General features: G+C 40.1%; 3 protein-coding genes across 3 annotated transcripts; all 3 read left to right on the forward strand.

Moving 5' to 3' along the window:
• Positions 1–632: 632 nt before the first annotated feature.
• LOC102914180 (C-X-C motif chemokine 2-like) lies at positions 633–2,820 on the forward strand. The gene is made up of 4 exons (XM_006993515.4): positions 633–959; positions 1,046–1,169; positions 1,286–1,369; positions 2,133–2,820. Exons 1-4 carry the CDS (start codon positions 878–880, stop codon positions 2,146–2,148), a joined length of 306 nt encoding a protein of 101 aa, XP_006993577.1. The 5' UTR covers positions 633–877; the 3' UTR covers positions 2,149–2,820.
• An 11,633-nt stretch (positions 2,821–14,453) lies between these two features.
• Positions 14,454–120,858, forward strand: Mthfd2l (methylenetetrahydrofolate dehydrogenase (NADP+ dependent) 2 like). Its single transcript, XM_042257620.2, has 8 exons — positions 14,454–14,810; positions 29,308–29,492; positions 30,046–30,168; positions 38,758–38,910; positions 39,992–40,099; positions 55,379–55,471; positions 93,948–94,073; positions 119,534–120,858. Exons 1-8 carry the CDS (start codon positions 14,695–14,697, stop codon positions 119,644–119,646), a joined length of 1,017 nt encoding a protein of 338 aa, XP_042113554.1. The 5' UTR covers positions 14,454–14,694; the 3' UTR covers positions 119,647–120,858.
• Positions 120,859–130,304: 9,446 nt separating this feature from the next.
• On the forward strand, positions 130,305–139,959 carry Epgn (epithelial mitogen). The gene is made up of 5 exons (XM_006993510.4): positions 130,305–130,592; positions 131,081–131,173; positions 134,752–134,872; positions 135,860–136,012; positions 137,666–139,959. Exons 1-5 carry the CDS (start codon positions 130,463–130,465, stop codon positions 137,718–137,720), a joined length of 552 nt encoding a protein of 183 aa, XP_006993572.2. The 5' UTR covers positions 130,305–130,462; the 3' UTR covers positions 137,721–139,959.
• The last annotated feature ends 4,220 nt before the right edge of the window (positions 139,960–144,179 follow it).

Here is a 144,179-nt window from a genome sequence, read left to right on the forward strand (position 1 = left end):
GACTTTGGAGACTTCACTGTGTACTTGAGAGTCCTCAGAGCACTGCCCGCCCCAGATGCTCCAGGAAACCACCAGGTCTTTAATTTCCTGAATTCACGGAGATCTCTTACACCCGATGTGGTTGGTGCTCATGGGCACACTCAAGCCTCGGAAGTTCCAGCATTTCACAGGGGAAGTGTCTCGGAGATTACAACACTGTGTCCTCGGTTAAGCATGAGTTAAGCTTTTGACACATCTTTTTCCCCAACCCCCGTGGAAGGATATGACACAAATCTAATTTATTCGGGCTTGTTACACATCAGGAACAAACTACTCTAATGTGTAGCTTGAGATGACTATATATTTCAAGAGTGTACTTATGCAGATGTAGGTAAAATCTTCATTTATTCTAGAAATATCCATGAATAGGCAACGAACAGAGAAGCCCCCCCCCCTCCTTAATTCCTCCAGTCCTAATGACTAAAGTTCCCCACAGCTATTATGTCTCCACTGACTGATGACATCATCCCTGTGAGAAGTCACTGGGTGACCACTATCTCTATCAGGTGGTCACTGCAGCTCAGAGGTCACTTCCTTCCTCTTGAGGGTTTGGGGAGGGACATCCCAGGGTCCCTCAGGGAAGGGCATTAGGATGAGGCACGCAGCACGCGCTTGCGGGTGTCCTCAACCCACTCAGCTGAGGGGCGGGGCGCTGTCCTTCTTCCTGATGCAGAGACCCTAAGCTCCGGGAATTTCCCCAGCCCGGGGGTTCGGTTCGGGCTTTTCCAGCCACCGTGCATAAAAAGGGCTCGCGGGGCTCCAAAACCTCAGATCGCACCACTGAGTCTCCAGGCAGCTCCTGCACTCCAGACTCCAACCACACTCCTTTCTCAGCGCCATGGCCCCAGCCACCCGTCCACTCCTCCTCTGCGCCACTCTGATGCTGCTGCTGCTCCTGGCCACCAGCCGCCAGGCTACAGGTGGGACCCGCGGCTGCCATCCCTGGAGGAGCCTCAGGTGGGCGCAGCCGCCCACAGTTCCGCTGACCCAGTGTCTTTTCCCACAGGAGCGGTTTTGGCCACTGAGCTGCGCTGTCAGTGCCCCAGGACCATATCAAGGATCGATTTCAAGACCATTCAGAGCTTGAAGGTGACGCCCCCAGGACCCCACTGCACCCAGACGGAAGTCATGTGAGTGTCTCCCCAGGCAACCTCTGCCGCTGCCAGAGTCGCCCAGACCCCCTTACAACCCCATGCTCATTCAGCGGAACCTCAGGTCTTATAAGGGTCCTCCTTTCTCTCTGCAGAGCCACTCTCAAGGATGGTCAGGAAGTTTGCCTCGACCCTGAAGCCCCCTTGGTTCGGAAGATCATCCAAAAGATACTGAACAAGTGAGTCCTGAGTTGTGCTTCCACTTGACTGGAGTCTTGGTCGTAGTACTGGGGTCTGATTCCTGAAAATTTATCAGGGGAAAATCAAGGTTAACTACAGACCAGATACCTGGATTATTATTTTTATAGTTAACTCTGCCTCGTAATCATCAGTTTGCTCTAGCGTGAGAAAGATACGACCTGCTTCTACCATCTACACACTCAAAAGCCCTACTCTAATGGATGGTTGATGTGTGGACCCCTAAGAATTAAGTAGAATTGACTAGTGGCATTGCCAAGCCTCTTGTCTACTAAGATACAGTACTTATCCCTGACTTTTCCATGTCTTTGAGCTGTAAAGTGTAACTCCTGGTTTGGGTCACCGTGTTCCTTTGAGGCTTCTTGATGAACAACAGAGGTTTTGCAGTGAGACCATTTTTGAAGCTCAAGTGTAGACTCTCCCTCTTGTCCTGTCTTAAACGAAACAATAACGGGCGCTAGTCGTGTTTACTCTACATGGAAAGCCATGTCTTTATAGTTTTATTCTTCATCTCATTCGGACGGTGTGAAGCTAGTACCATCGGAAGCCCAACTCTCCTACTGTAGTTTCAAAGCATCCAGAATGTTTATTGCTAGACAGGCTTAGGTAACAATCTCTTGGGGGGAGATGAGAAGTGACTGCACTGGGAGAATCAGACAAGGTCCAGATGAAGAAGGTGAAAGAAGTGAGCTCTGCCACCAGTCTTTCGAATACCTACTAACAGCACGCATTTTCTCATCACAGAGGCAAGGCCAACTGACCTGGGGAGAATCGGAGTATGGGCTGCTGTACCTGAAGGAGAAGAAAGAAAACGCACAGCAACCGGGAAGCCTGGATTGTTCCTGATGTGTCTCCCTGCTTAATTATTTATTTATATATGTATTTATTTATTTATTTTTCAATTCTCAGATAATGTTATGTTTGTTGTGATATCTAAAGATATCAATGTGTTTGGCAATTCACTGTGATATTTTAAAAGGTCATTTTAATGTGCTAAGTCAAAGTTGTTTAATTTACGTAGTTGGAAGATGGTGGATTTTTAAATCTTTTCACTCATTACTGTCTAAGCGAGTGAGTTAGGTGCCAGCTACATCATGCCTCTCCTATGATAGAGGCTGGGGACAAATGGGGGGGACACAGACATGCAGTCAGATCACTTTCAAGGTAGGATTGTGCATGTACACATCAATTTTGTAAGTATTGAGAAGAATAGAATAGCTGTTATTTATTTTTCAGTTTTTTTTTACACTATGTGAGCAGTATTTCTGATGTTGACTTTTTAATAACTGTAATGTGAATATCTCTTGGACATTTTATGTCTTCTTTGTAAGGCACAGTGCCTTGGCTAGCAATTATTTTGTCTTGATTTCTCATGTCTTGAAGTAGAGACATTTATTTATTCCTGTACTTTTACAAATAATGAGAAAATAAAATTTTAAATTAAAAAATTCCATGCTTATGTTTGTTTTATACATCTCAGTCTTCTGTTCCCCGTTGTACCCAAGGTGTCAGCGATGCATAACAAATCATTGCTCCTACAAGGACAGCTACTAGCTGACGCCTCCCTTGTTTTTCTCAAGAAGGCATATTTGATGCCTTTCAAAGTCTATGTAGGATACTTTTTCCCACTAGAACCAACTGGAGGTTCAACACTAGTACAATAGTTTTTGAAATTTTAACAAGTGTTTTTTAAAGCTCTCATTTAAATTGTTTTCCTAAGCCTTTAATTATTTATGTTTTTTATAAACATGCCTTGCTTTCCTTCATCATGAAGTTGAGTCTGAACTGCAGTGGTGTGGCAGGTCCTTCCTTGGATCTCGACTTGGGCAATGAAGATAAAACTTACAAAAAGTGGGAGGCTGAGTGCTTAATCAGTGTAAAAACCACAATGAGGGAGAGAGATGGTTTAATGTCCTGACATGTAATGCTGTCCTAATGTTACCAGGTTTAAATGCTCTCTAAGCCAGTCAGTTTTAACTTAAACTTCCCAGACAGATAGGAGCACACTGAACCTCCAGAATAGAAATAACGACTGTCATGTGAGGTAGGGAAAGCTGAGCCCAAGAAAATACCCTCCAGGCCTGGATAGGAAGAAAGGGTGTGTATGTGGGAACTGGAGAGAGAGAGAGAGAGAGAGAGAGAGAGAGAGAGAGAGAGAGAGAGAGAGAGAGAGAGACAGAGAGAGAGAGAGAGAGAGAGAGACAGAGAGACAGAGAGACAGAGAGACAGAGAGAGACAGAGACAGAGAGACAGAGAGAGGAGGGAAGGAGAAAGGGAGAGAGACAGAGACACAGACACACAGAGAGATGTGATTCTCTGGGACCTGTCCCTGGCCCGTCAATCCTTGGGTACACCATGAGGTGTGCCATGGGGGTCAGGACTTGCCTCGTGGTCCGGCGCTCATTAATACTATGATTCTTTATGACTTTTCCAGACATTCTTACTATTATTTTACCCTCCCCTCTCATTCTTCTGCATTTGTATTCCTTGCCCCTCCCTAATTAAAAAATCCACATTTCTTCCCATTGCCTCCTGTCAGATCACTTGTACCAGACTAAATTAATCTCTTTTGGTAAAACTCAATGGTATTTCTCCTTGTTGGGTAAATGAGATATTTTGATTTTTGAGACTATTAAGTGACATGATAATCCCAATTCTATTAATTTTTCACTTCAAGAGTTTGATTTGCTGATGCAGACAGAAAGTATGTTAAATATGGCCTGACTGAGGCGCCGAACGAGACAGTGGAATTGGAACTCATAATTTATTTTTAGTAATTCGGTTTTAAGTACACGGACATAGCATATAACTCCTGACCAAATATGAATTGCTGATTTATTGTGAATTCCACTGTCCTGATAGCTTACACATAGAGGGTGGATTTCAGTAGATCTTGATATGGTTATGGAAAAGGACATAAAAAGACAGACTATTGTGACATGCTGAGACTCGCTTTGTGCCCTCATGGGCCATTCTCACAGAAGAAAACCTTCTCCAGGACTAGGGAGATGGTTCAGCCAGCAATGTGTCTGCAGAGGGCCTGCCACACGAGCGTGAGAACCTGCATCTGGATTCCCCGCCCCCACATCAAAGCTGGACATGGTGATGGCCTCTGTCCTCCACATGCATTCACACACATGTACACACATCCACACAAAACAAACATACATAGTATACACACACACTTGTACATATTCACATAAAACACACATACACAGTACATAGTATACACACACACACACACACACACACACACACACACACACACGCACACTTTCTCATTACAGCATCTTTTAAATTAACTGCAGATGTCACTGGATCCTGTAAAACTGCATAGTTCCTCCTCCAGAAAAGGTCATGACTTTATTAAGAGTTTTATTGCATCCCAGACTTCCTTTCCCTCTTGAACAACACAAACTGTAAAGAAATCTACTTCCTTATCGGCTGATGTCTAGTGTCTTTTTCCTTCCTTTTTCAATAAGGAGAGACAAGACAACAAATCGCTCTGGAGAATGTGGTGCCTGAATCCATCAGAGCTGCCCGCGGAGAGTTTGCAAATATTCTCTGTTGTCTGCTCTGACACAGTTCATCCTATATTTGGTCTGTTGGGACACTTACAAAGACAAAGCCTAGCTGGAGAGAGTTCTTGTTTCTTTTGCTTTGAGATATGGCCTCTTTGGAGACCCAGGCTGGTCCTAACTCTTGATCCTCCTACCTCAGTCTCCGAAAGCCTAAGTTTACAGATTTGAGCTGCCATACCCAGAACTGGCTTTTGGCTTTAAGTGAAACAGAAACTGTGAGATACGAATGGAGGGCATTCAGGCTAGTTATCAAGTACCAAAATCCATGTAAGAGTGAAAAATTCTAATTACTCAGAAATTCTGACTGCAAAGATCAGTATTTCTCTTACTAGGGGTGGTGGTGGTAATATTCTTACAGTTCAATCTACACTGTTTAGTAAATGGAATTATTATATTCAACTGAGCTCTCATGTCTAGTTATCATATTTATAGTTTCACTGGACTGAAGAAGCAGTTTTGCTTCTGCTGTTTGCTTCTCTATGTATGCCTGTCTGGAACTTCTGTGTAGATCCTGCTGGCCTTGAACTCTCAGAGATCCACCTGCCTCTGCCGGAAGCAGCTCTTGTATACTTACATAGGTTGTTTTCTTGGTGATATCACAAAACTCAGGTATGCCCTACAGCATTCCATAGTTGCTTCTCACTAAATGCATACTGATTATTATATTAGCAAATAATTGCACTTCTGCCACTTCTCCACGATTATTTCTCTCAACACTGAGTTGTCAGTTCAACACTGGGGTCTGTTACGCTGATTTTAAATATTCACTAGTGTTAGACAATGTGGGCGTCGTTAGCTTCACTCAGAGTTTTATTACACTTGTCTTACACAGCTGATACTTGGAAGAGTGAGTTTCAGTGTCCGTATATTGAAGCATCAGTCTTTTTTTTTTTTTTATCCCAAGTTTATTGAAAATGTTCTGTTGACACTTGAAAGTTCTTACCATAACTGAAAAGAAACAAAAGACTAGGAAACACCAGGCTAACGCAAGGGCTTCCGGCAGTGTTTTCTGAACAGGAATGCTTGCAAACTTCACCTGAACAGGAAGGAATACAGCAGGCCAATGGAGAGCGAGAAAAGTGTCTGGTAGGGGAGCATTAGCAAGGTGTGAATTAGGAAGCACAGGTTTAATTTGAGGTGAATGAACATCCAGGATGCACATGTTAGCTTCTTATTTGGGTGATAACATACCTGACGAAAGCAAGTGGGAGTTTATTCTGTCCTCCAGTTCAAGCTGGCCATGCCATGGCAGCAGGAGCTTGGGGCAGCTGCCCGTACTTTATCCACAGTCAGACATCGCAGAGTGGTTAATGCTGCTAGTCCACTTACCGTCTCCTTCCCCAAACCCCTTTTCATATATTGCTCCCATAGAATGTTGCTGCCCACGCTTGGGGTGGGTTTCTCTGTCAAGCCTTTCTGTAAGACAAGCCTCTCTGTAAAACACTGTCATAGATACAGCAGGAGGTTTGTTTCCATGGTGATTCTAATTTCCATCAAGTTGATAATGAAGATTAACAATTACATTTAATAAGCACATGCATACAGAAAGCAATAAGGTTATGTGGATGATTTTATAGATTGTTTCTAAATTTGCCGTGCACGTGAATAGAGAATATTTAAAAGATGCAGTATGTTTTTCCAGATTTGTTTTTCGTTATTTTATTTCCTTATACTTTCACACTCATTTATTCCTGTGTATGTTTCTGCGTGGGGGCATGCTCATGCTATGGAGTGCATGTGGAGCTCAGTGGACTGTAGCCGGTAGTTTTCTCTGGTCCCGTCCAGCCCCATGGTCCCACAGAGGCTTAATATTTACAAACTATATGACCTATGGCAAGCTTCTTGCCAGCTAGCTCTTATAGCTTAACCCAACCCATAACTATTTAGCTATGTATTGCCACATGCTGTTCCTTGGATAGCCATTTGGCTCTCCCTTGCCTCTGCCTTTCTTCTACCTCTCTCTCTTTGGATTTCCTGCCTGGCTATAACCTGACTCACCATAGGCCAGAGCAGCTTCTTTATTTACCATCATTTACATATTCACATTGTACAGAAAGACATCCCACAGCAGTGGACAGCCTTTGGGAGTTAGTTCTCTCCTATTGTGTGGATCCCTGGGATCAAAATCAGGCCATCAGACTGTCTGGAAGCTGCTTTACCCGCTGAACCATCTCGCTGTCCCATTTACAAACTTTGTAGTTGCATGATATTATGGATGCAAAAAATGTATAAAATACAGATCATAGGAAAATCTACTTTTAAATTTATAATACTAAAGATTCTATAAAATATCAATGTATATGTATGCATGTCATATTCATGCATATATAATATATATACAGTTCTAGGAATAGTAACAAAATGCACAACCATACACATTCCCAGCACGAAGTTACAGAACTTTACCAGGATTCCCACTCCACTCTGTACCCCCCCCCCCCCAGGCTCAGCCCTCTGTCTGTCACACTTCCTCAGCCTCAGCTTTCTTGAATTCAGTTGTCTCACACAGGCCTCTAGATTTAACCTATCATTGGATTTTTCAAACAGTTCTCCAGTTTTAAGTTAACCTTTAGACACATGAGATAATGATGCTTTATAGACAAGATTCTACTCAACATTCAGCAACATGTATGTGCACTTCATACAAGGCCAACTCATTTTGTAGAATTTTATAATAGCATTTATTTGATTCTCCAAGGGCTAGAAATGTGAGTTGCTTTTGGTTTTCCTATTATAAATAGTACAAAATTAATAATCTTAGTATTAGTTTCCAGCTAGGTATATTATAGATACCCAAGACTACACATAGATAGAGACATAAAAATGGAATTACTGGCTATGAGATACTGATTATTAACTTATCTCCAAGTACAGCAAGTTGCATCAAAAACTATTTTCAAAATGGTTGTGATGTATTTGGCCCAAAAGCAATTCATGGGCGTTCCTCGTCTGCCACCTGCTGGCCAATGTCTGACTCAACATGGTCAGACTGTTGTCCACGTGACAGAATAATGGTAGGTAGTGGTCTCTGCTTTTTCTTTCCTTATTACAAATGCAGTTTGTAACAAGGATAGGCGAATATTGTTTTACATCATTACGGAAATTTTGGTATGACAATTTAGAACTAGATCATATTTAATTTATAGCTTATTTTGAGGAGAAATAGTTGGTGGATCTTTAAAATAGTAAATCATTTTATAATCTGCATACAGCCTGTGAATTAAGATCTCCAAATCTTTAAATAACATTTAAAAGATTTTCTTCTTGCATATTTCCTCTCAAACTTGTCCCTAGAAACTTTTGTGGCTTTTATTTGGATATTGTAAGCAGTGTCTTTCAGATTGCATTTTCTGATGTTTGAAGTGGAAGTTTTTATATTCACCGGTATTCTAATGATGTATCTGTATGCCCCTTTTAATTTTCTTTGTAGAAAATTATAGCATATGTTGCCAATTGCAGTTTCATTTCTTCGTTGACTGTCATTTGTACCTTTTTCTAGCATTACTGTACTGGTGAGACATTCCAGTGTGTACTTGAATGGAGGTGACAAGTACTGCTGTTTGCTTCCCAACAAACCTCTTCAACATTTTGCCGGTAAGTCCATCATTGTGTTTTATAACCTTAATGAAGTTAGAAAATTATTTGCCTTTAGTGTATTGTTTTCTTTTAGATTATGAATTAATATCAAATTGCATTGTTCTCATTGTCATTTATTGCTATTCTTATTATTAACCATCTATAAGAAAGCGGACTGAGCAAGCCAGGGAAAGCAAGCCAGTACGCATCGCTCCTCCATGGCCCCTGCATCAGCTCCTGCCTCCAGGATCCTGTCTTGTTTGAGTTCCTGTTCCTGACTTCCTTTGGTAATGAACAGCAACATGGAAATGTAAACCAAAAAAAAAAAAACATTTCCTCCCCAACTTGATTTTTGGTTATGGTGTTTCATCACAGCAATAGAAACTCTAAGACACACACCATGTGTCTCACCCAGTAAACCATCAGCGCACAGAAGGCAATTTGTCAGAAATAAATTCAATCTCCTATGGGTCAGTGTTCTAGACAAGAGAAATCAACGTAGTTTTGTTAATCTCTAGACCAGTGGTTCTCAACCTTCTTAATACCATGACCCTTTAGTATGGCTCCTCATGTTGTGGTGACCCCCAACCATAAAATTTTTGTTGCTACTTCATAACTGTAATTCTGCTACATTATGCATCATAATATAAGTATCTGTGTTTTCCAATGGTCTTGGCAACCCCAAGGGGGTCACGAGTTAGTTGAGAACTAACTGAATTGATCTGGATATCTGGAGTTCCTTTGTAAGGCAATTGCAACTGGCTTGGATTTTCAAGCATATTTCAAACTAATGAGTAGTAAACACGCTTACAGTAGAGAAGTGTTCACAACAATTTGTTTTGTGTTAATCACAATCTGTGTTTTGAAATGGTTTCTCTATCAATTGAGGAATCTGCTAAAAACAACCATTAACAGTTTACCCACTAATTTAACTGAATTAATTTGTCTTCCTCAGTTTTGTAGTCTCACTTTGCATGCCTAATAACTCCCGATCTAACGTTTTCTCTAGATTTTTTCAGAGACTATTTTCTACATGATTCCCAAAACCAGTGAAAAACACTGTGCCTGCTCTTACATTTGGTAATGGTCTCCTATCAGTAGGATGCTGTAGACAGGCTGCACAGAATTAAGAATTGAATGGTGAGCTGGGTGGTGGTGCACGCCTTTAATAACAGCACTCAGGAGGTAGAGACAGGCGATCTCTGTGAGTTCAAGGCCAGCCTGGGCTACAGAGTGAGTTTCAGGAAAGGCACAAAGCTACACAGAGAAACCCTGTCTTGAAAAAACAAAAAACAAAACAAAAAAAAAGAAAAAAAAAGAATTCAATGGTATTGAATGGTGGATCAAACATGATCAGCTCATAGACTGCTTGATGGCTCGATGACCTTAAGGAAGTTAATAACTGCTTATAACTTATGTTTTCTGGTTTCTTATCTACAGCACACTATGCTCTAGCTAAAGAAAGTCCTATTTTGGTCCTCTGAAATTACTATTCGCTGTTTGGGATCAGAGCTTTCCAGATACACTTCCCTCCAATGGAAACGTCTCTCATCTCATCCTTTATCTGTTTTTTTTTTTTTTCTTACTCTTCAACTCTTAGTTTACAAACTATTTCCCCCAAGAGGCTTTTCTGGAGCTCTACAAATATTTTTTAAATATTTTTATTTTATAATTAATTTAATTTTACATATCAGCCATGGATTCCCCTGTCTTCCCTCCTCTCACCCCCCAGAATTCCCCCCCCCCCAATCCACTCCCCATTCCCACCTCCTCCAAGGCAAAGTCTCCCATGGGAAGTCAGCCCAGGCTGGTAGATTCAGTTGAGGCAGGTTCAGTCCCCTTCTCCCTACATCAAGGCTGAGCACTACAAATATTTTGCTTTCGAAGTGTCATGACAACCACCGGGTCATATTTACTATGATTTGTTAATGAAGGGAAATGTACAAAGTGAAATGAATTGACTAGCCAAAGGTTATAAAACCTGCTAGACGTCAGAGCCAAGGCATAGTGCCAGGAGTGTTATCTACATTTTCATCCATTATTCCCACCTGAGAAAAGCAGTACTCAACCCCACCCTCATGATGCACAGCCTCAGTCTATGCCTAGGTAAGATACGTGTCTTCTCCACATCACCCTAAGCTGCAGGAGATGAAGAAGCCCTAAAGGCTCCTTGTCAGCTCTTTCAGCCTCCTCAGAGGAACATCAAGTACTAGGGTGTAGTGGAATATTATTTTAAGGTGTGTTACTTTTGTTTATGTTGCGTTTGTTTAACTCTGTGAAGCTGTGTTACTGTGCCTGTTAAAACACCCGATGGTCCAATATAGTACTGAATGGCCAATAGCAAGGCAGGAGAAAGGATAGGCAGAGCTGGCAGGTAGAGAATATATAGAGGAGGAAATCCGGGGAGATAAAAAAAAGAGATGGAGGAGTGAAAAGATTTAGCAGCTAGAGAAGGAGGAGGACTCCAGGGGCCAACCCCCCAGCTGCACAGCCAGCAAGCCACGGAGTAAGAGTAAGATTTACAGAAGCAAGAGAATGGGAAAAGCCCAGGGGCAAAAGGTAGATGGGATAATTTAAGTTAAGGAAAGCTGGCTAGAAACTAAGACAAGAAAAGGGTAGGTGTTTATAACTAAGAACAAGCCTCCACAAGTAATTATTTGGGAGCTGGGTGGTGGACCCCCAAAAGAGTAAAAACAACCAAAACACTATGGTCTTAATCTGAGCCATTGCCTCTTTGTCCTGTTTTCTTCTTATTGCCATTGATAATGGACCACAGTTATTTACTTAGATCTTATCATGCAAAACCCATTGTTCCCCTCTTTTTCCACTTGGCTTTATAAATTATTCCTCTAGCTATAAATTATTCCTCTAATTCAGAGACCTAGGTTTCACCATGGACTGAGCCCAGTTGAAGCAGAGGTACCAGCCTTTTGGAGATGTCAGTACCATAGGATGACCACTAAGAAGAGCAGTAGCTGTGGAATGGAGCCATCTTGAAGCTATGAGAAGTTACGTGTGCTGTGCATGGCAGAGTCAGAGAAACGCCACTGCCTAAGCCCTTTGGAGCCCAGGAAACCATGAGAGAATCCCAGATGTTGGACACAGCTTTTCACTGTTGGACTTTGGTTTTGCTTTGATCTGATTGCAACTGGGCCTTGTCTCTTCCTTTTATAAATTACTATTTTTTATTTTACAGAAGCCCGGAGATGAGAGACTTTGAACTTCTACAGAAACTTTGGAATTTTAGAGAAGCTTTGGATATTTTAGGGAGGCCTTGAACTTTTGAAGTGTTTGAACTTGTAAAGACTGTAGGAATTTTAAAAGTTGGAATGTTTTATATTGTCATATTAACAAGACATCTTGGGGACAACAAGAAAGTCAGAATTGCATTGACATCAAAGACACCATCAAAAAGTAAACTATAGATCATTATTTTGATGAGCAAAACACAAATATTCTAAACAGAACACTTGCAAACAGAATTTAGTAGCTCACTCTAAAAAACAAGCAAAACCAAAAAACAAAAAGTATGTATCATAATCAAGCTGGTGTCATTCCAGGGATACAAGGATGATTTGACATATTCAGATCAGTAGAGTAATTCAGCACATAAATAGAATGAAGGACAAAGGTCACAGGAACATCTTAATAGGAACAGAAAAGGCATGTGACAAAATTTATCATCCCTTCCTGATGAAAACCCTAAAGAAAATGGTTTTAGAAAGATAATACCTCAGTGCAATAAAGGCTGTTCATACAGCGATATGGTAAACAGCATTTTGAATGGGGAAAAAACTGAACAAGACTGAAAAAAATGAGGATTTTCACTCTAATCATTCTTTTTGCTTTTTTGAGACAGGTTTTCTCTGTGTAGTTTTGTGCTTTTCCTGGAACTCACTTTGTAGAACAGGCTGGCCTCGAACTCACAGAGATACACCTGCCTCTGCCTCCCGAGTGCTGGGATTAAAGGCGTGCGCCACCACCGCCCGGCTCACTCTCATTATTCTTATTCAATATAATATCTGAATGTTTAGAGCAATAATGCAAAAGCAAATAAAAAGCATTAACACAGGGAAGGAAGAAGTCAAACTTTCCTGTGTGCAGATTATGTATTCCATACTTAGAAGACTAACAGTCTCCACTAAGAGACTTAGAACTCATTGCTTTCTTACAAATCAGTGGGACACAGAAATAAATTGTCCTTTTTTTTTTAAAGAAAAGTTTTTCTTTTTATTTTTAAAAGAATTTCGCTTGAATTCTGTATTTACATCATTTCTCCTTTAGTTATAATTACACACACATACACACACACAGAGACACAAATGAACACATGTATATATAAACACAGCCTGTGGAATCCATTTGATGTTGCTTGTATGTGTATATGTTTAGACCTGGCTGCTTGGGCAGCAGTCTTTTAAAATAACCAATAACATACCTGCTGAAAAAGAGACAAAACAATCCCACCCGCAGTGCCCTAAACATAGTAAAATGCTTTAGAATAAACCTAATGGAAGAGAAGGAAGATCTCTACAACGAAAGTATAAAACTCAGGAAAAAGAAAGTAAAGGAGACATGGGAAGGCAGAAGGACATCCCATGCTCATGTAACAAAAATGAACCTTATTAAAATGGCCATTTTATGCAGTTCCTGTCAAGGGTAACCGTTATAGAACTTGAAGAGACGGTCCTAAACTTCATGTGAAAGTATAAATTGCTCAGAAGTGCTAAAACAATGCTGAGCAAATAAATAAATAAATAAATTTAAAAAGCAATTCCAGAGGGATCACAATGCCCGATTTCAGATTTTATTACCTAGTCATTGTACCAAAATCAGCATTGTACTGGCACACACACACACACACACACTACATATCAACAGAATAGAACAGAAGGTCCGGAAATAAGCCCACACAGTGGCAGTCATCTAATTCTTGACAAAAAAAAAAAAATGCTAACAATATGTGGGAGAAAAAGACAACATCTATAACAAACGATGCTTGGAAAACTGGATATTCGTATGTTGAAGAATAAACTCACCACACACTTATCTTAGCTCTTTGTAAAAACTCAACTCAAAAGGGATCAAAGACCTAATGTACAAAACAAGCCTGGGTAGATAGTCAGGTGTTTGCTGTGTAAGCGTGGGACCCGAGTTCCGAGACCCCAGGACCCATTTAAAGTTGGAGATGGTCATGGTCTTTGTATATTTGGGTGCAAGGTCACAATAAATATTTTGGAAACACCCCCACCCCATCCCATCCCAGTTTTCTCCTTGGCTTTTCATTCTCTTAACAGATTTTTTTTTTCCACAGCAGCAATTTATTTATTTATTTTTTTTAACACAGTATGATTGTTATATCTAAGGTCTCAATGCCAAGATTTTCTTCCATGTCTTCTTCTGGGTGCTTCTTTGTGTCTAACTGACTTCTATGCCGCATTGTTTTTGACAGGATTTTTACAGAACAAGCTCTCTAACATCTGGGACTTTTCGATTATAACTTCCCTCAGCAGGCAGAGAACAGCTCTGGAAGGGATCATACTCCTCACAGCTGCAGCTTGACCTTGGGTGAAATATTTCCTGTTAGCTTTGTGGCCGGTTTGACCTGGATTGTTATTTTATTTAATTATTTATTTTAAACTGGCTTTTTAGCTTTCTCATGACAACCTTGCTTTGCTTCAAAGGAACCACAAACTCTGGGGATGCAATGGATCCTTTAGAAATGTCAAGGACACCGCAGTTGTAGAAATCCTAAGGTCCTCTTTGTCTCTTCCTCTTCTTGATTTTTCTTTCTCAAAGCATCATCCTAAGGGCACTCAGGGAGTGAAAAGCCAAGACCTGAAGCAACTTTCCTGCTCCACCGCGTTGCGCGTAACCATGGAGACCACAGGCAGGAGCTGGGCCTTGGGGACCCGGAAGGCTTGGAGCCTGCAGTGAATGGCGGAGGCCCTCCCTGCGCTCTCGCGGTGACCGCGCAGGGGTCGGAGCCGAGTCGCCCGCCACCCCGCGGCCACCAGCCGCACCTCCGCTTCTCCGGGCTCCGCCCCGCCGCGCGCCCCGGAACCCTGCTGAGGGCCCCGGGAGCGCGTGCTGCAGGCCGGGCGAGCAGAGCTGGCGGCGGCGGGACCCTCGGAGGCGGGCCGCGAAGCATGGCGACGCGGGCCCGAGGCTTCTTGCTGCTCCGGGGTGGTCTGGGCCGAGGGCCTGCGAGGGTCCCGGGAGTCGCGGAGCGCGCGCGCCGGGGCTTCGGGAGTAGCGGCGTGAGGTAGGAGCCGCGGGAAGGGACCGCGCGTGGGGCGGAGCGCGCGTGCGAGCGGGCGGCGGGGCCTGCGGAGGCCGGAGCATGGAGAGCCTGTGCACCCGGACCGGGGCCCGCGCACCGGGGCTGGGGCTCCGCGTCCTGCTGCAGCCGCGGCGGGTAAGGCGCTCAGGACGGAGGGCGGCGAGCGTGGGCAGCGCGCTTGGACCCTGCCTTTCTTTGTTCGGGTTGTTAGGGTGCCAGCCAGAGCAGGCGTTGTGTAGACAGTTAAGGAGCGTTTCAGTTTCTCTGTGTCTTTGTCACCGGCTTGGCTGAAGTCCTTCCCACATCTGAACGTCTTCATGCTTTCACAAAACTGCCTGGTGAGGCTGGCCTCTCCGCCTTTCCCTGGCTGGCTCTTGCCAACCGTCCGCACGTTGGCCGTCTTTTTGCTTTCGTTGATCTCTTTGGGTTTGGCTGCTGGTGAGGACAATGCAAGGACACGGTGGTGCCCGGGAACACGCCATCCTGCCTCATCTTCCCTGGTCTGTTGGAGAATCCAACCTATGGAACAACAGTTCATAGAGTCTTATCCAGAGCCAGTGAGGTCGGAAAAACTCATTTGTCCACTCTCAGGGATCCCAGTGATGTACTTTCACTACTCTGCTTGGAGACTCACTTGTCCTATATTCACTTTGCGTCCTCCAGGTCCAGCGTAACCCTTGGAGGAAAGTGAGCCATGATGCCATGCTTATCGATGCTGTTTTTAGTTTAACGCCTCATCATCATATGCATTTGGGTCTTAGTCTTGAGTCACTGAAATTTAAAGTATTTCCTGTAGGTTTTACCTCGAAGATGGCTTACAGTGACTAGGTCTATAAAGGATTATAGATGTGAAATGTGTGAAAATGACAGTGGGTCGGATTTCTATTGTTGTACGTTGTCGCTGTGCTGGAATTTGCTGTTTCGCTCTATAGTGCCAGTCTGCTCTGCCCCTGGTAAGGACAGATTATGTAGGGTTCTGTTTGTATTACAGAATCAAAGGAGTTATCTGCTAACGACATTCTAGTTAAATCATTATCCTTGGAATTTTTAGCGCTTCCCTCTAGTAAGGATAATCTTTTTGGTAAGGGTACAAGTTGATTAATGTCTTCATCAGCTCAGTGTCTCTATCGCCCCGTTTGCGCCATGCCCAGTGCCTACCGAATGGGTCACAAACAATAGTCAGAATCCCGATATCGGGTTGTGCTTCATACACAAAAAATCACATAGACATCACCCATCCACTTAGGGAGATTCCCATCTTGTAACTTGTATTTGGGTCTGGTGGGAGGCCCTGGGTTTGAACTCCGATATCACACACACAGAGAAGACATTTAATGGCCTCCTAATAATTAAAAGTAGCCAGTACAGTGGATTTCGGAAGGATGTTTTTCAAAACGTGGTGATTAAAGATATTTCGTTGAGCCTGCCTGTTTTCCATTCTGTTTGGCGTAGATTACAATTAAGTGAAAAGAAATATGAGTTGTAATGGTTTTATTTTTAAGATAGCACTCAACAAGTTAGGATAAGGTGGTATTTTTTGACATTTCTTTTGGCACTGAACACCATATCTGAAGGTGAGGTTGGCTGTAAGCATGAGAAACACCCGTAGACGGGTGGTGTATCTCGGGTGGGGAGGAAAAATTCGGACAGTGTGTTGATGCTTATTGGTGTCTCTTTTCTCTTCTAGGACCAGCAGAGAGAAGAGATTCCATCTTCCAGAGGTCGCCACTGTCTGCCTCCCCACTCAGTCAACTTTTTTAGTGACACCTTCTTTGTCAGGTCCCTCACAGTGATTGTCACAAATTAACATCATTCCTATTGATGTGAAATTTGAACCAGGCTATATTTTTTTATTGAAAATTACCCTTGAGTGTGATAAACTCCCCAATGATATTCACTGTTTTAAATTAACAAATTGTTCACCCTTTTGAGCCTTTATATCCTTAAATGAAAAAAAAAGAATTTTTAAATTTTTTTATATTTCTTGTCAAAGTAGACACCTATAACAATGGAACTTAACTAAATATTCTTTACATGGAGGGTTATTTTTATAAGTTGAATTTCAAGAAATAATATTTTGTAGAATTTGGAAGCTCTATGATCTCATAATATGTACCATTTACCTTACAATGATTTTTCCCTTTAAAGTTCATCTTGAGTTATTTTTGTTTATGCGTGAAAAATTAGAGCTTAATAATTGAGGAAAATTAATGTCAGTACATAGGCCTTTTTAATTTTGAAGCTTCTCTTGTGAAATGAACTACTCACGTGCTCAAAAAGTTAGAAAAGTTAGAAAAAGTTCTTTGTGCTTAAATTATTCCCTCTTTGTACCACTGTGGGACTTCACAAATCAGAAAGGACTTGGATTAAAACAGTGCCTAAATTCTCTCTTTTTTTGAGGGTTTTCTCTGAAGGCTCCTTGTAAGCCCTCCTTCCCATCACCCTGTCCAGGGGGCTTCCCCTCTTGCTTTTTTATCCCTTCCAGGTTGTAAAGGAAAGCCTCTTGTCCCTTTAAAGACCCATTTGTATTGTCTCTCATGTTCTATACTCTCCTGTCTATATATATATATGTATATATATATATATATATATATATATATATATATAGAGAGAGAGAGAGAGAGAGAGAGAGAGAGATCTATATATATCTCATATATATGCATGCGTGTATATATACTTTTTTCTAAAGTAATATTTGTTTGTTTGTGGCCTTGGAAATGCTATGTAAGTGCAAGAACTAGAGAAACCCTCAGTTTACAAAACATACTTATTTCTCTGAGACATGTGTCACAATGTCGCCCTGGCTGGCCTGAAGCTTTCTGTATGGGCTGGCCTCAAACTTGCAGAGATGTGACTGCCTGTGCCTCCTGAGTATGGGCATTAAAGACATGTACCACTATGCCCGGCCAAAATATACGTTCTTAAACTCTAAGTATAACCAGGTTTATACCTATTTTCTCCGATTCCCTTAATGGAGCATATCTTAATGTAGGATCCCATAGCTAGAACTGAGGGAATCCATGAACCTGGGAGGGAGGTCACTAACATCTGATCAGTTCAACATTTTTTTCCTTGTAAATGTCGGCAACAAATGACACTAATATTATCATCAGTCAGTACTTGTGAGGTTACTAATACACAGAAATCGGTAAGCTACCACAAAACATCATCTATACTCATTACTTTGCTGTTATGGTACTTACTGTAAGACTTACCCCTATGTTTTCTCAATAAAACTGGCTTCCGTGGTAACTGTGTATTCGCATTTGAAACCATTCTTCTGAGAACGTCTCCAAAGATTTCTGCAGATGAACCAGGGGTTCTCATGTATCAAATTCATTTCTGGAAAAGTTGGTACATAAAACTACATGGGTTTTTTTTTTGGTCATTACTAATCCTTTGATTTGACTTTAGGGTTCTAAATTAACAAGCTACAAAATTGACTTTGGAATGAATCATACATGATAGACCTTGCTTTGCTTTATTTTTAAATTTTTATTGATTTATAAATACGTGATTTTTGGTAAAATTGCTTCAAGGTTTGAGTGAAGTACTTAAGGGGGGAAATGAAATGCCTATAAGAAGGTTGTAAACTTAACTTTCATTACTATTCATTTACTTCAAACATACCCCACAAAAGGTCCTATACTATTGTGTTATTACTTTATTAGATTTATTCCATATCTGACTTTGCCATGGTTCCCTTGGATATTTTTAACACAAGCTTCAAATACCCATGTTGTGCCTCAAGGCACACAGTGATTAAGCTGAACTCGCGGAGACCTTAGAACTGTTTATGGTGGTGGTAGGCTTTTTCATCTTTAGAGATCCTAAAGCAGTTCACTGATGCTCCAATTATAGTTATAATTAAACTTGAGTTTGAAATAAGGATTAAGAGCTTGTCAAGTGTCCAAATTAAATGCTCCATTGATCATGACTAAGGTCTATTTTCTGGTACTTATGGAGGAATATGTTGATATACAAAAAGTTGGTTTTCTTGTTTATTGTTCTGCTCTGGTTTATTATATATTATAGACAGTATTTGTTTATAGTAACCATAGTTTAAGAAAGTTAAATTTTTTTAAATGTAAGACAAATAAGCTCATAGAAATATGGCTAACTCTAGATGACTGTCTTCTCATATTGCTCCAGGTTATGTGAGTGTGTCTCCATTATTTAAAAGAGCTAGGAAGTAGAAACATTTTCATAAACTAGCCAGTCAACCCTTCGTCTTACTGTGTAAGGTCAAAGGAGAGCATTCTCATTATATCCATGAGCCAAGTCTGTGTCTTTGGAAGCAATTAAGTGGTTTGCCTAACCTCATTATGGCTCCCACTGTGAGCCAGGCTCACATCCAAGCCTTCTGGTTTCAGCTGAGTAGTTTTTATTGCACAGTGCTGCTCTAACACACACCCTGCTTTCTGCAGTGACTTACTGCTTACTGATAAAGTCTCCCTTAGTGGCTAGCCCAGCAACAGGGAAGAGAGGCTGTGGGGAGAGCGCCTTCCTTGGGAACTGATCCAGATATTCCCGTCATTTCAGGAAGTAGCATGCAAATAAGCAGTCTAAGGGGTGAAGTTGAGTATACTTTTGATGTGGATCAATGACCACTAAAATTTTGACCAAATTGACATATTTCCGAGAATAAAAAGGATTTTAAAATGATAAAAATTATACATTTAAGTTATAGTGGTTCTCAACCAGTGGGTCATGACCGCTTGACAGTCTTGTATCAGATATTTACATTATGATTCATAACAACAAAATTACAGCTACAAAGTACTAATGCAATAGTTTTATGGTTGGGGGTCACCACAACATGAGGAACTGCATTAAAGGGTTGCAGCATTAGGAAAGTTGAGAACCACTGATTTAGAAAATTTATTGTCTTAGAAACATATTATAGAACCTATGAAACAGAATATTTTCAGTGGTATTTTGAAAGTTTATATCCTTATACATTAAAACAAAATTTTCCTATCAGTTTTTAGAGTATTAAATTTTAGTAAGACTAAGTAATTACTCAGTATTTATGACAAATTTGAATCACTTTCTTAATCACACCTTTTAAAATACTGATGATAGATTTTTCTGGGAAAAGTTAAGGCATATACTTAATTTTAAAAGGAAATTTCTTGGCAGTAGTCTTACAAGTTTCAATTTGAACTATTTTCTTTTGACAAAGTAGTAATTTTTGTTTTAAAATTATTTCATCTAAGATGCTAAAGCACTGTTAAGCTTAGCTCAAACTACTAAATGGAAGAGTCTCAATCTTTATTTCATATTGAAATAAAAAAATATTGTTGTTTACATAATTCACAGATGCCTTCTGTGTTAGTTGGGGTTTCTATTGCTGGGAAGAGCCACAGCAACTCTTGGAAAGGAAGACATTTAATTGTGGTAACTCACTTGCAGTTCAGAGTTTATTCCATTATTGTTATGGTGGGACGCAAAGCAGGATGCAGGCAGACATGGTGCTAGAGAAGGAGCTGAGAGTTCTTGCATCTTGACTCACAGGCAGCAGGAAGTGGTCTGAAGCACTGAGAGGTATCTTGAGCACATATGAGACCTCAAAGCTTACCTTCACAGTGACATTCATCCTCCAACAAGGCCACACTTCCTAATAGTGCCACTTCCTTTGGGGACCATTTTCTTTCAAGTCACTACAATGTCTGTCTTCTTTTGCAGTGTCCTTGCTCCACAGTGATGATATAAAGTCATCATCAAAGAGGAGGTGGAGAGGAACTGGGAGGAGTAGAGGGAGGGGAAACTTTATTCAGATTATATTGAATGAGAAAAGAATCTATGTTTAATAAAAGGGAAAAAAGAAACAACAAAAAAAGTCATCACATAAGTTGTTGGATTTTAAAACAACTATCATATTTAGATGTAGTAAAATTATTTTCTCAAATTCATTTTCATGTATTACAAAGTATAAACTAAATGAAAAACTTGAGCTCACGCATTCAATTTTTTTTCTCATAAATTGGAGCATATAAATTGGGATTGCAGAAGGCTCCATTTATCCATAGCTTCACTTTGCATGACTTCAGTTACCTGAAAGTATTCCAGAAATAAGCATGTTTTAAATTAGCATGCCATTTTAAATAGTATGACGTAACAGTGCACCATCTTTGTTTATCCCATTCTAGATGGAAGCTTTTTGTTCTTAGCGTTCATACAGTGTATGAACCGTTTGTTCTTAGCGTTCATACAGTGTATGCTACCCACACATTGTTTGTTGAGAAGCTGGCTAGGCTATCAGTTGTGCTACAGCAGTACTTTTTTTTTTTTTTCACATATATACAGAGTTTGGGGCCTTTGTGGTTTCAGAACCTGTTGGGAAGATGGGCTATTGTGTAGGTATACACATTTACTAAGGTTTCCATAAATGAAATTAAACTATAGGAATCTGTCCTTAGCACTCCCATAAACCAGAAGTCTGATACGAAGTTAAGGTGGTGCCGTGCACCGGGTTTGCTAGCATCCCTGGGCATTCTTGAGGCTGCGTCTGCGCTACTCCAGTCTTTCCCTCTGTCATCATGTGGCTGTCTTCCTCCAGTGTTTCACCTGATATCCTGTGTGTCTATTGAAAGACCAGCAGTCATACTGGACTAAAGATCTTCTCTGTTCTGAGAAGGGGTTACATCCTAGACACACAAGCAAAGACACACACACAAAACGATCGTACTTCCAAATACAGTCATATCCACAGGGACTAGAATCAAGGAGTTAGCATATTTTTTCAGGGTGGTCTGAGCTTCATTAGCACAGGAAACAAAGCTAGGTGTCTCCCACCAGCTTGTCTCCTAAACTCATCAGGGCAGTTAGTAACTTAGTAGGTTCAGCAAGTCGGGGGAGCTGAACTGTTTACCAATTGGTCTGGGTATGCAAGGATTTCATAGCAGAAGACAGCTGGAATATTAAAGGCTGGGTAACACCAAATATTCATAATAAATGGCTTTGCCTTTTGACAGACCCTTGGCAGGTCAAAATTTAGCTTTAAGACACACCTGAATCTCTATGATATATCCTTGTGGCCCGCAAGACTTCTCTGAAACATCTTGAACCAGGACCCCATAGTTCATCAAATCATACTCAGTGCGACTGTCTTCCATGCTCCTACTAGTATGGCCCATTAAGGAGTACTTAGAGCATTCAACTACTTTTCTAATCCACAGTCCCAAGGTCCATATTCCTTCAAACGAAAGCATGGTCAGGCCCATCACAGCAATATCCCACTTCTGGTACCAACTTCTGTCTTAGTTAGGATTTCTGTTGCCATAAAGAGACAACATGACAATGGCAACTCTTATAAAGGAAAAACATTTAATTGGGGTGGCCTACATTTTCAGAGGCTCAGTCCATTGCCATCATGGCAGATCATGGCAGCATGCAGGGAAACATGGTGCTGGAGCAGGATGGGAGTTGATACATCTTAACTTGCAGGTAACAGGGAGTAGTCTGAATTAGGCATGCTTGAGCATAGAAGACCTCAAAGCGCGCCCCCCCACAGTGACACACTCTCTCCAAGGCCAAACCTACTTCAACAAGGCCACATCTAATAGTGCCACTGCCTATGAGCTTATGGGGCCCAGTTACATTCAAACTATTACACCTGCCTTATAATAAAAGCTGGTGTGAAGCAAATGCTGGTAGTCACACTCTGAGCCAGTCCCAATTGACACAGTCCGCATGCTTGCTCTTTATTTCATCCCAGCAACAGAATTCAAAATAGCTTAAGCTCAGCAAGCTACAGAAAAGCACACATGAAAGAAAACTAAGTGGAATCAGAAACATGAAAATAAAAACCAGAAACTTAACAATGAGAAAATTTTAAAAAATACTAATCATAAATGGTGAAGTTTTCTGAATGATCCAAACATTTCCACAGAAATTTGCAATAGTGTGATCAATCAGGAGAAACAAGCAATGAACTCAAGGACAGGATATCTGAATTTTCTCACTAGAGACACACAAGAAAAGATAAAGAAGAAAGTGTTTCAATCTTATGAGACTTAACAGGACACCTCCAAGTGAACCAAAATGCAAAATGTGGAAATCCCAGAACATAAAAATGAAAGGAACAGGAACCTAAAAGAAATGAAAGAAAACTTCTTAAATGTGGAAAGAAATCCTCTAAGTCCAAAGTCCCACATGTAGATTTTCTAAAGTAAAAGTCTTTGAAAGCAAGAGAGCAACAACTCATTCCATCCAAAGGGACAAATGAAGCTCTCAGCAAAGGTGAGTCAGAGAGGAAGAAACGCCTGAGAGTCTATGCACAACCAGAAAACCAGGCAGCACGATGGCAGTCAGTCCTTTTTTATTTACTGTCAGTACAAATGAATAAAAAGGCATGAGTGCCTGCCTGGATAAACAAAAATGAGCTCCATTTCATTCTGTCTTTAAGAGACTTATCTTAATTATAAGGATAACACATGGGCTGAAAGTGAGTAGGAAAAAAGATTCTGGGTGGTGGAAACAAGGTTTTATGAAAATAGACTTTAAGTAAAAAACTATTAAAGAGACAAAGAAGGTCATCACACAATAATTATGTCAATTTATCAAGAAGATAAAATATATGTATCCAACATTGAAGCAGTGCTAGAGACCAATCTCTAAGGGACTTCAGTACTGTACTTTGAACAATACATCCTCCAAATAGAAAATGAAAGGAAACTAGTTTGGATAATACCTTAAACTAAATTAACTTAATAGCATATAAAATGCTTCCTATGTCAGCAGCGGAATACTTCTCAAATGCGCAGACTATATCCTAAATATTTCCCAAAAAACCAAAAAAAAAATTAGTCTTTATAAAATTTTATTGTCTTGTTGATGTTATTAGTTTGTTAAAACTAAGTCTCAATAATTGGGTGAAATTGAAAAATTTCACAAATAAATAAAATATAAAATTGTAATTAAAATAGAAATACTACACAGGAAGGATGTTAAGAGATTCCTGTGAGTTGTTACATGGTAACAGATCACATAATTGAGAAAAAAAATGAAATTTTTCTAGGAACATAAATCGCAATGGAAGAAATACAAAATATAAACAATTTGATGAATAAAGAATTTGAGTAATCAGTTTTTTTAATAGCAACAAATGATTCTAGGACCTGATTGGCTTCACTGATGACCATTATTAAACTTTTTAAGAAGTAATACCATATTTCCTTAATGCTTCCAAAAATTAGAAAAGGAAGAAGAAATGCTTTCACATTCACTTTATAAAACCAGCATTACTCTGATACCGCAGCCAGGCAACACCACCACAGGAAAACAACCAGTGCCCGTGATGAACACACATGTAAAAATACAATTCAACTACACATTAAAATAATGATCATGCCCTTTTCCTCTTCCCCCTCCTTGGGAAATAGCAAAATATCTTCATTTATAAAGCACAAAAATTTAACATAGGAGATGAAAGACCCAGACGTTGAAAACTTAAAACACCAATGAAAGGGTTTGAAGAAAAACAAGGTGGAAAATATCTCATGTGCATCAACCAGCGAATGATATTCAAATGCCCACACTATCTGTAATTATCTACAGTCAACACAAGTCCCGCTAAAATTCTAAACTTATGTCCATGATCTGAAAAATTAATACTAAAACACGCATGCTATCTGCAATTATCTACAGAATCAGCACAAGTCCTGTCAAAATTCTAAAGGCAGTTTTCCTGGAAGTAGAAATTCCTAAAATTTAAGTAGGACCATAAAAGACCTTTCTTGAATAGCCAAAACAGCTTTGACCTCAAAATCAAACATGGAAGTATAAGACTACCTAATCTTGATACATAATACTAATCTGTAGTAATCAAAATTGAAATGTAATAATATAAGTAGATATGTAGATCAATTGATGGAATATGGTGCTTGGAAATAAACCAATACAATTATAGTCATAGAATGCACAGCTTGCTAGAATATTTGGGATAGAGCAAAAGCCAATGTAAGGAGAAATTCATAACTGTGAATGCTTCAATTAAAACATTGAGACTACCTCAAATAAGTAATCTGATGATGCACCTCAATATCTTAGAAAAACAACAATCCAAACGAGCAGTAGATGCCAAGAAATAATAATAAAATGGAAACTAAATGAATGATATGTGGAATCAAATGAAAAACCCATAGCCAAACTAACAAAAAGAAAGCAAGACAGAAGATCCAACAAATAAAACTGGAGATGAAAGTGATTACTATAGATTATAATAATATCTCAAGAATCATTGGGGTATACTTTCAAAATTTATATTCCAAACAACTGGATAATGTAGAAGAAATTGATGAATTCCTACATATGTGACCTACCAAAATTAAATCAAGGAGAAGCAAACATATTAAACAGAACCATAAGGAACTCATTAGATTGAAGCAGACAAAGACACAAAATTTCTCAATAAAATAGGTAAAATGAATTCAAGAACATATTAAGATGACATAAAAAATGAGCTGGTTTCAACAAAAGCAAGTTGGGTTCAATATATGCACATTTATATATATATATAATATTATGTGTAAGATTGTATTCATATCTTTAAGAAGGGAAATCACATTATTACTTTAATGCAGAAAAATCCTTTTATACGTTTCAATTTCCCTTCATGATAAAGCCATGAATGAAATAGAGATGGAAAGAACCTATCTTACCATAGCAAAGATTATACATGAATAAACCATTTAGTAACACATCGAATATGGAAGAGACCTTTAGTCTTCTAAAATATGTAATGAAACTAGAGTGTCTACTTTCTCAACTCTCACTCAATATAGTGTTCAGAATTTTAGCTAGGGTTATAATACCAGGAGATAAAAGGGATATAAATAGGGAAGGAAGAAATCAAATTATCCCTATTTGCAAATATTATTTTATACTTAAAAGACCCTAAAGGTTCCCCCAGAAACTATTAGAACTGATTAAATATTTCTAACTAACTAAGAGAGTACAAAATCAATTTTGAAAAACAGTAGCTTTTCAATGTAACAGTAGCAAACTTGAGAAAAACAGAAATCAAAAAAACCACATTCATAATAGCTTTTAATAAACTTTATAAATAAACTTAACCAAAGACGTATAAGATCTCCAAATGAAAAGCTGAAACATTGAAGAAAGAATTTGAGGACATTGGAAGATGGAAAACTCTCCCAGGCTCATGGATTAGTAGAATTAATCCCGTAAAACAGTTATATTAGCCAAAATCAAAAAGCCCTTCAATATCCTAATGACAGTCTTCATTGAACTATAAAACCCTTATGGAACTGTAAAATCCACATGGAAGCAGAAGACCCTGAATCACAAAAGCAATTTTTATGCAGAAGAGCAATATTGAAGGCATCACAATATTATCTCAAATTATGTTACTGAGCCTTACTAACAAAAACCATGTAGCATAGGCACAAAAGTATCTACATAGACCAGTTGAATAAAACTGAAGAACATAAGCCCACATAAATACTGTCATCTCATATTTTGAGAAAGGTACCAAAAACAAACACTGGAGAAGAAATACCATCTTTAACAAAGGGTACTGGGAAAACCAAGTTTCCCCCTGTAGATGAACTTTAAAAAAAAAAATGATCAAAAACAGTGTGAGATCAGAGACCTTGGGAACTTCTAGAGGAAAACACATGTGAAACTTTAAGAGGCAGAGATAGGAGGCTCCCAGGTAAGTTCCAGCTCAATTCCTCCAAGTCCTGTGTCTAAAGTAAATGATGTCTTCAGCAATAGGGTCTTTGTAGCTGAAGTTTTCTCTGGTCCTGCTCCTCTCCCATGGCCCTGCGGCCACTTGAACCCAAGTAAACACACAGAGGCTTTTATTAATCAAAACTGCTTGGCCATTAGCTCAGGCTTATTAATGACTAGCTCTTACACTTCAATTAACCCATAATTCTTATTTATGTTTAGCCATATGGCTTGGTACATTTTCTCAGAGCTGCCTTCACATCTTGCTTCCTCTGCGTCTGGCTGGCCACTCCTGACTCAGCCTTTCTATTCCCCGAATTCTCCTCTCTGCTTAGCCCTCCTATACTATACTTCCTGCCTGTCTACTGGCCAATCAGTGTTTTTATTTATCTGCCAAATCAGAGCAACACACATTCACAGCATACAGAAAGACATCCCCAGTAGGTCTTAGCTTCAAGTTCTAAGAGACAACAATGGGCAGAAATAGCTTGTATTGGTTTTGATGTCTCTTGAACTCCCCTGATCAACAACAGCATGCCAGGTACTAGGGTTTTTCATGGACAGTGTGTGGCCTTGGGGACCTTATCACTCCAAGTAGTGTAACCTACTTTAAATTATTTATATGTGCATACACATACACACATATTTTTTAAGTAAACAGAAAATAATCATCTTTAATGCCCCTTATACCTCTTCCTCTCTTCCCTCTGTTTTGTCTTCTTTTTCACTCCCTAGCTAAGAGCCCTCTTGTTTTTCTAATGTTCCCCAGCAGAGAACCTGTACCATACTGTGCCCCTCATCACAGGTCCTCTCACTGTGATCCTTTTTATTCTGTTTCTGTGGCAATACACATCACCTCAATAAGGCGTGCACAATGACAACCATAGTTGACATGTTAACGTGAATGGGGGAACCTCATAAGGCCTCAGCTCTAGATGAAGTCAGTTAATTAATGGCTGCTAAGAGAAGGAGAATCAGTTTTCTCCAGGGATGATCCCCATGATAGGTTACCCAATCTCAAGTAATCAGTCAGTCCTAAATGTGTAACACTAAACAGACTCAGTAGGTTGTACTTATATATGCTTATATATAAGTGTATGAATAATAATTAAAGAAGAGGTTATGAATTTGAGAGAGTGGAGAAGCACGGGAAGAGTTGGAGTAGGGAGAGAGTGGGGTAGAAATGATGTAAATACAGTACTTATATATGAAATTCTCAAAAAAATATATTAAAAAAAGTACTTAAAAGCCCAGAATGCTCCAGAAAGGCTCCAAGGGCAGTGGAAATAATTCCCAAAACTGAAAAGTGGGATTCTATGAAATTGAAAAACTTCTACATAGCCAAGGAAGGAACAACCAGAGTGAAGAGAGAGCTTACAGAATGGGAAAATGAAGCTGTACTTCAGGTATAGGACTAATACCTAGACTATATGAAATTAGACACCAAAACTTCAAATGAGCTGTTTTTTCTCTCTGTTGCATCACCCATAAAATAACACAGGGGAGGGAGTGGGAGCCTTTAGTGCCTTGTAGAGGCACTAAGATCATTTACAAAGGCTCTGACCCTGGCTTGATCTGTAGAGGGCATGAGGTCCTCTGCTTACAGATAAGCACTAGGGAGACCAGGAATGTTAAACACATAGGGCTGTTCCTTCAAAGGAAGAGGTGTAGAGCCTGTTTTCTGCCCAGAAGGCTGGGAGTGGATGTGGTTAATAGCCCAGTGACCTCTGCATTATCTCTATGGCAAGGCCACTTATGGCTCCCCCAGAGTCTTAGTTTATCTCAGTTACCCTCCCTAGATACTTATCTCGAGCACGGTTTCTCAGCCTATACTACAACCCGTTTTTATGGGACATGTAACAAGTATTTTACAAACGGGAGCAGAGAGGGTTAATAACCTGGTGACATTTACACTGTCTGTATGACTGAGACCACACCAGATCCTCTCCAGAGCCTTAAGATGTCACATGTAGTCAACCCATAGAACCCATCTTTCTGGAAGAGGTCACATGTCCTTTGAAAAGAGTTTCAATATAATCATGTCTTGAGCTTTGTTGTGCACATGCAATTGAGTTAATTGTCACCAGGGAATCTTTTTTTCTTCCTGAATTGTACTGTACTTAAATATGCCTAAAATAAACTGCCCAGTGTCAGACTCTCAAAGTTTGAACCAGCTCCAGTTACTGAGTTACGTTGAACCAGACTTCCTTCTTGCCTCATGTGGATCATTACTCTGCTGGCCATGGTGTTTGCAGAGACCCCCACACTGATCTCCTCCCAAAGCCCCTCTCCTAATCTCAGAACTGAGAAGTTTAGAATTTCAGCATAAATTTGGGGTAACATAAATACATTCAGTCTAGTACAAGCCGATTATAAGGCAGATGTACAAAAAAAGTTATAACCCTTTGCAAAAATCATTAGTATTATTTATGAATTTGAAAATGAGTGTCAGATGTTGTTAGAAAAGTCAAATTTTGGATGCCCATAGTTGTTTTGAATATTTTTATTTTGTGTGTCTTTGTGGCTGGGTACCGTGTGCAGTGACTGTGGAGGCAAGAAGAGGGCTCCTCTGGAGATGGGGTTCCAGTCAGTTGTGAGACACCATGTGGTAGTGGGAGCTGAACCTTGTCCTTCCTCTGCAAGAGCAACGTGCGCTCTTAACCACTGAGCCATCTTACCAGCCCCCACAGCTGTTTTGAACATTCTTGTACCATACATTTATTCAGTTGAATGTTCCTTATTGGCTTTTTTAATATTATACTTAGTGTTTTGTTTCCTACAGACATGAAGCCATTATCATCTCAGGAACTGAAATGGCCAAACAACTCCAAAAAGAAATACAGCAAGGTGTGGAATCATGGATTGCTCTTGGGAACAGGAGACCCCACCTCAGTATCATTTTAGTGGGAGATAACCCAGCAAGCCACACCTACGTCCGGAATAAGATAAAAGCTGCGTCCGCTGTAGGTGGGTATGTGTGTGAGCTGTAACTGTTATTAAATGTTTCTGTTATCACAAAAAGTTACACAATCATGATTGATAATTATCAAGTAAGCACCATTCAAATAGCATGGCCTATTGTTATTATTAGAAATTATTCAATTACCCATGCTTATATGAATGTCTTACTGTGTTCAGGTTTCTTATAGAATTATTTCAGTGTGATTTCCTATTTTATGGATTAGGTAATAAGATTCTTCACTTTTAAAGAACTTTGTATATTGCATCTGCTTTAACTGAATCATAAACTTCCCTGATTTCCTGTCTCCCTTGGTTTCTTTAAGGCTACTCAGAGGGCTTTTCACAAATCAGTGCAAGCTGTCTTCTGGAGTAGTAGCCAAGTGATGCCTAGGAATCAGGAGAGAATCCCTGTACTGACTGAGAAACCCCTCCTCCGGTGACTAGAACACTGACTCTATCGAAGGGCTTTCCTTCCAGTGGGAGGATCAGAGGAGCCCAGAGACATACTGGGGGAGACAAAGAATATTCCCATGACCTTCTCTGCCTGGCTTTCTTCCAGGTATCTGCAGTGAGCTCATTCTAAAGCCCCAGAGCGTTTCTCAGGAGGAACTTTTGGATATCACTGATCAGCTGAACATGGACCCAAGAGTCAGTGGTATATTAGTTCAACTACCACTTCCAGGTACATGATGCTCTTTTGTGTATTTGGTTGGGCAGGAGAAAAGGCACATCATGGCATTGGCGGCCATTTATAAAACACATTTAGAAGAGGACTGGCTGTTATCTTAGTACTGTAGTAACAGCTAACAGTTTCTTGAGGATTTACACATATGAGATTAAAAGCTGTGAGTAGAAAACTTAGGTGTGGGCAAGACATATGTCTCTGTTCAGCCGGCACAGCCACAAATGATTGTAAGCTGAAGGCAGGTGGTGCTCCTAACACACAATGGGGAAAATTAGCAATTTTTCTGTGTCTCTTAACAATTTTTGTTCAGGTATTAAAAAACTAATCTTATTGTGGTTTGTAAATACATAGTGACATAAAAACTAGTGTGACTAGTATTTGTCCACCATATTATCTTTTAAAACATTAGACGGAAGAATTAAAGTATCTATTTTTTTTGTTGGTTTGTTTTATTTTTTAAATAAAACCATATCAAGAGTGGTTTGCATAGTGATCAGTGGCTCGATGTGCAACTGATGTGGAGCAAAACACCTTTTCAAGGGCATGATGAACTGATTGGCCAAATTCCTTCCTAAGCAGTTTATCTTTTATATGTACATTCAACATCATGGATATTGATGAGAATTCCTTAATGTGAAGTTTGAGCAGGTGTTGCTTCCTTTGGAATTCTGTCTTGCTTTTCAGCATGGCCCTGTCCCTTATTTCTCCCTGACCCCCACTCAGTTCCCCACTTCACAGGATGCAGTGTTAACATGCCAGTCGGTTGGCATGCCCCCATTTACATGCAGGTTGAATCCTCTTGGAGTGACTTAATATTCTTGTGTATGTCAGGGTTTTACAGATTAGTTCTTACCATTGCTTCATGCAGGCAGAGGGGTCTCCTGCCTCTCCCTGCTGTTTACTGTTTTTTCGGATCCACTCACAGACATTACACTACATTGTCATCTCTTGTTTATTTACCTTTCATATTTATAGGCTAACCCTCTTGGTCTCTTCTATACTTGTATAATGTCATGTGGGTGTAAGTCTGGGATACTTGTGAGGACACACTTTATGTCTGTATTTGAACTGAATAAGAAATATTCATTTCCCAATCAGATCTTTGAAAGAAATACATAGTTGGCCAATGATAACATGCTTGACTGTTATGTGACTCATATTTCTTGGATGTGACGCCCCAAGCAAAGCAAAAATAGTGAGAAAATATCAAATTTAAAAACTGATCCATAGTAAAGAAGTCATTAGAAGTCATCAACTTTTTTACTGGATGAAGAGATAACATTATAGAATGAGAGAAATGGTTGTGAACCATACAAATAATAATAATACATTAATATTCAAAATACGGTCATCTTAATACAACTAAATTGCTGTGGAATGTTGGGGCCATTCTTGGATTCCTCGTAGCTTTCTTTACCCAGCAGGTACGCATAGAGGATGATTAGGACCACGGGCCTGAGTGCAGGTGTCTGAGATGGTCTGTCCTTGGCTGTGCTGGGGGATGGTCTGTATGTCAAGTTGCTCTGATTGGTCAATAAATAAAACCTGATTGGCTGTGGCTAGGCAGGAAGTATAGGTGGGATTAACAGAGACGAGAAATAAAAGAACAGGAAGGCAGAAGGACTCACTGCCAGCTGCCACTCTGACAAGCAGAATGAAAGATACCGGTAAGCCACGAGCCACGTGGCAAGGTATAGATTTGTGGAAATGGATTAATTTAAGCTATAAGAACAGTTAGCAAGAAGCCTGCCACGGCCATACAGTTTGTAACCAATAGAAGTCTCTGTGTTTACTTGGTTGGGTCTGAGCAGCTGTGGGACTGGCGGGTGACAAAGATTTGTCCAGACTGTGGGCCAGGCAGGAAAACTCTAGCTACACTAAACAGCAAGAAAACAACCTCCTTAAGTGTTTTTAAAGGATTTGCATGTGAAATAAACCACACAGAGAGACAAATATTGAATTATACCACTAATATGTGGGATTAAAACATGTCAAACATGGCCAAGCCTGGTGTACTTGGCATTTGGAGGCAGGAGGGTCAGGACTCTTTGGCTACATAGTAAGTTCAAGGCCAGTCCAGGCTACATGAGACCATGTCATAAACACAGAAACAAACAAGCAAACATGTCAATCTCAGAAACATACCATAGAATGGTGGATACAGGAATTGAGGATTGGAGAGTGTTTATGAAGTCCTGGGCAAAGAATTTATTACTCTGGTTAGATATGACCAGTAGCTTCTAGAGACCTATTGTACAAAATCATGAGATAGTTATAACATATTGCCACAAAAGCAGATTTACATATTCTTACCACACAAAAGGAAATACATGATGTGTTGATTGATTTAGCCATTACATGAAATATGCACGTGGCAGAACATCATATTACATATCACAAAATCACATATAACTTCCATAATTAAAATGTTATAAAGTTATTTTCCAAACCACTATATTTCCTTCCTCAGAGTTTCTAAGTACATTCTATTTAGTTTGTCCTAACAAAAGCAAATTTGTGTCTACATGTTGCCTTTGTGACCAGTTAACTTGGTGACTTTGTTATTAATGGCCACTAGATGGCACTGGTTATCTGTCTGTACTACAGCCAAAAAAAAAAAAAAAAAAAAAATGCAGAGTAAGAAACAGGTAAGAGGGACCTCAGCAAATGTGAGGGTGGTCTGAGAGAAGGTGCTTTTCTATATGCAAAGCCAATAATATGTACACAAGGTCCCAGTGGTCAGCATCCACTGGACTAAGGTCTCTGTTATATGACGATTTTCTATTTACTAATTCAGTTTGAATCCTCACAGTCATCCTGTGTGGGTAGAGCTGTCGTGATGGGTATTTGCTGAGAAGAACACGGAGGTCGAGTCCCTTCCTTCTGAGTAACCAAGTCTGGATCCAGGCAGACTGATTCCTCATGCTAATATACATAACCATAGTTGATACATTTTCAGGGTATCAATATAAGCTAGTGGATAATGTAAATGTTTGAAGTGTGTGCATTCATGTTATACCTTTTAATATCTGGAGAGACACGATGTTGGAAGAGGTGGGTTTTATAAGAAAATTGTCTGGACTTGAGTCTTGGCCATGCCATTTACTGGTCACCTCTTTGTCTCAGTGTCTCCATCTGGTAAGTGAAGAAAATGCTGCCTGCTTCATAAAGAATTTTTAGCATTAAATATACTAATCAGAATAAAGGAGGACTTGTATGGGATATTAATTTTAAAATCCGATTATTTCGTGAGGAGAAGTCAATCTGAGTTATTTGTCTTTTAGATTTAGGTTTTTAGAAAAGACACCAAAGGAATAATAGGTACAGGAACCAGGATGAAATTGAAACCAGGTTGGAACAGGAGTAGAGTTGGGTTAATGGATTATTTGTGTAATGGGTAAATATAGGTTATTGTCAAGGTGATAGCTTTTGCTTTTTTGGTGACAGATTTGGACATACTTAAATTATGATGAAAAATAGAGAATTCACTGAAATTTGGGTATTTGGGGGTTGAAATCAAGACTGTGTCATAAGAGGGCTGGCTCTATTGGTTAAGTGCTGTGCAAATGTGACAATCTAAGTTTGGGTCCCTGGTTCCTATGTAAAAGGCTGAGCATGACAGTGCTTGCCTGTAGCCCTAGCACTGGGGAGGCAGAGGCAGGAGCACCCATGAGGCTTGCTCACCAGTTTATCTTGCCATATCTGCATGCTCCTATTCATTGAGAATATAGTTCAAAAGGTGAGGAGGAGAGTGACAGGGCAAGACACCTAATGTCACCTCTGGCTTCCACACACATGAACACATACACATACGTATAACACACACACACACACACACACACACACACACACACACACACACACACACTAAAAATGAGTATCAACAAAAATAAATTATTATGTCATAAGCTGTGAATTGTGGTTAATTCTTTTAAAAACAATATTTTGAGAAGAAATTTTTGCTTCATATAATTTTGGCATGATTTCCATAATCCCATTCTGACAATGTTATTTATCTACTTTAAAGTTTTATAGGTAACTTTTTAAATGAGGTAAAAGACAAGAAAAGAGGCAGACAACTGTCTTGTAAATGGAACCTACTTCCACTAGATGGCAGCATTGAGCAAGCACCTTTTACAACTATCTTAGTACTTTGTGGGGACAGTCAGTTACTGAGACAATTTATATCTTCCAGGGATTTCTTTATCTCTGTAGCCACTAATGTCTCTTTCCATGCATGCCCAGGTGTAAACCATCTGAAGGGTGTTTTTGTTGTCCAAGTTTATAGACATGTCTTTTGAGATGACTTCTCAAAACAAAAACAAAAACAAAACAAAATAAAACACAACCACACACAAAAATAACAAAACCACTTCAAATTAAGGAATTTCAAAAGCAACAGTAATATTCTGCTTTTCTTACCATCTTTTTCTTTTTCCTTTATCATCTGTTTTTTGAGTGTATTCATCTCAAAATGTTATTTGCATGGTGTATATTTCTTTTTAAAAAATCTTTTTTACACACTGAGTAAATCCAATATTTAATTTTAATTTTAGTTTACACATGGAAAAATAACTTCACAGTGCTAGACACATAAATTGTGCCATGGCATAAAAATCTTGATCATATTTTGTTGGTTTCAAATATAATTTTTATTTTATTTTTTTCCTTCATTTTTTTTATTAAGAAATTTTCTACTCACTCCACATACTATCCACAGATCCCCCTCCTCCCTCCTCCCACACCCCAGCCCTCTTTCCCAAGCCACCCACATCCCCACATCCCCCAAATTGAGGTCTCCCATGGGGAGTCAGCAGAGCCCAGCACACTGAGCCTAGGCAGATCTAAGCCCCTTCCCACTGCACCAAGGCTGTCCAAGGTGTCACACCACAGGCACCGGGTTCCAGAAGCCTGCCCATGGACCAGGGACAGATCCTGATCCCCCTGCCTGGGTGCCCCCCAAACAGTTTGAGCCAAATAACCATCTTCTGTATCCAAACAAAGAGTTGGTTCTTTGAGAAAAAAAAAATCTTTTAAAAAATATGTATGAGCCCCACTAAATGGACTCAGCAGGTTGCATTTACATACTTACTCACTTATATATACATGTAACAATAAAGACTAAAATAAAAGAGGCTATGATATGAGAGGAGCAGGATTGGAGGTGTGAAAGAGGTTGGAGGGAGAAGACAGGGAGCTGATATAAAAACAGTGCACAAAAAAATTTTAAAAATAATTTTATTTAAGAAATTAAGATATATGTATTTATAGGCTATGTCTATGGTCCTCTGTATTATTGAATTTAATTTATAAAAATACTCTGGCCAGACAACTCAGGGGAAAAGGATACTTAAGGAGCAACTTGAGTCTAAATTATTGTTCCTGAGATGTTGGCATGCAAGGTACCTAAAGCAACATTTCTTCCTATCTACTGTGGGTTTAACTTTTATTAGGAAAGAAATACTTCTGTGAGTCATTTATTCTATAGGATATATACTGCTTGGAGATTTTAATGTAGGTTTGACAGAAATTACTGTACATAGGGCTTGAGAGCCTGATAACTTCAGAAACCAGGATTTTTCCATCATCAGAAGAAGAATAGGCCACTGTAGTTTGAAGATTTCCTGTGTCCCGGCTTGCTGGTGATCAGGACAAATCTTTCCCACTTGCATCCCCCAAGTAAACACACAGAGTCTTATACTAATTATAACTTCATGAGCATGGCTCAAACTTTTACTAGCTAGCTCTATATCTTAAATTAGCCCATAACTATTAATCTATATATCTCCACATGTTCTGTGCCTTTACCTGAGTCCCATTACATTTTGCTCCTTGGGCGGCTCGCTGGCATCTCTCTTGGCCTTCTTCCTATCTCTCCTTTTGAATTTCCCGCCTGCCTCTAAGCTGCCTTGCCATAGGCCAAATGACTTTGTTTATCAACCAATCAGAGCAACACATATTCACAGCATACAAAAAGACATTCTCCCATCACGTCACATTAGATGACTTAGATAGTCTTCAGCTCACATCCGGGAATCATAGAATCAGATAAAGCTAAGATTCAAAAGCATCATAGGATGTCTGTAAAGTAATTCCCAGGCATCCTGAGAAGTCTCCTTGCTGCAGGAGATGGAAGCTGTGGGTGTATGGAGAAAGAGATATATCCCTATATGGCCTAGAATAGTGGTTCTCAACCCCATGGGTCATAAAAGACCATCAGAAAACATAGATATTTACATTATGATTCACACAGTAGCAAAATTAGTTATGAAATAGCAATGAAAATAATTTTATGGTTGGGGGATCTCCACAACATGAGGAACTGTATTAAAGGGTCACAGTGTTAGGAAGGTTGAGAACTGCCAGCCTAGAGGATCCCACCCACTTCATTTCCAACCTTTACAAGACCCAAATTGGGGGTTGGAGCGGCTCAGTGAGGTTAGACTCACTTCACATTCCTCTTCTGTCCCCTCACCTCCCAATGATAAAATAGTTTTTGGATGGTGGCCTAGTAGACACCTGATGAGTATTATCTGCCTTGATTTTTTATTTTTATGTAGAATCCAAAGAATAGTTATTGAGACTACAGTTAAACCGTGAGGGTAAATATTTATGCTTTTAGAATGTAAGTTGGATAGACAGAAATTTGTCTGTTGACTCACCTAGTATCCTAACTCCCCATTGGACACATTGTTGTGGAATATAATTGTAACTGGCCAGAGATGTGTTACATTTGTTTGTGCTGTGGAATGTTACTGTAACTGTGTAAAGGTGTGTTACATTTGTTTCTGTTGCCTTTGTTAATGACGGAAAGATGTGTTACATTTGTTTTACCTCCCTAAGGCACCTGATTGGTCTAATAAGCTGACCGGCTAATAGCTAGGCAGGAGAGGGGTAGGCGGGGCTGGTGGGCAGAGAGAACAAGTAGGGGGAGAAATCTAGGCAAAGGAGAGAAAAGAGAACCAGGGAGAAAGAGAAGGACACACCAGAGTCAGAAGCCAGGCAGCTGCCAGCCAGCCAGACATGAGAAGCAATGAGAGTAAGATCTACAGAAGGAAAGAAAGGTAAAAAGTCCTGGGGCAAAAGGTAGGTGAAGAGAAACAGGTTAAGTTATAAGAGCTAGTGGGGCAAGCATAAGAGCAGGCTGAGCATTCATTACCAATAAGAAGTCTCTGTGTCATGATTTGGGAGCTGGGTGGGAGCCCCAAAGAAAAAGTCTGGTATATCACATGGAACACATCCAAATATTAGTTGAGTGAATATATGAATGAATTTTCAAAACTCTTATATAATGCTAAGGATGTGAGATTTATCCATTAACATAAAACTTTGCCTGGAATGTTTTATTTTTTTCAAGGCTTGAAAGAAATATTTCACCTTAAATTTATATTAGATAATATAGTAGTGCCAAGTGTTAAAAATATAAACACATCTCTCAATATATTTCAGAATCTAATGAAAGCCATATAGGATTAAGATTGCAGTGAGTTTATAAGTCGGTTTGGGGAAATGGAAATACTATTGAGTTTTCCAGCTCATGAGCAGAGTATAACTTTGTCACCTGTCAGCAGTCTTTTGTATCCTTATTACAGAAGTTGTTCTCAAATTTAGAAAAATTTATTCCTAAGAATTTTGCTGTTTACAGGGTATTATAAATAGTAACTTAAAAATCATTTTGTCTTCTGATGCCCGTGGCTTGTGTGCAGAAACAACCCTGGTCTTTGGTATGGACTCTGTGCTGTGTGTTCTCACTGAACTGACCTTGATCGTCCTTGTCATTATCTTCCGACTTCTCTAGAGGGCCAGAAGAGACAACTGTGCCACTCATGAGCAGTTTCACCAATTCCTTTGTGACTTCTCTGTCTCTTTCCTCTTCCCTATCATATTAAACTAGGACCTGAACCAAAGGGTAAATAGAGATGGGGAGAGTGGACACCTTTTTTCTTCGGATCTTCAGGGGCAAGGATCAGTATTTTCCTACTAAATCTGCTGGCTGAGGGTTTTGGAAAATGCCTGTACCAGACTGACAACTCCAGTGAGATTTCTCCTTCGGCCTGCCGCAGCTGTAACCCCGTTTCCTTGCCAACCCTCTCACCTTTTCACATGTTTGCTTTTTCTTTATGTCGTTAGGGCTTAGCCAGAGATTTTTAGTAGAATTTGTGCACCACATTTGGGTAGCCTCTGTGGCTTCCTGTCTTACCCCATTTAATCTATAGTGTCCACATTTTTAACAGAAACCAATTAGTGGAAACATCTTGTGGTGGAGAAAAGTGGACTCAAATCCCTTAAGTCTGCACGCATGTTGAGGCAAAGACTTCTACCTACTTGTTGCCTCATTTCCTTGGGATTGTTCAGTTCCCCACAATTCACCAGTCCAGCTACTGTGTCTGTCAGTAGCCTATGCTCTACATGCAGCCGATCACAGCTATCACTCAAGAGCATTTTGGTTTACTATTTTGATGGCAAGAAAAGAATGATACTTTTATGTCTCTTACAGCTTATCTATCTATAGATCCCCAGTTTTCATTTGGTGGGCTTTCCCATAAATGTAAATTTTAAAGGAGACCAACTACATTTACTTTTCAGACCATGTGGATGAAAGAACAATATGCAATGGAATCACCCCAGAAAAAGATGTAGATGGATTTCATATTATCAATATTGGAAGACTGTGCCTTGATCAGCATTCTCTGATACCTGCCACTGCCGGTGCTGTTTGGGAAATAATAAAGAGAACAGGTTGGTAACGTGGGTCTGTGGGAAATGGATGCCAGATGCAGGTGAGCTCTGGGGCCTTGCTTGGGTAGAGCTACCTCTGTCTACAAGTGACTGAAATGATAAGCATACAACTAAAGTCTATAAAAAATGCTATACATTTGTGAATGTCACAGGACAAGACAGAATAAAAGAAAATGAAGAGCATGTGCCATGTGATAGGCAACTGCAGCTGTAGCTTGTAGTGAATGAACCTTCCAAATGTGGCCATGTCTTCCTACTTTTGAATTATGCATTTTGATGACAATCTTTCCAAAGTGTATAATATTTTCTTACTTTGATAATGAGTTAATCTTACAAGAACCATGTCTATTGACTGTAATTTTTTAATAAAAGCATGTAGACTTCTACTGTGCTAGACACATTCTGCCCTCATCAGCAGGTGGGTACATTCATGAAGCTCTGTGGCTTTGCACGTTGGTGGCTTCCCTGCCCCCACCACGGTCAATTCTCCTTTGGAAACATCTTTTCCTTTCTAATCTGCTGATCTCTTAACTGATGGACAGACTCTCCAAGAGAAAGCAGATTCTACAATCACACACTTGCCTGTCAGTTCTTGGATAAGCCTCAGTTTCAATTTCTTCATTTTTCCTGTGAAGAAATGGCAACCCCACAAGGCAGAGAGCTGACTTCACTTCTTTCTGAGAAGTAAAGTGTGTGCACCTTCCACTTTATGTTATCCCCATCTCGCTAGGAGGCTGATTGTCATTTGTGCTTAATATTGTGGTATGAATTTCTAGTCTAATTAGCAGTTAGTATATTTTAAGACTATACACTTCATATGAAACTCAGCATTTAAAATGACTTTAATGGCAATGAGAATTTTTGTGGTTTTTTCAAATGAGGACATAATGAGAGAGGAAATGGCAAACCCAAGAAGTGTAAAAAGAAATATTTATAAATAATCCAGCGAGGGCATGCTATAGACAGGGTAGGAAATCCAAATTTAATTAGAAGTTTTTAAAGAACATTTCAGTCGGCTTTTCATATGTTTAATTTGCTTCTTCTTGTTAGTCATGCATTTAAACAAACTGTATTTTTTAAGGAATTGAAACATTTGGGAAAAACGTGGTTGTAGCGGGAAGATCCAAGAACGTGGGCATGCCGATCGCCATGCTACTGCACACGGATGGAGAGCATGAGCGCCCTGGAGGTGAGTGACCTGCGGGGCTTCCTGGTTGGAGGGTCCCCCTTATGACTCCTGATGGTGTGACTCTGCACACTTGTGGGTTCATGCATCGCATCTCATGGTGTGAAAACCGTGAATTACAAAAAGGAATGGCCGATGTATTAGTTCTTTCCTACGGCTGTGATAAAACACCATTGTAGCCTTACATTTCTCCGGTCTCACCCCACCCGGCTGTCCTGTGTTTCTCCAGTCTTGCCTGGCCTGTGGTCTTGCAGCCGCTTATAAAATAACCACTCAGAGGCTTAATATTAATTGCAAATTATATGGCCTATGGCTCAGGCTTCTTATTAGCTGGCTCTTATAACTTAATCCATCACTATTAATCTATGTATCGACACATGTTCCGTGGCTTCCCCTGCATCCTATTACATGTTGCTCCCTGGATGGCGGTTTGGCATCTCTCCTTTCACTATCTCGCTTGGATTTTCCCACCTGGCTCCATCCTGCCCTGCCATAGGCCAATGCAGCTTTATTTAATAGCCAATGAGAGTAACACATATTCACAGCGTACAGAAAGGCATCCCACAACACACCGTGACCTAGGCAACTTGTTGAAGAGCTTATTTGGGGTTTACATTTTCAGAGTTCATGATGATGGGATGGAGGTAGCAGGTAACCAGAGCAGCAGCTGAGAACTCTGTCTCCAACAGGGAGCAGGAGGTTGAACCACAGTGAGAATGGCAGGATGCTTCTGAAACCTCAAAGCCCACTGACACTCATCTTCCAACAGGGCCGCCCCTCCTGATCATTCCCAACGCTTCCACCAACTGGAGACCAAGTATTCAAATGTACTAGCCTGTCAGGGCTAGCCTTATTCAAACCACTACTGCTGAAAATATGTGACCCTTTTGGTCCTTTTCTTTTGCTTTCTTTCTTCGTTTTTTACTTATAGCTGTAAACACTTTTTTAAAACTCAATAACAATACAGACATTAAGAAAGGATAGAAGTCACCAGACACATAAAAATCATCACTTCAGAAAATTCTCAAAAAGTTGCATGTTGAGTTGTAGAATGGTTTAGTACACCACAAATCACCTGGTTAGTTCCCTTAACAGGAATGAAGCCTGGGGCTTGGGGCTCATAGCTGGTTGTCTGGGTTAGACAACTCTGTGTTGCTCGGCAGTAAGAGTGACACGTCACCTTGGAAGCCCAGTGAGATGTGAGGGCGTTTGAGAACGCGTACCACATTGTCCAGGTGCCTGCCAGCTCACCACCCTCCTAGGAGCTTGGGGTTTTCAACTGTCTCATAGCTGGGTGTTGAGCAGATCCACACCGAGGGCTGGTGACAGGGTGGGAAGAACATTTGGCAAAGGACAAGGGGTGTGAGGTTCACGGCTGTCTGAGCCAGTGCTGTGACAGGGGACAAAAAGTGCTCAGACCAAGTTTACGGTTTCAGTAGAAGCAGCGGTTAGTCTGCATATGGGCTACTGATGTTCACCGGGACCTTTACTGACCATCCTTCCTAATTCCTGCATTTTGCCCTATCTTCTATACAGTGGCACTTCACTGAGTTCTTTAACTACAAAAAAGCAGGCATACTTTTGTTAAATGACAGCACATGCACACACTACCATACATAGGCTTACAGAGATTTCTAAAAAAATATTATTAACCATGTTGAATCCCAGTTCCTGAGATCAGTTCTGTTTTTTTGTTTGTTTGTTTGTTTTTTGGCAAGTCTTTTTTTTAAAGGGTCTTTACTATGATAATACATATGAAAGAATTTTTTTAAAACTCAAAGTCCTATGGACTTATCTAAAGCAATGCCCAGACATGGTGGCACACATCTTTAGTCCTATCTCTCTAGAAGCAGAAGCAGGCAGATCCCTGTGAGTTCAAGGTCAGCTTGGTCTACATAATGAGTTCTAGGCCAGGCAGAGCTACTTAGTGAGATGCTATCTCAAAACCACAACAACAAAAAAAGTGATGAATGGATGGGCATGAGGCGTTTGAATTTTATTTTCTGTTCTAAGAATCTAGTGTAGGAAATACATGTACTTGGATCGTAGTAAGTCTGGCTGGATGGTGACTCCAGGCAGTTGTCAGAGCACCCATCTTCCAAGGCATCATTTCTACCTCACTCTTCCCTGCCAGCTCACTCTACACCATCCTCATGGTTGCGGAATACTGGTTCATCCTGGCCTTCGTATAGTATTTTTATGTTAAGCCAGGTAAAACCAGCAGAAATTTTACAAGAATATACTGTTTTTCATGGAAAACCTTGATGAAGAGACAAGTAAGTTTTTCTTCGTTTTCACCTTTTAGTTTTCTTGTCTCATCAGTAACATTCTGATCCCCATGTTTAGATGATCACTTTCTCATAAACTGTCTAGCCAATTTTCATTAATTCTGGTGCATAGAATTCATTACTATTCCCATTCTACAGATCAAGCTTGTAAGGCTTTTGTGGGCTTTGAGGAAGTGTAAGTCCCAGGACTGGGAGCCAGGGATGAGCATCTGCCGTAGTTAGGAGCACGATCAGTGTAAAGACTCATTGCTGATCCTGTGATCTCCAACAGCTGATTATCCAGTGTAGATTTTTACTTTTATTGTCAGTAAGAAATGCGTAGCATTAATATCTCTCTTACTTAGCTATTGTGAAAATTCAATGAAATAGAAGTTTTAAGAAAGCATCAGTTACAATGTGTTTGCAGGGTTACTGCCTAACACATAATAGGTTGAGTTACTACATGTAGCCATGACAACTGCTGTTGTTTCAATTACTTTTAAGTCAATGACCTGTAACACACCACTTACATATGTACAGGGAAATGCTCTGAGGTTAGTGAGGATCTCTCCCTTGACTTTACTTGAAACTTAGTCTCTTTTCCTGTTGAGCTTTATTTTTGCTTTTTAAAATAATATTTAGTGTTTTGTAAGAATTTGAATAAGCTCAGCTTAGGAAGGCTTACAAACCCATGATTAGATATGTTACCATAAAACTCCAACACTACTCGACAACATGCTTTTTTCTTATATGCTTCAGTATGTTACATGCTAATTTATTGTCATATTTCAATTATGAATTATTTATAAACTACCTTAGAAAATCTATCCCCTTTTAATTCAGTTTTAAACTATATAATACTATGCAACAAATATTGCCTTACATATTTTAGCATATGTAGTTATTTATAGATATGTACCTATGTAGTAAAATATCAAAATAAACACAGATTGATGGTAGTGATGATTTTTGAGGAGAGAATTATGGGATTAAAACTGATTACTTTAAAAACATTTCATATTTTGTTCAATAAAATTTCTCCCCTTAATAAATACTAAAAATGGAATACATGTAGAATTGGTTATAATGTTGCTTACAGACCAGGTGGTTAAATTTACCTTTATTCTAGTGTACTTTACTTCCGTTATAATTACTGTATCTAAAAGGTAACAAATTATACTAAAAATGATATTGAAGGTTTGCCACATGGGTGGTGTTTAATTACATACACAGTAGGATCATGGTGACATATATTATAATGAACTGTAGCTAGCAGCTCCTGAATGTTTGGAGTCTGTGGGAAGGCTAGAGCTTGAATGTCTTCGCCTGGCAGAGCAGTAATTACATGCTTGTTTGCTAATGGAGATAATGAAGGAGGATTAACTGCAAATTCACATCTAGAGACCTTGCTGTAATGACACAATGTTGAGCATGTAGCTCACACTGTGTATTGTTTTACCAGTGGAGACTCAGAGGCCTAATAATTCATTTTTTTTTTTTTTTTTTTGGGTTTTTCGAGACAGGGTTTCTCTGTGTAGCTTTGCACCTTTCCTGGAGCTCACTTGGTAGCCCAGGCTGGCCTCGAACTCACAGAGATCCGCCTGGCTCTGCCTCCCAAGTGCTGGGATTAAAGGCGTGCGCCACCACCGCCCGGCCCTAATAATTCATTTTTAATCTCAAAGAAAAAACTGATTTCCCTAAAAGGAAAAGACAGCCATACTGTCATTTAGTTTAATATATGTCTGTTTCCGGCTCACTAAGTTTTGTCATTAAGAGCACAAAGCTTGGATATTTGTAAGAAAAATCTTTTAGTTTACTCAGGACTTGAAACATTCAAGAATGAGAATGTATGTAAATCTCTAAGTGCGAAGACTGCATAACTGCCCACCTCAGCATTGAACAGAAGTGGGGATGGGACCACAGTCTCTGCAGGAGCTTGAGGAGGAGGTGAGCCACCTTAGAGCTCTCAGATGGAGACACGGATTCTCTCCTCCTTGACAGGCTTGGTGGAAGTGAGTGATGAAGGGGACATGGCATGCAAGGACAGGAATTTATAAACCTTCAGCGAAAAGCAAACACTCTGCTACTTAGGTCAGCCCAGGCTTGGGTGAAGTGACATTTCAAGATAATAGTGGAAAGTCGCTTCTCATGAAACTTAGCAATTCCTATGACGTTGAAGGACCATTGTGAACATCATGAGGGTATTCTTTTTATTTCTTATTTTTTCAAATTTAACTTTTAATTGATTCTTTGTGAATTTCACATCATGCATCTCGATCCCACTCATCTCCCTGTCCCTTCTAATCTACCCTCTACCCTTGCAAACACCTCCCCTACCCCTGGATAAAACAAAATAAAATTTAAAGGAAAAAAGAAAAAAAAAGAAAAGAAAAATCTCATGGTGGAAGTTGTAGTGTGAGACAGTGAATCACACAGTCCTTTAGTCCATATGTTGTTATTTGCAAATGTTCATTGCATTTGAGGTCTTTGGTTTTTGCTACATCATCAATACTGGATTCTGACTTGTGCTCCTCTTGGATATCCTGTTGCTGTCCTGTGTCAAGAGATCCTGTAACTTTGGGTCTGCAGGACCAGCTCCTTCTTGTGGAGAGCCATCCCTGAGGTCACTGGAGGGAGAAAGCTGGTCCTGCTTCTCACCAGCTGCAGAACTAGGCAGAGTCGTCTCCATACCTTGACTAGGCAACACAATAGAGCTGGTCTTGGTGGTTTAGGTGTGGGCAAGCCGATCCCAAGGACATGAGAGCAGGAGAATGGCCTCGCCCCTTGCTGCTTACTACATGGGGTGAGCTAGCCAAGGTAATACTGGAGAGCTCATCCTGGTGTTGAGAATGAAGGAGAGGTGGCGGGCTGACTAATCCAGCAACAGCCCAGACCCAGAACCAGAGCTGTGAGTTGGTGCATCCAATCATCCACCCCATCTAGAGTATTCTTGTGACTTCTTTATATGTAGCAACAGAAGATACTTCTCTTTCTCTGAGAATGAAAACTGAATACCACTGGCTTTTTAGCACAGTGGCTTCCTCACCCAGCTTTTCCATAAGGAAGGAAGCCTAGGGAAAACCCTCTAATAGCTTTAAAAACATTTTTTCCCATCATAATAGCAGAGCACCCTCCCCATCAAGAAATTATAACTATTAATTATCACTAGTAGAATTTAGAATCTAATGTTATTTGTCATTCATTTAGTATCCTCCTGCATACTTTTATTCTCAAGCAGTACTTCTCACCAGAAATGACCAATGAAGTGGCCATGGCATGGGTTACATGCTCAGTATAGGATGTGGTAGCATTATTATGAGTGAAGAAGACTTGGTCTCTCTCCTCTGAAGCCAGTGCTCTTCGTCTTCAGATTCATCTTTGGAAGGTGTGTTTTCTCCAAGCACTGGCCACATGGCATCCAACATTTACAGTCTGCCTGACCTCCTACTGTGCTTCAATATCTCGTTCTTTGAGATGTTCTTTCCTTGTTTGTTTGTTTTGTTCTTTTTTTTTCCCCATGACAGGGTTTCTGTGTAGCCCTAGCTGTCTAGGAACTCACTCTGTAGACCAGGCTGGCCTTGAACTCAGAAATCCACCTGCCTCTGCCCCCAAGTGCTAGGATTAAAGGCGTGTATCACCACTGCCCAGCTTAAGTGGAAATCCATATGAGTTTTTATTAACCCACTGCCTTAGTTAGGGTTACCATCCCTGTGATGATAAGTTGTGGAGAAAAAGGGTTTATTTGGTTTACTCTTCTACATTGTAGAAATCAATGAATCAATCAATCATTGAAGGAGTCTAGAACATGAACTCAAACAGGACAGGAACCTGGAGGCAGTAGCTGATGCAGAGGCCATGGAGGGGTGCTGCTCACTGGCTTGCTCCTCATGGCTTACTCAGCCTGCCGCCTTATAGAGCCCAGGACCACCAGCCCAGGGATGGCACCACCCGAAATGGGCTGGGCCCTCCCCCATCAGTCACTAATTAGGAAAATGCCATACAGGCTTGCCTACAGCTCGGGTCTCAACTGAGGTTCCCTCCTTTCAGATAACTCTGGCTTGTGTCAAGTTGACACAGAACAAGCCAGCATATTCAGTGCTTTTTTGCCGTGAGCACTGACTCCAGTTTTCAATGCACATATTTTTGCCAGGCTGGGAGCATTATATCCCACCTGCAGGAGGCAGTAACCAGTAGTAGATGCTTGAGGCAATGCAACATGATGTGAGTGGCATGTGTGAGTAAACTCTGCCCAGGAGCAGGTGGGCCAAGCTCCCTAAGGTTTCAAAGAGAAGAGCCAAATAGAAACGCCTAGGAATGCAGGAGTTATGCAAAGCCTCACACGATGGGACCGGAACTCTTAGTCCTATTGGCCCTGAGTGGAGTAGGGAATATATAGCCTCTGTTGAGGAACCACATCCAAACTGGGCAGAGGGGATGGCCATGGCCAAACTGGGCAGAGAGGATGGCAGATAATTTGTTTCTGCAAGTATCAAATTCTGTGATGCTCTGTGTTGATCTGGTTTTACTAATTTAGAATTTTGAGTTGTTGATGTATTAGAAAAAAAAGCAAACTGTAGCACAAATTGTTAGAAGGTCTTATTAGTATAAAAAACCCAGAGCCAGATATTAGGGTGAACGCTGAAAGATCAGAGAAACAGAACATGCCACAGCTAACCTGACCTCGCCAACTCCTCAGCTGATCTCATTTCCTCAAACTGGAAGCCTCTGAGTCCTCATCCAATTGGATCTCAGCTAAACTGCTGCTAAAAGTTAAAAGCTTAACAAAGGCTCTAGTTCTTGGTTTTCATACCTTATGTAGCTTTTTGCTTCCTGCCATCACTTCCTGGGATTAAAGGCATGTGTCACCATGCCTGGCTGTTCCAGTGTGGCTTTGAACTCACAGAGATGCGGAGGGATCTCTGCGTTTGGAATGCTAGGATTAAAGGTGTGTGTGCCACTATTTTCTGGCCTCTATGTCTATCTCGTGGCTGTTCTGTTCTCTGACCCCAGGTAAGTTTATTAGGGTGCACGATACATTGGGGGACACAGTATCACCACAGCAAATGGTTATTCTTGTCTTACTCTCTCAGTTGAATAATAGCCCTGTTCTACTGTCCATGCCCTCTAACGTAAGCTCGCTAGTATCTCCAAAGCGTTTAGTTGGGAAATAGTCATTCTTACTGGACACCTGGGATTGCTCCACAGTGGGAAGTAACATTAAACCTATTTAAATTATAAAGCAGGGCTGGCGCATTGGCTCAGGGGTAAGTCACTTGCTGCAGAGTCAACAACCCGAGTTTGATCCCTTAGGACCCACATAGGGGAAGATGAAAGCCAACTTCTGAAAGTTTTTCTCTGACCGCCACATACATGCCGTGGGCCATGCAAGCCCTGCCTGCCCTACCACCCAAAATAAATAAATGTAAATGTTAAGATTTCAAAAAAATTAAGTTAAAAAGCAAAATTAAAAAAAAAAAAACCCTCTGTCCTCTTTCACTTTCTCTTGTAGTCCTGACCTCAGAAGACCACATATCAGCTCTGTTGTCAGCACAAAGCATCCTGTCTCTAATCTCTGTACACCTGTCCAAGGGGGCACTAAAAAAGCTTCGCCCTACCTTAGTAGCCACGTCACCTGTCATTTCCTCCCCATCTTATGCTGAGTCTTCGCAGTCTGCACACCATTCCCAAAGCACCATCCCTCCTGCTCCTGGAGTGCTATGTCCTGAAACCCTCTGCTGCTTCCCAGCGCCAACCTCCTTTCCCTTCCCACTTCCCAGCCATTGCTTTGTGTATCCCGGATCCCAGTCCTTACCCTTCCTCTTCCTCTCCCCCTCCTCCCTCATTTCAAGAAGTAAATATGACCTTCTTTTTGGGGTGAGGCAGTTTGAGATAAGGCCTCCTTGCATAGCCTGGCTGGTCTAGAACTCTATTCATAACTTAAACTGGCTTCAGACCTTGCAATAATTGTCCTGGCTCAGCTTTTCAAGTCCTGGGATTACAGGCATGTGTCATATGCCCAGCTAAATGCCAACTTCCGAATGACAATATTTCAGGCTTTTTTTATTTGTGAAATTTAGCAGAAGGACTCATAGATAATGATAGAATAACTCATTGAACCAGTAAATCTGTTAGATATTTTTATGTGCTAACCACTAGGCCAATATTGTACAAAATAAGGCAACAGATAGAAATTTAAAATATGAATGTATCATTTATTGAAAGGAAACTTTTTAATGGAAGAAAGGAAGAAGAAGAGAAGTAACTAGATGCTTCCCCACAGATCAATATTTTTTCATATTTAAATTATAAGCCTTTGAATAAAAGGACGATTGAAACCTCCACTGCCCCCAGAGTCACCTTGTATTCAGTAGGGGAGAGTGGGCCTCATCAATGTCAGGATGGAAGAAGAGACCACAGGACACTGTGTAAAGGAGGAGAAGTTGATGCTCATGTCATTCACTGAAAGAAGCCCCTGTTTCTACAATGAAACATCATGGTTCTGTCTATTCAGGCTCTCTTCTTACAGAGGGACTCAGTTCTTTGTTGGTAAATGTGCGAAATGCAACAGTGAATTAACTGGACAGGACTCTGCCCTCCCAAGACTACAGAGAAGTAGAAAAGATCATCATTAACCACAGGAAATAAATGATTGTAATTATAACTATGAAAAATGGGCCAAAGGAGAAGTCAAACTTTATGGGAAAAGCTTGGTATAGGACAGAATGAATAATTTCTAGATATATTGTACATGAATGCTATAACTTCCAATTATTATTACAATGAAGCTTTTCAAATCCTGTGTGTATAGTGTATATGCGTATCTGTGTCCCCATTTCCACCCCCCCACTGTGTGTGTGTGTGTGTGTGTGTGTGTGTGTGTGTGTGTGTGTGTGTGTGTGTAGAGCAGAGGTCAACATCAGGAGTCCTCTCTTTGGGTTATCTTTTGGGAAGTCATCTCTCAAGGAAACTAGAGCTCACTGATTGGCTAAACTGGCTGGTCAGTGAGATGCAGGGATCCACCCATCTCTGCCCCTCAAACCCCAAGTAGGATTACAGGTGTGTGTCATCATGCTTGGCTGTCGCATGGGTGTTGGGGGACTAAACTCGGGTCCTTATCCTTACGTGACAGGCACTTTACTGACTGATCATTTTCTCAACCTAAGATCATGTTTAATATTTACCTACTGAGACTATATTTAAAGTAAAGTTTCCTTCTTCATAGACCCATGGCAATATATTAGACATCATAGAAAGAGAAATGGTGAAGTGAAAGGAAAAAGGAGGACTGGAACTAAAAATGGAGCCAAAGATAAGACTTCTACTAAAATAAGGACATCATTAAATCTTCATGAATGTATTCCCACTGTCAAGCAAGCTACTTTTTATTCACTGGAGCTGAATGTATATTTGCTGAAGTTACTTCTTTGAATATAAATCCTTATGGCTGAGTCACTAGTTTCTTATTTAAAAGAACTTGTTAGCAGGATAAAAAGGAATAGAAAACCCAAATAAGTATCTGTAAGATTAAAAATAAACTCATGCTCTGGAAAAAATAAAATATTTTTCTAATCCTAGGACACATAATTTCTCTTGAGGGTTCTTATAAATGGAAAACTATATAGTGGATTCAGTAATATGTATGACATGCTTTTCAAGTTAAGACAATGCCTACATTTAATAAGACTATTTATCTAACCATTTAAGTGCAGATTAAAGCTACCACTCGTGTACATGGCTTTTAATTCTTGTTAGACATTTCTGCTCACTCTGTTTCTAGGCCATTCTGCCTTCAACTTCTCAAGCAGCATTCTCAATCCCATCTGGATTCTAGCATCATCCAGTTGCCTTTCCAAATATGGTTTCCCAATTCCAGCCATCAACAAAAGGAGATGAGAATCTAGGAGCCAGCAAAAAACATTATATTTTTAGAAACAATGAAGGAATATTTATGGTTGGGCTTGGGAGTGACTTCTCAAAACACAGAATTAGATTCATACTTAACATCTTTATCCATATCCATCCCCTAGGTCAGTGGTTCTCAACCTTCCTGATGCTGTGACCTTTTAATACTGTACCTCATGTTGTGCTGATTTCCAGCTATAAAATTAATTTTGTTGTTACTTCATTACTATAATTTTGCTAATGTTATCAATCATAATGTAAATATTTGATATGCAGGATATCTTCTATACAACCTCTGTGAAAGGGTCGTTTGACCCTCTGTGTACTGGCTGGTTTTGTGTGTCAGCTTGACACAAGGTAGTCATCAGAGAGGAAGGAGACTTAGTTGAGGAAAGGCCTCCATGAGATCTAACTGTAAGGCCTTTCCTCAATTAGTGATCAATGTGGGAGGGCCCAGCCTGTGATGGGAGGATGCCATCCCTGGGCTGGTAGTCCTGGGCTCTATAAGAAAGCAGGCTGAGGAAGCCAGGGGAAGCAAGCCAATAAGCAGCACCCCTCCATGGCCTCTGTATCAGATCCTGCCTCTAGAATCCTGCCCTGTTTGAGTTCCTGTTCTGATGTCCTTCAGTGGTGAACAATAATGTGGAAGCATAAGCCAAATGAAGTTTCCTTCCCAACTTGCTTTTTGGTCATGGTATTTCATCATAGCAATAGAAACCCTCACCAAGACACTGTGAAAGGTGCCACAACCCACAGGTTAAGAACCCCTGACCTAGAAGATTCTTTGTAGCCCCATGATTCAAAAATACCAACTGTACTCTAGACTTTTGCATCCACTCAGCAGTTTCATAGGCATGGCTCAGTAAACACGTAATATATGATGAACCCTTATTTCCAATTTTATTCCAATTGTCCTACCCATAGCTTGGATCCTAAGGATACATGTGGTAAAGATTTACTCCCTGGGCAGAGTTGGGGGTACTGGAGAGTAAACAGAGCTTTTCAAAGGTAGAACTTAGTGGGAAGCCTTGAGGTTGTTGGTTGCATATTCTTGAGAATTGTGGTCCCTTAGTCTCTGTATTCTTTTGCTTCTGACTACAAGTTAAATGGATGGTCCTCTGGAGCACAGCTCCTACCACATGCCCAAGGCAAGGAGGCCATCTGATCATGTGCTAAAATTTCTAAACTTAGGAGCCCAAACATTTTCTCTCAAGTGTATGTTATAGCAATGAACGCACCGTCTTAGTAAGTGGTACCTACCATGTGTTCACCAGAAGCTCAGTCTGTCCTGGATTTCTCTCTCACCTACAGCAGGTTTAATCCACCAACACAGTGTGTTAAAATATCCCTGTGGTGCTCACTGTCTCAACTAAAACATTCTAGTAAGACAACTTTTACTTCTCACTGGAAATATTATAATGTCTGTGAACTGATATCTCTGCATCTCACATAATCTCATGTTCTCCACACGATGACAACTAAGATGTATTGTTGTTCAGAAAGGTGGGTGCCAGGAACATTACCAAGGTGCTCTGCAGCAGGAGTCAGAAGTCTGAACACTTTTGCTTTTAACTTCTTTGGTTCATGTTTCTTTTGTTAACATCACAATGGCTACCAAATAGCTTGCCAAGACTCTTGCCATGGTTTGGTTATCATCAAGGTCATAAACACCGGTCAGTCTAGTCTAAATATGACTTTGGTATCTGCTATGGGCATTTCTAGCCAAATCTACTTTAGAGTATCAAGTTAGCTTGATGTTACTAAAGAAGTAGTGATGTGACTATAATAATTTTTTAATGAAGATTGACGTTTAGATTTTAGTTCGCATCAAACTTCACAGATTGCTAGTGTATGTGTGTTCATGTGTGTACCTTTAGTACATTGTAATCAAGGATAATCTGCTTTGGTATTTTTGAAAACAATGCCATCCAAAATAATACCACTTAAAAGTGTTGAGTACATAAAATATATTATTTATTTTTTAGAATTTAATGTTATAGTCATGTAATGTTATTTGTATTTTCTATATTCAGTCTGAATTCATGAACTGAAAGGGTGGATTAAATTCAGCAACTACAGTGTATTTCTATTTATATCATTTGTGACTTCTGCTGTATGAATTGCATTTCTCTTTTTACTTGTTACTTATACATTTATGTTCACTTGGATTTATTTTATTCATTATATCAAATTTATTTATAACTTGTATATTTATATTCATTTGAGTCATACCTCCTGTCCTCTTCCTTCTCTTTCCTTCTTTTTTCTTCCCCTTTAAAATATTTTGGTTTTTTTGTTTTGTTTTTTTTAAGACAGGGTTTCTCCGTGCAGTTTTGGTGCCTGTCCTGGATCTCGCTCTGTAGACCAGGCTGGCCTCAAACTCACAGAGATCCACCTGGCTCTGCCTCACCAGCACTGGGATTAAAGGTATGAACCACCACTGCTGGTGGGAGATGATTTTGGTATGTGTCCCAGGCTAGCTTTAAACTCTTTATATAGCCTTTATGACCTTTGTTTGGAAATCCCTCCTCTGTGATCCAAGTGCTGGAATTACAGGCATAAAACATCCCACTTACCTTACTCCGCACGCCCCCCTCCCCCTTTTTTTTTAAGACATGATCTCTTTACATAGCCCTGACTGTCCTGGAACTCATTATGTGAGAGGCTGGCCTCCAACTCAGAGATCCTTCTGCCTGTTTCCCAAGTTCTGGGATTAAAGGCATGTGCCACCACACCCAGACCACCTCTTTGCTTTCTAATGTGTACATCTTTGTCCTATTTATTATTGAATTGTTCCTTCCATTATCCTTCATAGGTGACTGAAAATTTTCATTTATTTTTATGGTAAATACATATGGTCAGAATTATCAATGTAATTCCTATTCTGTTTGTTTTTGTTTTACTTTGATTCTTTTCTATCTATATTTTTTAATATTTAAGATTTGTATTATCTTAATAATTATATAGTAGATTTCATTCTCTATTTTTGTATAGTATCTATTAATGCTGTAAAAGAATTGGTAGGAAAATGTTCTCATTCCATTTCTGATTTCAGTTTCTGTTTCTTACCTGATATTAATCAATAAAACTCATCTTTCAAAATATTTATATTTTGAAATATATGCCAGTGTTATTGGCTAATTAGCTTATAAAACAACTTGTTGATTCCCATGATTATGTCTGAAGAACCAGCAGACTGGGCCTTCCCTTCCCATTCAACCTTTGTGTGTTGCTTTGTACATAATCTAAGCAAATAACATTTGCATTTGTCAGTGTCTGAGTCAGATTTTTGCTGCTATAGCAAAACACCCCATAGCAGTAATCTGTGAAGGACAGAGGTCATTTCTTTCCAGCTTTGCAGGGTGAGTGTGACCAGACGATGCTGCTCCACTCACACGGCAGCATTAATCATGAGGCTCTCATGCATTAAATAAACGCTGCCGGTCCCACCTCTTGATATTGTTGCCATGGCAGTTAAATTTCAGTATGACTTAGGAGAGGGTAGTCAAGCCATGGAAGTCTGTCAGTCCAATCTTCACATGTTTTAAAAGTCTTATTTCTGTAATAAAACATGTCACATCTCTCCAGCTGTTCTTTGGGCACTTCTGCAAATGGGTTAAGTAAACCGAAGCACAAGTCTTAGCAAAGTGCTTTCATTTAGGAACAGTATTCTCTGAGGTCATGAATTTTCAAAATTGTTTGCAACTCCATCTTAATTTGACTGACTGGTTGGAAAATTCTTGCATCTCAATTTCTTTACATGAGTCTTATGGGGAATTTCTCTAATTGGTGTGCGGGGGATTGAATATAATAATCTGAATTTTTGCCTGCTTGTTTAGTGTTCTTTTATTAATCTTTAAAATCCAGTGTCATTACTGAAATGTCTCTCAGTTTTGACCATTATAGGTTAATTTGTATGGATTCATGTCACTTACCTCTGGCTTTTATTATTTTAAGCGCCAATTAAAAATTATTATAATGTTTGTTCATAATGTTCAGTATTCCACAACAATTTTTTGTTGCTTTTTGATATATTGGTAAATTATTTAAAACACATTTTGCTTTCATTTTATCTAATCTTTTCTTCTTCCTGCTGCTTCGGAAAGATTTCCTTTAAAACTTTCAGGTGGTAAAACTGACTGCATTTGGTTTATACTTCTCTTGATTTGGTCAAATGCACAGTCATCGTGACTAACAGTTTCATCACCTCCCCAAATTACCCTAGACTTGTCCTCTGTGGGGCTGTTTATTGATGCTGCACCAAATCCTTGTTTATTACTCATCATTACATGGACGGACTGTTGTAGATCTGCTGTTTGCACGAACTTGTGCTGGGGTTAGGGTGGAGCTGCTGCCTGGCCTTCCACTCCCCTTAGGTTCCCAGGTCCTCCTGTTGGGGGAGCTCCTCTGTGTCACTCCTCTCTGGGGTGCTTCTGGCCACCATGCTTGTCTCCTTCTCTTTCCCAGGACTCTGTTTATATCTTGAGATGACGCAGCTTCTTACCTTCCTCATTACTGTCCCCCCAAATCAAGTTTTCATACAAAAGCTTCCTGTGCTACTCCAATCCTCTTTACCTTTCCCAAACACATTCCCCCGCAATGATTTGCTTTATCTTCTCACTTCTCCTTTTCTTCTTTTTTCCAAATTGTTATATCCATGCTTAGAAGCATTAACAGATACTCTGCTTCTATTAGGAACCGGTTCTCCCCTCTTGCAAGAATTAATCTCTCACCTATTCTTCTGCAATACATTGTCCATTTTTAGAACATTTATCTTGTTGCTTTCTGTACTTATTTCCATATCATTAATACACCAGTGTACAATTCTAGTACTAATGTGTAACCAGCCAATACAAAATCGAAAAGAATGTCCATCCAAGGATAGACAGTTCTTACCCTCCCTTAGCCTTATTTGATTTTCCATGTATACAATTGAAAGGTAGACTTTTAATTTTGGTTCATCTAGAATTTCTGTTTTTATTTTCAGAGTGATTTAACCATGCCAAAGCAACTTTTCTATTCATGGGCAGCAACAAAACCTCCCTTAGGTTTAGAACTTTTATAAACTTTTGGAAAGCACGGTAGCCGTTAATGGAGACTCTTTTCACTGCAGGTGACGCAACGGTGACAATAGCTCACAGATACACTCCCAGAGAACAACTGAAGGTCCATACCCAGCTGGCAGATATTGTCATCGTGGCTGCAGGTAAGACCATCGTGACTGCTAGTTGGTGGAATGACATGGTAGAGTCATTGCTGCCCTAATTTCTGATGCGTTGAAAGAACGTACGGGAGGCACACATAGGTAAACGTATGACTAACTTCTGTGGACTGAGTTTCGTCTCTATGTAGTCATCCTATTGGCCAATTGTGCCCTATGTTAGCATCTGTCACCCCCAATGGGAAACACAAATGACCTTTGCAATGATGGATGAAGCACAGGAACAAATGTGCACTTTCCCAGTTTGCTTTGGCAAACATGACTGAGTAACAGTTATGGAAACCGATCGGTGCCAGTTGTTGTTTTTTGTTTTTCACTCTTTTGGGGGGCCTGCCACCCAGCTCCCAAATAAATCACTCACAGAGGTTTATTCTTAACTATGAATGCCCAGCCTTAGCTTGGCTTAGTTTCTATCCAGCTTTCCTTATCTTAAATTATGCTGTCTGTGTTTTGCCTCTGGGCTTTTCCCACTCTCTTACTTCCATAAATCTTACTCTTACTCCATGGCTTGCTGGTTGTATAGCGGGGTGACTGGACCCCAATGTTCTCCTCTTCTCTCTTGTTCCTCCTCTCTCCCAGTTTTTACCTATATATTCTCTCTATCTGCCAACCCTGACTATCCTCTCTTCCATCTTGCTATTGGCCATTCAGTTCTTTACTAAACCATCAGGTGTTTTACACAGGCACAGTAAGTATCACAGCTTCACAGAGTTAAACAAATGCAACACAAACAAAAGTAACATACCTTAAAATATTCTACCGCAGCCATTCATGTCTTATAGTTTCAGGAAAAAAGAAACTGAATTTGATCTTGAAAATTGTGTTGGTGAAAAAAGAATGTCTAAGTGAGAAAGAGACATACAACCACCCTGCGACTCTGACTGTACCCACGCTTGAGGCGTAGGCTTTGGAGTCTTGACTTTAAAGGACTAGACCCAATGTGGGCATCTGGTGGGAGAATGAGGTCATTTGCAGGAAGTATGGTGTGTGAAATTCGGTGCAACAAACATGTCTGGTTTGTAGGAAAGAAGATATATAAAGAAGATAAAAAATGTGTTTTGTAAAGAATAAGGAAAAAGAAGAGTCAAACTCAATTTTATTATAAACAGAACCCTTTAAAGCCACCAATTCTTGGTGAGCTCCCTGTCAGTGTGGTTATCAGGAGGAATTTTTTAAAGTGTTCTAGAGAAATATTTGCTAATTTTAGGAATTAACTCTTGCCATATTCTGAATGACATAAGTATTTCATACTTTTTTATTTGTGTTTTTAGAATATTTGAACAGATCTACCAGAATGTCCATGCACTGAATACAGTGTTATAAGCTATGCTCAATGAATATCAGTATTTCTTTTAGTTTTGAGATTAGGTTATTCTGTATTTTAATAAAGAAAGAAAAGTATGTGAAATATAGTGAATATGGATATGTTTAGTATAACATGTTTAAATTTATTAGTTTTAATCAATAGAGTAAATAAGGTAAACTGAATGATATTTTAGATCCTAGAAATGGCTAGAGTACAGAGTTTATATGTATGATTAATTTATTTAGAAATACTGAGAGTCGACTGCATGTCTCTGATTTTAGCAGACATGAATAGTTTTAGATAGCGAAGGAAGGATTGAATTTATTCACCCAATAATTATTGGACTCTTGTGCAGCAGGATTGTTGGGGCTTTATAAACAGGCTTTAAGGGGCTCTGTTTATAATAAAATTGAGAAAGGATACAATAGTTGATAAAATGACAAAGCCTGCCCATTGTAGAGCTTATATTTTTGTGGGAAACAGCAAAAACAAAACAAACAAACACAAAAAAAACCCAAAGCAAAGCAAAAAAAAATACACAATCAATTTAAAACAATGTCAGGTTAAGATAAGGGCTATAGAAAGAATATGAATGAGACAGCATTTTAGATATTGATCTGTAGCTGGAGTTTTTTCCTGTGTCTCACCTGGTCTACAGCCACTCAGACCCAAGTAAACACACAGAGGCTTATATTAATTAAAACTGCTCAGCTATTAGCTCAGGCCTACCACTGACTAGCTCTTACATTTAAACTCAGCCCATTTCTGTTAATCTATATATTTCCACATGTTCCATAGCTTTACCTGTGTGCCATTACATGTTGCTTCCTGGATGGCAGGCTGGCATTTCCTGACTCAGCCTTCCTCTTCCCAGAATTCTCCTCTGCTTATCCTGCCTGGCTACTGGCCGATCAGCATTTTATCAACCAATCAGAGCAACACATATTCACAGCATACAGAAAATCCCACAGCACTGGTCACTGAAAAATAATTTTCAAGAAATGGCCATTGAGTAGAGTCTCCTTCCTAGTCATCCATCTGTCCACTGTACCTTGTCCTACTTTGTTCCAGGGAGGTTGATGAATGTAGACAACCTGACCTGTATATTTTGGCCACTGGCTTCTGCCAAATTTAGCACTGCAGGAAATTTTAAGGGAAGGGAAAGAAAGCTGAGGGTAGGCTATTTCTTCTCCTCTACCTCCCTTCTGCTTCTCTCTCCTGTATCTATGGCTTATGCTGGTAATCCTCTGCTCACAGCTTGGGCTCTCACTGGGCTGTAGTAGTGGCCCATCCTCCACCTGTCTTTCAGGAATGGAATGCCCATGTTTCCTCCAGTCTCTAGCACCCCAGGCTCTCAACAGCCCCAAACAGCTCTGTAAAACTTTCTTTATCATATGATGGTTTGAGGTGGATTCTGTGACCTGTGTAAAGTGGAAGAAATATTTAAGGAAGCATCTTTGAGAAGAACATTTCAAGCAGTAAGAAAAGAAATAGGAAGTCCTTAGAGAGGGATGTATGTGGTATGGTCCAAAATGGATATCCTGGGGTACATTATGTACATAATGTACATTAATACATTATGAAGGATAGTATAAGAAATACTGTGGGGAAGATAGCCAAGGTCACCTCATTTGAGATCTTAAAGCTATGGTCTTTGGTATGAGCCAAGGATTGAGAAGAGGGCAGGAGATAAGCTCAGGCTTCTGAAGCCTCCATAGACAGTCAAGAATGGTTCCCTAGAGAGCCAAGCAGAAACAGAGAAAGGTTATTAGGATTTCATTTACTGGACCCAGTGTTTTCCAGTTTGGGGCCTTACTTGGCATGTAGTATTTATTTCCTCTTTGTAGTCAATTGTTGTATTCCTTGCTATATCCAAAGCTTGAATGATAGATAACCACTTTTCTGTTTAATTATATGCTACTGGTAGTTTCTAGGCTTTAAACTTCACAAGTATTTATAAAATATGAAGAGAGTGTAAAAGCTCCAAGTGGAATCAAGTTTGATGAAAGAATAGTGGCAGTTTAAATTAGTTTCAACTAAACTTAATTAAACTTTGTCTTCTTATATAGGCATTTTTTTCTGAATATGGTAAGTCAAGAGGCAAGGGTTTGTTCCTTTTAGAATGAAAATGGAAGTACCCTTGTCCGGGAGTCATTATTAGTAAGCTGCTACACTTAATTACACCTCAGAGGTTAGATTCAGGTGCAAAGCTTTGAATAAGACTGAAAGAAGGAAGGTGTATTTAGAGATGCAATGGAGTTTTTCAGAGCACAGACCAACAACTAGTGAAACACAATGCATTCCTGGGAGACAAATAGCGGGTTGATGTCCTAGAAACACTTGTATCCACAGGTAAGACTCAGAGTGTGATGAGCAGAGATTGAGTGCTCACCCTTCCCACTTATCTTTAGACAGGACCAACTTTATATTTTGAAAGTGGTGTTTTTAATGTTAATGACTTATAAATAGTGAACCATGCTCCTCAAAGTTTGCATTTATCAATTATAAAATTGAATGGATATTTTACTCTAGTGGGAGAAACATTTCTCAGCATGTATTTGTGCTCATGTTTTGTCTTGTCATCATGACAAATGGCAAATCCTCTTGTGAGATCCACTGACAGTCTCTTGTGATTGAATCAAATCTTACGTGGTCACAAGTCATGATGCCCATCCCCAAGTTTCTCCCATGGGTTCTTTCTTTTTTTTTCTTATTAATTTTTTTAATTCATTTTACATACCAACCACAGATCCCTGCCTCCGCCCCCCTTAAAGTTCTAGATCAGAATCAAACTTATGGTGTTACAAAAGATGAGAAAGGGAAATAAAGAGGGGTGGAAAAGGAAAGAACTGAGCACATCTAAGATTAGCAAATAGGGCTCAGGACATAGAAGGGCCCTGGATATGGTCTTGTTGATTAGTTTCTTCACTATATAGCCATTTCCCCGGAAGGATCCTCTTAACCACCAGAGGGCTCCAGTCCTGTTTTACATGAAGGTAGCTTGGCCATAGGCTACCATGGCAAGAAGACATTTTGAGGGAAGGGAGTGGGAATGAATCGTATTCCTTGTCTTGATTCTACCTGTTATGCCTCTCACTAGTTACAAAGACACACTGAGTGCCAGAGGACAGCCCAACATGTAGCCCTGTGATCATCCTGAAGAAATAAATATTTAGGTGTGTGAATTTTCCAGGAAGAACATTGAGACTTTGTGGGGGACAAATAAAGATTGTTTTTATGTTTTCACTCTATTTATTAATAGAATTTAAAGATAAAAATGAAGATATTGGTAATTTTACAGTAATGACAGGAAATAAGAATTTGTACTAAAAAGAGGTTTCTATAACTACACCATAGTAATAAAGTATTGCAGAAATGACCACACCACACATCCCAGGTGGGAAATCAGCAAATACAATTAGCATTGGGTATTGAATAAGTAGAGCGTGATCTAATGGCAGAGGCAGCCAGGGCAGGGAGGGCTGGATCAGCTGACACAACTAGAATGTCAGCATATATGGAAGCAGTCCCATCTGGAAGTCAGAAAGAGCAGGGGGAGGAGTGTGGGATGTGTCAGAAAGATTGATAATCTTCCTGAGATGACAGTGAAGAATTTGGTGGTGAAATCTGGAAACGGGCTTACAGAAGGAGAGTAAAAGAAGAAGTCACTGTGTAACAATCCCGAGGCATGAGTAACATCAGTTTGTGTTCAGACTGACCTCATGGCTCCAGCTTTCCATAGTATTCATTTTATAGGTCTAACTGTATGTCTCTTAACTCTTGAGCATATACCCCAAGAATTGAGATTTGGAATAAGTCAGAATCTCAAATCGGAAAAACAGAGCCTGTTAAACTATGCATCGAGGAGGAAGAGGCTTCACATCTATGGGAAACTGCCATTCTTAGCTCACAGAGGCACTCGGTTTCTAGGGCATTGAGTACTTGTTTGTAGGCATCTGACAGCTTCATTCTACTATGGCAGGAATAAGTCTGATTATTACTATTCCTTCTTCTCTTTTAAAGCGTGGTAGATACGTGCTTAGAATAGTAGTATTTGGCACAGGCCTGGGAAGAAAATTCAGTCAGTAAAGTTATTTGCCTCATAGGCACTAAGATCTGAATTCACTACACAAAATCCCTGTGAAAGTCTAGGTATAGAATGTGCTTGTAACCCCGCTGCTGGGTAGGAGACAGCCAAGTCCCTGGGTGCTCACTGTCTATCCAGCCTAGACTACGTGGTGAATTTTAGGACAATAGAAGACCCTGCATCAAAAAGGAAAAGGATGGTACCGGAGGAACAACACCGACAAATTTATTTTCTCTACTCAGGTACATAAAGGTGTAGCTAGCCCCCACCCCATGCAACCAGCAATGCACCCCACCCACCCCACCCCACCCCACCCCATCCCACCCACACAACATCTGATACATAGCAACTGCCAAATGAAAGTGTGATGCATTGATTTTGAGATTGTGTCTGAAACAAGAACTTCTTCAGAGTGATTTAAATTTAGCTGGTATGCCTTAAGATTATAATTTTTAAAATATGAAATCTTTACTCCAGTTATTGGATAATTTATATAATGTAACACTATTTTGAGGAACTGCTAATATGTCTAGGTTGCCATTGTATTATAGTTAATAAAGTCCTGTGAATGAAGTAAGTTGTTTATAAAGAATCATTCATAATGTTAAGTGGTGAACAGGCTGGTTTGAGTACAAATGTTAAGATTAAGGAAAATGGAGGTTGAAGACAAAATAGACTATTATGGATGTCTAAAGTATCCACTTGAATGGAAAGGAGTAGTTGAGGGCAAGACAAAATCAGTTTTGTCCCCTTCGCAAGGACAGCTACCTAGACTAGGACGTACATTATGGCAATAGCAGTCCTTGGGTTCTCTTCTAAAGGAACCTGGGGGAGGTGCTAAGTTTGTGAAAGTCCCTGGAATTATCATTGTTCAGACAGGACAGCAAATTTTTAATGGAACTTCCCCAAGTCCCTCCGCCCATCTGAGTAACTCCAACTGACTTCGGTTCTGAGATGAGTGCCGAGTCGCAGGTGTGTTCACTTCTGGGTTCAGGTGTTGCAGTTCTGAAAATGGCATCTTGTCCTCTAGTCATCCTCTCCAGCAGGGTGAGGAACCTTCACAGCACTGACTTCAGCATAGCTATTGCAACACTTTATTGACAGATACCACAATATACAGTAGGATAGATGGGCCAGTCAGAGCACTGCTTTGGAATGTGCATACACTTGGATGATACAAAAGTCAACTGTTAGGTAGATTCCTTTCAATCATCATTTTTTTCCTCTGGTATACTTCTCACTCCGTGGAGGAGGATTAATAATTTTCACAATGGCTGAACACTGAAATTCCAAGACTATATTCCAAATGGGTATAGTCTGCTCACTGTCTCCAGCTCACACATGCTAGGAGTATAGATTCACATACATACAGATCACAGAGGTTTTGAACGCTGTTTTGATGCTACACTAACACAATCTTTCTTCCCCATACCCTGTTTCTCATTCTCCAGTTTCCATCCTTTAGCTAGACTCTACTTCTCCATTTAGAATTCCTTCCCTCCTTTATCTCAGATTTGTCGGTTATCTTTAATGGGATAGAGGGATAGGCCCCGGGAAGGGGGCAAAGATTTAAATCCTAACTCTCCTGGTTATTGATTAGTAACCTTAACATATCATCTTATCTCTCTGAAACCCATTGTCTCTCTTCATATTCAAATCAACAGTATAGAGGGCTCCACTCCCATAAGTTTTTTGCTTGTTTGTTTGTTTGTTTTGTTTTTGTTTTTGTTTTTGATTTTTTTCAAGACAGGGTTTCCTCTGTGTAGCTTTGGAACTTTCCTGGAACTCACTCTGTAGCACAGGGTGGCCTCGAACTCACATAGATCCACCTGTCTCTGCCTCCCAAGTGCTGGGATTAAAGGCATGCACCACCACCGTCTTGTTCATTGATTATTCTTCTTGAGAATTTTTGTTCATTTCATTTGCCAATTTGTTGATTGGCTCATTTTTTTCTTTGTGTGCTTAATTTTTGAAGTCCATGTATATTTTAAGTATTAATCCCCTATCAGATGAGTAACTAGCAAAGACTCACCCCATTGTTCCTTTCTCTTTACAGAAGCTTTTAGATTTAATGTGATTTGTTATTTCCTGCTAGTATTCCTGGGTGACTGGAGTCCCATTCACAAAGTTGTTGCCTGTGCCTACACTTTGAAGTGGATTTTTGTTTGTTTGTTTTTTAGAAGTTTCAAACTTTCTATTACTACAATGAAATCTTTGATAAATTTTGAGTTTATTTTGGACAGGGTGAAAGATAGGAATCTAGTTTTATTCCTCAAGCTGAAAAGACCCCTATGGGATCTGCCATCTGGTGATTCCTAAAGGAGGAACATAGTACTGTAAGAGGTGGCAGTGCCTGGCAAGCAGCTGGGGTGGAGGATTGCCTCATTCTTCTTCTTTTATATATCCAGTTTTCCCAGGACCATTTATAGGAGAACTCCTCCCTCCCCAATACACACACATCACCACCACCACCACTACCACCACCACCACCTCCACCTCCACCACCTCCACCACCTCCACCACCTCCACCAACTCCACCACCACCACCACCACCACCACCACCACCACCACCACCACCACCACCACCACCACCATCACCACCTCCTCCTCCTCCACCACCTCCACCTCTTCCTCCACCACCACATCACCACCTCTACCACCAGCAGTGTATATTTTTGAAATATTTGTTGAGGATCAGATGAGTGTAGCTGTATGGGCTCATTTCTAGCTACTTTGTAATATTATGTTGGTCTCTATGTCTGGCTTTGTACCAGTGCCATCTGTTTTGATTACTATGACTCTATGGTGTTATTGAAAATCAGCAGTTATGATATTTCTTAGCGCTGTTCTTTGTACTCAGGATTGCTTTATTTAGCCCAGGGAATTTTGTGATCACATATGACTTTTAGAATTTTATTTTGTAGTTTTCTGATGAAGGTCAAAGGAATCTTAATGAGGATTGCATCGTGGATGGCATTCTGTACAGACATCTGTGTAGTATTGAGCTTGCAGATCATGCGCATGGAAGGTCTTTCCATCTTCTAGTATCTTGTTTTTGTCACTGTTTTATAATTTTCATTATAGAAGTCTTTCACCTGTTTGATTATGCTTAATCCTCTATTTTAGGATATTACAAGTGAAATGGTTTCCTTGAGACCTTTCTCAACATGTTCATTAATGGTATATCGAAAAGTAACTTTTTTTTTTCAATAGCAGAGTGTCCCTTCAATCAGAAAAGTGAAGGGCAGCAGTCTCTCTATGGGAGTAGACTGTGAGAATTTTATATGGTAGAAAGGAGAACTTTGAGGATAGAAGATTCCACCTGCAGGCTTGTTTTTCTCTGCAGTGAAAGATACCAACAGGGACTCGTGGGTTATCTTCTCTCCAGAAGCTTCCTGAATCCTAACAAGCCCACAGGTGCTATCAGGCAGGTCAGTGTTCCTCTCCTGGGTTCTCAGTCCACCTGAGGCTTTTAAGGTCATTGACCCTTTATTCCAGAACCTGAGGACAGATAAAAGGGTGGGGGTGACACACTTGCTCACTGGCTGCTTACTGTTGGTGGGGACAATGGAGTGGGGAGCTAGCCTCTGTCCTCAGAATCTAAGGAGGGGTAGGACAGGTTGACCTCATATAGCAGGAGAGTTTTAATTTGGTTGATAAATTTCAGTGGATCCTGAAATCATGGAGAAACCTTTGAAAAGAGTTTATTAGACAGGGTCTATGGTGAGTAGGATGAGACCCAGTGGAGGGCCTAGGCAGAGTAGCCATTGTCCTAATGTGGACCCAGTGATGGTCGTGGTTTGATCTAGAAGGAACTTCTGTAAAATGTTCAACAGAAAAGATAAAAATGTAAGTAGAACAAAAGGCTCTGCATTGCATTTTTATCTGTTCCCTACATCTGTGGGCCACATCTCAACCAGTATGGTGCATTGGTGTGGAAGCCACATTGTTGCTGAAGGAGGGTAGAAATCCCATTCTCAGCAATAGTCAGGAGATCTAGGCACTACAGCGGCCCAAGAATCAAGCTGGTCCTGATGGATGTAAAGCCGATCTGAAATTTCTGTAAGGTTTTCTGAGAGCTGGTGAGGCAGAGAGACTAACTGACATAAAGAGGTCATCCAGCTGTTTCAGTTCCGACTCTTGAAAAAAATGCCCAGCGTGACAAGAAGAAGGATGAGGCAGGTGGCCCATTAGTCCTTTTTCTGAGGTCACCTGGACTGCTGCTGGGGTTTGGGACCACAGACCACTCTAACTGCTTTAGAGCTGCCACAAGGGGCAAAGCAGAAAGGGCTGCTATTAAGTGACTCAGAAGAGGGTCAATCAGGAGGTCACAATAAGAATTAAGAAATAGCAGTAATCCAGAACGGAAGACAGCCATTGGGTGATAATGCCTGTTCTTTGATCGTGCGATACAAGGGAGGTAGGATCTGTGTGGTAGTTTGAATGTAAGTGGCCCCCATAATCTCATAGGAAGTGGCACCATTAGGAGGTGTGGCTTTCTTTGTTGGCTTTGGTGTGGCCTTGTTGGAGGAAGTGTGTCACTGTGGGGGTGGGCTTTGAGCTTTCCTATCCTCAGGATACCACCCAATGTCTCAGTTGACTTCTTGTTGCCTGCAAGATGTGGGACTCTCAGCTAGTCCTCCACCACCACATCTGCCTGCACACCACCATGCTCTTGTCATGATGATAATGGACTGAACCTCTGAAACTGTGAGCAAGCCAGCCCCAATTAAATATTTTCTTTATAAGAGTTGCCATGGTCATGACATCTCTTCACAGCAATAACAATTCTAAGACAATCTGTAACATATAAAAAAGACTGTTGGTTCTATTATAATTCCCACTGAGATCATAATTAAGAAAACAGGGCAGTTTTGTCCTTATCAGAGTAAGAGAACATGCAAGAAATCCACCAAAATCCTTGGCAGCCTTTATCATAGGCATCAATAAGTTTGGTGATTTCCCTAATACCAATGTCTATTAAAAGATACAAGGGCATTGATTTGGTGGAAGAACTTCAGACATTTTTTTATTAGCCAATATAAGTTGGGTTGGTCATCAGGTCTCCTCTATTTCAGGCTTGTGGGGTACATTAAAAGACACAGTTTATGAGGAAATTTTGTTTTGTTTTTTACTTTATTCATTTATTTTACAGCCTGACTTCAGTTTCCCCTCCCTCCTCCCTCCCCTCCCACCCACTTCCCCTCTGCACCCCCATCCACTCCTCCTCTGTTTCGTGAGGAAAGTTTTAAAAATTATGATTAACATGAATTGTGTAGAGTAAGGTGAAATGTCATCACACAGTTGTCTGGACCGTGTCCCAGAGGCCCTAGAGAAGGATAAGGTAACTCTAATCTGCTGTTTGTTACAATGGATGTCTATACAAACAAGAACCTGCAATCTTTGTAAGAGAAGTCAGTCAAAGTCTGCATATAATACACAATTTAAAATATCAATAGACTCCTATTAGTCATTTTTATTGGATTGTCTAGCAATATCTCAAGGACACTACTTGGATATCCTGGATAATTTGCAAAGCCTGTGCGTTTGGTAACAGATGCAGAGTATCTGGCAACCTCCTTTAATCAGGGAACATGGGTGATGAGGGCATGAAAGGACACATTATAGCTGTGAGAAGTACTCGTTCAGGAAGAGGGAGTGTTCCATAGTTGTAAATACAGCTTTTAGATTTGGCCTCAGTATTTAAGAAGATAGGCCTGCTTCTTTTGGCTGTGGGAGAAATAGACAGAGCAGTGCTGAAGAAATCCAAAGTCTTATTCTGTATCTGGAATAGATGATATAGATATAGATATAGACATATAGATATTGATATAGATACTGATATATCAGGAAGAGAATCATTCATAAGAAATAGTTGTCCAAATAGCATTTCATATGGTTGCAAGTCTTTCTCTGTCCTGCCATCCTGCTCCCAAATCATGACATGGAGACTTATTATTAATTAAGAAAACTTGGCCAATACCTTAGTCTTGTTTCTAACTAGCTCTTATAACTTAAATTAACCCATTTCTATTAATCTGTGTGCTGCCCTGAGGCTGGCTTACCTCATCTATATACTGTCCATCCTGCTTTCCTACTTCCTCCATGCCTCCTCACAACTCCTCCCTTCTTCTTCCCAGCATCCTCTGCCCTGAAAATCCTGCCTAGCTATTGGCTGTTCAGCTTTTTATTGAACCAACCTGAGTGACACATTTTCACAGTATACAAAAAGATTATTCCACAACATCATATGGTAGAGTATAATGTCTGAGGAATGTTGAGGGAACATACTGATCATTTTAATCTTGGTTTTATTTTCTTCCTTGGTGTTTAAGACCACATAAGTAGCCAAAATTAACTTTTGGTTTTGTACTGTTAAAGCCAATTGAGGATCTAGTCCCCAAGAGCTGCTGGGGCTTGTGAGGAACCTCTGACTCCTAGAGACCTCCTTTTACCAGTTGTCCATCTATGTGAAGATAGGTAACGCCTTTCTTGTACTGACTTTGGCTTCCACCCAAAATACTGAGGGAATCGTTCAGGCATGTAGACTCTCATCTTTGTAGACTGGATGCTGGTTACAATTCATTATGCAAGGTCTTCATGGCCTCCTTGAACAAGAGATTGAGTAATTTTCCATGGTTACAGAACATTTCTAGAGCTAGCCCACAGTCCCCTGGGACCTCATTGGCCTTGGAGGGCAAGGAGGAAGGTATTTTCCCTTTTAGTCCCTCTGACCACATTAGAATAGCATCTAAGAATTGTTAGGAAACACAGATCGGTTACACCAGCTTGGTATTTTAAACTATTGTATAATGTTTTAAAATACAGATATTTCTAAATGAACTTTGATTCGATATACATTTTAGCCAGTTTTATAATTGTTGATTTTAGATCTTAGGGACCCTAATATCATGTATATTATTCCTAAGTTTATTTCCCTATTTACCTTAAATAACTTACTCAGAACTTCATAACTTACGTAAGCTTTCTAGTTTTCTTTTTCATTCTGGAAACATCCATCCATCTTAATCTTGATAAATAAATCTGTCTAGGTTTTTTTTTTTTTTTTTTTTTGGTTTGGTTTAGAGACAAGGTTTCTCTATGTAGCCCTGGCTGTCTAGAAACTCACACTGTAGACCAGGCTGGCCTCGAACTCAGAGATCCACCTGCCTCTGCCTCCCTGAGTGCTGGGATTAAAGGCATGCACCACCACCACCCAGCTAATAAATCCTTCTTAACTAAAACAATTTTAATCTTTTCACCCTTACAACATTTTTAAATTTCTTAGTAGCATTAACAAATCAATTTCCTATTTGTTATGAGAATTTTCTCCCTGGTGTGAGGGGGTAAGGAGGACCAAGTACTATCTACCCTTTCTTTGTAAGGTCCCAAGGGAAAGTTTAGTTTCATCCAAGTTCACCCTGGGTAACCAATGAGTTTGTTGGGGTTAGTTTCTGAGAATTGGTAAAGGGTTACTGCTAGGGCCATGGGTGACTCAGAAGCAGTCACACTGAAAAGCCTTTATTCATTTTGTATGAGGATTGTTTTATAACCACATAGATAGCCTTCTCCTTTTTTCCCTCTTTTTTTTTTTTTATCTACGTAAAATTGGCTAAGATGACGTGTTAATTTCCTCTTTGGTGAATGAATATTAACATTTGACAAATCCTGCTGTGAACATTTTAGGCCAGCTCATCCAAAGACATGAAGATGCAGTTGCTTATCTTAGAACACAGGACAGAAGCCATGTATTGGAGCTTGTGTAGCTAGAGTTTTCCTGCCTTGCCCACAGTCAGGACAAATCTTTGTCACCCGCCAGTACCACAGCCGCTCAGACCCAACCAAGTAAACACAGAGACTTATATTGCTTTATAAAATGTATGGCCATGGCAGGCTTCTTGCTAACTGTTCTTATAGCTTAAATTAACCCATTTCTATAAATCTATACCCTGCCACGTGGCTCATGGCTTACCGGGCATCTTTACATGCTGTTTGTCCTGGCGGGCGGCTGGCAGGCAGTGAATTCTTCCGCCTTCCTGTTCTTTTATTTCTCTTCTCTGTTAGTCCAGCCTATACTTCTTGCCTAGCCACAGCCAATCAGTATTTATTGACCAATCAGAGCAACTTGACATACAGACCATCGCCCAGCACAGCCAAGTGCAGACCATCTCAGACACCTGCACTCAGGCCCGTGGTCCTAATCATCCTCTATGTGGACCTGCTGGGTAAAGCCATGAAGAACCCAAGAACGGGCTCCCACAGGACATACAGAACATCCCACAGCACAAATTTGTTCATTAGTTTGTTTTTAAAGAGACTGTAAAGGTAAAAAACAAAACAAAAAACAAAAAAAACCCTATAAAATCCTTAAAATGTTTGTACTCATATACACATTCCTTTACATATAGAACATATTTAAAAACATAGATATAAGTTATTTTTATCTAAAGGAAGGGCAGTTGTCCAATAGAGTAGGTGTAATCACCTATTGTGGTTTGAATGAGAATAGTCCCTGTAAGCTCATTATATCTGAACACTCAGTCACCAGCTGATGAACTGTTTGGAAAGGATTAGGAGGATGAGGAGATATGTCTTCATTGGAGAAGGAATGTCCTTGGAGTGGACTTTGAGGTTTCAAAAACTCATGCCAGGTTTCTCTCTCTCTCTCTCTCTCTCCCTCTCTCTCCCTCTCCCTCAGCCCCTCCCCCTCCCCGTCCCTCCCTCCCCCCCCTCTCTCCCTCCCCCCCTCTCTCCCTGCTGTCTGTGGATCAGGATGTAAAGCTCTCAGTCATTGCTCCAGCATGTGCCTGTCTGTTTTCCACCATGATGATAATGGACTTACCTTCTGAAACTGTAAAGAAGCCTCCAATTAAATGCTTTATAGAGTTGCCATGGTCATAGTGTCTCTTCACATCAATAAAACAGTAATTGAAACATAATCTCTTAAAGTTAATTTATACACTCAGTTGACAGGGACCATACTGTAGAGGATCAAGGAGATAAAATTTTGAACAGAATTGTGTGATTCTGTGCATCAAAAGTAGATTTAAAAAAATTAAATTTAAAAAGTCATGTTAATTGTTCCCAGGAAAGATTCAGGACCATTAGCCTTCTCTATTTATTTTATCTATGTGGTCACATTGACTAACTATATTTTTGTCTTTTATCATTTTTTTTTCAATTTTTAGGTTTACTCTAAGCAAAATGAAATTGATCCAAGTTAATGACTTTAATTTATAGGAATATTTAGTTAAGTCAGTTGTGTACTAAGTACATGATATAAAAAACAATCCATAACCACATCTGGGCAGACAATCTATATATATATACATAATCATATATAAAATATATATTAATAAGCAAAGATTCTGAACATTACTGCTTTTTTTGGATTGTGGGTTTTTTTTTTTTTTATAATCCTCATTGTTAAAAGGAAACAAAGGTAAACATATTGCTGGACCAGGCAGAAACAATGGCAGACTCACATTGTGAGTCGGTGAGAGGAGAATGGAGACCACAGACGGAAGCAGCAGGCATTGGTACACACAGAGCCTACTAGAGCAGTTCCTCGTGGGCAACAGCTTGTCTAGCTCCTGGGACTTTATCCTTTGAGTCTCTGTTAGGATATGTGAATCACAGATCCCTTTGCTAGAATTCCACTGTTGGAGGCACAGGGCCAGGAAATCTTTTAGGTTCTCCTTAGAAGCCAGTAACTGTGTCATATAAAAACCTTGTCAGAATTGAAACAAAACAAAACACTGAAATTACAAAATAAATACCTTAGAAGTCTGATGTGTCTTCCTCGGTTTAATATAAAAGGGTTCGTTGATTCCTAGAGGACTCTGTGGGACACTGAAGTTTTATGGATTCTGCCGTTTTGGCTTGTGCCATTTAACTAAGATGTTGGTAAGTCACATGGCATGTGTGTTGATATGTATATATAGCAAAGATAGTGACCAAGTTACAAGGTTGCTTCCATCTTGATGAGGTCACCAGCCAAGATGACAACAAACCACATTGTTGCTCAAGGGGAACTCAACCCCATTGTAAAGTGAGCCCATTACTCACCAGGACAAAAGTATCTGGGAGATCCAACATTTTGTAGATCAAATGTGGATTGGTACACCATTATCTTTAAAAAGACACTTTAGTTAGGTTAGCTAGTATGGACATAGGAGAAAATAACTATTGCCTAGGCAAGTAGGCCCCAAATAGCAAAATAAATAGAGGAAGGAATTTCATGGCCTCAGCTCAAGGAAGATGAGTCCATAGGTAGCTGATGGAGTAGCTAGCAGGGGGGTTTTCTCAGAGCTGTGGAAGAGATGAGGAGACAGAGAAAGGCACCTTGTAGAGTAGCTTTCCAAGGAATGTTACCAGCCCTGTCCCAGGATGGAGGAACAGCTAGACTGTTTGCTCTCCTGCTCCCAGTCATAGAATTATGGTCCCTGGATAAAAGTTTAGAGGACAGAGTCAGCACTGGGAAGGTCAAATCTTGTAGATGGATTTTTTGATGGGACCACTGGCTCCCCAATAAATGGCATGGAGACTTACTATTAAATATAAATGCTCAGCAGATAACTTAGGCTTATTATAATTAGCTCTTATAATTTAAATTAACCCATATTTATTAATTTATGTGCTGTCACATGTTTCATTGCTTGTTACCTTATCTTCTACATGTTCTGCTTCCTCTGTGTCTGGCTGGTGACTCCACCCTTCTTCCCAGTGTTCTCTTAGTCTGGCTCTCCCACCCAACTGCTTCCTGTCTAGCTATCAACCAGTTAGCTCTTTATTAAACCATTGAGAGCAGCATATATTCACAGTGTATAAAAGGATTATTCCCCAGCAAAATCCCATATCAGAGCCAGCTTCTCAGTAAGCTTAAACAGCACAGGATAATTTGTCAGCATAACACAATATTTAATGGGTGCTCAGCTTTGATGGGGAGGGCCCATCAGATTAGTGTCTACTCTCAGATTAGTGACTAATCTCACCAGACTAGTGTATGAAAGAGAGAGTTTAGGGAATTAGATTTAGAAATTTCATCTGGTAAAAGCTGATGTGCAGAAATGGAAGAAAAAAGTGAAAGGTAGTCATGAGATGGAAAAGAGACTAAAAGGTGGGGAAATTCAGCCATTTGCTATTCTGTCTTAGGGAGTTTTCTGAGTCAGACTTCGGAAGTCAAAAGTGTTTCCCAATTTGAATTGGGTCCAGACCTCAGGGGACTGGTGTACTAATGCTTGGAGGTTTGTTTTAAGACAAGCCAAGTATGTAGGAATCTTGTACCCCATTTTTAGGCATATTTTAAGGGTGGACCTCGTTCTGTTAAAATTTCATCTCCTACAATGAAAATGTGGCTGGAAATGAGTGACCAGCACTGGAACAGGTGTCTCCAGTTCCAAGAACCCGGAAGGCAAAGCCAGAGGCAGAAAGCTGGAGGACCCATGTAGCCTGGATAGGGCAGTGGGATGCCTGTCTACAGTATCTGCAGACTTAATCCAGACCTTACCTTGGTGTGTAGATGTTGAATGTGCTCTTGTGTATCAAATAGCAAATGGCAAAAGGCCTCTGCTTTGGATGTCAGAAGAGGAAAAATATTCAAAGTGGGTTTATGTGGCACACCAATATAACCCAACAATGTGGCTGGCACTCCTCATGCAGATAAAAGCTGCAAAAGGACTGAGACTTTCAGGTAGCAACTGACAGCCATTCAGCCCTTAGCCTCATGAGTGGCCTTGCTCTCAATGGGATGGGTGTCGGTAAAGAGAGGGAGACAGGTAGGGGGAGATAAGAAAGGTTGCCTAGAGAGCTAGGCTGGGGTACAGGGCCCTAAAAACCTCTTCCAGGTCTGGGCACCAAATTTTAGTCTGGAATAGATAAAAGCAATGTAGAAATAACAGAAAGAATAAACTGGCCTCAAGTAGCTGGGCTTTAATCAGAACAATGTAGGATGGCAAGCTCTACACAGGAGTAGATGCTATCCAAGTGTGGGGTAGGGGGCTGGGAAGATGGTTATGGGTTAGGATGGAAGAGTTATCCATAGGTCAGTCCCCCTGCAGTCTCAAAGTAGTAGATACCCAAAGAGATTGGTCTCTTGATTTTATCAGTAGTTTCCACAGCTATTATTGGTCAAATCAGCTTTCCAGTCAGAGTTTCTCAGTCCACGTGAGGCTTTTGGGTGAACCTTTCAACCCTTTATAAACCTATTTTACCTTCCCATTCTGGAAACATCTGGCTTTCTTAATCTTTATCACAATTGTATAAACTTTTTACCTTTCATTTCCATCTGGAAATATCCAATACTTTTAACCTCCATTACAACTTGCATAAACTGTGGTGATATTTTGTTTGTGATCTAACAAATAAAGCTTGCCTGAAGATCAGAGTGTGGAGCTAAGCCATTAGCCACTAGTTAGCCATAGAAGCCAGACAGTGGTAGCACACACCTTTAATCCCAGCATTTGGAAGGCAGAGGCAGACAGATCTCTGTGAGTTCAAGGCCACCCTGGGCTACACAAGATTGATCCCGTCTAAAAGAGAAACAGAGCCAGACAGTGGTGGCACACACCTTTGATCCCAGGACTTGGTACCTCATACCTTTAATTCCTGCACTAGGGAAGTGGAGACAGGAAGTGATATGGCTGGGTGGAGAGAGGACTATAAGGCAGGAGGATGCAGGAGCTCGGCTCCCTTTCACGCTGAGGATTTGGTAGAGTTAAGAACTCCAGTGGCTGGCTGCTCTGCTTCTCTGATCTTTCAGCTTATACCCTGATATCTGATTCCTGTCCCCCGCCCCAGACAGGGTTTCTCTGTGTAGCTTTGCGCCTTTCCTGGAACTCACTTGGTAGTCCAGGCTGGCCTCGAACTCACAGAGATCCTCCTGGCTCTGCCTCCCAAGTGCTGGGATTAAAGGCATGCGCCATCATTGCCCGGCTGTTTTTTTTTTTTTTTTTATTAATAAGATAAGTTAGAATTTGCACTACAATAAATCTTTTATTTTTCTTTTCCATCTGGACATATTCATCCATTTTAACCTTTATCTATAAATTCTTTTTTAATTAAAAGTATTTCAATTTTTTATATTCATTTAATTCTTTTATTGTTTTTTTCTTGATATCATGAGACATAGGTGCTTGATCATTGAGAATAGTCACTGAAAGAGTAAGTTTTTTCTTAATTATCATTAGAGCACAAATGAATAGTCAAAAGCAATTATTTTTAACTTATTAACAACAGCATGATGATTTTGAATTTGTTTTCCATCGAAACCTGTTTGTGAGTTTACCTTTCACAGTAGGAAGCCTGTTAAATCTAGAAAAAGACAAGATCTGATTTTTATATTTGAAATACTTAAAGGCCTAGTCAGAATTTGTATTTTCATGTCATGTATTCTTGTATCTTATGGTAGAGTGTTAATTAAGTCTGTAAATATCTTTATAGGTTTTTGTTTGTTAGTGGAAGAAAACACTTAGTGTCTTTGAAGATCAGATGTTTATACATTTACTTACTCTTAGTCCTCATGGCAGAGTTTCTGAATCTGTTGGGAAACCCCATTGGTTTATTAACTAATTTAGAGTTGGCAGGTATTTGGGCCTCAGTTTCAAAGTTTTTGTTTGTTTGTTTTTTATTTAAGAAAACCAGGTAATTAACTGTAAAGTTTTCAATTTTGTATCAGCAGCAAGCAATATGTCCATCCTTTGTAGTCAAAGATATTGCAAAGTGAGATGTTTTTAATGGGCAAGCAGACTTTTTAAGATATGGATGGACTAGGCAGGCAGGCTGTTTTCATTTTGCAGACCTTCCTATTTTCAACCAGTTCTCAGGATGTAACATTCCCTCTTCTGTAAACCATGGATTATGCTCAATAATGGTGTCTAAACATTTATCTAAATTATCCTGATTACCTTAACTCCTCTTAACTTCAATATATGATTAAGTAAAGACACATAATGTGTCCATGTGTTTCCTAACACTTTAGAAATTCCTCATGTGTTTCACAAAAGCTTGCATAGTCCTTTGTTCAAACTGAAATGTCTTTGTATCTTGAGTAGACAAATACGCTTCATGCCCCACACTGTGTGTCCTTTGCTGCAGCCAGCACAGCTGTGGGTGTCACTGGGACCTGGAAGGGAAGGTAATGGAAGACAGAGACACAAGACTCTGGGTTCACTTCAAGAATACATGTTTTTTTTTTCCATTGCTGTTTATAGATTATCTAGGTACTAGATATAGCATTGCAAGCAGACCTTGAGCCAACATTATCTTTCAGTTTCCCCTTATCCGAGTTCTTCCTTCCACACTTCTTTGCCCTTGTGGCCTTGATTTCCCCAGAAGACATCCTTTTAGCCTTTATCTCATCCATGCAATTTTCTGCCATTACCCGGGCATATCTGGGTTAGGTTTTGTGCTTGAGAAAGGAACTGCAGACCTAGACATTGTGAGGGTAGCTGAAAGTTTTCCTGTGTCCCACCTAGTCCACAGCCAGTCAGACCCAAGTAAACACAGAAGCTTATATTAATTTAAACTGCTCAGCCATTAGCTCAGGCTTACTACTGACTAGCTCTTAAACTCAGCCCATTTCTGTTCATCTATATGTTGCCACATATTCTGTGGCTTTACCTGTGTGCCATTACATGCTGCTCCCTGGATGGATGGATGACATCTCCTCACTCAGCCTTCCTCTTCCCAGAATTCTCCTTGTCTCCTTATCCCACCTATACTTCCTGCCTGGCTACTGGCCAATCAGTGTTTTATTAAACCAATGTACAAAAACATTATCCCACGGCATGTGAGTCTATCTATGTTTCTTGGGCTTAATCACTTGCTTAGTGTGGATCAATTTTACTGCTAGTACATTCATACTACACCCAATATCAGATGCTAGAAAAACAAAGATATGTAGATAGTTGAGGATAAGAACCATAAACATTAGCAGAGGAGAGAGAGGCATTAACAAAGCAATACAATGTAGTTTTGTAGTGCATTATTAGTGTGTATGAGTATGTTGCTGCATAGCTATCACATGTCTATCTATTGAAAGAAAGACAGAGACAGGTAAGAAAGCAGTGTCAGAAAGGAAGTGAGAGTAATGTATGGTCTACTGAGTATGGATATTAATGATTAAGCTGCATCCCACCTGACAGCATGAACCATAATTCATTAGGAAGAAAAGAAGAGAAGGCACTTTTAATTGCTTAGAACTGTCAAGATGCTATGACTATATCAAAAAGAACATTAACTTTCAAAGCTGGGAGATGCCTGTCTGTGAGTGATGGAAAATAAAGCTGAGTGTTTAGCTGAGGGATGGGTAACAAAATTCCTAAGACATATGGATCTTGTCCTTTAGGTCATGGGCAACCTTACCATAGTTATGATGATTGGAATCATAACCAACTGAAATTTTAGAAAAGCTTCTGGGTAAAATTGAAGCTAGGGGGTGGTTCTGAATTAACACAAGACCGTGTAGAAATACAGAAGAGAAGCAGGAGGAGACTAGAAAGACATACTGGCTTTGGAAACTGTGTACATGGTGTCACAGTAGCAAGGAAGAGCATAGAGAATCACAGGAAGCTTGGGAAAGTAGAAGTGAGTGGGGTAGGTGGTAACGAGTTCAGGTTGAGGCACTTTTCATGTATCTGTGCAGAAGGTGTTTGGAAGAGATCACTATACTATTCTGCAGTAACAGCACCAGTGATAGCAGTCAAGGCATGAAGGAAAACATGATACTGTTTCTTTGTGTAGGTTGAATAGTCCTATTCTGATCTTTTTGACCTATGTCAGTTAATAGGGAAATTGTATGCCATTGCCTTCTTGGCTGTCTATATAGTGTCACTGAACAATAGCCTTTTCCTTCAGCTTTTGTGCTGATTGGTTGTGTAGGGGCAAAGTGGTATGTTTCACTTTACAATCAGTGAAAAGCATTGTATGAGAAAGATCACATAATGTCTTGGATAAATCACAATATATCATTTAGCAGAGACAAATTCTTGTCCTAAAACTAGAATTGTTGACTCAAATCCACATGTTTTCTGTCCATACTTTTGTACCCCGTATATGCATGGTAGATTTGTCATGACAGTTCAGTGCCTTCATTCATTTTATTTGTTTCTTCTGTGTCAGCCAGGTTTCAAAATTGTTCCAGCCTTCATCCTCAGCCCACTGTATTGACATTATACTTTCACCCACCATAGGGGGCAGTTCTAACATGTAATTCTCCTGTCTATTTTTTGAGTTGTTTGTTTGCCATGTGCTCTGTGGATGTTCCTAGCCAATTGTCTATTCTCTATGATTTCTCCATGTCTTGTTATTGGTACACACCTCAGATGTCCGTTCAACACTGGATGTAATCCACAACATACAGGGTGCTTCTTACTAGTGCACACTGCAACCTGTCTCCATCAGCTAATGAATGCTTATCTATGTATTTAAATAGGAGAGTCCAGGATATCTTAAGACATTATCTGACAGAGTGTGATTAAAGCATTATATTTTTCCTGGCTTATTTGGTGACTGAAAATCTACTTTTGGATATATACATTGAATGTCACTGCTAGCTTTTATAGCTTCAATAAAACAACCCCAAAGAAGAGACTGCAGTGTTTTTTTTTTATCATACCTCTAATGGACTTAACCCTTTTTAGTTTATTGGTTTTCAGTAAATATTACTATGTCTTAGTCTATTATATCAAGTTTAAATTTGTAGTTGTGAAAATGCTGTTTATGGTACTTATTTGGGGCATAAAATATGCCTTCATCTAGAATAAAATATAAATGTGATTTCACATAGGATAACATTGTTCCTCTGCTTAAAATATGAAAGTCCTTGTTATTAGATTAGGGTCTCTGATCCATTTTGAGATGAGTTTTAAAAATGTATTATTATTGTGTGTGTATGATGTACATGTCATGTGTATATTTCATGGTGCATAGATAGAGGTCAGAAGACAACTCTGTAGAACCAGGTTTCTCTTTCTAAACTTATGTAGGCCACAGGATCAAACTCTATTCACTAGACTTGTGTACAACAACCACCCAGCATTTTTACCCACTGAGCCACCTCACCAACCACTGGGCTGAATTGTATACAAGCTGTGCCACAAGGATCTAGTTTCATTTTACTACATGTGGATAATAAGTTTTCCCACCTAGCACCGTTTTTTAAAGAGGTTGTCTCTTTTTTAGTATGGTTCTGACCCCTGTGTAAAAAATGAGGTGGTTGAAGTAGTGTGAGTCAATTTTTGTATCTTCTCTTCTATCAGTCCATGTTTTTTGTAAAAATAAATAAATAGATAGATAGATAAAGATATGGAAGGGGTGTAGTTTGGGGGAAGGGGTAAATATGAGTAAAACATATTGCATGAAATTATTGAAGAACTAATAAAAATGCCTTGGTTAAAAAAACAAAATAAATAAAAAAGAAAAGGAGACTAGAATTATAAGGGAGCATTTTGTGATGTGACATGTGGGGAATACTGAGAATTACTGTAGAACATCACTGAAGTGACTTTCACTGTCCTGGGACCTCAGTAGCCAGGACTGTGTCTTGTTCATCACTATGCTTCTTGGACCTGTTGAAGAACCTTACTCTCAGCAATAAACAACTCACTAATGACTTCAACACTCCTGGTCAGAAGCCAAGGGATTAACTTTGTCCAAGCTTTTCTACTAGAAGATGAGGATGGTCTTAGTAGGGGAAGATAATCTCTTTTGAACCCTTTCAGTCTTAGATTCTTCTTAATTCCTTGTTTGGGGCTGTTTCACTTTATGAAGAGTGAGTATGGCATTGCATCAGCACCGTTGACTCAGGGCTTGCACCTGCAGAGTTCAAGGTGCGGGAAGGAGGAGAAACAACTGAGTAAATGCTGACTGTCTTCAGTGGAAGAATTAGAAAACACTACCACTTTACTTTCTAGTGTGGGTAGGAATGTGAGCCTTCTGCAGGTGAGATCATCATTCCTGTGGGCTAGCAGTATATGGAATTGCTGAGTGTTTCTTACAGACATGTGCTGACTGGCAGGGAGCAAACGGTTTCACTGTCAGTTATTCTCAGCTGTGGCTTTGCAGGAGCACACACGGACATAATTAAATCCAGAAAAACAACAAGCTGGTGACAGAAGCGTTACACACCATGCTTGTATCACAGTTTGCATCCAGGCAGTGTTTGAAGTGGGCTGTAGAGTCTGGCTATATACCTGGCTACCTGCTTTAGGTTTGGTTTTAGTTCAAAAGGAGAGCCATGAAAAGGAAGGAATCGTTTTAACATCTACTGCACCTCCTCAAGTAATTTGTATGAAATCCTTTTCAAAAATAAACAAACAAAACCAATTTATATAGTCAGAAAAAGGACTGTGACTGTGTTCACATTTTTTTTGAGTGAGTGCATTACTTTCAATTTATTTCTGGTTAGGCTAATTAATAGTTGCTTATTTTACGTGAGCCTTTATTACAAAGCCCGAGAACTGAAGAAAACCATGAGTGTGAGCTTTACAACTGTAGATGGGACAAAATAAAGTACATTACACGTAGTTCTTCTCTAAGTGTGAAGAGTGCAGGTGATTTACTGTTAGTTCACACAGCTGTCACACATATTTGTTTCTTTTATAGTATATGTTTATGTGAAGTGATGGTTATAAATTCAAATGTTGAAGAAGCTCAAAGTCCCAAAATACCAAATATTCATCGAATATTTAATTCTTTATTATAAATTAATAATAATTACACCTATCTCACTGAAAAATTTTCATGTTGTAAATGGTAAGATGTTGTGTGATATTTTCTTTGTGTTCTGACAAATAAAGCTTGCCTGGAGATCAGAGGGTGGAGCTAGCTGCTAGTTAACCATAGATGCCAGGCAGTAGTGACACACACCTTTAATCCCAGCTCCTTAGAGGAGGAAGCAAGAAGATAAGGAGTTCAAGGCCACCCTGGGCTACATGAGATTGGACCAATCTACAAGAGAAACAGATCCAGGCAGTGGTGGCTCACACCGTTAATTCTAGCACTTGGGAGGCTCAAGCCTTTGATCCCAACACTTGGGAGGTGGAGACAGGAATATAAGGTGGATGGAGACAGGATCTGGGTTCCCCATTCAGTCTGAAGATTTGTAGAGCTAAGAAGTGAGCTAGCTGCTGCTCTACTCCAATCTTTCAGCTTTCACCCTCAATATCTGACTCTGGGTTTTAATTGTTAAGACTAATTAGGATCATGCTTCAGTAAAATTAGGTTTACTAATAACTATTTTTGAGCAAACTTCTTTGTGATTTTTTTTTTTTTTGTCCAAAAAACTGTAGTCAACAGAAGCAATGGTAAAAGCGTGAATGCTTCTTCTTGTATAAGTCTATTCCTGGGGAGATGTGAAAAACCTTCTAAGTTCCGCAGATAGAGAACTAGCAACAGGCCTAAATAAGGATACCACTAAGTTTCAACTTTGTAGTCCAGTGAGTTTTTGAGGACCTAGAGGGGTGTGGATGAGGGCTTATTTACTAGAACAGGAACGATGCAGATAACTCTGTCCCCAAAAACCCATCCAGCAGGAATGATGATTCACAAAAGCTGTAACCTAGAGCACACTGCATAATTTGAAAGCAGCTCAACTACCTGAGTATCTTTTTCCAGGCAGCTCACTTTGTCTTGAGAGTCCCTGCAGCTTTTATACACCAGCGGTCAGACTGACCTGGTGGTGATGCTCGGTTTCAAGGACCTCCTGAAGCTTTTAAGTTGTTTACTTCCTGAGCTTAATGTGCTTCTCTGCAGGATAGAATGTTTCACCTCCCCTTATCCTGTGTCTTATATAAGAGGGAATATTTTATATCTGAGGAAATTACTACCCGAACTTGAAAATCAAGAACAAGACAAAGATATTCCCACTCACAGCTTCTGTATAACATTGAGTTATTGTTCTATCTAGTACAAACAAGTAAAGAAAAGCAGTGAGATATATATCCATGCTGGAAAGGAAAAAGTAAAACTGACTTCATTTTTAGACAACACGATCATCTATGCCAACAATAAAGTGAAATTGACACTAAAAATCAAATTGATTTTATAATTTAATCTATAAGGCTCACAGAATATATAATCATTATAATAACATAACCATTATGGGAGGGCTACTCACCACCCTGACATTTCCCCAGAGTGCTCTTGTGTAGGAACAGCAGGAAATATTAGACAGAAGGATTTAGAGTGTAGAGAAACAGAAAATACAGGATATCCTCGAGAAGGCCTGGAACCTATTCCATTGGGCCCTAACAGTCTCTGCCCTAGGGTATTTATAGAAATGCCAAGGCGTGGAGCAAAAGACCTCCCCCAACACAGCCAAGTGCAGACCATCTCAGACACCTGCACTCAGGTCCGTGGTTCAGTCATCCTCTCTATGCAGACCTGCTGGGTAAAGCCACGAGGAAACTGAAAATGGGCTCCCACAAACCATGAATAACTATATACTCAAACCACCTACCCAAGACATTTATTGTTCTAAGTAATTTATGTCTAGTATGCATGTGATTCTCTTACTTTATCCACATGACTTAAAACCATTGCAGTGTTTGATGTGTATTTTGTATTTCATGAGTCCACAAGGCAGAGAAAAATGAAAAAAAAAAAGAGGTTGGAAGATTAGAAGAATATACAGAAGACTGCTAAGAGGGTGCGAATAAGGATTACCTTTGAGAGATGCTTTATCTACACAATTTTTATAGCTTAAAGGGTAATGAACATAAGATGGGTTATTACCATTTTGAAGTATAAATATAAGTTTGAACTTGAGTAGTAGTGATATAGGACTTCCTATTTTATTTCTGTGCTTTCTCTATTATATCTCTGTTATGTGTGTACCTTTGTAATATTTGTTATTGAATTTTCAGACACAGCAAATGGATTTATAGATACTATAATGAGAAGTCATAGTGTACAGTGGTGTGAACGGGTAATAACAAACTTTCCCCATTACTGCCTGAGGAGATGTTAGCTGTCAATTGAAAAACTAATTTACTGTGCAAATGTAACGCATTTTAACTTATGGAGTATGTGTCAAAATGTTCACAAGTATTTTAGTTATGACCAATAGTAGGAAATTTATATTCTGTTGGTGCTATTGCAGGACTAACCATGCAAAACCTCAGTATATTAAAAGAATAGCCACTATTGTTATTATAACCCGTGAGTCTGTGGTTTGGCAGATTACATTCTAGGCTATCCTCAGATTGATTCATTCATATATTGACAAGTTGATTGGCTTGCTTTTCCGTTTGTGAGTCAGCTCTGGCCTCTGCTGTAGCCAAGGCTTGTTTGAAGCACTGAATCTACACGTGTCCCATTCTGGTCATGGGCCTAGTGTACGTATAAATGTGACCTTCCTCCTAGTGTACGTACAAATGTGACCTTCCTCATGGTGATGACAGAAGCACCAGAGACCGAGTGGGCAAATGTAGGATCACTGGGAACAGGCACTGCAATTTCTGTCCTACCCACTCCACATTGACTGCTAGAGCCAGGCCCAGATTCAGAGTGGATGTTTTACCTCTTGAATGAAAGGTGCTGCCATGTCCCTTGGCAGGAATCTGAGTGTGCTAGACAGGAATAATTAGGCCTCTAATGAAACATGAAATACTTTTTGTGTCTTAGTCCATATATAAGACAATTTTTAATCAAAGAGTGCATACCTTTATTGTATGTATTGTCTTTTAGTATATGGCTACAGCAGAGGCCATAGCTTAGCTATGTTAATATTCTTTTAAAAAACTGATGGCTCCCAGATGGATTGTTTTATGAATTGTTTCATTTTTGGCTGCCATAATAAGATATCTGATGGTAGATACTTTATGAACTAAACATACATTTTCTGTATGGATTTGGAGACTGAAAGTCTTAGTTCAGTGTTAACATGGATGAAGACATCATTGCCAATGGTATAAAAGGGTAAAATCATGTGAAAAAAATCTCATGAAGGGACAAGAAAAATGAGAGATTAAATGTCCATTCTTGCTCCTTTTCTAACCAGTCCCTCTCATTGGAACCAAATAAAGTCCTGAATGAGCTGCATTAATCCTGATCAACTACTTTCTACTAGTACCCACCTCAGAACAAACTTCTCGTCCATGAACCCTTGGGGGACACCCTCAAACCATAGCCCAACCCTCTTCCAAAATTTTTTGTATTTTTTTGAAAGTTGTAGAAACAAATGTTTAACCTACTTAAAGTCTCCTTATGTTTTCCTCAAGATTGCCTCTAAACATCAAGGCACAGTGGAGACATTTAGTGTTCATGAATGTATTTATAAACACACATCCAGCGAGAAAGGCATCATATCATCTCTCCTGTTCATTGACTAGTTCGCTGTACATGTGTCTGTTGGCATGCTCCTCATTTCTGGTGTTATGGCATCTTCCTCTTCAGTTGCTTTAAGTTTCCTACTAATCCTACAACACCCCGATGTATGCTGGAACCCTCTACTAATCCTGCAACACCCCGAGGTGTGCTGGAACCCTCTGGAAGTGCCTAAGGCAGATGTCTAAGCTGGTTTTCTAGCCTTTAAATTGTTAGAAATCATACCACTTTCTCAACCTCTACAGAGATGGAAAAGGTGCCTTGGCTTTCCTATTTTCCAATCAAAGTCCTGCAGTTTTGCTAGCTCTCTCAGATACCCTGGGTTCACTGATCTTTCCCTGAGGCTTAAGATTTCACCTCTTCTCTTATTCTATTTTGTTCCTATTTACCCTTTCTGATTTTTGGTTTTGGGTAAGTCATTCACTCCATGACTTTTTAAAATTCTGAGTCTGGGGAATGAGTTCTTTGTTCTCTTTTTTGTTTATATTGCTTGCATGAGCCGTAGAGCATGGAATGTATGGCTGCTGGCTAAATTATTAAAGAAGGAAGAACAAGGAAATGTCTAAGGCTGCATGTGAAAGAGCTGACTGGATTATAAAACTAGTTTGTTCCTAAATATCCACTTTATTCTAATGCATCAACTAGATTATCTGGTCTTTGGAAGTTAAGTGTCTAAAATTAGGAGATGTGACTGCTTGGCTTTCACATTGGACTGGGATGAACCTGGGGGACTTTGGGATGGTAGTTTTCCTATTCTAGCCCATCTTCCCTTTCAGTTCATACAGTCAGCTCCCTTAATTGTTTGATAATTTTAACCCAGTAAGCATTTCCTTTTAAAGAAAATTTTCAAGGGCTGGACAGATGGCTCAGTGGCTAAGAACACTGGCTCCTCTTTCCCTGAACCAGCATCCACATGGTGGCCCACAACCATCTGGAACTGCAGTTTCAGGGGATCTGATACTGTCTTCTGGCCTCTTCTGGCAGTACACACATGTGGCACACAAACATTTATTCAGGGAGAACACCAATACTCAGAAAATAAAGATGTATAAATTTCAAAAACAGTTAAAGAAAAAAAATTCAGTGACTGGGAAATTATCTCAGAAAAAATATTTGCCTTAGACCACGAGGTTCTGGTTTCATCTCCAGAACCATGTAATCCCACACTGTGAAGGTGGAAAGGGGCAGATCCTACTTCACCAACTGTAAGCCAGTGAGAGATTGTGTCTCAAACAAACCAATGTTGGTCAGTGCCTGAGTAATGACACCTGAAACTTTCCTCTGTCCTCTATATGCATGACACTGCATATTTGCACACACATGTGCACAAACACACATACACAGAATAAAGAGTTTGAAATATTTGAAACCCATCCCATTTGACTTCTCTGTTCTACATGTAGCATGGTATTAGACATTAGATATATAGTTCACCAGCCTCCAAGCTATGTCCATATCCAAATCCACAAATTCAGCAATAGCCTTTTGTAGAGAGTAGGATTTGCTTATAGGAAGAAAAGAGAAGCATGCATCTCATTGGCTTTTCAGAAAAATTGAGGCAGAAGCTAGTGGGACTACTTAATAGTTACCCTATGAATTTCTAAACCCCACCAAAATTCTGTATTTCAAGCTGATGAAACCTAGTACAGATCAAGATCTGTCACTATCCTGGTATCCCCAGATATAGCCTTTATTGTGAACATGATTATCTTGACATAGCATAGCCATACATGTATCAGATAGGAACCAAAGAGCATAGAGAAAGAGCAGCAGAAAAACAGGATGTGCTGTGCGGCTGTCTTCTGACTCCTCATTTGTCAGCACTCCTTGGCACTTCCTAGAAATAACAGAAAGATACTTGGGGAGAAAAGACTCTTACTGTTAATGGTGGTTCTAATCAACTAGTGTGTGATGGTTTCCATAGGAATGACTCTACGTGACTCCGGTGTTGAACGCTGAGTCCCAAGCTGGTGGCGCTAGTCTGGGAGGGTCTGGAAACTTGAGGAGGTGATGCCTAGCTGGAGGAAGTAGGTCCGCCCCTCTTGGTAGCTTGTCATTGGCTTCTTCCTTTCTCTTCCTGTGCCTTCTGCTCGCACTAGCATTAGTGACTTTCTCTCTTGGCTTCCTGAAGGAGTGACACCTCGGAAATTATGAGTAACAAATCCTTCTCTCATTTCACATTCTTCTCTCAGGTATTGTAGTCTCAGCTCTACAAACGTAACTAAGACAGCTGGGCTGCATGTGTCCCTGATGTGACCGCCTCCAGAGCAAATGAGGCTTCAGGATGTTTCCTGATCTAGAAGGAAGCGTGCATTTATACACATTCCATTGCACTTACTCTTAGTGTTTAAGTAGGAGGCTGACTTCCAGCTGAAGGAGCGGTCCACCTGAATAAGCATTTCCATGGTGCTAGTTTTATATCTGAATTAGAGTTCTGGTCCTGTTCCCAGCCTCACCTCTGACTCAACATTGTGAAACTAAGAAATCATTTAGCTTCTCAGGACCTCAAAATCTAGCTTCTGTGAATGAGGATAATAGGTAAACCTCTCTTGCTTCACTCAATTGTTGTGAAGTTTAATTAGGTAATGTTTACAGAGCTCTTTGAACTCGACTAATTAAAGTGATGTCTAAACACAGAGTTTCCTTTTATCAGGATACCTGGACTAAGCTGCTTAATAAAGACTTGAAGATGCCTGTGATAGGAGGAGCTCTAGGGAAGAGACTTTTTTGTCGCATGTATGTGTACACAGTTCTGAACCTGTCACGTGGTGTATGAAAATACCTACTTAGGACTGTTTAATGAGATGTAACTTCACATCTAACCAGTGGTAAAGGCTATGTTTTATACCAAACAACACTTAGCTCCAGCAGTGTGGAGTGGTGCCTGCAGCTTTAGGTATTGTCATCCTATTTTATTCAGCACATTTTAATTAAACAATGTGAATTGTTTTATTTTTCATGTAAAGAATCAAAGAATGACGCCGGGCGGTGGTGGCGCACGCCTTTAATCCCAGCACTCGGGAGGCAGAGGCAGGTGGATCTCTGTGAGTTCGAGGCCAGCCTGGGCTACCAAGTGAGCTCCAGGAAAGGCGCAAAGCTACGCAGAGAAACCCTGTCTCGAAAAACCAAAAAAAAAAAAAAAAAAAAAAAAAAAAAAAAAAAAAAAAAAATTTAAAAAAAAAAAAAAAAAAAGAATCAAAGAATGACACATTACAGCAGTTGATTAGATAGCAATAGTACTTAAATTAGTGTAACTATATAACCAACCACTGGTGATATACTTATCAATCAAAAATAACTTCTCTCAAACATATTGTATGAATAGGAAAACATACTATTTATTATGAGAATATATTATTATTATTATTATTATATGACTATTTAAGTTAATTTTTAAATTCTGGATTAATAAGAAATCTTTTCTTCTGCCAGAAATAAATTCATAGATAGGTATATCAATTAGCCTGTAGAAACGAACAGGTTGGTTTCCATAAGCCTGCCATGAGCTTTTGTGTGTAAAGATATTTAAAATAGAAATTTTGGTGAAATTGAGGCATATAGCAACTCAATTTCATATTTGACTAAATGACTCAGAATTTTGATCACTGGAAACCTAGTTAACTATCTTATTGGAAATGTAGACAACTGATAGGATAATTCTGAAAAATCCAGAATACTAAGATGGGAATTTTCAACTGCAAGTGTTTCCATGAAATCTGGGCCCTGGTGCATTGCACTGGGCTGTAGCTAGAGTTTTCCTGCCTTGCCCACAGTCAGAACAAATCTTTGTCACCCACCAGTCCCACAGCTGCTCAGACCCAACCAAGTAAACACAGAGACTTATATTGCTTATAAACTGTATGGCCGTGGCAGGCTTCTTGCTAACTGTTCTTATAGCTTAAATTAATCCATTTCCATAAATCTATACCTTGGCACATGGCTCGTGGCTTACCGGCATCTTTTCACGCTGCTTGTCAGGGTGGCGGCAGGCTGTGTCTCCTTCTGCCTTCCTGTTCTTTCTTTTCTCTTCTTTGTTAGTCCCGCCTATACTTCCTGCCTAGCCACTAGCCAGTCAGTGTTTCATTTATTGACTAATCAGAGCAATTTGACATACAGAACATCCCCCAGCACAACCAAGTGCAGACCATCTCAGACACCTGCACTCAGGCCTGTGGTCCTAATCATCCTCTATGCGGACCTGCTGGGTAAAGCCACAAGGAACCCAAGAACGGGCTCCCACAGGATATACAGAACATCCCACAACACTGGGCTGCTTTTGTTGCAAATTCAGAAATGTATCTGCTGATAGGCCAAAATAACATAATCATAACTTGAACTGTTAGAAACTGCACATTCAGAGCCTGACTCATATTTTCTGAAATTTATGTTCTTTCCAGTCTTTATCACTGTAAGAAAAGAAATGCAGTGAATTTTCAGTCTTTGGACACTGACTGACTGGTAGAGAGCCCCTTAGTGATCCCTGGGACCTAGCATCTGACTAGATATTGCTATTCAAGGAAGAGTGTTAGGAATTCTTTTAATTCTTTTACTGTAAAGATAATAAAATATAGATCTTAGACTGTAAGATGTATAGCTTGAAGGGGCAAAAGACAAAGTTTATGTTTGTTACTCTAAGGAAATGGGCTAACAGGCTACTTATGGCTCTGAGACCCCGAGTAGACCCACGTCCTGCCCTGTGGATGCTTCCCAGGAAGGACAGATGGCTTAAGAACCAGTTTATTCTTTGTCAGCCTTTGCGTTAAGTGGGTACCATCATCCAGAGAGGGGATTAAAGAGGTTGATGTGAATGTTTGTGGGTACAGTCCTCCCAAATTCTACAGTATTATTATTTTAAAAGCTCCCTGGCATCCCTTTGTGAGCCTCACTTGGACTCATTTGGATGCAAAGGTTTGACTTTTAAATCAATGTCAAGTTAGCTGTAATGAATGGTGGTGTAGCATGACTCTTAAAAGGTCTTATTAATAAAAACAAACCTGGAGCAAGGTATTCGGGTGAATGCTGGAAGATCAGAGAAGCAGAACAAGCCACAGCCACCTCACCTTGCCTCTGTGTCCTCATCTGGAATGAATCTCAGCTGAACTGCTGCTCAAAAGCCTAAAAGCTTAACCAGCTCTAGTTCTTGGTTTTCATGCCTTATATACCTTTCTGCTTCCTGCCATTACTTCCTGGGATTAAAGGCATGAGTCACCATGCCTGGCTGTTTCCAGTGTGGCTTTGAACTCACAGAGATCAGGATGGATCTCTGCCTCCAGAATGCTAGGATTAAAGGTGTGTGTGCCACCATTTTCTGGCCTCTATGTTTATCTAGTGGCTGTTCTGTTCTTTGACCCCAGATAAGCTTATTAGAGTGCACAATATTTTGGGGAACACAATATCAGCACATGGTGGACAGAGAGGTTCAAAAGTGATGGAGAGGATCAGCATTTATGCAGCCCTTCAGGGTACAAAGTTCCACCAGGACCACTGGGGACAAAAGGAGTCTGTGTATTTCATAACCAGAATGGCAGCAAGAACAGGCAGAAGCCTCTGGTCCTTGGCAAGCCAGTCTTCCAGACTCAGGACAGCGCCTGGCCACAGTCTGTGTTGCATACTGAGGAGGGACTCTAAAGTGAAGCTCACTCTAAGTTTGTTTCCTCTGTTGCCACTTGGATCTTTGCATAGAAGCTCTACAGACACTGTTCTAAGAGAGATGAAGATTTAGTCTGGCTGTTCAGACACCATCTATCTGAGGATGTCCCACTCTTAGGACTTTTTGAGAACTACAGATGGGAAGGTATAGAGTTGGGTTGGTCAAGCCCCTCTTGAGGGTTCTTCTACAAGTAACTCTCCCAACTTCATTCTTTATCCTTCTGAACATTTCTATTGAAGAATAAAAAGAGTATACATTTTTCATTGTAGGGTATTTTATTATTCTTGAAATGCTTAAGTTCAGTTCTGCCATCTCCCTTTGTGTGGCCTCCTCTCATTCCTCTGTCTGGAACCATAGAGAGGAATTCTATCACTTTTTCAATTTAGCGTACTGAAGAATTGTTTACCACTTTAGAGGTAGTGGGAGTTTATAAAGGAGGCCGACTAAAGTGTCATGTAATTGCAAGACAATTTATACTCTTATGGTTAAGAGGAGTCATGTGAGTAAAATGTACCATCACAAGGGCAAGCCGCATGTGGCAGAGAAGCTGTATTTGGCAAAAATGTGATTTTCCATGGAGGCATATAAACAAATAATGATAGCCAGCTGTAACATATAAACAAATAACAATAGCCAGCTGTAACATATAAACAAATAGAGATAGCCAGCTGTAATGAATAATGAAGTAAACGCACTCCTATCTGCTACACCTAGGAGGGGCATGAATACACTCCAAGAACAATTCCATGTTTTGAAGAAAATGAGGTCACAAGACTCTTCGTCTTGGTTTCTCAGAGTTTTCTCACAAGAACTCAGAATTCTTAGGCATTCTTGACAAAGAACCTAGGGTGATGGTTGCATTTTAGCTTGTTTTATGGTTTCTTCTTTTCTGAGAGGAGCATCGTGAATGTGCTCACTCTCCTCCATAGAAGCACTTACTGTGTTGTGTTCTGTGACTGTCTTCTTCCCTCTGGGAGCTATAGGTTAGAGGTTCAAAGCAAGACAGTGAGTTTATAAGTAAGATTATAAATCAACATATTACTTCCTTTATTAAGAAAACCCTTCAATAAAAATGGAGGTAAAATAATTAAGCAGTATGTTTAGGAACATAGTCATTTTACATTGTAGTACCAGCTCCTTTTATCTCACTGCAGACTGATAATAAAGAGTTGAGGCAAACAATTGAGCACTTCATACAATTCCAGACACGGTTTCTGAACTGTGGGAACATGGGCAATAGTAAAAGGTTTTTGAATGTGCAAGAACCAAAAATGAATTCAAAATCAACTGTGTAAGAACTCTGAGCTGCTTCTGGTCACACTTGGCTGTGTTATATTGAGCCACTTCATTGCAGCCTTGGTTCTGAACACACAATATGTACACTTTGCTTTGTAAATGCTATCATGACAGAATGCCAGTGAACTCTGCCTGAAACACCTCAGCTCAGATTTCAGACTGTGGCAAATTATAAATTGCCATGTTTTCACTGTGATCACAAAGCTTTTTGTGAGTTTAATGTGAGTTCCAGGACAGCCAGAGCTACATAGTGAGACTCTGTCTCAAACACACACCCTAAACAAAACAAATATATATGAGTTCTAAAAACTAAAATATGTTTTATATTCTGAAGTATTAAACATTCAGCCAAGATTTCATTCATTATGTAAAAATAAAGAAGTACATCTACCTCGGTATGCAAAAATGTTTTCCTTTTTAAACAAAATGCTAAAACTATATGTATACTGAAGATTTCTTTTAGAATAAATTGTTATTTATGTCAGTAAATATTTGATCTGTGTGCCAATTTTATACCTATATACCCAAGTTCATGTGAAATTTTCTCAGGCAATAAGGAGTCATGGTTCTGAACACACAATATGTACACTTTGCTTTGTGAGAGGAGCCCGCTCTGGACTAGGCTTTGAATGCAAGCCACTTTACCAAGAGAAGTCTTCTGAAACATGTAGTGGGAACACTACACCATTACATATGAACACTGCTTTTCTTCATTCTTAGTGAATTTTTAATCATGTTCAGCACCTATTATTATACATTCTTTTCCTTTCAAATTCTTCTTGGTGCTTGGAATCCATCATTCTAAAGTGGTAACCTACTTGCTGTTATATCCAATTTTGTGTCAATTTCAAATATGGCCCAACCAGCTATTGATACTAAAATATCCCACAGCTCAGCTGCGTAAGCAACACATTTTACAAAGAGTTTTTGAGAGTCTACAGTTCAGCTGGTTGTGGTGGCTTTGACCCGTATTACCTTCTCTTATCGGGGAGGCTCAAAGATCTGCCACCAGCTTGTGGTTGGCTGGAAGCTGATCCATCTAGATTGGCTTCACTCAGAGTCACTCATCTCCATCCAAGGGCTCATCTGATCCAGCAGGCTAGCTGGAGCCTGTTCCTGTGGCTATGACAAGAGTTCCAGAGAGCAAGGAGGTACATAAGGTCTGTGTAAGGATCAGCCCTAGCCCTGACACCAGGTAGGGCAGAATAAGATGGAAAGCAAATCAAGAGAATGAAGAGGATTATCACAGTGCCAGTGTGTGCTTCCAGGCTCTTGATAAAAATTGTGAGGGAGGTACTGCCGAATACCTCAGACAACGGACTCCAATAGGCTTCTGTGGATATTGTTGTAGGCACAGTTACCAGCAGTTTGGGGATGTACTATTTAAGCAGCTACAACTCGTTCAATAGGTACTTTCATCCAACCCCCACTTACTCATGTTGTTACCAAAGGTCCTGTGGAACATTTCCGCAAGTTTGATGCTGCAAAATGTGTCCATGGTTTTCTGAATACAGGTAACCATCATTGCGTGACCTATTAATCCAAAATATTGGAAACAATGCAGGAATAATAGTAATTCATCTGATGAGTTCTTTGATCAAATCTTTAAGTTTCAAGTAATTGATGAAATAGGAAAGGATCACAGTTTGAAATCCTAGAGAGAAACATAATATATATGTTACTTGTTATCTTAGGATGGTAGGAAAAACTTTTTTTATTTTGATATTAAATATTTTGGTATTAAATAATATTAAATATTATTCAAAATGTCTACAGTGGACTTATAAATGTCTTTATCAGAAAAATATATAAATAACTTTTTTTCCATTTTGTAATTTTCTGGGAATTAAAATGCAGTTCAAATATCTCGTGCTTTAAAAACTGTGGTTTCTAGCCGGGTGGTGGTGGTGGTGGTGGTGGTGGTGGTGGTGGTGGTGGTGGTGGTGGTACACGCCTTTAATCCCAGCACTCGGGAGGCAGAGGCAGGCGGATCTCTGTGAGTTCGAGGCTAGCCTGGGCTACCAAGTGAGTTCCAGGAAAGGCGCAAAGCTACACAGAGAAACCCTGTCTAAGAAAAAAAAAAAACAAAAACAAAAACAAAAAAAACAACTGTGGTTTCTGTTTATTGCCAGTCTGATATTGTCTGAGATATCATAGTACTTAAATATGATTGGCTTAAGAGTATAATATTGGCTTAATATTGGCTTAAGAGGTTAATAGCTGATTTTAATAACTATTCCTCAAATGAAAGTATTTGAGGAAGTCCCCTGCAGCTGTAATCAGTGTGTGTCTCCTTTTCCTATACAAAGAAGAAACAGGATTTAATGGCTGTCTTCAGAGACTGAGGGAAGTCTGGTCAGTGGCTACATTAGTACTGATAAAGGATGACGTCTGTATCACAGCTTGGGATGTAAGGAAGATACATCTCAAATGCTAGTTCCTCTGCAGTTAGGGAACAAACATCCATGGTAGCTGCTACATCTATGTTAGCACTGACCTTTTTATAGGCTAGAAAATTTTACCTATGTCAAGAACTGTATGTCACACCGTGACATTTAAGCCATTTGGAATGCCCACATGGGCAGTTGGGATGCTAACCACAGAACAGATAGGCTTTAAAAATAATGTTATATTAAATTTATTATATTAAGGAGCTACCTGCAAGGGACATAGCACATGAATGTGAATAAATCATCTATCCATAGCATCCACAAGAGAGCTGTCACAGAGTGAAGAATGTCACAGACTCTTTGACTCACCCACAAGGGGCTTCTGAATCTGAATGGGTTCTGTCATTTCTTCAGCAAAAGAATGCAAAAGAACTGAGGAGCCTGTCTCAGGATTCCAGCCTCCAGGGATTGGCAGCATCTACCTTCTGTCTTTTGCATGCTTGGCAGTCAGCTGCCAGAGATCCCAAGCTACAGAGCGCACACACTGTGCTCCAGTGGCAGCCCTCCCTGAGGTCCTAATCCACCCGAAGTATCAGCTGCAGCAGTGGGTGAGCCACTTCAGACCCACACTAGTTGTAACTTCAGTCAGAATTTACTTGACCCTGGTTACAAAACTATCTAAGTCTGATGTATCCAACTGGACTCAGTCAACACACACAACATGAGACATAATAATAAAGTGTATGTTAATGCAACGTTCGGAGCTCAAAAATGCTCATAAAAAATAACCACAATGTTATCAAGTGTTAGCCAGTACTGCCATGTTTGAAACAAAATCTAAAAGTAGTTCTAGATGACAGACAATGGCATATTATCTCTATAGCTCTCCTTTCAACCAGAATGGAGTGAAAATGAGGACGGTTACTATAGCTTACATCTTTCACATCCTGTATAGACATGGGAATCAAAGGAAACAAGAAAACAGCAAAAGGTGACATGTCTGCACAGAGCTGGTGAGATGCCATGGCAATACTGGTTACCACGCACCGGAGAGTATGGATTATGGCTATCACAGCTTTCCTTCCCCTTCCTTCTCCTTCTTCCCTATTCCCAAGTTGCTGTCACTCCACTCTGAAACAGCAGAAGCCTGTTTCATCCCTATGACTCCATGTTAGACAAAATGATGCTGTGCTAACAGATGCTCGCATGGAGAGGTCAGGTAAATCTGTGAAGAGCGAGAACAGCTCTAGGCAATTGCTCCTCAAGAGTCTGATGCCCTTCCTTAACTGTCTTTTGGCCTTCTACCTGATGACCAGAGTGAATAATCAGAGCGAAGTTAGTCTCTTACAGGACAAAGTATAAATACTGGACAAAATTTCAATGTTTCACAACTGTTCCATTCGCAGGTATTCCCAGGTTGATTACGGCTGACATGGTTAGAGAAGGCGCAGCAGTGATTGATGTGGGCATCAACTATGTTCAAGATCCTCTGACAGGAAAGACTAAGCTAGTTGGAGATGTGGACTTTGAAGGTAAGAACCCAAACCTCTAGATAAGTTCAAGGGGAACCTCGATTCCAATCTTCATGCTTTGAGAAAGAAGCTTTCCTTGTGATGGGGACTGTATTAATAGTCATCACTGGTCCCTCTGATGGAAGACAACCACATTTTCATAATTCTTCCTCCTTTTTCCCACCCCATTCTCTTCCTTTTCATGCTCTCCTGTGTATCAACTTTTCTGTGTATCTATTCTCTGAGATTGAACCTAGGGCATTGAATATGCTGTATCCTAGGCTCTGGTTTTGTTTGTTTTTGTTTATGTTGTTGTTTTGTTTTTTTACTTATAGAAAAAAAGATATAAGTTCACTAGGTTTCCCAGGATGCTGTTGAAATTGAGATCCTTCTCCTTCCTCCCAGGTAGCTGAGATTATGGGCCCCTGCTGCCAGGCTTGGCAATATTTGGTATTAAGATCAAATTTCTTACTATATAGTTTTTAATGAAACAATCTGACCAATTTTAGACCTCTGTGTTATTTTGTTCTGAATTGATTTCTATTACATGTATTGATTTGGAGATGGGAGGCACTCACGTGCTGCCACATTCATGTGGAGGTCAGAGGACTTGTGGGAGTCACTTCTCTTCTTCCGCCATTCGGATCACTGGGATCAGCGTCGGGTCACCAGTCTTGGTGACAAGTATCTTTCTGCATTTAGCCCACTTGTCAGCCCTATTGTGGTTTTTAGGACTGGCATTATACGCTATAGACATTTATGCTTTATATTTAGCCATTTACTCTTTTTAAACTGTTTTTGAGAATTTCATATAAGTACTGTTTTTACACAGTTTCCACCCCTCTCTCCCCCTCTACCTCTTCCTGTGTTTGTTTCTCCTCTCCCTTTCAAGTTTCTGATCTCTCCTCCTATAGTAATTATTGTTCCACATGCATGTGCATACACATATGTATATATACAACGCACTGAGCCCATTTAGTGATGCACCTTATGCATAGATGTTTAGGGCCAACCACTTGGGATTGGATAATCTGTCAGGATGATGGTCCTTGTAGAAGGCTGATTCTCCCTTTCTGAGCAGCCACTTACTGCCTGTAGCTCTTCTTCTAGGGGGGTGGCTTTATGAAATTTCCCCTATCCAAGTTGACATGTTGACTGGTATCATTATACAGATCCTGTTTAGACAATCATGTTGTAGAGATTTCATGAGTACAAAACACTGTCTAACATCAGGGATCCCAGTCCTCTGTCCCTTAAAAATCTTTCCACTCCTTTTCCAAGATGTTCCCTGAGCCTTAGGTATAGGTGTTGTATTGTCGGTGTACCAGCTGGGCTGACCCCAGGGTTACAGATTCTCTGCATTTTGACCACATGTACTACAGCGGTAGTGTCCTCTATCAGATGCAGACAGAAATTTCTTTGAGGAGGGATGAGAGTTACACTTTTCTGTGGGTATGAAGATAAGTGTTTGGAATAAAATTAGAAATTATATTGCTTTAGGAAAATGGCAGTAGGGTCTATGACCTCTTAGCTACATATAGTTGGCTAGATTTATAGTACTAGACACGAACTCCATCCTAGTGAGTGGACCCTAAGTCCACACAGCTGTTGGTTGTCCCCAAGGTATGAGTACCCCTAACCTTCGGATACTAGAAGAGTTAGTCTTCAAGGAGTAGGCTTCCAAGGCTGATTCCTTTAAGTCCTGTGTCTGAGGTGTGTGGTGTCTTAACCAACAGGGTCCTACCTTCCAGTTCTAGGAGGCAGCCAAGGGCAATGGCAATAGCCCATGTGTTTTTGGAGTCTCTAGGTCTTCCATGACCAAAAATTCAAAAGGAAGCTTCCCATGCTTGGCAGTGGAGCTTTGTTAGATAGTCTAAGTCTTTCTTGGGGAACACTGTGCTGTAACTCCATTTAAACTATAAGTACAAATGCACACACATGTATAATATATGTATTTTATGTAATCTTATAAAATAATGTTTCCCTATGGTCCCTTTCAAACATCGTTAGTGTTATTTATCTCCCCCTCTGTATTACCTTTCCTCCCCTCTACCCAACTTGAGTACCCCTCCCATTTTCCTTTTCCTCTTCATAGTACTTGTATCGTATTTCACTCTGACAGTGAGAGTCATCTCAGAGTGTGTTTGCTAACTCAAACTCAATTTTAGATATAGATAGTTGTCTGGATAATTGAAACTGATGCTCTTAGTTTTTGTTTACAAGAGGATGAAGAAGAGGAGCTAGGCTAAATTGCATGGTCAATGAAGGATTTAACACACCCAGCTTGTAGTACTAACAAAACAGTTCCAAATCCATGGCTTCTCTCTATATAAGGCAGCTGAGCCCCTAGACACATAAGTTTCTAGTGACCTGACCCCAAACAGTTTCACTTCCAATTCTTCATCAGATTCTTACCAACTTTGATATTTCCAGATTAGTGGTAGTCTTGGGTGCATGAACACCCTAAAGTAAGTGGAGACATTCTCATATATGAAATATTTTAGAAATGATGCTGATCATTCTAGGTTGCCAAGACAGCTCAGCAGGTAAAGGCACTTGTTGCTAAGCCTGTTGACCTAAGTTCATCCCATAGGATCCACATAGTGGAAAGAGAGAACTGACTCCCACAGTCTGTCCTTTGACTTCCTCACGTGTGCATGCCACACATGTATATGTGAATACACACAAATGTAACAAAACATTGAAAATAAATGATTACTCTTTCTGACCAACACAACAGGACTCCTTGAAGCACTTCATGGTTACAGATGTATCATTAAAAACTAAAGGAATAAACAATGTGACTTTAAAATGTGGGTTTTATTTTTTTATGTGTATGAGTGTTTTGCCTACATATATGTCTATGTATCACATGAATGCCTCGTGTCTAAGGAAGCTAGAAGAGGGAGTTAGACTCACTGGAACTAGAGTTACAGATAGTTGTGAATTACCTGGTGGGTGCTGGGAATTGAACCTGGGTCCTCTGAAACAATAGCCGGACTCTTAATCACTGAGCCAGATGTCTAGCTCTTAAAATTTATATTTTAAATTTCACTGGGAACTTGATTACCAGTTGATCGTTTATCCAGAAACGCAGACATTTGCAAGTGTCCTAGGGCATGGTACCCACCTGTGAAAGAGTCTGGAGTGAAACCAGATCTAGGCTCTGATTAAGCAATTTACGTCTGCTGGTTAAGGAAAGAAAAGCAGCCACACATGTGCAGTGATGTGTCCTAAGGGGCAGAACACCGAGCAAGAACAAGCACAGGTGTACCTTGTGGAAGAGTACACGCCTGTCCTCATGGGCTCTGATTGCTATGGACCCCAGTATGGTTTCAGTTCTAGTCTGGCAGCACTGATTCTCCACATAAACGTGTCTGCATCTTTACATATGTGTGGAGATGTGTACATATGTGCTGGGTGTACATGTTGAAATGCTCATGAAAGGACATGTAGAACACCCAAAGCCCACAAACTAACCCTCAGTATCAACAGAGGGAGTAGAGGAAAATAAGTTTCTGTACAACAAAGAAAAGTCAGCAGAGTTATCATTCAGGACTCAGAATGGGAGAGAATCTTTGCTGGCTGCACTTCAGACAAAGGACTAATATTGAGAATTTACAAAGTATTGCCAATTAACAAATAGGTAAGTTGTAGCACAAATCCTTGCCAGTTCCTCAGCTGATCCTGTTTCCTCAGACTGGAAGCTTCTGAGTCCTCATCCAAATAGATCTCAGCTGAACTGCTGCTCAAAACCCTGAAAGCTTAACCGGCCCTAGTTCCTGGTCTTCATGCCTTATATACCTCTCTGTTTCCTGCCCTCACTTCCTGGGATTAAGGGCTTTTGTCACCATGCCTAGCTGTTTTCAGTGTGGCTTTGAACTCACAGAGATCCAGGCAGCTCTCTGCCTCTGGAATGCTAGGATTAAAGGTGTGAGTGCCACCATTTTCTGGCCTCTGTATCTAGTGGCTGTTCTGTTCTCTGACCCCAGATAAGTTTATTAGGGTGCACAATATTTTGGGGGAACACAGTATCACCACAGTAAGTGAACTAAATAAAAAAGAAATACAAACGGCCGATAACCGTTTTAAAGTGTTCAGTATCCTTCACCATCAAGGAAATGCATATGAAAACTGCCGTGAGCTACCGTCTCACCCCAGTCAGAATGGCCACCATCAGCAAAACTGACCATGAATGCTGGAGAAGATGTGGGGAGAAACGCTTATCCAGTGTGGTTGGATGGGCAGAAAATGCAGCCACAGTGGAATTCAGACTAGAGATTTCTCAAAACTGGAGCTGCTGTGTGACCCTGATGTTTCACTCTGGGCAGAGCTGAGCCCGAGAACCACGTACCCTGCCGCGAAGATCTTCGCACTCCCACCTTTGCTGATGCTTCGCTTGCTTTAGCAAAGGATTGAACCAACCCTGCTGTCCATCAGCCGACGAATGGATAATTAAATGTTGGTGTATACGAGGGAAAGCTACTCAGTTCTGAAGAAAAATGAAGTTAAAAAATTGCAGGAAAATGGATGAACCGAGGATGTGTAGTGTTAAAGGAAATCAGGAAATCTCAGGGAAGAAACATTCTCTCTCATATGCAGAATCCAGCCAATAATAAACGTGTACATGTATGTAAATGCATGTACATGCGAGTATGACGTAACATGAAGAAGAGAGAACAGGAAAGACTGAGTGTGGGTGATGGCATGAGTCACGGAAAAGCTTGTACAGCCAACTGTTCTCCTAGTTCTGATTCTACCATGGGTTTTTTGTTTTGGGTGGTGGATAAGTCCATAAAATATATTCAATATAGAAAGTGTAAAATTTAATGCGAAGCTGCACAGCTTCCATTCCGAATGCCGACTCTAATTGTATAGAAATTTAGTGAGTTGTATAGAATTTAGGTCTGGTTAATTATGGTGTTTGATATAGGAGGTCCCTAGGACAAATGTGGCTTATAATAAATTTCGGTTTTACTCAATTACTGAAAAAAAAAATAGCCAAACGAATGGAAACACATGAACTATGAACCAAAGGCTGAGGGGCCCCCAGCTGAATCAGGCCCTCTGAATGGGTGAGACAGTTGATTGGCTTGATCTGTTTGGGAGGCATCTAGGCAGTGGTACTGGGTCCTGGGCTCATTGCATGAGTTGGCTGTTTGAGGCCTGGGGCTTGTGAGGGGACGCTTGGCTCAGTCTGGGAGGAGGGGACTGGACCTGCCTGGACTGAGTCTACCAGGTTGATCTCAGTCCTCGGGGGAGGCTTTGCCCTGGAGGAGGTGGGAATGGGGGGGTGGGCTGGAAGGAAGGGGGAGGGGGTGGGAGGGGGGAGAACAGGAGAATCCGTGGTTAATATGTAGAACTGAATGGTATTGTAAAATAAAAAAAAAGGATATAGTTTCTTTACCATGTCTTCATATACCATGCCAGACCAACCCCAGTTGTGTTTCTATAATGCACGTGAACCCCTCAACTCAAATGCGTAATGATGCATTTGATTTTAAAACTTGGGGTTTCTTTCCTTTTATTTTTCACCGTCATTCTATTCCTTGATAACACATAGTAGCTGTGTGTCCACTGCAAACACATCACACACTTAGGATGCATGCAGACGTTACTGGCAGCCGAAGAGAGCCAGACGAAAAGAAGAGATGGTCTCAGTTCACAGCCTTGACTTCTGGAGCAGGCTTACCCAGCAAAAATGGGTAAAAAAAAATGCCCTCCCCCCCCAGTGGGTAATTTTTGGTCTCAGGACAGTTACATGCATTCTCCTTTTTAAATAAGTATAGACTTTTACCTAGGTTCATAGTCTGGAAACACTTTACCATGAGCCTTTGTGAGAGCCGTTTATGCTTTTCTGGATTCAATCAACCTGTACTTCTGTGTAGTGAAGTAGATAATGGCATAAAGGATGAAATGTCAAAAACAAATGCAAGCTGAAGGGGAAGAGCATCGGGCTGAGAACTGATGGGGTCACTTTAGATACGGCACTACCATCTAAGAGCCCTGCATCCCCATTGGCCACCAGTGTTCCAGTTCATCAATGATTATGACAGTCTCCCCTTGTCCAGGATTATGCTTCTGTAGCATGACAAAACAGGAAAACACCATAGTATCATCCCATTTTATACAAAAAGCATGAGCAGAACACAATAAGATACTGTGGGTTTTGTTCATTTGTTTTTATGAGAAAGTGTCTTATGTAGCCTTGGCTGGCCTGGAACTCCTTATATAGACCAGTGTGGCCTTTAACTCACAGAGACTTACCTGCCTCTGCCTCTCAAGTGATGGGATTAAAGGCAAGCATCACCATGCCTGCTCAGTAAGATAGTTTGAGAGAGGATATGGATATATATATATATATATATATATATATATATATATATATATATATATATAATTTTTACTATTACTGTCTTCCTCTGCCTGTTATAAACTAAACTTTATCACAAGTAGATTTGTAAAGGCAGAAGCCTCACAGCTATGTGGTTCAGTGCTAGCCACAATTCCAAACACCCACTTGAGGTCTGAGAATGAGTCTCCACAGGCGCTAGGACCTGCTGTCTATCGGTGTTCCCTTTCAGTTTCAAAGTTCACTGTCATTCAGCAGCACACTGCCAAATGACCATGTAAATAAAAGCACAGAAACTTTTGGAAGGAGCTTACAAGATCAGAATATTGTGATCCTATTATAAAATAAGATTTTTCACAATTTTCCCTGCCACCCTGCTGGTTCACAGATCCAAAGCACTAAGGGTAAGCTGGACTCAGTGAGGCCATGACTCAGCCACCCAGAGGAATAGGCTTTGACATGTTGTTCTTCAGGTTGCACATCAGGACTTAACCTGAGGTGAAGGATGGTTCCCTCTCCCCCATTGAGAGGGAGGGACTTTACCATGGGTCACACCACTGTCTCGTGAGGTTTGGCTGCCAACTGCCACAGGGAAAGCGTGAGTGTTTTGTGAGGAACTGTAAAAGTTTCATTATAACTTCTGCCAAGCTGAACACAGCAGATGTAGGTAGAGTCAGATGCAGAAGAAAGTTTCCTTACAGAAAAGACGGGCTCATTAATGCAGGAAGTTGGGCCCTGCCTGGGAAGTAGGTTGCACTGATGGGAATGATTTTTCAATGTGAACGAACACAGTAGCTGTAAAGAAAAGGAAACTGTAGGAAGAAGGAGAATTTGCCAAGTTATGGAATGGATGCTTTCTCCAAGTAGGAGGTGATGCACCGGAAGGCAAGTACCAGATTGTTCTCCATAGAGTTGGGCAAAGTAAGAAAGCTCTAATTGTCAATGTTTCTGTTTTAAATGGATTTTAATAAATGTTACCTTTACTGTTATTTTCAATTCCCCATATACTTAGGAATTATAGAAAGATACTTTTCTGTACTTTGGCAAAATAATTTGAAAGGCTACTGGACACGTGTAATTCCCTGCACTGATTATTCAGACTGCTTCAACAATCACAGCATGCCGCTCCTACAGAGTCTCTGCTGCTTGGTTTTCTAGGCACACACTAAAATGTCACGAAGTTCAAGGCTGTGCAGTTCAAATTCCACCTCTCCTCATTGCTCAGCTTGCTTGGTTCCAGTGTCTCACCCTTCCCACTGCAGGACTGTCCATGTAGCCTGCCCAGTGCTGGGGATGTTGCTTGCTTAGAACCTCTGTGGAGATCCCATAGGGTCCCACAGGCCTTCCCTGCAATGTCATGCTTTGAGTACTCTTAAGAATAAATAGAGCTAGTCAGGCCTGGTGGCACGCATCTTTAATCCCAGCACTTGGGAGGCTAAGGCAGGTGGACCTCTATGAGTTCAAGGCCAGCCTGGTCTACAGAGCAAGTTCCAGAATAGCAGGGGCTACATAGAGAAACCCTGTCTTCTCAAAAAACAACAACAACAACAACCCAAAAAACAAAAAAAATTATATAGGCGTAAAATTAGCATCACATTGAACTGATGCTTTACTTTGCATCAATCCTCGATTATAGGACTCCGGAATGTTCATGGATGCCTCTAACCTCTGATCCATTTTTACCATCATCCTCTTTGAGCTATCTGAGCATACCTCATTCCTCCAACCTAAGGCAGTATTTAAAACTTTTTAAGATTCATTTTTGAGCAGATTTCTGGAACCAAGCATGTGTTTCCTCCTATGGAATGGGCCTTAAATTCAATAAGAAAGTGGCTGCTTACCCCCCAACATTCATTCATGCCACAATTGCACACATGGGCAGATCTTGCCATCCTTGTTTTAATTGAGGTTTACAGGACTTACAGCTGGGTCACACTGCTGATTTATTTTAGCAGCAGCCTACCTTCCAGTACTATGTAAGAGATCTCACAGGCCCCAGGAATGAAACATTCATGACCTCACCCCAAATTGAGGTGCTATGGACAGTTGGGTCATTTCTAGGGAGTGTGAGTTGGTGTTCTTTATACATATGGTTCCTCATAGTTCAATCACTCACCAGGAAATGGCCACACAACCAGAAGGACAACAACACAGATTGGAGTCAGTGTATTATTAAATTAAAAAAAAGAGTACATCAAATTGGGGTGGAGGGGAGGTGGGGTGGATCTGGGAGGAGTAAAAGAAGTTGGGATGAATATGACAAAATATATTGTATGACATTTTCAAAGAACTAATAAAATATTTATATTTATAAGAAATAAATTTTCTTACACAGTGAAAAAAAAAAGATTCATTTTTATTATTTTTACTTAGATGTGTGTGCCTGGGGGCACGTAAGTGTAGGTGGCCAAGAAGGCCAGAGATGTTGGATCCCCTGGAGCTGGAGTGGGTGTGAGCCACCCAATATGGGTACTGGGAACTGAGGGTCTTCTGCAAGAACAATACTCAATCTTAAGTGCTGAGCCATTTCTCTAGTCCTCCAAGGCAGTATTTAAAAGCATCTATGTAACAAAACTGTCTTAATGTCTAGGATTTTTTTCATTAGCAACAGTCATGCAGTGAATAATATATTTGAGAAATCTAGATTTTCTTTGTTGATTACTGTTTTATGATGGGCCCTAGTGACTTTTTCCTACAATTTCTTTCCACTGTCTTCCGTTGAAGCCTTAATGTCTACATCAGGCATTTATGACAAAGCATTCTATATTCCAAAGATACAAACAAGAGATTACAGAGTATGGGCGGCCAGTTGCACCTTCTGAATTACAAGCTGGAATGCAGTCTCTAGTCCTAGACGCTCGTAATTACACTGCTTTTATGGCCGCAATTCACCAAATGGACTGGGACAGCTGAGCGTGTAATTAATGGCTTCCCATCCTGCTAATTCAGTTAGTCCTGCTCCTGTTGGTTACCTCTCAGGCCTCATCTACACCTCATGCCCAACACACAGATGTTTCTGCAAACGGACGAAGCTTTAATGACTTTGCTTCAGTTTTATGATGCATCATTCTTCCACAGGGGTTGTGATGGAATGGAATGTTTGCTCCTTACTGCCTGCCCCTCCCTCCTCCCTCTCTACCAATCCTGACCTTGCCTCCCTGAATGATCACACCAAACAATGCAGGGAAGGACTGGGAAGGAGGTGGGGGAGAGGCGGAGCAGGAATGGTGTTTTTCTCATAAACAAAATAGGTGGATTGAATGTCTGAAACTGGGTTTTCTTCACGTGCAGTCTCAAGGTTACAGGGCAGTAGGTAGAAATGATAGTGATAACTATAAAAACTGACAGTGAAATAAACTCAGGTGTGTAAAGTAAAGAAGCCACACTTTATTGAAAGGAAAGTCTACCCCTCAGATACCACTAGTATTTTTAAAATTTTAACTTTGATTTTTTTCTTTGAAACATTTGTTCATGTATGGAGTATATCTTAGTCATATCCACACATCACTCCTTCCAGATATTTTATATCTGCTTATATTATAGTTTGGGGAATATGACTTACACATGTAAATTGTGAACAGCATTTTCCATATCAAGGCTCAAGTGTACAGATATATTCAAAGAATATATCATGGTTGGATTTTCCCTTTTTTCTTAAACAATTTGGTGGCTTCCTTTATTTCTTATAAGGATTATGCTTGAATACAGGATAAACTATTATAACAAAGGGATGTTGCAATACATTACCTCAAGTCACAGCCCTTTCTAACTGAAGTCTGTAGTTAAGCAGGCAGCCAAGAATATTAATCAGTTCTTAACTCAAGGATGCTTTTTTTGTCCATATTGATGTCTATAGCACCTCACTAGAGCCTCCAAAGAGAACCACAACAGATAAGTGGCCTTACATAGCAGTAATGGATTCCACACACTTCTGTAAGCCTAACATCCAAGTGGAGGTGTCATGAGGGTTCCTACTGTATCCTTTCTTCTTTGCATGAAGATGCTCATCTTTTCTTTATTAGCTTCACAATGCCTTCCATCTGGAAATGTCCATGGACTAATTTCTTCCACTTTTGATGACATCAGTCCTATTATATTAGACCTTACTATAATGATCTCATACAGCATATATCCTCCTCAAAGACCTTATCTCTGGATACAGTCACATTGTCAGGTGCTGGGATATTAGCATCTGAGCATACAGATCAGGGAGAGCACAGTTTTGCACATAACACCTTTGCATACATACTGTTTTTGCCTCCTCATTCATGGTAAGGTAAAGATGAGTGTGCAGCAAAGTCCCTTCACCCTTGGGAACCTGAAAGTTTCCCTTGTCATTTCAACACTATAATCCTGTGCACCTGGATGTAGATATGTGTGAGAGTAGAAAGGATGTGGAAGCCACAATTTCTACATGTGTGACCCCATTTGAGTCAATAGAAATCCACTTTATATCTAAGAACGTGAATATCCAACTCCTACTTGGGAGACTTTAGTTTAGATTCATTCAGTTTTCAAACATTTGTTGAGCATTTGCTGTGAATCCATCCCATGAGACACAATTGTGGCCTAAATAAGACGAAATTTTATTCACTGTAATAACCAAACACATACATCATTATAGGCTATGAAATAGTGATTAGTGTTACAAAAATAAATCAGCCTGGAGAGATGTCTTAGCAGTGAAGAGCACTGGCTACTCTTCCAGACAACCTGGATTTGATTCCAGCACCCACATGGCTGTTTACAGCCATTTGTAATCCCAACTTTAGGGAATCCAGCCCTCTTTTCTGGCCTCTGAGGGTACTGTACACATGGTGTACACATATAACTCAAATACAAACACCCATATACATTGTGAACACAAACTCATGAAAAGAAACTGTGTCTTCAGAGACTGAGTGGCTGATTAGCATTTCAGTACTGAGGAGAGATTGAAATGTTGCAGGTTCAGAGGTTAATTACCTCATCTTAGGCTACTTCTAGTCCCCTGGAACAGCCGTTCTTTGCCCACCTCTGTATTGGAACTAACATCTTGTGACTAATAGATAAAGTACCTTTTAGGATCTATTAACTTAGCTCACTTGCTTCCACCAACCCAAAAGCTCAGATAGCAACTTGGGCCTATAGAAAAGCTTCCACATCTTGCTTTAACTGCCTATCTGATGGACCCACTGACATATTTTAAGCTTGCCTTGATTTATGACTTTTTTTTTCTGCGAAACTATAAAACTTTATGAAGCTGCTTCCACATTGGAACATGGAATTTGGGGTTTTCTAAATCTGTATTTCCAGGCCATGGCCACTCACAATGGCCAGAATAAACTACCTCTGTTCCCTTTAGAATGAGAGTTTTGGCTTATGCATTAACAATAAGAAATTAAAAACCAACCTTTAAAACAAAATAAGTAACCTAGAAATGGATGGGTAGAGTTTCTTTAAAGGGGTTCTCAGAACAAGTTCACTGCTAACCTGCCAAATGGGGGAAGCACCATGAAGACATGATAAGTAACCTAGGAATGGATCGGTAGAGTTGCTGGTCCTCAGAGTAAGCTCACTGCTAACCTGCCAAATGGGGAAAAGCACCCCACAGACATGAGGGGGGACCATCCTAGGCAACTAGAGCTGTAGTTGTGAAGATCTTCAGATCAGGTTTGGTGGTTTTGTTTTGTTTTGTAATCTTCGGGAGAGAGTCTTTCTGTGTTCAGACTGGCCTTGAACATGCTATGTTCTCAATGCTGGCCTTGAACTCATGACTCTTCTGTCTCACCTTCCCTAGTACTGAAATTATAGGTGTGTGTGTATGTGTGTGTGTGTGTGTGTGTGTGTGTGTGTGTGTGTGTGTGTGTGTGAGAGAGAGAGAGAGAGAGAGAGAGAGAGAGAGAGAGAGAGAGAGAGAGAGAGAGAGAGAGAGATCAGGTCTGGCTCTATCTGGTAGTTTTGATGAGCTACGAGAAAGCCACTGTAACTGGACACGGCCAATAAAGGGAAAGATTGCAGGGAAACTTTGAGGTGGTAATGGCGGTGGTATATTATATTAGGCCTTAACGGCTGCAGAAAGGAATCTGGATTTTACTCTTTTTGACTTGTTTCCAACAGGATTGCTGGCTGGACTGTGGACTGTGGAAAGTAAGGGTGTCAACAGGGGTACCTGTTAAGAGGCTATTGTAATTATCCAAGTAAGAAATGATGGGGTGTGGACAAGGGTAGTAATGTGCTTAAGTATTATGAGGTGGTGAGATGGTAGATATAATTTAAAGGGAGAGTTGAAATGATTGGGTGTGAAAAACAGAATCACTTATGACTTTAAGGATCTTGGAATGAGCGTGAGTGTAGATTGAGCTCCATAATTCTCTTGAAATATTTTTTTTTTTACCAGTCCAAAGAATTTGACCCATGATGTATGTAGCTGGCGTGCTGTGTGAGCAAAGGAAGGAGGGGGCCGGCCTAGGATGTGTAGCTCTGTAGGGAATGGGGCTGAAGAAGGGGGCTTTGTCCAAGGGGAAGCAACAGTCAAGGGAGCAAAGAGGAAAAAATAGAGGATTAGTACTCATTACTGTGTCCAGTGCAGTTTATTTAAGAATGTTTTACTATGACATAAAACAGTTTATTCAAGAATGGAAGTATGATGTAAAAACTTGTAAATTTGCCCCAGGCGCTGGAGTCTACATTTGGAGTTTTCAAAAGAACATACACTAAACAGGAAATGGCTCCCATCAAGGGACGATAAATCTTAGAACTAGAACTCCATCTGGTGAAATGTACCCCTCAGAATTGCAATCTCAGAGGACACAGGGCAATGAAGCACTTGTTGTCCCTCTAAGAGACTACTGGAGATGGGACCAAACCCTTCATCTGTTTTCTCTCCTTCTAGAATGTTCTACACTTGAAACCTCAGAGTTTTCACTTCACATTCTTTTTTTTTTTTTTTTGTCATTAGCTTTTCCTAAATGACTGCACTCTGGAGTCGGGCTGACTTGGGTTTGAATCCTGGCTCCCTTGCTTAAAACAATTACGATCTTAGGTAAATCACTTTGCCTCTCTGAGACTTGATTTTATCGTTGAAAAACTGAGATCATCATACCTGTCTTAGAAAGTTGTCCTGAATATTAAATGAAATAATCACCGTACACGAGCTAATTAACGCCTGTGAATTGCTGAGCACACAGCAGGCTGCAAGCAGTATTCATGATTCACCTTTTCATTCCCACTGTGCTGATGATCTGGAAGCCCATAACTCTGCACTTGAGTTACCATTGCCTTCTTCACTGATTTTCTGTCCTCAAGTGTCTCTTTGGTTTAGCCTGTTCTTTATCCAACTGTCAAAGAAATCAACCTGGATGCAGTCATGACTATTTCTGTCTTCTTCAGGCTACCTTAGAATGCTTAGCTGCCGCCAGGCGGTGGTGGCACATGCCTTTAATCCCAGCACTCAGGAGGCAGAGCCAGGCAGATCTCTGTGAGTTCATAGGCCAACCTGGGCTATAGAGTGAGTTCCAGGGAGGGAGCAAAGCTACACAAAGAAACCCTGTCTCAAAAAAAAGAATGCTTAGCTGCCGATTTCTTTTATACTATCATGGGTTTTTATTTAGTTGATCCCAACTAAACTATTCCTTTCTAGTGTGAGCTTCTTGTCCTATACGTTCTGTATTTCTACCCACACTAAGTTTTAGTCTTCCTGTTTATGCTCTTATGCATCAAACAATGCAATCTTGGGCATCTGATGCCTGGATCCAGAAAGGAGGGTAGTGGTAGAAAGACTCAAGGCTCTAGGTTCACTTCAAGAACCGTTTTTATTTTCCCACTGCTGTTTCTATATTGTTTAGCTAGCTACTAGGGATAGCATTGCAAGCAGAGCTTGGCAAATAGTTTCTTTGACCCCTTATCTGAGTTCTTCTGTATTTTTTTGCCCTTGTGTCCGTGTTTGCACTGGAGACATTCCTCCTAGGCTTTGCCACATGCCTAGAGTTTTCTGAAATCTCATTACCACATCTGGGTCAAGAGTTGTGCTTGAGTAAGAAATTGAGGACCATCTGGACCCCAACACCCCTCTCCTTCTCATTTTGCAGCACCATGGTGATATAATCAGCTCTTTCTTGGTCTCTCAATCATCTCTGGATTATTTGAATGCAGAGCCAGCCTATTAGAAGCAATAAAAGAATAATAACAACTAATACTAAATTTATCATGATTTTAGTAGTCTGATTGTATAAAATAATAAAGGGATTGAGACATTGTACTTCACAATTCATCTGCAAACTGTTGGCCAGTGACTATTGACAAAAGAATTAGAATTAGAATATTCTAATGAATATATTTCTTGATATAACTGTCCATGATCCATAGTACAGCTATGTTGAGACCATACTCCATTGAGATGGTTCTTAACCAATTTCTATAGATATTTATATTATCACTATAGGGTAAAACAGAGATACAATATAAGTTAATTATAATGACAATCAATTTTAATAGCTTGACTTTGGTGCCCAGTCTAATCAATGCTATCATCCAGCCTTTCTGGAAAAAAAAAATCTATGTCTGTTTTTTCTTGAGTTCTTTCTATCCCTGAAATTTTCAGCCAGCTCATTGGTAAACTGAGCTGTTTGTATTCCCTGCTGGAGAGCCAACACTCCTACCATACTAGCAGTTAGGCTTCCAATAAGCATTAAGATGACAGCAGTTATCAACCCTATAAAACTTCTACTTTTATTACCATCAATAACTTCCCCCAAATAACATTTATATTTTTCTAAAGACCATTTTTTCTTGTATTTTTGTAGGAATGAACAGGAAGGAGGGCTTTAATATCATGAACGTAGAGGTGATGGTGTTATTAATACATTGAATAATTTGACAAGAAGTAAACAATGGATGGTACAGGGTGTCAGTGCAATGAGAAGTTTGGTCTATAGGGTGAGAATTAGAAGTGACATGCAGTTTACATGTGTTTGAGACTCAGCAAAGTGTCCTTGGGTTACCAGGTTGTCGATTTCTTGTGCCAGTTAATGGTTCAGCTTTACCAATCCTGTTGGGATCCAGAAAAGGCCTGTAGGAGAAAGCACACATGTGGAGCCCAGTTCCAAGTTATGAAGAGAACAGGATCCAGACATAAGTTGGGTCTATGAGAAAGTTTACATAAAGTCATGAGTTTGGATACAATTTCTTTTTTTTTCCCTCTGTGATTTCCAAGAAATAATTTAAAATGTCAAAGGATGTGTTTGCATTGCTTTAACAAGTTACTACTGTGCAGTTAATCCCATATTCCCCCTTTGTTGTTTATGTGTTTGATTTTTCTGTAATAAATGAACTCATTCAATTATGACTTGTCCTTGGGGATTTTAGAAAATGCCAGGAAAGACATGAATTTTCCAAAGTTGACAGAAACAGATAAAAGTTTAGCTCTATAAGCAAGACCGTTGTCTGATTTACTTTGTTTTGAAATCTTCAGTATCCAGAAGCAGTTAATAAGTGATAGTATAAAGCTCTTGAAAGCTCAACGTGCTTGAACCATAGCAAAAATAAAGCCTGAAAACTCATCGGGATAAACATGAACAACTTTTAAAGGACAAATGAGGCTTAGTTTTTTTTTAACCTGTGTCTATGATGGTTTTAATTGCTTTTCTAAGGCTTTAGTTGCTGGTACATAAAACTGTTATACATCACTGTGTTAAACTTTGAAGTGTGTATCATCTTGGAGTCTTATCTTATACATCTCTTACAGACCTTACTCAGACACTTACAAATCATATAAATCTTCTAATTCTTTTTTTTTTTTTTTTTTTTGGAAGCACCTAGCTATCTTAACCTTTACTATAACTTTTTTCTTTTTTTGGTCAGGGTTTTTTTGAGTAGCCTTGGCTGCTCTGGAACTCACTTTGTAGATCTGTAGATCAAGCTGGCCTTGAACTTATAGAGATCTGCCTGCTTCTGCCTCCAGAGTGCTAGGACGAAAGGTATGCACAACCATTATCTGGTTCGCACTCTTTCTTTTTTCTTTTTTTTGTAAATCTGGAAACATCCAACCACTGTATAAACCTTTTACCTTTCTTCTCCATCTGGAAATACCCAAGCATGTTAACCATTGTATATAGATAGATCCTTCATTATTAAATATCTTTATATCACTTTTTTTTTACTTTTTTATAATTAGGAATAGTCATTGAAAAGATAAGTTTTTGTTTTTGTTTTAATCATCAGCACATAAAGGAATAGTACAAATCAATTTTAAAACCAGTAACAACAACCTGGTAGTTTTGAATTTGTTTGCTCACTGGAACCTGTTTGTGAGTTTACCTATCATGGGAGGAATTCCATTAACCCTAGAAAATGGCAAGGCCTAATTTCTGCATTCAAAACACTTAGAGGCCCAGTCAGGATTTATATTTTCGTAAGTCAACATATGGCTATCTCCTTATTCTCTGTCCACAGCTTGTTGTAGAAGGTTAACACAGTCCATGAAGATCTTCATAGACTTTTGCCTGGTAGTGGAAGAAGCCCCTGAGTGTGTTTTCAGATTAGGGACTTTCGTTTGTTTGTTTATTTATCTATCTATTTATTTACTTACTTACTTTAAATCCTGTGGCAGAGCCTGTGAGCCAGTTAGGAGGCTCTACTGGTTTGTTTATTAATCAATTGAGGCCTGATAAGTAATTGACTATGAGTATTGAATATGGATGGACTAGGCAGGCAGCCTCAGTGGAGGAGCTGACAGAGCCCCGTTTGCTGCCATAGCAGTAGGTATCAGGACTTTTGAACTGTCTGATGAAGACAGGGCCCCAGACAAGGAGGTCCCTCCCACAGGAATGATGCACACCTGTGTGTCCAAAGATTAGTCCATCCATTGAATTCTTCAGCAAGTATTGCTAGAGTTTGTGTCATGCTACTCGCATTATGAATATGAGACATATAACCATGCAAACACTAAATAAGCCTCCGAAATTTATACTTTTTGGATATGTCAGAATTCATTTCAAGCAGATTCTTTTGATGCCTCCTAGTCCTAAGAGTGCCTTCTACCACATGGGGAGCTAAGAGAATGTTTCTACTTTCTGAGGAAGCAGACCTCTTTTGAGCTATATCCTGTTTCCAACTCAGTTGTTGGTGTCATTCACTGAAGTTGATGGTATGATTGATCAGTCTGACTTAAAATATCAGCTTTTTGGAGAACATAATTATAAGATCACCCCACGGTCAAACTTTACTCTAAGGGAAGACCTAGTACTTTAACCCAAAGATGATAGGTCTCAGGAAGTTGAAAAACTGAGGTTGCAAGAGTAGTTCTCTGGGACAGACTGTATTTATGGTGCTTACAAAGGTCATCTATAAGAGCAGGTAGAACCATGGAGGTCACGATGAGATCTCTGTCATCAGTGTGCTGACTGTCTCCACTGATGCTCACAATGAATACAAGGTAGTCATTATGAAGTTTGGGTCTTTGAAATAAAGCGAATCTCCAAAGACATTCTAGTTAGTATGATGTCTTTGACATGAACTAGTCTTATTTTTTATAGGAAAGCATTAAGATCAAAGTACAAAAACACATTCACAGGAACAATGGGAATGTCTGATGCCTTTGCAAAGTTTTCTTACACTATGATGAGATTGTTTGTGTAGTTGTTTCTCAGCATCCTAAGACACAATTACCTATAAGGAAGACATTTATCTCCTATTCTAGGTTGATTATGGTAAGCTCCTGAGATCAAGGACCTGCCAAGAGATGTGGCAGACTCTCCAACATTTTGAATAGTTTCTTAGTTCACTGCTGATGGCAGTGTTCAGTGCCTGAAGGAAAGGGGAACTATAGGAAAGGAGAGAAAGGATTGTGAAAGATGGCACAAGATGATCATGTCACCAACTGTCACAAGGACACTGTGAAAGGGAGACACTATTGGTCAATTCCCAAGCTGTCAATGGAAATATCATAGCAGTGTTTAAACTCTTGTCAACCAGCATCAAAGTGTGATGACAGCTGACAGCATGCATGGCCTGTGAGGAGGCTTTGTTGGTGATGAACAAGTTCACAGACAGTAAGTTTGATTTATCCAAGCAACTGGGTTGCTATATGGCTCCATTCAATGTTTTCTAAGTGGTATGACTAGCATTGTTTTAGGCATCCACATCTATGAAATGTCTAGCCAGATACATAAAGATTTGGTCTAATATGAAGAGGGAAGGAAAGAGAAGGGGAGAGAAGGGAGAGAGATGGGAAGATTGATGAGCAGCTGTCTCACAAATATACATTGAAAAGTAAATTGGTGAAGCAAGTCCATGTATGTCCAGCTCACTAACCTAGAAGCCAGCTCAGTCTGTATAGAAACACAGGCCAGAGTTTCACACTCTTCTGCTCCATTCTAGGCAAAGAATCCCCTGTGCTCTTCCTTCCCCTAGGATAATCTGACAATGAATGTATATGTAGAGAAATGAAGTCTATGTAGAAAACTTGTGGGAACCTTAAGAATCAGGGAAACAGGGGCAGGCAAGATGACTCATCAGGTAAGTGAACTTGCTGCCAAGCCTGAAACCTCTTAAGTTTAATTCCTGGAACCCACTTGGGTAAAGGAGAATGGACTCTTCAAGATTCCCTTTGGCTTTACATACCCACACATGCAATCATAAGTAAGTGCACCCTTTCTCTCTCTCTCTCTCTCTCTCTCTCTCTCTCTCTCTCTCTCTCTCTCTCTCTCTCTCTCTCTCTCTCTCTCTCACACACACACACACACACACACACACACACACACAAAGTCAATCAATCCATTGATCAATAAAATGTAATTTAAAAAAAAGAGCCAGCAACCCAGATACGCTTAGTACATTACCTTGGCTATACCTGATCCTGTTGCCATACAAAAGTTCAGTGGAGAGCCATGTGCAGAAGAACCCCTGCTCTCTGCCTGCACACGCACCTAGTCATCATTTTATAACACCCATGTGAGAAAGTGGAGTGGCTCTTTGTCACCTCCTGAGTCATACTGTTTCTCCAGTCCTGTGCCATTCAGGTTTTTCTGGTTGTCACTCCTGCTCTTCGTTTTCCCGAAGCTTGTCTCCCCTTCATTACAGTGGATATGTTTGAGAGGCCATGCCTAAGCAGTTTGCATTTAGAAGCATGGGAAACTTCCCTAACCATTTAATTTAGACAATTATATCTGTATACTAGGAAGCTGAGATTCACATGAGGGAAGCCAGACGTTGTTCAGTGTTGCTGCTTTTAAAGTTAAGTTGCTTCTAAAAGTCTGCTGTGGCACTGTTGGGAATCTAACATCGGCCACAGGGTGCTTCTTTCAAAATGTCAAACAAACTAGAAAGAAAACCAACCACAAAAGAGAAACTCATGGCAATAGTTTCTGTTGCTCCACCCAAACACAGGTTTTTAGGGTACACATATATTCTTTCTCTCCAGGACATAGTTTTCATAAAATATTAGCAGGGTCAGTTCTGTTTAGATACATCAGTTTTCTTATTGAAGGACCATGGAGGAACACAGTGGCACTGAGGGAAAAATTCACTACCTGGCAAGGACCTGGAAAAAGATGTCCAGATGACATCTTTTCAATGATAATTTCGATTCCTAAGTGCCAGTCCTGGGAACTGGGACCATAAAGTTTCCAGAGGAAGTAATGACACAGAAAACACAAGCCAGAGACACCCTCTCATGAAGCATGGTTGTGGCTGCCAAAAGGGTAGTGATCACATCCTTCTTCCTTTGTTCTAACTCAGTTGTTAAACAGTGCTTTAACATTCCTTACATCGCTCGCCATATCCCTTGTGAGTAATCTCTCCACGCCCTGTGACCATATGTCACCCTTGCATTTTTTGGAGGCACATGCATGGGCTGAACACCTAGGATCTTTCATCACCCCATCAAAACTTCCATTTAAACACAAGGGACCTTTGCTCCATACCTATTGTTCTCACTCTGATACTAAAAACAGTTCTCTTCAATAAGGATAATGGGAAGGATTATGAAGCCGAGCCTGTACCCATTCTTCCCTTCAGAAATACTTTAGCGATTGATTTTAGGTTATATTATAAAACTAGTGCTCTACAAACCAACTGCCTCTTCCATATCCTCTCCTGTAGATACCTTTTATCCACAGATCAGCAATTCCTGTCTTCCTGTGGGATTTTCCAGATTCAAGCGGCTTTCCACCCAGGAGAAGTTTTTCTTCCCCTCTTGATTGCAAACATGGTCTCCCTTCCCAGAGCACCAAATGATCTCTGTATTTGTATTTCTCACATGGAAAAGTATGGCCTACCTGTGCCACATCTGTATCAGGCTTAGGAAGGTCCTCCAAACACATTCACAGTGCCATAAACACTTAACCTCAGCACACACCACAGCCATCAATTATTGCTTCAGTAATTGCATTTTAAAAATATGTATCTCTATAATAAGACTGTGAGTTCCAAGGGTTAGTAACTATGTCTTACACAAGAGAAACTTCTGTGACTCTATCTGGGCCAGTTTGTAACATGTGTAGGAACAGTAATAATCAGATATGGAGATAGGACCAGAGGACACAAGATCTCAGTTGCCATGATGAATACTTTTTACTTTATCCTAATGTTAGTAACAGTTCCACAAATGTCTATGTATGAGGTGATCAGATTTGTTTGAAAGAGTAAATCTGGCCACACGTGGTGTGGCTGAAATGGTAGATGGGACGCCAGCTATTGCTATTGTAGACTATAAAAAGTGGCCACATGTTTCCCGTGTCCTGGTACATCCCCTTTGCAAAGTAACTTTGCTCCTATTCTTATCACACACTTGAGAGTTTAAGCATGATGGCGAGACATGATTTGGCCAATGAGACATTACCATCTGTGATGCTGTAAAGGTTTCAAAACTGCCTGCCCACTGGGGTTTGCCTAGCAACCTGAAGCTGCTGTATGATAAAATTCTCCAAACAAGGAATCTCTACCTCAATCCAGCTTTAAACTGATAGCACCGTTGTTCCTATGGGAAACACTGCTTTTTCTACAGTGCCATTGTTCGGCACTTCAGACTATGAGACCGTGTAACAGAATCCCCCAGTGGGTGGGGGAGGAGCAGCTGGAGTTTGACTTCCTTAGACGGGATGTCCTAATACACTGAGGACTTGCCTTGAACACTATTCTGTACATTTCATGGAGCAACAAGTAAACAGTTAACTCAGCCCAGGGAGCTGATCAGCTCTACTGATGTTTCTACTAGACTGAGGAGGAAGAAGAAATGCTCACCAGGTGGAAAAGGGGAGTGGGGCATGTTAGAGAGGGTGGGCGGTATAATTCATGTTCTTAAGTTCAAGGAAAACTCTAGAAGTTACTTTACAGCATCTGAAGTTTTGTAGGGAGATCATTCAAATAATTTGTTATAATTAGTGCTTTTCCTGAAACATAATCTTATTTTCAAGAATTTGCCTTTATTATCATTTCTATCTAAGCCTCATCCCCAGGTCACATTGCACACAGATAAAAGAACTTAACAGGGATTTTATTTGCTTTAATTGTCAGTTTCAATAACTCTAAAACTATGATGATTTTATGGAATTTAATTTAATTTAAATTTTGTGTGTTCTTTAGTGAATCATGAAATTACTGATCAATCTAATACCTTATTCTCATGCAGAAGAGACTTGATATTTCTCTTAAACACATGCACACATATGACCCCAGTTTTAGAATCACAGTAAGTTAATCTCTGATTGAAGTTATTGCTCTATAATTCTTCCGTGTTTCTCTGCAGTGAAGCATAGAGAAACCCCCAACACACACACACACACACACACACACACACACACACACACACACACACACACACACACACAGAAATACACACAGAAATACACACAGAAATACACACAGAAATACACAGAAACACAGTATAGACAAAGGTTTCTTGGGTCCCCCGCAGTCCTGTGGCACATTTATAGACTAATCACTCAAGGCTTATATTCATTATAACTGTTCGGCCATTAACTCAGGCTTATTACTGACTAGTTCTTACACTTAAATTAACCCATAATTCTTATCTATGTTTAGCCATGTGACTTGGTACCTCTTCTCAGTTCTGCCTTGTCATCTTGCTTCCTCTGTGTTTAGTTCATGACTCCTGACTCAGCCTTCCTTTTCCCAGAATTCTCATCTGCTTGCCTCACCTGTACTTCCTGCCTGGCTGCTGGCCAAACATCATTTTATTTATCAACCAATCAGAGCAACACATATTCACAGCGTACAGAAAGACATCCTACAGCACTTTCCTTTTTCTTCTAATCAAAAAGGAAGATTTTAACTTTAACATAGTAAAGTTACATATAATAGAATAGTTATCAAGCAGGAATTACAGTTACAATATCTAGTCCATTTGTATTTGGCAAAATTAAAGAAAATATCCTATCTATCCTAAATTTATGAATCTAAGGTTTCATATCTAACTTATCTTTTATCATAACCAAGGAAAACTATAACTATCTAGTCTTCAACTGCATCAAAGACCTCAGAAGGATATAATATTACCTAAATAAACAGGAAATGCATTGTAAGCAACTTCCAAAATTCTGGAAATGCCTGGACAGTTATCCTAAGTTTCTCTGCAACATTGGGGCATCCATCTTCAGCCTATAGGCCTAGACTCTCAGTCACTTTTTCCTATGTCATATAGAATGTCTGGTAGTCTCCTCTGTGAAGTAGGAACCTGAAGGACCATTCCATATAATTCTGCAGTGAAGCATAGAGAAGTCCCCAACACACACACACACACACACACACACACACACACACACACACACACACACACACACACACACACTCTGAAAGCATCTTCTTTATAAGCAGGTGCAAGCCTGCCTGCTCTTAGGGAAACAGTCAATGAGAAGTTGTTCTGGTGATCTTAAATCACCCTCATTAAATCACCCTCTTCTAGACATGATCAGGGAAGATGCATTTCACAGTATCAAGCATGGCCTGACCTTATAACTTCTCTTATGACTAATCTAATCTCAAACCATCTGTGGTACTCTACAAATATATAGCTTATGATAGCCTTGAGATGGTTATGCAAAATTATCATTAGAAAATATTTATTATTTAAGAAACAAGGTCTTATTTTATTGTCCAGACTGGCTTTGAACTTCTGGGTGCAGGTTACTCTCCAATCTCCGCCCCCTGAGTCTTGGGACTACAGGTGCTACTTCCCTTCCCAGAGGAGCACTTTTCCTTTACCCACTGACATCAATACCCAGTGTCATTTGCTAATGATTCCTCACCTAAAAGAGGTGTTCCTGTTCCTTATGTAAATAGACCATAAACTACAGTAACACCATCCTACAACATATAAACTTATTTCTTCTCAGACACAGCCCCTCAGGAAAGTGAAATAAAAAAAAAATGACAGGGAAACCTAATAGATGTGTTTAAATCAAATTCATAATTGCTTCCTTCTCATTACTATGTACAAACCTTGCCTCCACGTGTATCCACTTTGTTTCAAACATTAAAAAAAATTGAAAATAGTGCTTGGATGCTCAACTGTATTTGCAACAGTGTTGTTTAATCTTCTTCTGCCCACTGAGTAATGTGAAGAAACCCACGGATGCTGATAAAGTCTTGTTGACTTTATCCAGGGAAGTCCTAACCCAAGACAAGTGAAGATCCCCATGACAAATGACAGGCAAGACAGGATGCACATGTGTGGTTTCCACTAGCAACCTGTGCAAAAAAAATGCAGATTCTGAGCTAAGCTGTATTGCAGGTGTTTCATGCAACAGCTCGTCCCCATTCCTATCCCTTCACACAGTTCTTATTTTTAGCATGAATGCAATCCTGAGTATGTGGTTAAAAAAAAAACAATTTGCAAGAGGAAGATGGTGAGACAGAGGTGACCGGTGGGTGTTGGATCTGACATCCAAGGAAGAAAATACCTATACTGCTTGCTAAGCTGCTGTGTGACTTAAAGTGTAACATGTAACATACTGTGAGTGCCGAGAATAAGAAAGTAGGAAAATCAATATGTTGCAGTTGCTTCCACAGTGTTTCTTTCTTTCAACATCTCATTCTTCATTGCTGTCCCTTCAGCCACCTGGGACTTTTCCATGGTAACCCAGCTGGGAAGGGGTGCAATTGTGGAAATACAGAATTTTTCAAACCTAGTTCTGCCTCTGTCAAAGAGGAGAGGGATGAGTCCCTGTATTCCACCTTCCTGTTGTCACTAATTTCGTATATTTTTTACTTAGTTAGATCACAAATCCTGGAGCTGTCTCCTTCTCCCCAGATCAGGTCACATCCTCCTGAAGACTGGCAGGCTCATTCTCTCAAGGCTAGCTGCCACGACTAACCTGCAGCTCTCAGAGCCACTCTCTGTCTGTCTCTGTCTCTCTGTATATCTCTGTTTCTGTCTCTGCCTCTCTGTTTCTCTGTTTCTCTCTCTCTCTGTCTCTCTGTCTCTCTGTCTCTCTGTCTCTCTCTGTCTCTCTCTCTGTCTCTCTCTCTCTGTCTCTCTCTCTCTGTCTCTCTCTCTCTGTCTCTGTCTCTCTCTCTCTCTCTCTCTCTCTCTCTCTCTCTCTCTCTCTCTCACTCTTACTCTCCCATAATGATGAACAAGCCCAGCAGCCCCTGATGACCAGTCTTAGAGCAATCTTGAAATACGCTTAAGACCTCCCTGCCCTGTGACTCCTGGCACATGGCACATAATCTAAGTCAGGTTAATGTGTTCCTACTTCAGGGCCTCATCATGACTGCCTGTAGTTGTGTGAGTAATGTTAACTCAGCTTCCTTTTCTATAAGCCTGCTTTTTTCTACAAGTTGTAACAAGAATGACAGGTAATCACATTGATAACAGCTTATTGCTTTTGTTCATATAAAGCTGAAGCATGGAAATTGAGCTTATCCCTTTGTGTCCACCACAGATATCATAGAATAAAGTGTGTGTGTGTGTGTCTGTGTGTGTGTCTGTGTGTGTGTCTGTGTCTGTGTCTGTGTCTGTGTCTGTCTGTCTGTCTGTCTGTCTTTCTGTTTTCATTGTAGCCTATTTCATCTTATAAATGATTGGAGGTTTATAACATTATGGGTATAATGGGGAAAATAGACTATATAGAGTGTATTCAAAAGATGGTATTAGATACATTTAAAATTAAGAAATGTTCTGTCTCCTCAGCTGTTAAGAAGAAAGCCAGCTATATCACTCCAGTGCCAGGAGGTGTGGGACCCATGACCGTGGCCATGCTTCTGAAGAACACACTTCTGGCTGCCAAGAGCATCATTTACTAGGTCACACAGGAGAATACAAAAAAATGAATAGTGCTGCTTATTTATTTGACAACAGGCAAAATTCTTTCTATTTTACTACAAAGCTATTTATTTCTACATTGTATTTATTTTTTCATCAGTAGAATCATTGTAGAACTGATTATTTACACAATTCTATGGATTTCTTGCTAATAGATTTTGAGTTTTTAGAAAAAACAAAACAATTACAATGATAATTTTGGTAACAGTTCTTTATTTTATGGATATTTGTTCATAATGTTAAAACAAATGAAGAATTCATATTTAGTAAATATATTTTTGACATAACCTAAATATCACATACAGTATGTTTTCAATAACTGTTTTGCCAACCAAATGGGTGCCATGTAAACTGTAATTTGTTATAACTGTGATTTTTTAATATAGTTCATATTCTAGGTTATCTGTTGAAAAAGAGCTCATTTGTTAAGAGGAAGATAGAATGTTGAAAATGAAGTCTTAATTTCAGTTATCTCCTGGCATATCATAAGGCAATCCTATGGAAAAACTGATGTTTATTTAATAAATAAAAACTATTTAGGCAAAAACTGTTATGCTACTTGGAAACCTGAAAAATGATTACTTGGTGTAGTAGAAGGGCATGGGTGTTAGGCTCCCACATTATCTATTTCACTGGTGCAGTATAAGACTATGTGGTTTCCATATTGTTCATTTCACTTCACTGATGATAACAGAAAAATCTCATAACAAATGAGTGTACAAAGTCAAACGAAAGTAATTTCCCCACAAATATCAACCAAATACAATGCTGATGCTGCATGTATGAATCTGTCATTAAAGAACTGTGATATATTTATTCACAGGAGCAGAAATCTGATAGAAATATAATGCTTTTTCATTTTGTTAAAATTGATCCTTGAGATATAACTAAAAGCTAGTCTTTATGCACACATTTCTTCTCTTTTCTAGGATAGTGTTTGGTTACTAACACAGATGCTATGTTTCTAATTCAATTCAAATTGGGAAATCTGTGTGACTGTTAATTAAAGGCTATTGAATGACTAGATCCATATAATTGGTACTAAGGTTTCATACCCAGATCCCAGTATATTTATGTACTAATAATGGTCCTTGTTCATTGCATGGTTTTTATTGGTGTGCCTCTTGATCCTTTTTGTGAAAATAGACTAGCGGTTTATAATAATATTTCAATTGTCCAATAAAAGCAATTTGAAGAAGAATTATAGCTATATTCTTTTATTAAGATAGCTTTAAATATTTTGGTGTGTGTGTGTGTGTGTGTGTGTGTGTGTGTGTGTGTGTGTGTGTTAGGGGGTATGAGAGAGAGACAGATCAGGCTTGACAGCAAGCACTTCTACCTCCTGAGAGGTCTTACCGTTCCTGTTAGCTGTTTATTACATTCTGGTTTTAGATTTCCCAAACATGAAAAAAAAAAAAAAAGACAGTAGAATGTGTTCTACAGTGAGTTTAGACCAGGTGGTCAAGTATTCCTGACAAACCTATAAATTCAGTTTGTAGGCAAACATTTTAGAAAGGGTATGGTTTAAATAAATTTTAATGGAGCCTGGGTTCCAAACTAAAATGCCCAGAGATGCATGAATATTAAAAATACAAGGACTGTAGTTATGAATGTTCCTCTGCCCAGTGAAATGAAAAGGATTATTTCAGTACATTATTTATTTAGGGGTCAATCTTCCACAGACTAACCAAAAAGAAATTTTTGGATGCTTGTTTACATTAAAAAGGAAGACTTTCATCAAAACAAATACAGTGGAATCCACAGGGTCAAGGAGACAGTGTCTCTGTCTCTACATGGAGCAAAGACACATGGTGACTCATAGCCAAGCCACCAAGATGGGGAAATCAATGCATCAATGAGTGAGGAATTACTAAGAGGAATATATTCAGATATCAAGAAGAGGAACGTTCTTGCTGACCTGACTTTTAATGTTGTTGGTAACAGCAGGCCAGAGACTTTGACATCAACGCATGGGAAAAAGGAACTGCATCACAGATATCCACAAGGATGTGGGATGGGGCTGCCATGAGCTGAATTAGCAAGATTTTCTGCTAAAACTGAGCTCAGTTGGCTGAGGTATAAGTTTTGTCAGCAAGCAGGCTCAGATGAGTATACGCAAGTGTGTAGTGAAGGCAGGAGTCTTTTCTCACACATAAGAGACAAAGTTGGCTGAATGGTTTGATTCCATTCAGGAATATTTGGAGTCTGTAACTGTAGATATGTGATGCCCTTGAGGAGGAGTGTGAAGATATACTATCCTCCCCTATACTGTCTGCAGAGAAGCTTAAAGGATTGATGGGAGTAGTACTGTAACACAAGGAAACATTAAACGGAATTTAAAAATTCAGATGAAGTGAAAAGAGTATGGTGGGGAGTGGTGGAAGTCAGAAGAAACCACAAGAAGCAAGAGTGAAGGCGATATTTATCAAGTGAAGAGGATTGCAGGCTGAGCTGGATGACATCATCATCGATTAGCATAAGGAAGTTATAAAGGGAGTTGACTTGGGAGAAGAGATAATAAGTTCAATTTAAGACATGTTGAGTGTGAGGCAATAACATAATTACGTAAGCAACAGTCATGAAGTAATATAAATCCTGGAAGGGGATGGATGTTCATGCCTGATGGTGAAAATATGGAATTCAGCAGCACATACTGGAAACTAAATTCCTAGAATTGGAGGCCACTATCCATCTTGTATCCTTTTACCCCATTCAGTGCTTGCAGAAGTTTGTTAACTGAGTAACTATCGAGCGCTGAAGATGTCCTCTTAATCTTTTGTCTTTTCTCTTTCCTAACCATCTCTGTGGTAGGTGAGGGAAGTGATCCTCCTAGTTACTAAAGTGCTCAGCCAAGGGCAGAGATCACATCATTACCTATAAAAACCCTACTTATTACGATTCATTCCAAATGAAATTTTGTCATGAAAATCTGAGTTCCACTTCTCAACTGCCATAGCCCTTTGTGCTAATAACTATGGCAGCTGCCACTTCTTACCAGGTTGCACGTGTATGTTCCCTGGCTGACGTTAGTTATTGAAGGCCAGAAAACATGCACTGTCTATACATTTGCTTCTACCAGCAGCATTCTGCATAGCCCAATGCCATGATTGCAGTAGACATCTGGTAGTTTATGAGTGAATAGAGAAATGCCAATGAAATCTGAAAGAATTACAGAACAAACATAGAGGGACAAACAACAATCATAAGTATTTCCTGCTGACAATTAGCTATAAGTTCTCACTGAGTGAAAGACCAACAAAACGAAAAGAAACAAAACTGACAAAATAGAAAGAAATGGAAGAATAAACTTCTAGAGGTACTTGTGACTAGAGGAGAGAGGTAAATGCTTTAAAAAGAAGTGCGGCATGAGAATAAAGTGACAGTGGAATGCCCCTTCTCTTTCTTAACTCTAATTCACTTTAGTGTGTATTGGCAATAAATGGAGATGCCAGTGAGTCCATCTTGCAATAGGCATCTCTGTATCCTTTAAAGTTGCGGGGGAAAAGACTTTTTGGTGAGAGGATTGAAGTTACTTTCATATGGAAAGTGGTATAGGATCCATCAGTACAGACTCCAGAGGAAAAGCAGCAGGTGAACTGATTTAGAGCTGTTGCCTACTGTAAAGTGGAAGCCTTGATAATGGAGGGGTGTCTCAATGTGGTCTAGTCTACAGTGGGAATTCTTCTGGGAGTTAGTCACCCATCTCTAATCTCTGGTATGTTGTGGAATATTACTTTACACTGTGTGAAGTTGTTTAATAAACAGCTGAGCCGGGTGGTGGTGGTGCATGCCTTTAATCCTAGCACTCGGGAGGCAGAGCCAGGTGGATATCTGTGAGTTCTTGGCCAGCCTGGGCTACCAAGTGAGTTCCAGGAAAGGCACAAAGCTACACAGAGAAACCCTGTCTCGAAAAACCAAAAAAAAAAAAAAAAAAAAAAGAAAAAGAAAAAAATAAACAGCTGAATGACCAATGGCTAGGCAGGAGGTGTAGGAAGAACTTCTGGACAGAGAGAGTTCTGGGAAGAAAGGTAGAGTCACCAGCCAGAAGTTGAGGAAGCAGGATGGGCAGTACAGAGTAAAGGTAACTGAGCCAAGTAAAAGATTGTAGATTTAAAAACATGGCTTAATTTAAGTTATAAGAGCTAGTGGGATGAGCCTAAGCTAAGGCCAAGCTTTCACAATAGTAAGTCTCTGTGTCATTTTTGTGAGCTGGTGGCCCAACAAAAATCCATACTACACTGATATGAGTGAGAACTTTGGTTCTTTAATATTAAGTTTCTTATAATAAAAGCACATTGTATTTAAATTTTGACTTTTGGAGTTAAGGGACTTACTCTGTGATCAGTACAGCCACTTGTGCCAGAGGATACAGATATAAGAGCAGGAACATCTCCCTTGGGGTATGGAGTGAGAAGGCACGAAGTCAACAACACAGACACCAGGAGTCAGTTGAAGGTAAACAGCAAACTCATTTATTCAATAATGGGGAAGGCTTTATATAACCTCCTCCCAGCTGTGTCCCAATCTGGTGGCATTTTGTGGTCATCCCTCATTGGCTAGGCATGATCAGGAACTCTCACAGCAATCAGGAACCCTGACAGCACTTGTTGCTAGGCCCTCAGGCACACTACACGTTGGCTCATGAAGAAGTATGTTATGTGTATGCCTTGGCAACTGGTTTGAACCCATTTCCTCAACCTTATGGGCCTGTCCTACTACATATACACCCTTTTAATTTTATTGTATGGGTGCTCAGCAGGAGTCAGAGTTCTTTGCTCTAGTCTTGTTGACCCCCGCTCGGGATGGCATGGGGGTAGGGGACTCAGCAACTGAACTGTGCCTGTCTTAGGTTGACTTGCCAAACAAGCTCTTACCTGTCATTGACTATCAGCCCTCAAAGAGTGTCCATCCCTGGGGAGTCACCCTGGGTGGTTAGGGTCAGGCAGTAGCATTTTGAATTTCAGAAAGCCAGGCATGCATAACCTCCTGTGGAGGGCTATGAGTTGGATGTCTAAGAGACATTAACATCAGTAGAGTCACCTTAATGGCTGCCTATTGTTGCTGGATGTGCTGTAGGAGACACTTAAAAAGGAGAAAGATTAAAAGCACCACCCCACCAATCAAAACATAAGTGAAAATCCAGGAGGGATCAAACAGCCTTTTTATATCATGCCGAACCTCAAAAGTAAAGAGTCAAAGGCCATAACCTCTGCCCTTGTCTGATTTAATTGGAAATTTTCATGTGTTAGCAGTAATAAATAATATAGAAACTTAGCTAATCATGGGCTAAGTTTATTTATATTTGCTAGTTTCTGGCCTGTTAAACTAATGTTTCTTATCTCAATAGGTGTCATATGAAGTGAGGAAAAGCTAGGATCCACAAGCCTCCAGCCTTTAGAGGGGCAATGAGAACAAGAAAGGGGAGTATATACATTACCCATCCTGGGTTATATCCTCCTTGGTAGAAGCAGGCTAATCTGTGGCCAGGCACACATCTCTAGCTGGTACCCATATTGGAGTAGTGGCACTCTGAGGAAAAACACAAGCATACCCTCTCCCACTGATTAGCAGGGGGTGGGGGGCTGGTTGCTGCCATTGGAGGGAGATAGGATCTCTCGATCTGACCAGGGGCAGGGATGTGTTCTTTGGCAGAGACATCCAGTGCTTGCAGGCCTGGCTGAGCCCCTTGTCATCAAAACTGAGAAAGTTCATATGAAAAAGAACCTCTGTTAAGGTCAGACGAATAACTCTTCTAGCCTTTGGGGAGATAGTCCTTGTCAACAGCTCCTTAAGAGCTCTGTTGGTCCTCTCCACAATGGTTTGTCTCTGCAGATTTTAGGGGATGCCAGTGGTATGGGAAATCTTCTAGGACCCCAGAAAGTCATTGAATTGTTGAGAGGAATAGGCAGGGCCATTGTCAGTCTTAAGTGCCCACGATACCCTTATAACTACCATGGCTGACTTTAGGGCTTTGATAGCATTGATGGCCTTCTTCCCAGAAAGGGCGAGGGCAGAAACAAAGGAGGAACAAGTATCTATTATCACATGAACAAATTTAAGATTGCCAAAGGGAGCATGATGTGTAACATCCATCTACTGGATGCATTAGGCAATAAGCCCTGGATTAACCCCTGCATATTGAAGTGGTCCTAAGCGAGCAAGAGGAGCACAAGTGGCACATGCCCAGGACAAATGTTTACACTGAGAAGCCAGTAATTCTGGAATAAGTCTGTGCAAATTCTGTGGAAACAGATGGAACTGCTGGTGAAGAATCCTGGCTTGCTTTAGGAGATCCATACTGGCTATTAATATGATGGTGTCTGTGACCTCATTTCCTCAAGCCAATATTCTAGGTAATTTGGAATGAGATATTATATGTGACAGGTACCAATGCTCAGTCCTCTGATTTAGAATATCTTGTATGAGCAACATGGTGCTGGTGATAGGGGTCAGTTAATAGTCTTTGACTCAAGAAAAGGCCAGCACATGAACTGCCTGTTCAGTGTATTGTCTATCAGCAAAAATATTAATGGGCTCAGTCTGGCACACCATTAGAACCTTGAGGAGGACCAATAGCTCACCCAATTGAACAGAACCAGGGTTAGGGATAACATACATCTTTGGAGCCAGGACACTGGATAAGAACACCATATCTGTTTTTATTGGAATCTGAAAAGACCAAGGTGGCATGAGGGATGGGAGTGGAAGACGGGACTGCATGGGGCTGTATCTGACCAAAGCTTGAGAAACATATAACTGGCAAATAGTTGGGGCTATTCTTCATTCCTTGGGACAAAACAGTCCACTGATATCTCTTAGCTGGTTTATGCATATTAGATTCCCGAATACTAAAGGTAAAATTATCTCAGTCCTGTGGCACCAGAAGAATTTGAAAAAAAAGCAATCCTTAATATCTAAAACTGATATATAATAAGATGGAGAAATAGCTATGGTAGGGGAGGCCTGGCTATGTAAACCTCATTTTTTTTTCATTAGACCATTAACTACATGAAGATACTGCAGGAAGGGGTAGCATCCCGATTTCTTGGGGATAACAAATATGGGGGTGTCATGTTTACTTGTGGATGGTTCTATGGGCCCCATCTTTAGCTGTTCTGCAACTAAGTCCTTTAGGATTGACAGCTTGGGTTCAATTACAGGCCACTGTTCCACCCATACTTCTTGATCTGAGAGCCACATCAATGGAATGGGGCTAGGGGGTTCAATCTCAGTGGATCTTGTGGGGACAATGGCCCTTAGAATCGGGGGAACAGATCTTGCGCAGGGCTGCAGACTGCGAGATCGGCTTTTTCATGGGCCTCATTGTCATCAAAATGGGTCCTGTCATCTGTAGTTATGACAACACCCATATCCTCCAAAATATTCCTGCCCCACAGGTTCCTAGGTACAGTGGAAATGATAGGGTGAATGGATCCCCAATTGCCATCAAGATCCTTCCAATGAACCAGATGGGTGGTCATCTTAGAATCGTGTTGGCCTCCCACACCACTGATGAGGGACTAGGTTTAAACTGAACGTGGAGCTTCTATTACTTTCTCTTTCTCATGCAGATTCTGACCATCTCCCTCCCTTCACTCATGGTGCTTGACAGCGCCCCCAAGAGGGTGTGATTCAGTGAGAAGGTCCCTCAGTGTTGTGTTCTTTCGGTCCCTTCAGCAGGTAAGCGTTGGGACCCCTATTTCTTTCCATCTTTTGTGTTGTCTGTCATGTTTGTTTGTCTGGCTAGCTCAGTTGGTAGAGCATGAGACTCTTAATCTCAGGGTCCTGGGTTCGAGTCCCATGTTGGGCACCAGATGTTGCTGGATCCTAATGGCTCCCTCTGGGGAGCAGGTGAGAAGGTGCGGTGTCAATGACAGAGACATCAGGAGTCAGTTGAAGGCAGACAGCAAATAACAGGGAAGGCTTTATATACCCTCCTCCCAGCACCTAAGCTGTATCCCAATCCAGTGGCATTGCGTGGTTGTTGTTCATTGACTCATAAGGAAGTACGTTATGTTGATGCCTTGGCAACAGGTTTGAGCCAATTTTCTTGACCCTATGGGCCTGTCTTACTACACCAGAGGACACAGCTGAGTGTGCCAGAGGACACAGCTGAGTGTGCCAGAGGACACAGCTGGAAGACCAGGAAGAGCTTCTGAGTGTGTCAGAGGACACATCTGGAAGAGCAGGAAGAGCTTCTGAGTGTGCCACAGGACACAGCTGCAAGTATAGGAAAAGCTGAGTGTGCCAGAGGACACAGCTCAGTGTGCCAGAGGACACATCTGTATGAACAGGAAGGGCTTCTGTGTGTGCCAGAGGACACAGCTGCATGAGCAGGAAGGGCTTCTGAGTGTGCCAGAGGACACAGCTCAGTGTGCCAGAGGACACAGCTGTAAGAGCAGGAAGAGCTTCTGAGTGTGCCAGAGGACACAGCTGTAAGAGCAGAAGGCCTTCTGAGGAGGGATTTGAAAATGAGATTGAAGTCCTACTTGACGCATGTTCTTTGGCATGTGACTTGAGTCTTTTTCCTCTTCTTCCTTCCCTCTTTTCTCTACTCACTTCTTTTTCTTGTGTACCAGGGATTGAATCCAAGTCCTCACTTGTGTGTAATTACACCCTCAATCCCTTTAACCTTCATTCATCTTTGTTATTGGAGGTTTTTTTAAAGTCTAGTTAGGCTTATTTTGCTGTGATAAACACCATGATGAAAGGCAATCTGGGCAGGAAAGAGTTTACTTGTTTACATGTCATAGGTCATAGTTCATCACTGAGGGAAATCAGGGTAGAAACTTGAGGCAGGAACTAAAACATGCTGTGGAAGAATACTGGTTACTGGTTTGCTCCCAGTGGCTTACTCAGCTTGCTTTTTTATACAATCCAGGACCACCTTCCCAGGTGTGGCACCATCCACAATAAGCAGAGTCCTCCCATGTCCATCATGAATGGAGAAAATGCCCCACAGACATGTCCACAGGACAGTCTGATGGAGGCAATTCTGAACTGAGATTCTCTCTTCTCAGATATGTCTAAGTTTGTGTCAAGTTCACAAAATCTAACTGACACCAACATGGTATCTCACTGACCCTGGAGTTTATATATTGAAGTTGACTTGCAGCAAGCCCCAAGAACCTGCTTCTTTCCTCCTGAGCACTAAGATTTCAGATGTGTTCTATCACCCCTGGTTATTACATGGGTGCTGGGCATCCACACTCAGATCCTCACAATTGCATGGCAAGTGCTTTTCCAACTGAGCCATCTCCCCAGTGCCCCCAGTTAATTGTTATTACAAAGATAACCATTGTGCATCTATGGCTCAGTCTTAAGAATAAAGATATTTGAGAACTTGCTTAAAATATGTGATGAAGTTCTGGATTTGATCATCTTTCTCTCTCTCTCTCTCTCTCTCTCACACACACACACACACACAAACACACACACACACACACACACACACACACACACACACACACACACACACACACACGGGGGGGGGATCCTAACATTTCTTTCCAGAAACTTTGAAAGACTTATGATACTATTTTAATCCTTAGTAAACTATGTCTTAAATTCCCCATAAGGTGCCTAAAACTAGAGCTACAGTGTGTAGACATATTTAAAGTAAGCCAAGTGGTACATATTCTTTTAGCTTTTTAAAGTGATGACTCTTACGGTAAATGATTGCCCAAGCTGTAATGAATGAGTACAACAAGCTCGTGCTTGTGTAATTTCTAAAGCCAAATTCTGATTTGACTACAGAAAGGGATTCTTTCTGATAAATATAATTTGCTTGGTGGACATGATTCATACGATAATCAACCTTGGACAAGTTTTCAAAGTTCAGGAAATATAAGCAAGTGAAATTCCAAGTAGAAAGACACACCACTCCAGGAAACCATATTCATAAATATTCAAAGTAATTTGGGGCAGGTGAAAATTTACAAGTAGCTCCTACAGTTTATACAAAAATACACAGGAAAATTACATATTTGGGCTTTTATAATCTCATTTTAATCATTACTGGGTCAACAGTGAGAAAACCTTGAGTGCAATATGAAATCAAAACTAATTATTCACTAGGTATACCTCAATGAAGGGTTTATGACTATTGTGCCATATGTAATTTCAATGTTATTAGGACATTGATTCTGGGCATTCTATCATGAGGCCAGATTTAAGCACTCTTGTTCCTGGAACTTGGTGGTCCATTCCATTTCTTCATAAAGCATTAAATGCCAGAATGACATAAAGGTTAATGTTATAGTATTAGAAGTAATTTTACTTAAAAATTATCATGAACACAGCTAAGTGACAAAAATGAAAATGGAATACTACACATTCTTTTTACACAAATTCGGTTCTTCTTTATAACCATATTAACAAAATATTTTTATAATATGCTTAGTACTTTTTCCCCTCAGCAGTCATAATGAAAGGGAATGGAACCAACTGTCAAATCGGGAACTTTTACAGATCCTAACAGGTTACTCTGTCTACTGGTTTGCAGATATCTTGGCTGTGGTCCTTTGTAGCCTACTAGGAAAGTCATACTTCATCACAGCAGCAGTGACTTTTCTGCATTTGCATTCATTTTTGTCGTTTTAAGAACTTTTACATGTGCGATTATGCCCACAGGTGACAGGAAACCAGTGTTTCAAGAGGAAATTTGATCACATCGCTAGATAACGCAGGTATCCTAAACAAGTGTGCGAGTGAGTGCCTGCAGGCTTTAAGCTGCTGCCAGGAGCACATAGTTTTTGGATTGGTAAGAACTGCCAAATGACGCTTCATGAAATATAAATGGAAGAAAGACTCAGAGAGAGCAATAAAAACCCTCCACCCTTCAGTCTAGGAGGACCAGGGAAAGAAGTTCAGCAGCTACAGGATATGGCTCTGGGGATTCCAATGGCAGTCTGCCTCCTGTTCAAAGGTAGGTCATTTCTATGCTGTAAATGTAAAGATTTAGTTCTTTGAATTTGAGGTCGCCCCTGACAAGGATCAGAGCAAGGATTGTGTGGATTAATCGGGTCTTTATGGAATATATGCTTTTTTTTTTTCCCCCGATCTTGATTTTTCTTTTTTAAGAAGGCTGAAATAATTGCTTTAAGCAATTGAAGTGCACTTGATAATAGCTACCGCCCTACAGGAAGCTGTGTGTGGTGATTGTCTTAGCATGTAAATACATGAACTTTCTCCTAAGAATGAATCCATTTCAGAGTTACGTCATTGTAATGCTGTCAATGGGGCAGCTAAAACGTAGTCTGGAATTGCCCTAGTCCGGTTCTGGATTCCATCGAACCTAATGGATTAGAACCAGAACAGAAAATGGGAATCCCCAGACTAAGAACCTTTTGGATCGGTTGTTAGTGCACGAAGGAGACCTGCCTGCGAAATAAGATGCTTTTCCCTCTACCACAGCAATGGCGGCCGCGCTGACCGAGGAAGCAGAAGCGCATGTGACGCCTCCTAGCACAGCGCAGCAGAGCAACTGGACGGTCAACAACACGGAAGGTATCTCCTTGCCACTCTATTTCAAGTGCCTTCCTTGAAACCTTTGACAGAAAGTTGCACTGTGATAGGGAGAACCCCGGGAAAATTTCAGCCAACATTTTACTAGATAATCAGCGATTTCGGAAAGATGATGCTAAGTTGAGGTGACAGGAAGATAGATGTGCCAGCAAGGGGTTGCTTTTTTTTTTTTTTAAAGGAGGAAGTGAAACAAGGATGAGCAAAGCTGCCTGTCTTCAGCTGCTTTCCTAAATGTGAGACATGCCACAGGTTCTGCTTGGATTCTGCTTGACTCCCAGTGACCCAGGGTATCCAGTGTGATTCCATATGAGGAGAGTGGCTGTATTTCGGTCTCCGACAGTAAGCTTAGCAGCCACAGAAAGGACAGCCACAGAAAGAGAGGCAGTGCTTTCCCCCCATCTCTGCAAAGGTCTTTTCTGGTTGCTTAATGTCCTGTGAGCATATGCTGCATTCCCTAACCTCTTCCACCCAGTTTCCGTCATTGGTGGTGGTCATGTATTTTCTTTCTGTCTGACTGTGCCTAGCATAGACGCTTCTGGCTGCTGCTGAGCACAGCACTGTGGCACAGCTTGCAAACCTATCTGCACTACAGATGAACTCAGAAAGCTCCTTGCCTGTCAAGACCTGTGTTTGAATGGCTTTGACTCCCTCACAAATCTCATAGTATTCTCCTCATGTAAAGACTATGGTTTGTGATCAGGGCATAAAACACTCCTTGTCTTGCCAATAAAAGATGAGGCCAAATAGTTCATTCCTAAATATTAAAGATAGCAACATCCAACTGTTCCTCATTTCTCCAATGATTTTTAAACACCCAAGTTGTCCATTTGGTTTTTGAACATCAATTTGTGAAACTGAATGTGTAGAAAATTTAAAGACATGGTTTCATCTTAGCGGTGGATGGCATAGTCATGTGTCCAGCACCCCCATCCCACCCTTTTCTCTCTCATGATGCTGAATGAACTGCAAATGGAATCTTTGACTGAGATAACAGCAGAAGTGAGGACAGAAAGGAGCAGCTATGCTATTTTTTTTTCTTTGCATTCTTCGTGGAAAAATTTTGTATTTTCCCCTTATTTTGCTGCCATGCTGTCATGGACCTCAGGGCCATGTGCATGCTAAGCAAGCATTCTATAACTGTGCAATAGCATTCTATAACTATGCGATAGCCCCTCTTTTTTTTACTTTTAACTTAAAAATATGAATCATGTCTTAATAATATTCTATTGTATGAATAAGCCACGTTTTATTTCTCTCCAGTATTTGATAGCTATTTGAGTTGTTTTAACTTTTTTACTATTAGCAGCACACTGATGTAAACCTTCATGTACCTGTTTCATAGGTGCACATTTTCAGTAGTTTGAGGATATATTCCTAAAGGTAGAATTGTTGAGTAACAGAGTAACAGTGTTTTGCATTTTGATCAACCACCAAACTGTTTTGCCAAAGTGGCACACCATTTTATAATCTCACCAAATCCTTGTTTTTAAGGCTTTGATTTTTGTACAAAAGCATTCAATCATTCTGTCAGACCAAACCAGGAAAAGTAAGCTATAGTTCAGAGCTGTTCTATTCCATTTACTATGCAAAGCCATTCTCGGTGTTTGTAACTCTCAGCCCTTTTGAGTATTCTTGCAGTGTTCACCTTTTCCTCCACCACTTTTTTTTCTTCTTTTTTTCTGGTTTATTTCTATCTATTACAAATGTATAAAAAATCCTCCATCAACACTGCTGATAGCAGCAGAACCTTGAGAAATATACCTTTGGTTTGCCTCAGAAAAGGAACACATATTGCACTGTAAAGTTTAAAAAATTGGCGCAAAACATTGTGATAATGTTACAATACCAGTTTTAAGAGTTCAGTGACTAATGGGGAGCCGATGGGATACATGCAGAACTGTGAAAGCGATAAAAATGAATGAGAAACTGACAGATTAAATGACTTTGGTGAACCTTCATAATTTCATTTGTAGATCTTTCCATTTCTAATTTATAAATACATTTGGGGTTATAAATTATAAATGTACTGACTCCTGTCAACATTGTATACTTCTATTTGATGATTTCTGTGTCAAACATTATATGGAAATGTTTCCAAGTATTTTCTGTATTAACTGTGAATGAATAGAACAAAATAAATTGCCTGTGATGGGAAAAATATGAATCATATCTTATAAATGTTTTAAAGAAATTGTAATTAATATTCTTCTCCACAAGGGAAAAAGAATGAGTCTGTCTGGAGTGCCCTTTCTTTGGAAATGGTTTCTTTCAAATTCCCATACTTTCTAGAAAAGCTCTCCTTTAGATTTGGTTAAGTAAACTTGGTTAGTCTTGGATTAAGAGGAATTTAGCACAGCTTGAATGAGAAATTCTCAGTGTCTCCAAATCAATTCCTAAAGGGATAAATTATGTTAAAGATCCCACAGTCAGCAAATTAGATGCCAATTTTAAGTTCTGGTATGTGTTTTTAAAGCAAAGTGATATGGTGTCTTGTTGGTATCCTGATATATAGACATTTAGTATTTTTCACATGAAAAGGAATGTTTTAAATTTTTTTTCCCCTAAAGACACCTAAGTAGGATGCCCTTGGTCTCTGTAGGAATGCACATATGGTGTCACATGAGTGATTACTAATAGTGAAGAGGTATACTTATTCACTCAATACAACATAACATGCCATTAATTCTGCTTAAGAAAGGTTTAAAAATGGCAAGGATTCAATTATGCAGTTTTCCCTAAGAGTCTTTCCCAATGTGTAAGCACCAAGGATGGCACCAATACGTGTTACATCTGGCATGCTGGAGATCAGATGACTTTCCAGAGCACCCTTTCCTGACATGGGTGTCCCATAAGGAGGTTTTGGATCACTAGACTATACACTGTGGTCATTTTTTGCAGTATTAGAACAAAAGAATTAAAAAACTGCCTCAGATCCCACTCTGTGGCTTGGCTACTGCTTCACAACACAGTAGAACTGTCACTTAGTATGTGGTGGCATTGCCATCGGCTGCGTCCACCTGAGCCCCACATTGGTTCTGGATTCTTATTTCAGTCATAACAGCCCTGTTCTGGTCAGTCAGTGAAAATGTCCCCTCTTCCTCTAGAGAGGAAATAAACATCTATTTTATTACAGAGCAAAACTACATCAAGGTCTCCCTAGGTGCCGCCCTACCCATGCAGGGGAAATGCAAAGTGATATGAGGCCTTCTTTCTAATTAATGAGCATTAGGTACATGTCTGGAAAACATTGTTCAGAATTACCTGCTAAGGTAGGACCGATGCTGCCACCTTTCGACCAACTCACCTCTATGCTTTGTTATGTAGTGTCTAAAGAATGGGGCAATCATCAATCCATCTCCACCCTGTAATTAATTAACAATGTATGTAGAGACATGAACCCAACCTTTTAGATAGAATCCCTCCACCAAAAGAAAATCAATGTTTCAAAGGACAAAGAGCTTAAAAATATTCTTAAAATCAAAGGTCTTTACACATGCATTGAGCGTGTATTGTAAAAGTAGGGCATACTTAACTGTTAATAATGTATCTCCTTTTCCTAGCGGACTTCATAGAAGGACCTGTAGCTTTGAAGTTCCCCCACCCTTGTCTGGAAGACCATCATAGCTACTGTATTAATGGAGTGTGCGCATTCCACCATGAACTGAAGAAAGCCATTTGCAGGTAACTGCCAAGAACTTAGCAAGTCTTAGAGACAGAAGAAAGCGATACACACAGCACAGTTCCAATTGCTCTGTTTTGTCCGGTAAAAACTGCTTGGTAGCCAATTGCTGTGCTCTTTCCTAATGAAGACTGTTTCTCCTGCTCTCAGCATTCCTTGGTTACCTAAGCTCTTTGTGTAGGGTGAGACATCCTGAGTCCCTATCTCAACCTTAGTCCACGCTAACTTGCCTATTGACGTTGTCATTGTTCTGCTCATCTTTAAGCAGCCATATTGGTGAGACTTCGTGGGTGTTGCTTCTGCCATTTCTAGGAGACCCAGTCTCACAGCAAACCTCCTGCTCCTCTTAAGAACATGGAAGTGCTTAGAGGAAGGAGAGGGATGGGGGATGTAAGTATATTATAATCTCAAAAAAAATGAAAAAGATGAGGATGATGAAATGTCAAGAGAATGGGGGAAATATGCTTGATCTGAATGTGACTGGCCAGTCTTCTTCATATTTGAATATGAAAAAGTCTTGCTTTCTAAACTACTTATCCACATTACTTAAAAACTATAGTTTCCAGACTATAGCATGTGTGGAACCTGGAGCTTGCTAGGAATGCTGACTTTGATGTTCTATAACTGTCAAATCAGTATCTGCATTTCTAACAACATGCAAAGGTGACTCTGAACTTTCATAGCTTTGCAGGATGAGACAGACTCCCACAAAAAGAAAATCTATTCGGGAAGATGAAGTCCCGGAGCTGCCACGATCTCATTTTTTTGGCAACTTCTTGACAAGCAGTTTACCTTTTCTTCCTAGCAATGAGGGAGTGTGTGGAGCCTTACTGAAATGACTGTGGTAAAGCACAGACTGTTTCATTAATGGACTGGCTCTCATGAGCCTCTGCAAATTTCTCCCTTTTCTCATTCTTTGAAATGCATCACCTGTTTGTACTTCTGTCATTGTAGGATTTAAGGTTGTATATTCTTTTCTCTCTTTAAAGATGCTTCACTGGTTACACAGGAGAAAGGTGTGAGCATTTGACCTTGACTTCATATGCTGTGGATTCTTATGAAAAGTACATTGCAATCGGGATTGGTGTTGGATTGTTAATTAGTGCCTTTCTTGCTGTCTTACATTGCTACATAAGAAAAAGGTATGGAAAAAACAAAGCATTAAATTGGTTGTGTGAGTTCACTTGAAAAATGTTTATTTGAGTCCCTAATATGGGCATGTGTGTCTGGGAAGACCTTCCATAACATTTTTGGTGCCTTTTCACGAACCCAGAGAAGCAGTAAAAATTAACTTCAGATGCAATACAATAGTGCAAATTTACAGTTTCCTTTCTTCTTATCTATGTTTTCCTAAGTCAAAGTTCTAAGTGGGAAGGATAGCAGGCCTCTAGAAGGCAGAGATTAAATATATCTTACTGATGATTATACATTTAGTGTCTAATGATGCATACATATTGTTGAGCAAAAAGAAAGTTAAAAACTGGGCAGTGATGGCACACACCTTTAATCCCAGCACTCGGGAGGCAGAGGCAGGTGGATCTCTGTGGGTCTGAGGCCAGCCTGGTTTACAGAGAGAGTTCCAGGACAACCAGGGATACACAAAGAAATCCCATCTCAACAAAGCAAAACAAAACAAAAACAAAAACAAAACCCCAAAATGTTAAGAAATGCTTATTAAATAAATGAAAATGTGTGACAACTATGGGCCACTTTCTCTGTAGACATTAAGGGGAGTTATCTTTAGCAATACTGTCTACTGCTAAAATCCTAATATCAAGAACTTAATCTGCAAACAAGTTTGAATTAGTTATGTACGTACCACATTATTTCAAGCTTCTCCATACTAGTTATCATTCCTTAAATCCATACAACTAAGAAAAACTAAAAAAGTTAATGAGGGGCACATTAAGAATGAATATTTTCCATTGTGGTACTTTCACTATTCTCATTTTTTAAAAAAATAACTAAAGTACCGTGACCAAAATTAGAAGTTTGTTTTGCTTAATAAATGCCTCTCAGAAAGAACTGAATATGTGTTATATTAGCTTTGTACTTGTCAAAAAGACAAAGAATAATAACGAGGAAGAGGACAAAGAAAGCAAGGAGGAGAAAGAAGGAGAAGGATGGAGAGGAGAAAAGGAGGAGGAGGAGAAGGATAAAGAGGAGGGGGAGGAGGAGGAGAAGGATGAAGAGGAGGAGGAGAAGGAGGAGGAGTGGAGATCTGTAGACATTCATGAGCTGGGTGTGGAAAATTGGGCTCTCCAGAAGAAGGGTCTGAAAAGGAGATGGTTATGCATGCGGGTGTTATCGAAGACAAAACCTGCAGTGAGGTAACGAAAGCAGACAAAACAGCCCAAAGTTGCCAAGCAAAGATGTGGCTTCAGCTCCAGTGCAGTCTGGGCCTGATTCCATAGGAGGAGAGAGAGAGAGAGAGAGAGAGAGAGAGAGAGAGAGAGAGAGAGAGAGAGAGAGAGAGAGAGAGAGAGAGAGAGAGAGAATAAGAATGGCATCACAGACCCATCCCAAAAAGGAGTGGTGATCAGGTTCTTACAATCGGTTAGAAACTTGTTGGCAAGGCCTTCTGTTGGCCATAGGTCATCCTCTAGAGGATGCTGCTGCTGTGCATGTGTTCCTTTCTGCTACTGAGTGATGCATCCACCAGTAGACAAATGGACAAATGACATCTAGGCAGAGAACTAAGAGCAATTGTTACAGCAGCACATTTGTATGTGTTAGCCATAATGATCAACAGAGACGGCATTCTTATGGAAACCAATGTTCTCTCTTTTTTTTAGGTGTCTAAATCTGAAATCACCTTACATCATCTGCTCTGGAGGGAGACCATTGTGAGACCTTATAAGGCATCCTCATCAAGTCATTTGTCAATGGAGACTCCAATGGAGGTCTTCAGATGATACGGAATGTAACAAGCTAACTTGAAAATAATGGAGGTTTGGGTGACAGTGCAATAAGAGGATAAAATTCAACGTTGGTTCTTAGGTTTTACCATCTTTGGGTGCCATGAGAGCTATGTGAACAAGCTACACAGAAGCCAAGGTCACAACCCTCCCTTGGGCTTGTTATTGCGTGGTCATTGTCACTGCAGGAGGACTTGTTCCATGCTTCTGATCATCTCAGATGTGAGTTTTCATTTTAACTGTTTACCCCACATCAAGTCAAAGTAATGAATGCCGTGCCTGAGTTCTTCATGTACTCAACATTTGGGGCCACCTGTTTCAATGGACCTGATCCCAAACCATCTGTCCTGATGGTATTTCAGGGAATTTGGTATCAACTTTCAAATGAAACCAATGAATGGGTCTTTGAGTGAACCAAAAATGCATTTAACCTGAACCACTGGAAGAAAATGGAGTATCCAGGGCAAGCATCAATCACACCCAGCTGTGACAACAGTGTGGAAACTTTATTTGTGGAGTTTGGAATAAGCAAATGAATTCTTGAAGACTGAAAGTCACCTGGACAGCAAGTCCTGAGTTGGCAAAACTGTCATTTCTGGATGGATTATAAAACCTTGTGCTGAGCTAATCTGTCCCCTGATGCTTATCATCTTATCCTTCCATTGAAAGGCTCACCTGATGTCCTTCACTTGAACTGAAGTCCTAGAATTCATATAACAACCAAAAGCCTCGAATTGATCCCTAAATGGAAGCTGAAAACTAGCTATAGGACATGGAATGTTACCACTTTTGATTGATTGATAACATATTTGCACATAGGTAAAAATGAAACAATGGTAGAAATACTTAGTTGGTAATCAGGATCCTTCTTTTGAACTGTGTTTCTGCCGTAAGGTCAAGTCTTGGGCAAGTCTTTTACTTTCTTTGGGCTTTGGGTGCATTTTCTACAAGACCCTTGTAGCTCTAAAATTGAACTGTAGGAGAAGATAAAAACCAAACTCCTATATTTGTGCTGTAAGTCAGATTATCTTCAACACTTTCATTATCAATCCCATCTCTAACCCCAAAATACCCCAAATATTATCCTAAGTATATATTTTAATGTTCACTTTGTAAGATAATAATTTATTTTTAGAAAAAATACAAAATGAAATTACAGACTAATAACAACTACTGTTTTCTCTTTCTGGATTTAATCTAGAACTATGGCCTTATTTCTGTTTCGCATAAGCAGAACTTGAGATTAATTAAAAGTCATACTTGAATTCTTACAATAGCAAAGTTCCATGCATATATTGTTATAGCTTTTAATCCACACTTTAGGTACACTACATTCTGCTTTCCTTTGAGAGAAGGTGTTTCCTTGGCTTTTTTTTTTTCCTCCAGAAGAATGTACTGCAGCTGCGTTGCATGTCAGCACTTTCTGCAAGTGCAAAGTTACATCATGCCAAGGGGTGGGGAGTGACAGTTCCACCCAGTGACTCCAGCAACCACACCTAGAAAGCTACCTCTTCCTGAGCATTTCAAAAAAAAATGTAGAAAAAGCCAAGGAGAGTCCAGGAAGAAACAGTGGAAGCCTACTTTCAATTGACTAAGAACTACCTCTTGAGGAAAGAAAAGAGGGATTTCTGCTACGTCTGGAGAAGTGACACCATTAATGGTCATGCACACTTACAGTCTATAAGTGCTTACCAATTTCAAACACAGTAACCTGAAATTAGAGTATCACTTATGACTTCCAGATAGCCAAATCAAAATGTTAACCAAAATAAGCAGTAATACATATCTAATATTCCTCACTCACTGCATACTATTTATTAACAATGTAAAACATATCCAGCCAAACAACATGGAAACTTAGAGCCAAGTTTATTAAAACTATCTGTTTATGGGCTAGTGTATAAAATGATCTTGTGATCTTGTAACTACTGGGGTTACTTGTGCAGAAAAGAATCTCTGGCATGCCTACAGAGCCGGAGGAACATCTGGTAACATCTGTGCACATGATAAAAACTGAAATACATATACAATAAGATTCTGAGAAGAAAAAGTCAATGTCAATAAAGCCTTTGCCTCAGAACTACATTTTCAACTCTGTAGGTGGATTATATGATGACATGTTTCTGGTGTCTGTGACAAAACCAAATAGTCCAAGAAGTTCAACTTCTTCCATTCCCCTGTTTCGTCTTCCTGTGTCCACCCTTCAGTCCTTTGAGACTACATTCTTGGGTCATCTACATTTGTGAGTACCTCAGTATGTAGTACTTTAGACTAGGCAGGGATGGACAAACGCTGTGATACCAGCCATACCAAGCTAATCATTTTACAAAAAAGGATTTACAACAACTTTTCACTGTAACCCAAGTTAGCATTTTATGTAATCATTTGTTCATAGGACGAAATCATAAATTAATCCATCTTTTAGTATTTCCTGTGACCATGCAGATCTAATCCTTTAATTTTGACATGTTCATTTTGGTGACGTCAATAAGATTTCCCTTCATTATATTTAATTGAAAAAAATGTCTTAAGAAAATAAAAGACAAACATCAGCAATTTAAGCTATTGATGTGGAAGACAAAGATAATTCATGTGTGCAGAAGACTCCGAGTAAGCCATCTAACTTCTATACCTTACAAAATGTTACATGCTTTCTGCGTGTGATATAAATATTGATAGCTTTCAACCCACACTCATGGGAAGGGTTACCAGAATCTCTATTGCAAAATACCACTCTTTCTGGCTTACATCATTGGCTGATGACATCAGGCATGAGCACCTGCCAAGATGCAGTGGAAGTGTTGAAATTGAATTTGTCAGAGTCTGGCACTGCTCACTGGGTGAGCCCACATTTCTGTCCAAACCTTTGGCCCAGATCTATCCAGTACTGCATCTAAGAGCGTACCTTTTAAGTACTGGATGATATGTCTGTTAATTATTCAAATCAATCGATGATGGTGGGAAACTCTGAGCATCTAGTGACCTAAGAATTCCAACCTGGAGAAGACCCATGTTTTAAAAATGTGTGCTGATCAGGCGGTGGTGGCGCACGCCTTTAATCCCAGCACTTGGGAGGCAGAGCCAGGAGGATCTCTGTGAGTTTGAGGCCAGCCTGGTCTACAGAGCAAGATCCAGGAAAGGTGCAAAGCTACACAGAGAAACCCTGTCTTGAAAAATCAAAACAAAACAAAACAAAAAAAAGTGTGCTGTCCTTTGATTTTGATTTCACTTCTCTGCATAATCTAAATGGGAAAGATTGTCGGCAATACCTGCCACTTCCAAAGAAATGTCTTGTCAGGGATAGGAATGTGATTACATGATAAGGAGGATAGCCTGGCTCTGTCACGTCTTATCTAAATACCTCATAGCCTTCCTCATTTTTATGCCTCAGACACAGACATAAAATACACACAGCACAGGTATCTCGATTGAAATCCAGTTAAGATCAAAGGCAAGCAGCTACAGCCAACAGTGTTTCTGATTCTCAAGGGGATGCTAATGAGAAGTCAGGCTTCGTGGTGTATGACTGTAGTCCCAGCATTTAGGAGGCTGAGGGAGGCTCTCAAATCTTGAAGACTAGTTTGGGTTACCTATCTAGACTGTCTTAAAAGACAAAAAAAAAAAAAATAAGCCATAGTTCTTTCTGGAAAGAATGACATCTCTAAACCTTTAAAATTGCACAAAGATATTGGATCAATATACAGTTCTTTAACAAATCAAGGGGGCATACTAGTGTTCTAGCACTGCCATTTATGAGCACTAATAAGGTTTTGAAAGCATTGTTTTAATATGTCTGGCAGACATATGATTAATTGTGCAGACTTGTTCAAGGACACAGAGCTTTCAGCTCTTTTGTCCATGCCATAGCCTTAATGGTGTTTCCCAACAGTGTTTGGAAAAATTATCTTGCAGGTGAACTTCTTGGTGAACCAACAGAGGTAGCTAGGTGATCTGCAAATGAAAAAAGTTCTGTTCTTTATAATATCTATATAATAGCCTTTGTCACGGATCCACCACACAAATTCCTTACTGTTATCTTCAGATTAAGATATGCATAGCATCCTCAGGGTGGGGCCAGAAAAAAAGTGAAGAGCCTGCTGACAGGTGAGTCCACAGATTATGGAGGCCGGACACGTGAATAAAGTCTGGTTTATCCTCAGGACTCAAGGGATAGAGAGGTCCCTTGAGAATACTCCACATCACCTGTGGACTAGTGTTGTCCGGCACTGTGAACTCCACTGAGTGTATTTGACTGGGGTTGGTGACAGACAAGAAGTGTGGCATCCAAGTTGTCAATAGAGTTTAGTAGAAACCCCCTTCCTCTCCATTACCCTCAGCCCTATCCCTACCCCAAATTGCCTCTTAGAGGAAAATAGTAAATTTTGATGGATCAAAGATAAAAATTAGAAATATAAAAAATATCTGTGTAATTTGGCTGTCACTCTAGTTACATGGTTTCTAATGCAGTCCTGTGCCTGTTTAACTTGAGGGGCCCTTTGGATATGATGTTCTGGTAAATGGAGAAGTTAGACTGTAAAGACTACTTTCCTGTTCTCTTCTTTTCTATAAGAAACATGAAGAAAACGTGAAGGCTACCAGGAAGATTCCCCCACCCCACCCCCGACATCAGACATTATTTCCTTTGGCTTCCATGTGTATTTATTTTAAATCAAGCCCACATTTAGAAACCAAGGTATTTTCCCATGAAGAGAATGCACCAAATACCGGTTGTGTCTTCTTGCATAGTTGTGGTTAGGAGTGTGTCCTCAGCATCAGTTGGCTTCTGGTGCCCAGGCTGCCAATTCAAGGTTCCCAGAAGCCTTTTAGCCTGCCAACTTGGTTGTTTGGAATTCTGTAAAGGTCTTTGCTCATTTAAATGAGTTTAAATTTAAATCAGTTTAATTACTGAGCAGCCGGTAGAGGGCCCTGTTGCCCTGCAAACCGCACAGGTCAGAAGCCCGCTTAGATCAAAGAGTTGCCCAGGAATGCTGTTGGTAGAAGAACCCACACTCACCTGGAAGCTAGCAGGGTGGCATCTGATGACTCAGACACTGCCCTGCCCACGCCCTCAGCTGCTTTCTGCTAAAGTACTTGTTGGATGTGTCTTCTCAGCACACTAGCCTGCTAAGGTTACCTCCCAGTTCAAAGCCTGGCACTGACATCTCATTGTATGCCATGCTTAGTGAAGACTCCTCACCCAGCACTGTGAATCATCTCATCTCCCCTTCCCCTGACTCTAATGCATATCACAAACCTTGCTAGTGTATGAATTACTTTGGTAGTCCCTCCATATACTGCAGACAGAGATGAAGAGAGTAACCATGCATTATAGTTATAATCTTGACTAATTCCCAATGGTGATAGCAACAATAATAAGCATCATTCATTAAGAGTAGGCACAGTGCTAAATAATTTACATACAGCATCTTCCAGTCCTCAGAGACAGAAAGAAGGAGAGTTGTATTGGATTCTAGAGCAAACTGATTAACAGGAAAGATGTCTTCAATTTAACAGAATGAGGTTTAGCTCTGTCCCCTACAGGTGCCTTACCATGATCTTGTTTTTGGGGGGGGGTGGCTTTTTGTTGGGATTTTAATTGTTTGGTTTTACTTCTCTAAACTCAAGCCTTGCCTGCCACTTGAAAGAGGATGCCATCTGCTCACAGAATAAATACTCAGTGGTCATTGGGTACTTTATTATGACTGTCTCTAGTCAGATTAGGAACTAAAATTTAGAAAGATTAAGCAGCGTGTTTAATGACATTGTTCTACTAAGTCATGGAACTTGGGAGTGATCTTGTCTGTCTACTTGCAAGGTAGGTGGATGCTGGGCTTTCAGACACTATGGTATTTAGTAAAGCATGGCCTTGGCTAAATTTGATCAAGGCTGCTGGAAGCTAGGCTGTTTGAACTACAAAATTTGTCTGAATTTCAACTGTTTTTTAGCTTTGTAATTGAGAATGAGAATTTCACCCCTCTTAGTCATAACTCCTTCTATTATAAAGCAGGAAGAATATACATATAGAGTTATTTTAGGGTGAAACTAAAGTAGATAGCCTGTGTATGTAATGGAAAGTAATAAAGATGATCATACAATCTTCTACATTCTAGATGGCTGACATATACCTAGATAATACTATAAATAAGAAACTTATCTTGAAATGACTGATGCTTTGCTTGTGGAAGCAGGGGTTGGCAGGGATATAGATTGTGAGTTATTGTCAAATGATTGAGGCAGGATAATTGAGTTGGATGGGATATTGTAATGGCAGATAAGAATGTGTATGGCTCACAACATAAACATGAGCCAAGATAACTGTGTATGCTCATGTGTGGATGTGTGTGTATATTTTGCATATTTCCACACCAGCTTTTCACAACAATTTCATGTA

Source organism: Peromyscus maniculatus, chromosome 10 (assembly GCF_049852395.1).
Source record: "Peromyscus maniculatus bairdii isolate BWxNUB_F1_BW_parent chromosome 10, HU_Pman_BW_mat_3.1, whole genome shotgun sequence".
Classification (NCBI taxonomy): domain Eukaryota; kingdom Metazoa; phylum Chordata; class Mammalia; order Rodentia; family Cricetidae; genus Peromyscus; species Peromyscus maniculatus.

Coding starts and splice junctions, on each gene's coding strand:
- LOC102914180 (XM_006993515.4), top strand. CDS start 878: ATGGCCCCAGCCACCCGTCCACTCCTCCTCTGCGCCACTCTGATGCTG. Junction 960..1,045: donor CACCAGCCGCCAGGCTACAG/GTGGGACCCGCG, acceptor CTTTTCCCACAG/GAGCGGTTTTGGCCACTGAG. Junction 1,170..1,285: donor TGCACCCAGACGGAAGTCAT/GTGAGTGTCTCC, acceptor TTCTCTCTGCAG/AGCCACTCTCAAGGATGGTC.
- Mthfd2l (XM_042257620.2), top strand. CDS start 14,695: ATGGCGACGCGGGCCCGAGGCTTCTTGCTGCTCCGGGGTGGTCTGGGC. Junction 14,811..29,307: donor TTCGGGAGTAGCGGCGTGAG/GTAGGAGCCGCG, acceptor TGTTTCCTACAG/ACATGAAGCCATTATCATCT. Junction 30,169..38,757: donor AGTTCAACTACCACTTCCAG/GTACATGATGCT, acceptor TTTACTTTTCAG/ACCATGTGGATGAAAGAACA.
- Epgn (XM_006993510.4), top strand. CDS start 130,463: ATGGAAGAAAGACTCAGAGAGAGCAATAAAAACCCTCCACCCTTCAGT. Junction 134,873..135,859: donor CTGAAGAAAGCCATTTGCAG/GTAACTGCCAAG, acceptor CTCTCTTTAAAG/ATGCTTCACTGGTTACACAG. Junction 136,013..137,665: donor CATTGCTACATAAGAAAAAG/GTATGGAAAAAA, acceptor TCTTTTTTTTAG/GTGTCTAAATCTGAAATCAC.